The 106,229-nt window shown below is 35.6% G+C and overlaps 2 protein-coding genes across 6 annotated transcripts; both read left to right on the top strand.

Annotated features, from left to right (window-relative positions):
• The first annotated feature begins 6,330 nt into the window (after window positions 1-6,330).
• LOC128985850 (paired box protein Pax-6-like) lies at window positions 6,331-93,016 on the top strand. Of its 4 annotated transcripts, none has more exons than XM_054405791.1 (12): window positions 6,331-6,545; window positions 17,601-17,731; window positions 27,302-27,322; window positions 31,517-31,682; window positions 34,038-34,218; window positions 54,225-54,373; window positions 54,977-55,074; window positions 79,028-79,198; window positions 87,507-87,589; window positions 88,300-88,487; window positions 90,121-90,353; window positions 90,950-93,016. In XM_054405791.1, exons 2-12 carry the CDS (start codon window positions 17,602-17,604, stop codon window positions 91,030-91,032), a joined length of 1,503 nt encoding a protein of 500 aa, XP_054261766.1. In that variant the 5' UTR covers window positions 6,331-6,545; window position 17,601; the 3' UTR covers window positions 91,033-93,016. The 4 variants fall into 4 exon arrangements, with proteins under 4 accessions (XP_054261766.1, XP_054261765.1, XP_054261768.1 ...); XM_054405790.1 differs by having other exon boundaries at window positions 79,028-79,207; XM_054405793.1 differs by lacking the exon at window positions 27,302-27,322.
• A 5,175-nt stretch (window positions 93,017-98,191) lies between these two features.
• On the top strand, window positions 98,192-105,965 carry LOC128985508 (ribosomal RNA-processing protein 8). Of its 2 annotated transcripts, none has more exons than XM_054405066.1 (5): window positions 98,192-98,347; window positions 99,353-99,839; window positions 100,641-100,802; window positions 104,019-104,261; window positions 105,746-105,965. In XM_054405066.1, the coding sequence occupies exons 2-5, from the start codon at window positions 99,361-99,363 to the stop codon at window positions 105,963-105,965; spliced, it is 1,104 nt and encodes a 367-aa protein (XP_054261041.1). In that variant the 5' UTR covers window positions 98,192-98,347; window positions 99,353-99,360. The 2 variants fall into 2 exon arrangements, with proteins under 2 accessions (XP_054261041.1, XP_054261040.1); XM_054405065.1 differs by having other exon boundaries at window positions 98,337-98,449.
• The last annotated feature ends 264 nt before the right edge of the window (window positions 105,966-106,229 follow it).

Here is a 106,229-nt window from a genome sequence, read left to right as displayed (position 1 = left end):
GTTTCTGGAGTGTCCCTGTTGACCCGTGTCGGACATCTAATAGAGAGGTGACGACGATAAATTACGCTAAACGCAGCTGCCCGACACATAATGCGTTTTTCTACACATTCTTGTACGAACTTCGAGGACCGCTTCACAATTTGTTCGAATATGATTTTTTGCTTGTCGTCTCTTTGTCCCCACCTGAGCGCCTGTGCCTATTGTCGCGATCCTGGGACACGGCCAATTTTTCACCCGAGAAAAAATGTTGATAATCCCAACACTCGAGAGTGAAAGGAATCGCGTGTGATTCTGAGTGGTTATCAAGAACTCGTTCCTTGTCAACCTTTCATAAGGACAGCGCGGGTGTAGGCTCTCGAACTGAGAAATGTCACCTCGCACTATACAGCATGGGGAGAACTTAAAGGGATTCTTTCCAAAACGTAAATGACAAGACCAAGGGAATACAATAATTACGTCTGGTTCGCCCTGGTTATTTGGCATTGTATCTTATCTTAGTAAACTGCACATATACAGTGGGTTATGTTTTCTTTAAAATCATTATGCTACAGAAAAGCTTAAATATTTTCCGTTACAGTACAAACAAAATAGTTCGTGTACATCAAATAACTCAAAAAGTTACTCTTTACATACCGGTAGTTGTTAAGTTGAAATGTATTTATTGAAATTTTTAGCCGTAAATTTGTAAGTAGCTACCTGATACTTTCAACTAAATGTCCTGTTTAATGAATATTTCATTTTATACTTACATCCTTGTTGAAATATAAATTCTGATAAAAAAAATGCAACTTAAATTCCATATTACAACTGACAACAATACCCATTATATAAACTCAAATGGAGGATATTCTACTAGGTTAATTACTACATTTAATACAACTAGGTACCTAACTATTATTACCGTAAATGAAAAAGAACTATCACAATAATAAGGTGATAGTAAGTATTACTACAGTTAATTAACCGTATGTAATACTACAATATATTGCGTACATATCAATAGTACAGCTTGTAACGTCGAGTTGTTATTACATCTGGGTAACTAGAAATACAAACAAAAATTAATTTCACTAAAACACACGTTGATTAAAACTAATAGCTTTGAAAATTGCAAAGAAAAATGGGAATGTTTAAAACAAATCAAAAACGGCGGCGGACACACTTTATCAGTGGTCCCCAAACAATGAACGCTTTGTTGTGAAACAATAGCCCATTGTTTACCGGTCCATTGTCCCGACAAATGTCACCGCTACTCTTCCCAACATTGTAAATGTTTGATTGTTGTCGATCAACTTCTTCCTTCGCATCGCTTTATTGAAAGAGATTTCGTAAATTGTGTTTCTTACTCAATAATATGGCGAGTTCTAGACTTACTACGATGGTGCTGGGGTCACTGTTGGAGTTTTGGATTATTACTAAATAACTTATGCATATTTTATTTTGTTTTATGTCCTTTTATGAAACCCTCCGTATAGTTTTTGGAAATTATGTTAAAAAAATTTAAAACCAAAACACATTAAATTACTGTTTGGTTAGTGGACAGAGTGTTTTTCTATTCATATATAAAATTATACTTTAAATATAAATTTTATATACTACTTCACATACATTGCTATGATCGGCATTGCCATACAAAGCTCACGTATATCAAAATCATATCCACCATCCACAATTTATTGTTTTTGATAGTTACAAACATTTAGATATTAAGCGATTCACAAAATTCATCGGCAATATTTAGTTAGAGGAGTATGAGAAAACGTGAAATTTGCAAGTTTTCTTATTAATTGGTTTTCATTTGGATAATCGGGAATTAAGAATTTCGCATCTATAAAAGTCCTATAATTACAATATACGAGTAGATACCAACTTAACTTGGCCAATAATTACACAGTAGTGTCCAATAAGGAACACTCTTATTGGAGCGAGCTGGTCTAGTGGTTAGAGCGCGGGACTTCAGTTCCAGAGATCCTGGGTTCAAATCCCGCAAAATCACTAATGGATTTTATATATGTGATAATGCCGTAAACCCTAGATCTAGCCTGAAGTAATGTGAAAAACAATCTTGAGCACGTGCCTAGCGTCCTAGGACCAAAAAATAAGGAAAAAACTTCAAAACTCCCTTTTAAGGGGATACGGCATTTATAAACGTGAAAGAAAGTCAAAGTTTTCATTCCGTAAGGAAAATTAAAATGCAATAGGACACGTCAAAAATGTTCCATTTTAATACATTAATATAAACTTTATTTTTACATATGACCTTCCCCATGATTATAAAATACCAAGAAAACCAACTAATTAGTATGTAAAAGGTCGTGTTTGATAAATAAAATACAACGAATACTTTGAGTGTTAAATAAAGTGCAAAACTCTATTGACTAAAATGCAATTTTCTAATCAGAACTTCAATGTAATCATACAAAATGTATTACTTAATAACTAACAGGGTTCAACACCTCATACTCCACTATCCACCCCAACACGTCACAAACAACCCTAAACACTTGACTACAACCTCGGCACGAGCTGATTGTGGCATAATGACGTCATGAGCATAACGCTCGCTCCATCGGCTACCTCGCGATGGCATCGTACACCCGAGCCTCGGAGCGAGATAACGTGTATCGATCCAGGGGTCGCGGCCACTGGAGTGAACGTAAGGGCTGATGTCACCGGGGGGGGGGGGAAGGGGGGTGGAACCGAAAATATTACTGATTTACACCCTCGCCGATTAGGATGAGTGACTCACACGTTGACTAAATAACCGGGACATTGGCCTAGTTGTGTTGGGAGGTCTCGAGCGGGTCTCGAGTGCCAATGGGACTCTGGTGAAGACGTAGAAGGCTGTAAAGGAGCAATTGTATATACATGTGCTATTTAACCGAGCTGAGTCTTTATAGTCCTTGGGTGGTTACCAGTAGTGGCGTTCTCGTGGTCCGAAAATGAACCCAACCTTATCTTTTTAATTTTAACAAATGATCATAGTTAATAGAACAACTAAGCTTTTCTTCAGTAACAACGATGCACATTGTATCCACTCCAAGCCTTCCACCTTGTATTCATATTTGGATTAGAATATAGGCCCGTTCACACGGGGCGAGTTTACAAGCTACACGCCAGCGTGTAAGACGCCGGCGAGTTGGCGAGTGTGCTTGTATTCGTTCACACGGAGCTTGTCCACTTGCCAACTCGCAGACGTGTAGAAAGACGCCGGCGAGTCGGCGAGTGCGCTTGTAGTCGTTCACACGGAGCTTGTCCACTCGCCAACTCGCAGACGTGTAGAAAGACGCCGGCGAGTCGGCGAGTGCGCTTGTAGTCGTTCACACGATGCTTTTTCCACTCGCTCAGTAGCAGGCTTGAACCAAATCCTCCAACATCTTTGAGTAACAAGCGCACAAGCACAAGCAACTGTGTTCACACTGGGCTACTTTACACGCCTACTCGCTCAAAAGCTGGCGAGTAAAGTAGCAGCAGAGTCAACTTTTTCCAGAGCTTTTTTACAAGCAGCTTTTGAGCGAGTACGTCGTTCACACTGAGCTATTTTACTAGCTGCGTGTAAAAAATCCGGCTTGTAGCTTGTAAACTCGCCCCGTGTGAACGGGGCTTTAGTACACAAAGTAATTCATCGTCTTAAAGTGATTACTGACAACCTATATATATATGTTTGTTATTTATTTAAATCATTTATGAGTTTTGAAAGTGTGGTTTTTCATTTATAGGTATGGAGGAACAATGCTGCAGGAACAAAATAATTATGCATGTAAACAATTTTCTTTTTGTCTTAGTTTATTGACATTTTCCATACATGTATCATGTCCACGCAATTTCTAGACAAGTTTACTCTACCTAGTTAACTAGGTAATCGAATGGCTATTGTGTTCTGTGTTCGGATGGTGAGCAGAGGGGAGCTGGCTTCTTCCAAGGTTCGACACTGTACTCAGCTGTCCATGATCATTGCGTTTTAATAAATGGTTCTGCCTAATGATAAAACTGGACTTAGCTGGTAACAAAAATATACATAGGTCACCTTATATCATTCTACACGGGGACTGCATTTATTAAAATATGTACACAAAGGAAAGTCACTGTCTTATTTATTTCCAACAATACAAAATATTATTACAAGGTGGAATGAATGATAAATACAGTATAACAGTCTACAATATAAATGTTAACAATAATTAACTATAGGCCTAATTAAACAATCAAATGACTTTTACAGGTGTGGATACGAAACAAACTAGACTAGACGGTTGTCTAGTCTAGTTTGTTTCGTATAAATAAATTAGTGAAGAGGAAACAAGGGCAGGATCAAGAATGTCGTGATAAAAGATGATTGTACAGTATGGACAATAAAAAAAATAACTTCTCAAATATTGTTAATTTGTAAATTGGACGTAACCTTTCACTGGCTTTAAAAAGTAAAACTGATTAACATCCCAATAACAATAGGTGATGGGGTCCAAATGTTCTTCACAAGATCCAACTACTGCAGCACTCTTCGGAATTCAAGGCCAGCACTATAGGACACTATGTGTAGTTTCTCATAAATAATCTTTAACAATCAGAACTTGTCATAGATTATGAACTAGTCTGTTTACTCTAATAAACGGATAAACCAGTTGTACTTTTTAGCAATAAATTAAATATGCCCTTTTTATTTACGATTATAACCTCTAAAATACACAATTACCTAACACATTACGGAGTTTTTTATAAGATAAAATTTAATGAGTTGTTTTAAAAGAGTAAATAAATTTAAAATTATAAAAAAATATTTGAACAATATAAACCATGTATTGATTATATCAATTTCCAATTAAACAAACCATGTTATAAAGAAGCAGTTTAATGTTGTTATTTTTCTTTGTTTTCAGAGCCATACACTGTAGTGGGCGTTGCGCCGGTTTCCTAGTAGTGTAGTGTAGTAGACGCCGTGCGCCTTCAATCAGACACACGCAATATGGGTACAGTCTTCACTTCACAGCTGACACTGGTAAGGCGCGATACTGTACTTAGATGTTTTAAATACATTACATCAATTTTGATTGATTCACATTGTTTTCACCTTCTCATGAGTATTGTATTCAGATTTTAAACTTAAATATAGGCTACTTACTACTTAATGTAATTAATTATAAAAAAAATGAATGTTAAACTACTCTATGTCATAAATCTTGAAGTTTGTTCTAATGTTTCCATAACATTGGCGTTGATTTGATAATTATTTTGTAAAATAATCCGTTTGTTCGTTCACTCAACCAAATTGTATTTTAATAACATTAGTTTATACTTAATCCTTTGGACTGAATAATCTGGAGTTTTGGTAAAATCAAAATATACATAGAAAGGGATTGTTTTAATTTTTCACGCTCATTTATATGCCACATAAGATAAAATGATATACTAGTTATAAAGATCGTCACTAGGAATTTAGAAGATTTGTAGCCTATCCATTGATTTGGAAGATATTAAAATATTTCCGCCTGCCATTATCTCTATATATTCGTAATTAAGTCATGGTCCTTAATGATTGACGTGTTTTTACTGGGTTAGATCCATTCTCAAAGTGGTGCTTACCACTTTACCCAATAGTATTTCAAAGGTTCTGCGATCATTTCATAGACCTATATTTTTGTATTATTTCAGCGGATTTCAATTATTTTAAAATACTCAAGTAACAATAAGTTGTTTTGATATTTTATTTATTTGATAGCAAATGTAAATCTATGTTAATGTGTGTACTTCGCTTGTGAGTTACAAGTTGCACGTTAAATAGAATTGTTGAACAATTACAGATATCAAGGTGGTTCACTAATTCGTTTAATTAGTTTTAAACTGTTCTATACTCCTAGATACTATTTATTTATGGTTATTTAATTAATTATACTTCTATGTATGGTTCTTCTAAAGTTAAAAACTGCTAGACTTTTTATGCCTAGAGTGAAATCCAGAGGTGGAGTCATCAGGGATAATCGCTGTCTCCTTAAAGAACTAATTTTCTGTGGCTTAAACTTTTTTACGATTACTTTTAAAAATTATGTTAATTCCATAGATTTTAATCAGCAAAGTCCACCATTTAGACCTATAAACTTTCAATATACAGCTGATATTAACATGTCCCCTCGGGGCCTGTCCCACCCTCTCTCGGCCGCTCCTCGCCCGCGACTGACCCGCGAATCACAACGCATTATTGCCAGGTGACTGCGTGCGATCTGATTGGTCGCCCCCTCACCGCTGATTGGTCGGTGGGCGTGGTCTGTGCTGGGGAGGGGCGCGCCGAGGGGGAGGGAGGGTACTCGGCACTGTCAAACGCTATCATCGCACGGCTTCAGTCGCCTCGCTACACCGGCTCCGGGTTCGATTCCCGGTCAACTAATTTGATTTAAGTCTGCTCTCTCGCTTCATAGCTCGATTGCCGATGACTCGTGTTGATGTTAACAATAAGTTGATCGGTTTTTAATTGATTGTGTCAGTCTTGGTTGATTCGCGCGTCTTGAGTGGTTTGACGGCATGTCGCAGATCTGAAGGACAACCAACTCCACGTGAGTGAAACAAGCTAATAACACTACGATAAATGTTTAGTCCGTAGATATACTTGTACAGTAATATTATTGAAGGTGTAATTCCTATAACATACCTACATGTAATACCTTAACTTTTTTATATTTAAGATCCCTTATGATTTAAAATGTAAATGTAAAATACAATGTTAATTTGTTGTATTTTTTAAATGCTAAAACCAATTATAATGTTTTTATTGTTGCTAAGTGTGGTGGGCGTTTAAAATATTTTGTCAGGTACTTTGTTTAGTTTTATTTTAGTATCAATTTGTTTATTTCTATTTTCAAATATTGGCTGCACACTGGCTTTTTGCTTGTAGGGACTTTATAATTCTGTATGTCATTATTTTGTTTTATTATTATTTTATTTTTACGTTTTTAAGTTTTGTTTTATTATAAAACTATCTAATGACATACCTGCTCGCAACAGACACCCCTCTCATTTAAGCACATAATATTATCGTTTATTATTTGGGTTATTTTAAGATTATATATAAGCCAGCCGGGTTTCTCTAAGCTACGTGCGATCGTTTAAAATCTTATTTTTAAAATAATAATAGCCTAAGTTAAAATATTAAGTTACAGCTATAATTTTGTCAATTATTTGTCGAATTTATCGATCCGATACTAGAGATGATGTATATCAAGAATATTTTGCCGACGAATTCTTGAAAACCTGGACCAGTTGACTGTACAAGAATAATTAAACTTTGTATAATGTAAACCAAGCTATAAAATAGATAACTCATGCAGCGTTCGGATGAAAATGAAATCATCGCATGGGTTTTAGAAACGGGAGGTCTCGAATGCAGAGAGAGTTTTCAAATTATCTATTTTTAGTGTTATACTACTAGTAGACAAGCGTAGATGGACAGAGTTTAGGCAAGGCTTTGAATTGCTGACTCAAGGCTTTAGCGCATATAACTGATATTTTCGGTTTTTTGGCGGTTTTTCATCTATTTCAGCCTACACCGAGTTCAGCTAGATGTCGGGTAGGTTGGAAAGACGAAAGCCTACAGAAGGGAATGCTATTGATGATATGCGGGATTTGATATCGCGTTCAAACCACTAGAGCCGCCGGGCGCCGGGTTCGGTGCTTGAATGAAGTGGCTATTTAGTGTCTAGTACCTGAGAGGAGCAGAAGTGTGCGTTAGCGTTGCTAAGTGTAGCTATTGTTACAAAATACAAACAGTTGCACACACGTCTTGGCTATGGTTATAACAGCGGGATGAACTATTGCGCGAGGGTTAATCTGAAGCTGGATAGGAGGACGTTTCGACGTTTCTTTCAAAATAGTGCCCTTTTGGTTGACTGTTTGAACTAGCATTGTTAATTATCCCTAAATACCATTATTTATTACCTTTTAACTGTATTTCATATTGAGATGCTAAACAGTTTCAACGTATTGATGTATATATTTATAAATGATATGCCTAATAGATAGTAAAGATTTTCGTTGATCAAATAAGTACTTGTACCGGTACGAATTTATCAAAATGTCCTTTCAAATGTCAAGAATGTGATCTTAAGATCGCTTATATCACTTTGTCTAATAAGTTTTATACTTCAATCAGTGTTATATTTGATTCAATAAAGATATTTGTTCATTTTGAATACAATGTTATAGTTGAGCTTAATTAAATATGTTCTTGGTCTGCAATTGAGTGGTTCTCGTTTGAGATCCGCTTATAATTTACAGTACTCTTGTATTGTATTGGCGAGCTACTTAATTAATTACCATTTATATGTAAACCTAGAGTACCGGTGATGTACCATAAGGTTGCATCTTGGAACATTCATTTATTGTAAATTTTAGCCATAAAGACTCACTCTTACAGTTATTTTATAAAAAATAAAAAAACTTTAATTGGTCATTGGCTGTAAACTAATAATTCGGACCACAGAATCGCCTCTCACTGAGTTTACGCAACTACACAAGTCATCTCGTACTTACGAAAAAATTTAACAAGATGGATAAATAAGAGCTTTATTTCGTTTACAATATAAATTAGTTATGTTGGTAGGCTGTTTAAGATTGAATTTTATTTTATTACTTATTTGCAAATGTATACTTTGGAAACTCATAATATGATTCATATCTCTATATTAATTACAATTATTCTTAGGTGATAGTTTTGTTTACACTCTGTTTATGTGTAACGGTTGTTTTGTCGTTGGACTGAAAGAAATAATTCACATAGTAATCATGTAATGCTATATATAATAACAAGGAGTCTTATTGATTTTGGAAAGATTTGCTTATTTACTGAAAATAAAATAAATTTTACGTATTTTCACATACAATCCGCGTATACGTGGATGATGATCAGTATTACATTAATAATAATAAGCTTTTACATTATATTATCTACAAATGCAAAAAATACGAATTTTATACCTACCCTAAATAACTGAACTTAAATTTTGTGAAGAAGTATTTCGCATTAAAAGTATATTTTATTTTATTTTATTTATTCTTTCAACGGTAACACCATTTTTACATTAGAATATACATTAATAGGATTTAATCACTTCATAAACATAGCATAATTAGGTAATAAATATGAGCAATAATAAGAATAAATTAGAAAGCAGACATGACATGCAAAATACATAACCAGTATAAAAGAAAACAAAAATATATGTGTTACATTTACTGTATTCCGATTAACACAGTATACTCCATCCCAGTATAATATGGCTATTCTAACTGCACTATGTATTTTGATGGTAGGCTTCAGTTTTTGCCATGCAGCCTCCTGGAGGTTTTTGTTGGCCACTTCCCCAGGCAATGATTATCTACTCAACTGGACGTTTGTTTAATTACTTTTGCACCACAGATGAATGTTTTATCAACATTACAAATTTATTGTACAAAGGGCAATCTATTATTTTGATCTCGCAACGTCGATAAATGTTGGTATAATTTTATATATTACTGTACGGCATTTATTTAACGTTACTATATTTTAACAATTCTACTGTACGGATACAAATTTAGGAACAAACCAGTTTAAGTTTTATGAGGTTTGGTAATTAAAAAACTGACCACAGAGAGATGCGTCAATTTAATTGTTTAGGGTTTCCAAGTATTTTTTATTTAATAATCCATGATTTAAGAATTTTGATATAAGTTTATGGGGATATTACAATGTTATTTTTTGATGTATCGATGATAATATTGATAATCTTCATATTTTTCAAATTTTTTTGTGATGTTAACCCTAACCATCAACACTTACTTTATATGTTACTCAATAATGATTTTGCACTCATAAATTATAACTAAAGTAATGAAAAATGTAATATTACGGTTTTAAAGTCCTATAAGTAAAACTGTCGTTATTTAGGAGATGTCAACAGTTATAGTTATTTGTGTCTTAATTCGTCAAAGACATGCGTTATTTAAGATGAAACATATAAATACAGTTTATTTTGACTTAGTTTAACTCAATTTTTCAATCAACAATTGATTGAATTGAGCTTTAAACTAGTTAAACCTTTACATACATAACATCATAAGGTAAATTATAACACGTACGTAAAGTGTACTTATTTCGTATGGTAATCCGAGGAATATTTCAAGTTTATTAGTTTTTGTTTCAGAATGGCTTCTTTTATTCATTTTATATTCATATGTCATTAGCATATTAAATTAGAAAAATGATTTTTTAAAAAAATCAAAAATTAGGGGTAAATTTGAAATCACGAATTACATTGATTTACAGTCTTAATAAATACGTAATAATTGTGCTTTTGCATAGCATCGTCAGAGTAATAGTGTATAAACTAGTATATATAACAGCAACTCTTTTAGCCTTGTAGTGCAGTGCCTTAGCATGTAGACCTTAGGTGTAAGAAGTATTTGATCTTTGTGTTTATGAACGATTGTTTTAATACGTTTTAGTTGGAAAATGCGTACTTTGAATTTTAATTTAAAATAAGAGTGTAATTTATAAAAAAATACCTATATAAGAGTATACTGGAAATGAGGGACTTTTTGTAAAACTTGAAATTTTAAATGTTTATTTATGTTTTATTTTATAAGTAATTTTGTACCCGTCCGCAAGAACGTAATTATGTTCATATGATATATTGGTATTATTAATATCTGATTAATAATACCAATGATAATATCTGATGATAATATCTGATCACATTGACGTGATGTTGTTCAGTGTTCAGTAGCAGGCCGGATCGCAGCTCGCAGCATTGTTGTGTTCATATACCGTTGAAATCGTCCTGACGCGCCGCGCTCGATAGAGACTGCCTAGTAACTTAACTTGATATATTGACTGGAGAAAGTGACATCCTGGTATATTATGATTGTAAAGGGATCTGATTGAAAATAGGTCTCCTTACTCAGTGGTCAGAACTATCTCGGGTTCAAATCTGGCACATTGCCAAAACCTTTTAGCTGATATTACCACGACCCAGTGCTTCAAAGAACGTCTTAACGTAACATTTTATAGGTAGAGAGAAATTCCTCTGTGCAGAGATCCACTAAAGTCACTAGATAAGATAATAATAGAGAAATAACAATATTACTAAGGGAAAGCGTGTTTTATTTTATTGTATCTATAAGAAAGTTGCTTTAGAAGAATGTAGCCTATACAGAATGGAATCTGCAAGTAGACTTTTCATACTATTGTCAAATTAGTAACCAGTTGTGATGCCTAGTTATGTTTTGGTGCAATATGTTGCGTACATTTCTTTCTCTTATATTGGCTAGTACTGTAAAAATGTGCAGTAAATAATTAACTGTGTAGTTTTAATGCCAGAAGACAAACAAACAATGTTTTTAAAAGTATGTACAGTAGTTTTATGTTTAAAAATATAATTTGAAATAGCCTCTGTACAGTTTGTGAATTACTTTTGCAAGAAATAAGTCGTTCATTAAACCACAAGTAGATACATATTTACATGATTTTCACTTTATAAATTTGATAGAAGCATACCTTAAGATTTGTTTCAGCTCTATCCACAAGGATCATAAATTTATAAAGGTGTAAACATCGAACATTTATAATATAGCCCTTTAGAATGTTACGAGGTTGAGCATTTATCTAACAAAGATGAATTTTTCATAGTACATAATCTGATGGCTAACTCATCAATTATAAAATACAGTATCCACATTATCAGACAAGGTTTTTGTTGCATCATTTGTATAGCATTCGTCTTTTTATAAATGTCAGTTCACTTCCCAAGCTTAAGTTAGCTGATTAAAATATTGGATATTCCTTTTGCACCTCGATAGCATTATTCTATTATCTATCTAAGGCTACAATCATTTTACAATTTCATACTATACGTTATTAGTTCAATACCAAATTATAATTAACGATAATAATATAACAATAATAGGTTAATCATGATAACGTACCAATAATACTATAGCAATGATCACTTGACAATAATGATATAATAGTAAATAATAGCAAGGGGTCTGTGCGCAAATTGTGTTACTAATTGAGTCCTTAACATGTCTTCAAAACATAACGAATGATACAATTCACCAAACTTATTACTTTTACATTTTTACTTCTTGGATCAAAAACTAATATAAAAATAATAGGTTAGTCATGATAACGTAACAATAATACTATAGCAATGATCACTTGACAATTATGGTATAATAGTTTATAGTAGCAAGGGGCCTGTGCGCAAATTTCGTTTTAATAGAGTCCTTAACATGTCTTCAAAACATAACGAATGATACAGTTCCCTAAACTTATGAAATTCACATTTTTACTTCTTAAATCAAAAACTAAGATACAAAAAATCATCAACAAAAGAATAAAAATAATAGGAATTCTTTTAAATACAATTTTTAGATTAATACAGCAACTGTACCAATTCATAGTATATATAAAAACTCAATTTTATATCCAATCCATAAAGAATGATTTACCCACTTCAACCAAAATACAACTTTTAATACAAAAGTATCCGTTAAAGATATTTTTAAGAATAACAATTCATTTCCATTAACCGTCTCTTCTTTACTCTTGTTAAAATCAACTGATATTAAGATGTTAAATAATAATTCACATTTGAAACAGTTTTAAATTAAGTTGGTCAGCAGCGCAGACCTTAAAAAGCCCTTTTATTACTAAATCGAAGACTTGGGGGCGAAGCCCTAAAGGAAATTGCCTTTTTAATTACCTTTCATCCCTTAGCTAGATTTTAAGCTTCAAAACTACATCTCAACTTTCTGATAGCATTTATTATATTTAAAACGACACGTACAGTTTCTTTTTCATTGCATGATTTACTAAGACAAATGGTATTTATGTTTAAATCTAGCTTTGAACTGCAATCATGGAACAGAATACTGAATCTCCTAATGTTCATTATGGATTACTGTCTTGTGACACAAACTAACTTAGCCAAAACATGTATTTTCAATTCTTTTGTGAATTTCGTCTTCCTATTTATATACATGATGGCTGTATGTTTTTAAAAAGTGTTAGGTACAGTGTTAGGACGATATAACACGTACAGTGTATGTCTTATTATCTATTTATAACAAATCACATGTATTGCTTATCATTCAGGCAATGTTAATAAACCTGCTCCAAAATACTGTTTTGTATGCACTTTTTTATGGTACTTTTTGTGTACTGGAACGGGTGGCGTCGTCCTGTAATCCAGCTACTAGGAGGTCACGAATTGTGGATATTTATAGGCATGCACTGTGGATTCGATACTCCCTGGTGTGGATTAATGTCCGCACGAGTGAGTACTGCGACTATCCGCAGTACTATCCTGATAATTCGTATATACCAATTCGTATATACCAAGGCAAAAATGTGGTTCGGATTCCACTATAAACTGTAGGTCTCTTAGTTGCCATTAGCTTTATGGGCTATTAATGAACAGCTGTGTCTAAGGAATGTCGGCCTTAGTCATTAACAAGACTACAAGATCGGGCCACTCATCCTACACTCATCTCCATTCATACTTGGCATAAAATACCTACTTTGTATGGTTGCCATTTAATAAGAAAGTATTAAAAGTATGTGTAGGAATATTCAATAAGGTTTATATTGTTATAGGGTATATTGACCCCTATAATATTGTAATAAAATCATATCCAAACAAATCTTGTGAGGTGTGAACTAATCAGTATTGCCAACGCATCGTGTCATCCACGCAACAGTTTTTCATTTAACTTACTGTAGCCTATAATATGTATCCTAACAACCGCTGCACACAGAATACTAACGCGTTGTTCATTTTGTTACGTATACATTTGTTCAACTTAGACACAATCAACACAAATATTACTCTCTGTGTAAGTCACACGGGACACACTTTGCCCGCGGCGTGTGCTCCAAGTTACATACTACAACTGACAGCTTTGTTTAACGGATTGTTTAACAGAAACCTTTGTTTTCCCGCCAAAGTGAACCCCCACCCCGGATCACCCGCGCTTTAGCTCTGGCTGTATTGAGGGGAGCTCCCAGCCAGCAAAGAGAATATTTTGCATGCGAGGGTTATATTATGATGGATATTAGTTAGGGAGATTAAACAGGCAAAAGTTGATATTTGGCTTTCTTTTAAATAACATTAGGGTATGAGATACATTTGCCGTTATTATGTAGACAGACACCCCCCTCTAGGTGCGCAATTTTAAGCTGTTCATTAATGTAATATGGAAAGTGGAGCGAGATGTTTTTGTCCTACAGTAGTACTAATATCAGTCGTGTCCATACTTAGGGCCGTTTATTGAAATACAAACGATCAATGACGGCTAAACTATTCAACCAACATTGTATAAAATATCTGTGAGTTATGAAATAAAAATCAAGTCACCATAGTAAGAGTTTTCATGAATTAAATTCGCTCGAGACCGAAGACCTCACTTTTCAAGAGTCAAATTTGAGCTGACTGAGCATTGTTGCTGACTACGCTGATTGTTGCAGCGAAAAAGTTGTATACTGTATGCTTTGATCCCGTGTCGTTCGATGTTCTCCCATACATCGAACAACTCTGGTAAAACATACAGTAAATAAATGCTAGTTGATTTTTATTCTAAAGATAGAGAATGTGCCCAAAAGTATTGATAAACGTTGACGTTTATTTGCACATTGTACCTTTTACTACTGGTTTATACTACCTTGCTAACTCTTAGACCTAAGCTGTTTTACAAATATATTAAGCTAAAGGTGAGTAATTACTTGTTGTCATCAAACGATAGTCATTAAAAACATCTATGTTAATTATTTTACTAACCTACGCTAAAATGTACTTGGAGAGTTAAGATTTGCAACCTAAAAATCTGTCATTGTTAAATACAAAAATAATTTTTATTCGTAAGGAGCCATTTTCAGACTTAAGTAAAAAAAAAAAAATTAAATTGTGAAATCAACGAGTAATTTGAGTCAGAAACTGATTGTACTGCAAAAATGTATAACACAGTAGAATGGCTGCAGCGAAATTGTTATCCCAGAAACACAAAAAAGGCAGTGATATAAAATAAAGAAGTCGATTCTTCAAAAAATACAATAAATGGGTTTCTTCAAAGCTACAGAATAATCAGTATCATAAAATAAATAATTAGCTACTGAAGCCCTTAGGTCGGAGATACTCATTGCAGCCGAGAGCAAACAGAGGAGCTAATTAACCAATACGTAGACACTCACCCTCGAAGAATTAGAGGTGTCAAAACTTAGTCATTCAAAACGGAAGAATGTGATAATGGTCGTATCAAATGTGAGGGGGGCGTCTGCCACTCGAAACATCAATTTTGACACAAACACATCCTCGCACTCGAAACGCTCCGATACGTCCTCGAGAGCTTATTTAGCGACCCCGAGCGGGAATTGAACCCGCACCCTCCATCTAATTAGGCCCCAGTAATCTTTGTGCTTTTAATTACTTCTTCTTCTCCCCCGATGCAAATCTTTTCACTGTCGCCAGCCGCACTGATACCTAATTAATGATCACATTTCTTTCACAATGACATTGCCAGACGTTTTGTGTTTGGTTTAGGGAGAGATTGTTGCAGTCGTCGCTTCCGATTATAAGAGGCACCCACCAATAGAAATCGAAACTTGCAGTTAATGTTGCAACTATTGTTTTATGGTGTACCCTTTAAAATTAAATGAACGTGTGGTATTTACGCGTTTTGTTATAGTTAGAGGGTGTCTAAATCCTTTCATTGCACTACTTCATTCTAAATTGTGTACCTTAACCACGACACAAGATCTTGTTTCGTTTTGTGAATGACCAACATAATTATGTATCCACTAAATAGTGTCAGTTAAATACAATTTCTCACACGATCTTTGTATTTTATATAAAAATGTTATTTTTATGTAGTTCATTTTCCAAATACAACCACCAAACCCATTAGTTTTTTATATAAAAATACTGGGTAAGAATGGTTTACTGATGTTGAAGTATATTATTTTAGCTGTTAAATATTTGTAATATTATATGACAGGTTGTTCAAAATTATGTTGTAAATTATGCTAATTAAATTATGATTTGAAACTATGAAAGTCCAAATTTGCTCAACTAATATTTTCTATTTGACCAGTTTTTAGAAGCAATTTAGAACATGCGTTATAATAATCCTCATAGTAACTAACATGAATGTTTGATTTACTTATTTTATGTATCTTTTCACTTAATAGATTTGTTTCAATTGTCTTAGTAATAAAATAAAATCAATAAATCCAGACCAAACTTTAAATTTAAAATGATCAATGAAATGTGTCTAACAATTGATAGAATGCAATTTCAATAGCTGAATCATCATTAGCATTTTATGGTGTATTTGTTATAGTATATCGTCAACAATAGACGTTACCGTTTTACAAGGTTGGCGACACTGGTGATGGTGGCGCCGCTGCATATCGAGAGGAAACAAGGGTATTAGCGCGCCTAACTACGTGTTAACAACACAATGGCGACACACTCGAATGTAAACATGTGCCTCTCTTTTATGCACTGTATAATAGTGAAAAATATTTTATCAAAGCTTTTTTTAGAATGTGGTCAAACAGATGATAATGTGTATAATCTTAAACATTGTACACGGAGCTGTGTACTGGGGAATCCATGAATGTGGGGCATATTGGGTGTTGGCAACTACTGTCAATCAAATCGTTGGGAAAAACATACAAAAAACTTTAAAGTTTTACAACTTCGTATGGTAAAACAGGTTACAAAAGTGCTATGATAAAATAAACATATATATATACCATACCCTGTCCTTCTACCAAAGGTTCGACCGATTTTTTTATTGCATCGTCCAAACCTACACGAATTGATCATTAACCTCATTAATTCCCCTTTAGTCAAAATGATGTTATATACCTAAGTGTTACTTTCTGAGTGAAAGTGAGTGAAGTTTTTCCTTCCTGAGGAGGTGCAACTCCTTAAAATACAAGAAGGTCCCTAGTTCAAAGTGTCTGTGTTGATGAAACTCTGACATTGAATCATACAGTGATTACCCTTTGTGATCATCACTAAATGAGTTAGATCCTCTGCTCATTGCTCAACATAGTTGAAGGAGTGTTAAATTTGATTTAAAACTATATTTCACACATAGAGGCTTTTGGGGCGTCGTCAGTTAAATATTGCTGCATGATGTTACATAATCAGTCCTCTCTATGAATAGACGTCCTTGGAGACTCAATCTCCAGCACCGGTGAGGGTGCATATTCAAAGAATGACACTAAATTAAGCTATATCGGGTTCTTAATGACATCATCACCGATGCTTATTCAACAAGAAACTTTGTTAGAATTTAAGGGGATTAGTGCACGTATCCTCTAGTTAATTGAATATGGTTGGTCGCTGGTACCATACGCTCATAATAATTAATTCAGCCTTCACCGCTGAACTTGGTAGAACATCGTACTTGGTACTTTGCACGATTAGAATCATTATATGTTAAATTAAGACCGGTAATCTGTTTAAATTGGATGATGCCTTTGGGATGTAAATTGGGAACAAATCAATCAGCTCTTCTCAATCATTCCGCATATTTCTTACTAGAGTTGTTGTATATTGTTGCAGGATGCTGCAGGGCATCTCCCGGCCGGAGCAGGGGCTGCTGCCACCCCATCACCACCAAAGTCTGGGGCACCACACCCTGGGCCCAACATCGGGCTGGCCGTCATCTCAGCCAGATGATCTACCACACAAAGGTAACGATCCACAACCTTCTTAGCCTTGCAAAATCATATGAATTCTGGTCAAAAGGACAAAGCACATGTTGAGTTGCATCATTTACATATCATTTTTAGCACTAATTCTTGAACAATCTATTGATGAATCGTTTCTGAAGTGTTAGTGGATTGGGTGTCATTTATGACTATGTGATTGAATTTTACCTGATAACGTTGACGAGCTTGAAGTAGTGGATTCAGACGTTGATCAAGAGGTAAATTCTCGATTGTTCCTTTCACCCTGCATCCTTAATCAATATGTACAGAGGTCACCCACAGGTGTTTGTAAATTTGTGATCACAACTAATCCTATTTACGTGGTGGAGATGAAATTGTTTGGATATTGTCAGACAAAATAGTTCCCAGTCATTGCGTCATGTAACGACATGGTTTACCAAACTGATTTGCAAAGAGGTTTAATCGGGTCTCTATTTATAATATAGAGGTAGGAGTACTATTTACATCCTGATTGAGTAATACCTGACGGAATTGCTGAAAGTCATCCCAGTTGTCTTGTTAATATTTGGTTCGTTGCACATAATATTCAATTTCTTGTCGTACAAAAAACAATTAAGATGCAGTTGGGGAATTCTCGTAGATAAGTTTCCAGTTTAAATTCGTCTAAGCTTTAATCTTTTATTTAAATCGATCAATGTCAATTTCTCTTTCCATCTTTGTCTCTCCTATCAGTATCCAAAGCTTCCTCCTCCACCTTGTCACCCAGTCTGTCCCTCGCTCACCCTTTCGCCGATTCTCCGCTCGCTTGTCACACACGTATCCGTCTGTTACTACTGTACTGTTAATCATCTCCAGGTAGGGGTAGCCGCCCAGGTCTGATGAAAGGCTCCGCTTGGCCGGATGTTGTGTACTACAGGGTAACCCACACCCTATTGTCCGAAGGTTATTATGTGCTAGATAGGAAGCGCTGTCAACCCTACTTAGCTCTACACTCTGTCGGCCTCGTCCAATAGCATACTTATCTCTGGCACCCCGCGCCCTCTCTGAATCATTTAGTGTTTTAAATGTTTCCGACCGCTCTAGCGTGTCATTTCCATTGAGCGTTTTATTCGCGGTTACCCTTCTTCAAGAATGTTTCATGGTGCAAGAGTAAAGTCTTTCAACACATAATATTATTAGTCGAGCTGAATGTCAAGCAATCAAAGGGTAATGCTGTGTACCGAGCATTAGACGAAGAGTGAAGTAGAATAGCCAAGCCGTATTCGGGTTTGTTATTCGTAAATGCAGTAAGCTTTTAATTATGAGTATTGAGTTTCAACGTGTTTTCGCTATCGGATATATTTTGTTATTACACCATCAACTACACCATTATCACTTATATAACCACCATATAGACACACAATCATAAAACTTCACTAGTACAATTTCTGTCTCGTTTTTGCAAAATAAGAAAAATGATTTCCTCACAGAAATAAGTTCATATGAGAATATATAAACCACATCCTTTGAAGGGGTAAAGGGCTAGAAAGATGTTTCAAATATATAAGGTACTAGGAAACCAACAGATGCTGACCTTTTTATTCCATGGTTGCATGTTAATTTGTCAGGTAGGTATTTTCGTGCTGCAAACGTATCAAATTGTAATAAAAAGTCTCGGCCCAATATGACTATCAGTTCTGATCCGACGCCGGAGACAACACAATATCATATGTCACCTCTGACTTGGGCACTGGCCGTCGTCCGCTAGTGACACATTATCATTCCCGGTGGTCCCCCGCCCCTCCCCCACAACCTCCTGTCCGGGGAAACTCTAACAGTTCGTATCGCGTTACTTCATTACAAAATACTCTCAGAAAATATTATTTTCCCGGTTTTTTACCTCAGCTCGTATCGGGTGTCGTCGTCATAGCGCACGGCCGCGCTGATGCCGTGTGACGCTATATAAGATTACCGCCTGTTTTTGTGGTGGCGTCAAAATATCGGCGGCGGCGAGGCGTAGAATGGCCTGGACAGCTGGACGTTGACAGGTGGCGAAGGTACGTCATCGGACACCCTCTACTCGCCTGTCGTCTGCTGGCGGAGGTGGAGATTTGTCCTAGTTATATGGAAATTCTATTGGAGGTACAACCGTTATTATTTGCTATGTTTTGGAGATCAAAAACATAAGTTTTGAGGGATAATGTTTTGTTTAAATTCCTACTTATGTTAACTTTGTAAGTCCCAACGAAGGAGGAGGTCAATTTCAGAATGTAAATTCATAAATTGGTTCCACTAATGATCTTGGATACAAAATTAAAGAATGACATCGGGATCCAAATATGCAAGATGATGGTGCATTCATTCAAACAGTAAATATCCGATCCCCAAATAAACTATGATTTATCTTTAGAAAACACCATTTCTAGCTAAGAAATGGAGTCGAAAGAGTCGGATTCAAAGGAACTCGGTAAATCAAAAACTTGTAGAGTGTAAGGAAAACACACAAATAAGAAGATTACACAAAGATCTTGTGACAGCCGGTGAAGAAGATGATTTAGCTACTGGTAAATAAACCTAAGTGCGAGCCCTCGGAACGCATTACTGACGACATAACTTGGGGAAAACACCCCTCAGTTCGAAGATATTTACTAGGAATGATATAGGGATAGCGGGCAGAGTGGTACAAGAAATAGAACACTTTATACGGCGTGGTCTCTGGAAGAATTTCAAGGCACATAAACTACCACAACACTTAAATAAACTGTCAGGGGGTGTTCCAGAAGGGGGAGGGGGTTCCACCCGTCATTCTCACAGCTTTGTCCCCCAACCCCCTTCTCACTGCTGAGATTTACAAAGAAAGGAACTTTTCTCGACTTCACCCCGGGTAGTGGCGGTTCCGTAATATCTTTAATTCATCCCTGGAAGTGTCACATACACTCTCCTTAAAACACACTTCTTCTTCCTCTCTCTCCGACTCCTCTCCGAATTATAATTTGATAAATACTGCCGAAGAAATAAAGAATACAGTTCTGGCGTTCGTTCCCGTCCCGGATGAATATTAATTCTTTTCCGTCGTTATTAAAATCAAGTCGAGCGATGAAAAAAGTTTCCGTCCGATATTGAAAAAGTTGGGTCCACTTTGTTACAATAGAGTTCTTAGCTTCTCAGCCATTGTGCCAGCGCCAGCCGGGTGTGACTTCTAATTAACTGATGGCGGAAGACGTAATCAGCAGTCGGCGTAAGACGATACACGCCAGGTGCGGCACTCATTAGCATTGCACACTGCACAGTCTTGCCACACTAATGGTAATTGCCATTTGGATTTCGTAAAAACTTGCGACTCATTTACTGTCGAATAGATATTCCTCATAATAAGTTTTGTTTGTGTCCCTGCAGTCTGTTGCAAAATGTAATGACTTAATTATGAACACAATGTTTTTATTTTAAAAATTATTGATATCGACGTTATAGCTGACACCTTAATATTTTCTTCGATTATAGATAGACCCTGATCTTTTAAAGCCCATACTAATACCATTAATTATAAATACACGTGTAGGCCTAGTAGACTCTCAAATTGTGATGGGCCACTATTTTCTATTCTATTCGATAAAAGTGACTATACAGCTGGTCCATAGACTAGCCTGGTATCTAAAATTCAATCCAGTCCCAGGGACATAGTTTTTAGGTAGTAAACCCTTGTTAACTTTCACATGTTTTATTACTTTAGTGATTCAACAAAGATAACCTATTGTTAATATTTTTCAAAATATATTCCGTGATTGCAGAACTTAACTGTGTTCAGCTCATCGCAAATACCAGTACAGTAGTCTGAGGCTACAGGTTGTTAAGGACTTTTGTAAAAAAAAAAAAAAAAATTAAACATAAACATTTGATTTCCTTCATTTTGAGATACCTACCATTTCTATAAAAAAAACCCTATACCAAAGCGGTTCAACAATTTTCACGAACACTTTTCCAATAAACTCGGTAGATAAAACCAAAAGTTTTTTTAAGAGTTTTAATTTTGAGCAGAATTTAAAAGATTCGTATCCAACCACCTTGACCCTTTACTTGTATGAAAGGTGTGGTTTGAATGTATCACCTGTTGGAGGCTGGACGCTCGCCATCCCCTGGTCTCTTGGCTATCCATCCAAGTGTCGCCCGGCAACAATCCACATATCACATCCTTCTTTTGTCTTTTAACTTAATCATTTGTTTCAACATGTCCTGAAATTTATTCAATTTCAAATTACTACTGATACTTTTAATGTTTACGTAATCTTTTTTTCGTGACAATTGATTGACACGTTAGATAGTCAAGATTTGTATTTCCACGTGCTGGCACACCATGTTCCAATTATATTATTGTGTCACAGTTTTATTCATTTATTTCAAATCGGCTTGCAAGTTAGATTAAATATTTTTATTTTTTACCTTTTAGTAGTTTTTCCATGATGGACCATGTTACAATAATACACTCTTGATGAAAATGTTGCAAACTTGTTATTTGATGAAAAACGAGGCTAGGAATTATTGGGATTACTAACTCCCCTAATTTTCCAATTTTTACATCGTATACATCATCAGGTAAAGGTTATTCCAAATTTACTTTTGTTTGGCTGTTGAGTCATTTTCGTTTTACTAATAACTAATTTTTAAACTTTGTTTCATGAAAAGAATCTTTTAATACCGGTAACTCATTTTTAACGTCATTTTACCTTTACGATAAGAATTTGTTTTTGGTATTATTATTCTAAGCACTTAGACAAGGGAAATACTTTAGTAGTTACTATTACGTAGGGTTCTGGCTGACTCTCGTTTTCTCAAAAGTTGTATACCAATTTGTGAGCAGTAGGTTTGTTTCCGTGTAAGAATTTCTCTATTAATTAGTCCAGCTACGAGTTCCCCTAGATCCTGGGCCTGTGGTATTGTCAGGGACTCCCGGGGGGTGGTGGGAAGACTCCAGGGGGGCTCGGTGGGGCTCCGCCCTGGGAACTACCTTGACTCACCTGCGGCTACACGCTACACCTGACGACTGACGAGGACCCGGTCTTGGGAGTAATTAGGACATTCAAACTTTAACCATGCCATTACCAAATAAATAATAGTTTTTTACCACCAAAAAGCAGTAGGTAAAGTTTATTAAATAAGGTCATATTTTCCCTTTTGTTTTGTAATTGGAAAAAAGATGAGTCAAAAGAAATCTTTAATCCTTATTTTGTTGAAACTTAGGTATTGTGAAACACGTTATTAAATGCTCAATACGAATCAAATGTATGTTAATTCATGTCATTAAGATTTTTTTGAAGTGTTTTTTTTAACTCTTTAAAAAAAGTATGGAGTATACACAATGTAATTTTTCCAAAGTCTATTGTACGGTTTCAATCATAAACAAAACAATCGTAATAACAATCAATATTTTCCCAAACTAATGTCCACACAATGTATAATTTTTATTCAAATCTTAGGGATCATATTTTACACAAGATCCTTTTCAAGTAATTGCTTTCCTTTGCACTTTATTCAAGCGTTTTATTTTAGTACAAACATAAAAAATACGATGTATGCTAGTTTTCACTTAGTAACGGTAAAAAATTCATTCAATTACATTTCGTCCATAGCTACTTTAAGAGGCTCTGAAAATGGCGAATCTATAGTGAAAACTACAAATTGTAGAATGCCCTAAACGCTGAACTGAAACATCCAATAAATCACTTATTGTAACAATCACAAGATCGTCCACAAAGCCCTGTCTGAGGTTGAATGGACCATCCAGAGATCCATGTGTAGTGTGGAGATGTTTTGTGAGGGTTTTGGTTTTCTAAAGGCTGTCACGGGTCGCTAGCGCGGCGGCTTTGAACGTTTATTAAGGTGTTCCTGTTTAAAGGACCAATTGACATTTCGGAGCACTATGGATACAGCTGTAAGTTATTGATCGCATAAAATACCTCTTGGCAGTTTATATCCTTGGGGTTGGATTGAGACTTCTTCAACTAATTTTGTAGTCTTATATAACGAGATTTGTTGTGTGGGTACTATTAGAACTATAAGGACTTTTGGTTCATTTGCTTCATTTTGGTTTATTTAGCATTGATCTATTAAGTTCATAAAATTATGTTTGTGTGCTGAATCAAATTGCAAATTTTCCAAAGAATATATTGACCATATTTTAAATTTACTTTATTTATCATGTTATATTTCTACTTTGTACTATTTCTCTCGTCATTCGTTTAATGTTGTTGCTCTGCAAGCTACCTCCCTTACCAATTCATACTAGTACTATTTTACTTGTCATTTTTCGATACTACTATACTACTTCCATTCCATAGCCATTTTCTTATGCTACTTTACTTGTCGTTTCTGCGCTTTTTCAATTTCAATTCCTACTCTATACTGTTTCTCTCCTTACTTGTTCTTTGTAAAATATTTTTTTACCATATTTATACTTGATGATATTAACCTCTTAATTTTTACTACGTCATGCAATTCATTTGGCCATTTTTGTTCTTAGTACGGGTTTCTCAGTATCTGTTGCATTTTCTACTATCTCTCTTGTTATATCGCGAGACCTCCACCTGTGCTATCGCTCGGCGGCAGCTCGTACCCAGTAGCAGCCAGAAGATGTTAGATATTTGCCGTATTGTGTACAAGGCCCGCGGTTCCTTTGACGTCGGCGGGCCGTGTAATGCGTTTAGCCCGGTCCTGGCCCAGGTGAAGTCTCAATCCACCGGTCCATTCACACTGTTTTGACCGAGCTGTGCCCCCGCTGGGGTAAACATCCCCTCGCAGTCGCAAATTATCTCGTCGGCGTCTTGTTAACACGCTCTGCAGCCATTCATACTGATATGTGCGTTTTGTCGTAGAGATCATCCGAGCCAGAGAGGTATGTGGTATGCTTTATAATCGTGGGGTTCAGGAAGTGAGTATTAATTTCTGTTAAACTCTTGATTGGATTTACGTTCATCGTGTGGAGTATTAAAGGTTGTATATTGGTTGAAAATTGGCACGCTTTACTTTGTTGAAAAAAACACTGATCTTGATTTAAATTACCGGCTGTGGTTTTCTAAGTGACGTCTGTTGGTTTGGATGTGTACAAACAAAGTTACGTACACCAGCGAGCACATTTTGATGAAATTTGCTATATGGATACTAATCCATGGTATCATAAGGCGTTACTTTATTTAAAAACGGGCCAAACGATTTATACTAATATTTTGTATTTTATTGGCCATTTTAACCCAAAACAAAATGGTACCACCCAATTAGGGGTAAAAATAACCGTAAATATTACGTTGGTAGGCATATTGACAGATTTCTATTGGTTTCACTCATCTAAATCCTCTACGTCTCAATACTTTTTTTAAACAAAATCGTAGTCTAAGGTTTGTGATTTTGACAAAAATAATTTTAATCGCTTATAAGTATCCAGTTTGGATTAAATTATTTCGAACATTCTTGCAAACCCGATCGCGCTTCATAACTTGTATTGGTTTATTCATTCTTAACATTTAAAAATCCATAATCGGAGACTGTCAAAATTTCGCTTCGCTAATTCTAACTGGAATAAAAGCAAACATAGACACAGAGACAGATTATCGAATACTAAACTGTTTAACAATTACCATTTGTTATGTGAGACAATAGCAAAACATCTTGCAACGTCAAGTGCGTCACAGGTACATCCTTGAATGACATTACAATAAGTGATACAGAACAGCACGTGATCAGCTGATCAGCTGTGGATCGTCACGACGCTAAGTTTACGTTAAGTGCGTCACAGGTACATCCTTGAATGACATTACAATAAGTGATACAGAACAGCACGTGATCAGTGATCAGCTGATCAGCTGTGGATCGTCACGACGCTAAGTTTACGTTAAGTGCGTCACAGGTACATCCTTGAATGACATTACAATAAGTGATACAGAACAGCACGTGATCAGCTGATCAGCTGTGGATCGTCACGACGCTAAGTTTACGTTAAGTGCGTCACAGGTACATCCTTGAATGACATTACAATAAGTGATACAGAACAGCACGTGATCAGTGATCAGCTGATCAGCTGTGGATCGTCACGACGCTAAGTTTACGTTAAGTGCGTCAAAGGTACATCCTTGAATGACATTACAATAAGTGATACAGAACAGCACGTGATCAGTGATCAGCTGATCAGCTGTGGATCGTCACGACGCTAAGTTTACGTTAAGTGCGTCACAGGTACATCCTTGAATGACATTACAATAAGTGATACAGAACAGCACGTGATCAGTGATCAGCTGATCAGCTGTGGATCGTCACGACGCTAAGTTTACGTTAAGTGCGTCACAGGTACATCCTTGAATGACATTACAATAAGTGATACAGAACAGCACGTGATCAGTGATCAGCTGATCAGCTGTGGATCGTCACGACGCTAAGTTTACGTTAAGTGCGTCACAGGTACACCCTTGAATGACATTACAATAAGTGATACAGAACAGCACGTGATCAGTGATCAGCTGATCAGCTGTGGGTCGTCACGACGCTAAGTTTACGTCACGTGCGTCACAGGTACACCCTTGAATGACATTACAATAAGTGATACAGAACAGCACGTGATCAGTGATCAGCTGATCAGCTGTGGATCGTCACGACGCTAAGTTGTGCCACCCAAGACGTCGCGGCGCTGCTCACCACCGTGAAAGTGAAGACGCCCCCCTCCCCCTCCTCCGGAAATGTGGGCGGTGAAAATGGATGCAACACTTCGCTCTCTCTCTAACCAGTGGATCCGTCCTTCTCGCTCTGCAGAAATACCAATAAATACCGTCTCTCTCAGATATCACTCTCTCACTCCCACTAATGCACAACCTAGCCTATCTCTCTCACTAACTCCATCCTTCTCTACAGACCCCGTCGAGTCTTCTTTCTCCGAGATACCAATATTTTATCTTCCTCTCCGACTTATCGCACCCCTACTCTCCCCCCAGTCCTCACTGTCAACTTTTATTGTGCTTAAAAGCACTTTTAAGCTTTCACAATCCGAGTAGTAAATTTTATTTCCCGCGGCTGTGAAATGCTCCCCGCCCCGTGCGTATGACTTCGCGGGAGACACCCTTCTTTATTAGAGGACGGCTTTTGAGATATTTCACTTTGGAATTTCTTAGCGTTTCCTCCGAATATTTTTAAAGTAACGTGTGAATTTTTCCCATTCCAGAGGCATTGTATAAGTTTTTTTTTCATGGATTTGGATTTACAGTAGTGGTAGAGAGATTTTCATTTGGATTTAAGATCATTCAGTCATCAAATAAACCGTTACGTTTTTGCTCCATACACTTAGTAAGTATGTACTGTTAAACTTAAACCCTGTATTGAGTAATGTAGTAATGTCCATACTTCGCAAGACAGCGCACAGCTAAACAACGGGTATTTTTTCTTAATCTAGCTCGTCAACTGACATATTAAATGTCTTCTTTATAAGAAAAACCATGAAACTCTCATTTCAGGATTATTGATATAGTATTTATTTATGATGCAACAAAGTGTACCTCAAAGTTGTGCTTTGACCTGAATTGTTTCCTATGTACTAGTAGCAATGGCTCGTTGTATTCGTTGTCTGGTTTTGTGTTCTAGGACTGAACTACATCTCTGAGGGTACGTCAGGTGAACGGTTCTTAGTTGTTCACTCACTTTAAGGAGTTGTTCTTTTTCGGAGCCAGGGCCCGACCCGCCCAATCTGAGGGCACTTTCCTCCTACATTCCTTTACCGACCCAATGCCTTTAAAAATCATAACATTCGTTATAGCATTTTAAAGGGTTTTTGGTGTTCTATAAGATAAATATTTGGATCAATTATTCTATTTAATTGTCATGCGTAAATTATGTAATCATTTTTCGAACCATTAGTAACTCAAGATAATCTTCGCCACTTTAATCTGCCAAAAAAATATGTGGATAAATCATATTCGGATATTAGTCATAATACTCATTCATTTACTAACAAAAAGGGGAGGAAATAAATTTTAAGGTTCAACACTAATTTTAAAGTAAACAAACCGAATGATCTGTGCCAATACAGTGTAACCAACATCTTATCCAGGTTTTACTTGGCAAAATTTGGAATAAATTATCGTTATGGATAAACTGTAACAATGTACCGAATACCTTATAGACTTATTTACAAAATTGTGGCATAAATATCTTTCAACGTCAAACGTATCTTTTATCCATATTTAAATGCAACGGTTGTCAGAATTGTTGTGTTAACTCAACATTAGTGAAGGCTAGACGAGTTTGAAAGCAAATATTTTATTGAAACAGGTATGCGATGTAAAACTTGGATTAACTCGGAAACAATAATATATTTTCTTTATTCGGTTGTAATAGTGAGGTTTCCACTCCACTACCTTGTCCACTCCCCTATAGAGGAGGAACGTCCCCCGCACACCAGTGGTAGGTCCAGCTCTGGCTCCCGGGAGGTCATGTCCAGTGGCTCATCTCATTTAGCTCGCATCACACCGCTCTGACTAGTGATATTATCACCTTTGACCTTGGTTCCGACCAGAGGGAAGTGTTCTACAGACAAACACCCACTACATACACTTCATTGTACCATTGTGAACTCTTTATTTTCCGAACTCAAAAGATTGGATTAAAACCACTATAGAAATGAAAATTTCTTGTTTCCCCACAACTATGTATAAATTGGAAAATGTTTTGCTTACTGAAATTTTCGAATGTTTGCTGTACAACACTTCTCTCCTCTCTGGTCACTAATTTAAGTTTAACATTAAGTTCAATTCTCCTGTACACGCATTTACCTATTCCCTTGTACACACCCCACTTCCACCACCCAATAACCGACAGAATTATTTATATAAATAGAAAGGCAATTTTATTTAATCATTTTTGCAACATAAATAAAACATGGTTAACTATTTACAAGATTATTGTGGACACGTTATCCGTATGTATCAAGGTAAAGAATAGAGATTAACTTTGACAATTATAATTTTAGTATGTAAAAGTATTTTTTAACATCAGTTTCACAACCATACGGGAGCTAATCCTATTCCGTGAACAGGTGGGAAGGAACCAAGAACATTACCAAATTCGTAAACAAACATGACAAAGCTGGAAACGTCTTGAAACTTGTTTTCTTGGTAATAAAATTATGAAAAATGTCTGCAATAATCTTTTGAATAACATAAACGTAATACTTCCTTGTACTACCAACCGTTAATATTATAAACGTAATACTGCTAAGTGTACTACCAACCGATAACAACATAAACGTAATACTGTCAAGTACTACCAACCGTTAATAACATAAAAGTAATACTGCCAAATACTACCAACCGTTAATAACGTAAACGTAATACTGCCAAGTACTACCAACCGTTAATATTATACAGAAAAACTTATTAGTTTAGTTCATACTGTTCCGGATTATGGTATTCTAACATGTTTAAAATATATAAAAAACCTCAAATATAAAATATAGGTTGAGTTTACTGCAAATATATTAAATCATGATGAAATTATGAATTTAAGTAAAATGTTTTATCGAAATCTACTTAACAGTCCCTAGGTAGGTATTTAACAACTCGATCAACCATGAAGGGAGATCAATCGTCACTTGCCGTTATCGGTGGGGAGAGTGTTAACAAGTAGTAATAGAGACGCGTTGTTATCGAATGTAAAGACTCGGTGTTTAGTTAAACAAGACGGGGGAAGCGCTCAGGGGAAGGGGGATTCAATTATAGGGAGAAGGCTACTCGGGGCCACCCCCCCCCCCCTCGAAATAAGCCCCAAATCCGACACGGGCTCGCGATAATCCTGCATTGTCTGACGCAGCACATGTCTACGTTGGTCATGGAATTAATTGGGGTTAAATGGAATTCCGGACAAGATCCGGTCGTTGTTTGGAAAAGGAGTCGTTATTGGATTAATCGATGTATTGGATTATAAAAGTCGGATACTGACTGGGGCGTGTCAAGCAGTTGTAGGTTTAGAAAATGTTGGTATTTTATGATTAATATGGGTTGGAAAGATTCAGGATATGATCCTGATGTTAATTATCGTATTAACACTGTTAACGAATGGTAAATGTGCTGTATTATGTACGTCGTGATGTTTGTAGACGTTGGTATGGGTTTCGAATATCTGTTTGTTTATTGAAAGAATTGTTTAATATCCCTCAACTCTACGTACGAGTAAAGGCTCGTGTGAACAAAACAATTAACGGCCATGTATAGGATACATGATTTTTCTAAATAACATTATTTATCTCTTACATTTACTACCGTGAGCATAACATTTGTCCTGATTTCAATCAGATAAAATTTGTAGGATTGCATTTAAGATATTCGCCTCATTTAATATCAACCACCTAGAAATATACACTAAACGTATTTCAACTGATTATAAACCTGATATTTATTATGTTATTGAAGTATTTTAAATATTGACCCTTGATTGTTAAGTTTTGTTCTCAAAACCCAGACAAACACTGCCTGGTCTCTCTGCTCCACAATCCCTGTATATTGTACTCTTCCTTTGCTTTGTGTACGACCCTCACATTATATATACAATCGATTCACCCCAATTTTTCACACTTCTCAATCCCCATCTTTCCCCTAACAATATATGATAGCTACTGGATCGCTGTTCTAGTAAACTACAATTTCTTATATACTCAACACCAACATGTATACACTCATTGTTAGCTGATAGCAATGTACAACAAAATATATTTAGGAACAAACGTTGCCAAAGATATTGCGTTTGGTAACTTTTTTATTTACAACGTTTTTACCTTAAAAGTATGGAAGTTTTGTGGAAAGATTAAGTACAGTGTAAATAAAGTAGCTTATTATTCTTCTAATAGTCTAATTTTCCTAAAACTAATTTATTTTCACAGAATTACATTATCATAAAATTATTAAATACAAATTACAATAGCTTAATTTTGATTTGCGTAAAAAGATTGCACAACGTTTAAAACAGTTATTTTGCTTAAGCCTTGATATATCCTTTTATATATAAAGAATTAAATTTGTCCTGTTAAATGTTAAGTTTAATATAAGAATTTGTAAATATTGAGCCTTAAAAAACAATCAGAGTAAACCAAGTATACATTAAAATTAACATTTGATAAATCAGCATATTTATTCATCCACTTCCAAATCACAACAATTCAATAACGAAACACCTGACCTGACACTTTTGGGGTTATCTTTAAAGATTCAAAATCACTATTATACTGCATTTCCTTCTTGTTTTCTGGCCTTAGTAAAAGGACAACATAAAAAATTACCTTACTGCAACCATAAAAATATATTGAGACTATAATGCAGCAACTAGTGCGAGGAAGGGGGCTAAAGTACTGTAGTTCGTTTCACCCCTAAAGTAAAAATCAGCTTGAGGCGATGACATCAGCTGTTTCTTTTTCGCACCCGTACATTGGAAGAATCCTTGAATAACAGACATTCATTTGTATGCGAAAAAAAATTGAATCCATTTTGTTTGTGCCTTTTAAAAAGGCAAACAAATATTACTCTGTTTTCATTAGTATACTTAGAGGTTAGTGCAGTATGACAAAAAAAATTATCCATCAGTACACTTTCCAATTGCGTCTTTCAAGCCCTCGCTCGTAATACAAGTTAAACTAGAGCTTGTGCCTCAAAAGTCACTTGATACAAGGGATGACATTATTACTATTGGGAAGTCATTACTAAACTAGTTAAACTTATAACACTATTCCACCACACACTACACACTACACGCCGCGATCCAGCAGCTATCTGTGGCATGTATGTAAGTGGCATGACGAGCATGACGACGCAGGTCATAGCGGTGTGAACCAGCTAGGTGGGGTGTTTGTCAGTGGACGTCCCTTACCCGACTCTACTCGCCAGAAGATAGTGGAGCTAGCCCACAGTGGAGCCAGGCCCTGCGACATCTCCCGGATACTGCAGGTCTCCAACGGCTGCGTCTCCAAGATACTCGGCAGGTACGTCAAACTAGTTACTTGACTGTAGAGAATATTAGACAAGCTGTCGTCGTGTTAAAGTTGAGGAAAGTTTTAGAATGGAAATGAACCAGTTACTGAGTTCTGTCACATAAACCGATTCCCTATCCCATGGAAACTTAAGGCTCCCCTCTACCCCTGACGCTCCGTGGACACGCTAGGGTTTGGGGAAAACGGTGTTTGCGAAGGCTACACTTAAGGTAGAATCAAAGTTAAGGTTCCACTTTGATGAGGACAAAACTGGCTTAATTTTGTTGGTTGCAACATGTTTACTATCTTCCAAAAAAGTCCGAAAATCATCTTTTGAAATTATATAAAGTCAGAAATTTCAAAGTGATTTTACATATTACAGAATCGTTACTATAAAATTGCAAATGGACGACTTACTGTGATCAATAGATTAGTATTATCATACAATCGAAACGTATTATAGAAAATATAACTTTATAGAAATTATAACTTAACTCTCTAACCAATATGCTTACATCCTACTACTGTATGTTCAATTTGAACAAAATAGTGGCAATAGTACATAGACAATAACGTGGATAACATTAAGAAAAGTTTTTAACGAGCCACTTGAACATTTTACATTTCTTTTGCTAAGATCAAGCTATGTTCTATTTGAACAAAATATTGGCTATAGTAAATATACATCAACATAGGTAACATTAAGAAAAGTTTTTAACATTGTAGCTGGTTAAACGCCTTTTTAAATGTTAACCATGTTAATTTAATTTTGTATATTGTTTTGTTATTACCACTGTTGTTCCAAATTCAAAGACTTTTTAGTAATCATACCTTGTGTTGGCAGTCAGCGCTGTATAAAATTCGCAACGACCCTTTAAATAACGTAAACTCTCCATCAACAAAATACAAGTATTTATATGCACATTGTAGAGGAATTAGTAAAGCTCTCTAACCTCCATATCCCTACAAGACAATATAAAATACTCGCCTGACCGTCCACACTCACCAAGGTTCTATAGTCAAGGCCAGTCACATATCACGGCCGCTCGCCCGTCCATCCGATTATTCCGCCCGATTTACAAACACCATCAAAAACACAATCGGCTCAATAATTCAAATTTCAGTCTGGTTTTGCGTGCGGCCGAGTAACCGCGGCGGCGCTGGTAGTTATCTACGTTGTGCGATAGATATCGCTCGCTAGTAGCTAGTGTAGTGGTAGTGTGTAATGTGTTCTGTGTAGTAGTGAGGTAGCGGAGGAAATCGCGCGGAATCGTTTATCAGCTGATCGGTTACAATGATACTCATAATGTGGTGACGCGTGCTGTTAGTTGACAGATATATAGAAGTGATATATTGATATTGTTGAACTTGTTTAGTATTTCACTTTTGGTAATTTGCTTCAATTAAATTCTGTGGAGAAAATAGTATACCGAATTTCACATGAAAGACCAAATTATATCCAGTTAAATACCATATACCCAGGAAAGAATTTTTGCTAACTTTTTTTAATGTGAATTTTATATTTTCTAAGAATCTGTTATCTAAGTTTTCGTCGTTTCCTGTTTCAAGGTACAGTTGAGTAAATTATATTAAAATATATGTACGTAGAGATTGCTTGGTAGTAAATAGACTACAGTACCACTAATGTTAGTTCTTCACAGGCAGGGTAAAACTTTACGAAAATATACAGGGAATGTTAAACATTTTTAAGAAGTATAACCTCTTCTTTTATATAATTCGTAAACATATTTTATAATGACTAAATAACACTGATAATAAAGTGAAATGCTTTTCTGTCCAAACCCTAGACTTCGTTCTTTCTAAATTCGACCTTCTTATATTTAATAATCCTTCTTGAACCTCTTTAAACCTTTTTTTACCTTCTTGAAGAGTTGAATTGATCTGCAACACGGTGACACACTGTATGGAAACTTGGTCCAGAATTGAACTTTAACATTTCAAACTTATGGTTTATCTATCATGGCCTCCTTTTAATTCACAGCTGTGATCAAGAAATACATTCAACCTTTAATTATATTGTTTACAAAGCCAATCATCCTTTCTGTTCTGGGCCACCCCTGTGCATCACTATACGTCTCTAATTTGCCCCTATAAATTGGTATAAAAATAAAATGTATTTGTTGTTATAAATCGATAATAATTTTTGTGGTATAGTAATTTCACAGTAATATTAATTACGTAGGTAGATATAAATAGCTACTTTCTCAAGAATCAAACCTAAACACGATGTGTTTTGATTTAGTTATGTAACAAATCTCATTACCCAGTCTATACACTACGATGTATACTAATACAATGTCCACTATATTGGAACTGCATTATAACCCGTGTACCGCATCACTACAGGTACTACGAGACCGGCTCCATCAGACCCCGAGCCATCGGCGGCTCCAAGCCTCGGGTGGCCACGGCCGAGGTGGTGTCCAAGATCTCGCAGTACAAGAGGGAGTGTCCGTCCATCTTCGCCTGGGAGATCCGGGACAGACTGCTAGCGGAGGCGGTGTGTACCAACGACAACATACCCTCTGTGAGTACCACCAAGTAATGTAGATACTACTGTAGAACCATTATGTAAAGTGTGAATTATGTAATGTAATGTGAATACAAATATAAGAAGATGAACAATGAACAGTGTGCATTATTGGTCTAACGTAAAATACACTGTATTTTATTTTAATGCTGACAAAGGTGAACACGTGTGTAAAGAAATTTTAAGTATACCTATGTATTCAAAGGTATCATTTAACATTATTAACACGATTCTTTGTAATTAAAGTATTCCATATAAAACATGCTCAGTGCTACACTTTGCGAAACAAAAGTTAGACGAGGGAGAACTTTTAGTAAATAAAAGCATATAACATGGGAAAGAAAGTGTCAAAAACAGGGCTATAAACAAGCAGAATAACGTAATTAAATTAACTGCCGGCACAAGAAAACATTCATCAAGTTTGGTAGACATTATGGAAACAGGAGAGGGATTATTTTATAAAATGGCGACGAAGCTTGAGGCGTTGGAAGAGGGGGGATGAGAAAGTGAAATGTGGCGAGATCGCTTATAATACGCGAGGTGGCGTCGCCATGGATACCAACTGTTTACTATTGACTTCCGGACTGTAGGCTACTTCCTCTAGTGATCCCACGTCTTGGAGAACTAGGGTAATCGTCCATGTACAGTGACAGCTACAAATTGGAAACCAACTGTTTACTATTGACTTCCGGACTGTAGGCTACTTCCTCTAGTGATCCCACGTCTTGGAGAACTAGGGTAATCGTCCATGTACAGTGACAGCTACAAATTGGAAACCAACTGTTTACTATTGACTTCTGGACTGTAGGCTACTTCCTCTAGTGATCCCACGTCTTGGAGAACTAGGGTAATCGTCCATGTACAGTGACAGCTAAAATTGGAAACCAACTGTTTACTATTGACTTCCGGACTGTAGGCTACTTCCTCTAGTGATCTCACGTCTTGGAGAACTAGGGTAATCGTCCATGTACAGTGACAGCTAAAATTGGAAACCAACTGTTTACTATTGACTTCTGGACTGTAGGCTACTTCCTCTAGTGATCCCACGTCTTGGAGAACTAGGGTAATCGTCCATGTACAGTGACAGCTAAAATTGGAAACCAACTGTTTACTATTGACTTCCGGACTGCAGGCTACTTCCTCTAGTGATCTCACGTCTTGGAGAACTAGGGTAATCGTCCATGTACAGTGACAGCTAAAATTGGAAACCAACTGTTTACTATTGACTTCTGGACTGTAGGCTACTTCCTCTAGTGATCTCACGTCTTGGAGAACTAGGGTAATCGTCCATGTACAGTGACAGCTAAAATTGGAAACCAACTGTTTACTATTGACTTCCGGACTGCAGGCTACTTCCTCTAGTGATCTCACGTCTTGGAGAACTAGGGTAATCGTCCATGTACAGTGACAGCTAAAATTTGAAACCAACTTTAACGTTGTAACTATTAACAGTTGTAAGGGCTGCAGAATACTTCAGAACTTATCACTGACCTTACCTCTGACACGGCGGGAGGTTTAGTTGTAAAAAAAATCAAAAACACACAGCGAAGCGTACATGACAGCAACAGGGCTGAAGTTTAAGTCATTCCGTTCATAAATGATGCCCGTTAATGGTGATAAGCTTGTTGCGGCGTACAAGCGAACAACGGATCTATACGCGAAAACGGCCCTCATTTAAACATCCGCCCTCGTATGTTTTGTTTGTGCATGCCTCATTGTTTGTTGATCATGTCGCGTTAAGTTAGTTAGATAATTAATAATAGACTGGTACTTTTAGGTATTTTTTACTTTTAAGGATTTATATCGATAGTTATAACAACTTAAAACGCAGTAGACCGCATCTTCAAAGTATCTTTTGAGACAAACGGTCGTAGTCAAATCAATGCTTCCCGCAGAGATAACATTCTTGCATGGGGGATCCAGCTACAACTACAGTATCAGAATCAATATGGCGTGGAGAGTAGACAGACAGACAGACAGACACAGAGAGAGAGAGAGCACTTCAAACGGTTGGTTCACTCTATTGACAAACATCCTTCAAGTCGCGACGCAAACACACAAACGAACATACACAAAGCTGAAACGCCCTCACACAGTCACACATAGCGCTCAGCGAGGCATGGCTCCACTGCCGAACTTGGCGAAAAGTATCCTTTAATCTTTGTGTTTTATAATCGAAAGGGGGTCCCTAGTTTAAAACTAACAGCAAAAAGTGCATTTTTAAACACATTAAAAACTGAGTCAATCAACGAACGGCAGTAAAAGTTTCTTTAGTAGGTTTTTTCTGTTCGCCTTCCTTAGATTGTTTTCTATAACGGTACCCCACAGTAAAAGTGTAAATTTAATGTACTTGATTTTTTATTTATTTCAAAACTTTTCACAGAATCCCCTTTGTAATCCTTACTTATCTAGAAAAAAAACATCATTGTTTAAACTTTTAACTCAAACTATGATTAAAAGACCACGAGTCCTCGATTAGGCGTGGGTATGACGCGTATGATATCGCAGTATAATATTTAATGTTGTGTAAAGAATAAAGTGCAACTGTAGTTACATCATAACAATTTGGAAATTATTTTTATTATATTCTTATAATAACACCAAAGTAATATGCTATTGAAGAATTTACTTAATTTTTAAAGTTGTATAACAGTCAGAGCAGATTTAGTATAGAAAACGTCCACTGTATCGTAAAGCAAGGCTCGGCTCGGATTTCGAATCATTCTGCCTCATATACTTGCACCCTCAGTCAATGTGAGTCATTCAGCGTTGGTTAGCTGTGTCATAACATTGCAGAACAAGAGAGCTGCAAATATCTGGTGTGTCATAACTTCAGAACAAGAGAGAAGTTAATATCAGCTGTCAAAACCAGGACTAGAGGGATTAGAACAACTAGTTGTGTCACAAATAAGTTGTCTCAATACTACAGGACTGGAGATATTTTAGAAAGATCGTTATTGGCGAGGAAATGTTACAATCACAGACACTAACCATATCCCATATCCCTTGAAATACCTGACTCCCCATTAGAAAATGGAAAAAGAAACGGATTTGTGTGTAAAACCCAATTTCGATGATACTTAAGGGCCAGTTGTTGATAACACAAGGCAATTGTCATGAGGACAGGAAGTCAATGGAGGACATGTCCTTCAAACTAAGGATGCGTGATACGAAAAAATGTAGTAACTAAACTCTGTACTTTCCCCAACTTGAGTGCTATCTGGTTACACGATGATTTGACAGGCTAAATATACTAAATATGCATACACCTCGATGAAGAAATCGTAGGCCAACTAAAATTGATCACATATAAAAGCTAATCTCTTAAAAAAATAAAAAAAAAAACATTAAATAAAACCATTGTAAAAGATGGTACAGGAAAGTTTCCTGCGAGTCTTCAAAGACAAGCCCTCAAAACAACAACAATAGAATCAGGGAGAATGTTAGTTGTAAATAATGGGATTACCCAATGAAAATATGGTTTCTTGAATTTTTGGAGATTCCTGTGGAAAAGGGAGTTCTTTAAGAGTAAAGTTTGACTAAATATTGGTAAATTTAGTTGTGTTCTATTGAGAGGTACAGAATAGCTACTCGCATGCGCATCTACTATTTTCGTTAGACGGTGTAAAAACGTGTTATGAATTTTTTTTATTTATGTGTATAAAATGTATTTACTGCAGCTGTAATCAGAATTTTCATAATGATTGCTCTTATTTGAAATGATAAGTATGATTATGATGCAAATACTGTAATGCACTTAGCCTATTTTATTGCATAAATAATTATTTCCTAGTTGAAGATGTCTTCTTTAGTAACTCTCAATAACTTAGGGGTTTGTCGTCAACTAGTAAAAAAGAGGGAGATAGATTAATCATTTCCACTTAGGAGTCTTGATGGAATTCTGGTATTTCTTATATTAAACACATCTGTGTCTAAAATAACGTGTGTGTAGAAGTTCAGCTAGCTCGTTGTTCAATACAGTAAAATTGTTGAAATTAGCCTGATTAGCACTTAGCTTTGTTAGCATTGTATGAGACTGTCACCATTGCATTTCTATAGCCGGATCAATCCATATAAAAATCTGTAGATTCTTTATGATTTGAAAGTGCCGGATCGTTGGGCTGTTAATTAATGATCTTGGCTAAATAAACCGCTAGTGTTCGTCAGGAAAGAAGCAACCCAAGGCATCTCCATAATATACTATTCATCCGTCAATTTTTGGTTCCAAATACGCCCGGTGGCGTCCCAACTTCAATTGGTAATTGTGATTTGAACGCACTTCATAATCTCATCCTATGATATGATCCTATGCAGCTTTACTAGCACGCGTTAGAACACACAAGGAGACCTCACACTAGCTACGCGTGACGTCCAAATCACGCGACTCATCTTCGAAATTAAAATCGCTGCTAATGACACCCCGTTCCCGCGTGAACGTTTACCCCTGATTAGCGCGGGTAACTACGTTACACCCTCCCCCCTACCCCCCTGACACGCTCCGCACGCTGCGACTACCCTTGACACAGATTTCTGCGTGAGCGGCTCGCGACAGTGACTCGGGGGTGGAAATGTGATTGTAGGCTCGGGTGACTCTGTACACCCTCTCCCCCTCCCCCCTCCCCGCTACCTCACCCCCGCAATCAATTCTCACCCCGAGTACAGATCTCGCTTCAAAGAAGGAATATTTAAAATGATTTGGAAATTGTAACTGATTTTGACGGTGATTTATCGGTGGTTAACAGTCACCAAGAGAGACGGAGATTAGTAGACAACTTATGATTTGTTAGTGAAGCAAATGATTTATATATGGATTTGATATATTTTTTAAGTATATAATAGTTGTTCGATTGACTAGTTACCATCAATAAGCCCTTATTAAATTTCAAAATTTATTAAATTTAAGTAACCATGTTTAAAAAGTCTTTAAAACTGAAAAATTCGAATACTCGTCATTTTTAGAGTGGCTGTAATAGATGCTGCCTGTAACAATATCACTATATTTGTGAACATTGATGAGATAGATGCATTCCCTATACACCCTCTAGTGAAAATATAGGAACGTTAACCCTAGTATGTGTTTGCATAAAATTGTACATAACATAAAATTCAAGTTTTAAAATTAATACAATGATACATTTTAAAGTATAAAATCGAAAAATAAACGAACTAATGAATCGGAAAACTTTGGGATGAATTATTTGTTAGCTATAATAGCTATACGCGTAAACATATAAACACTGGAATGAAAATCAATTAAACTGAGTAAATAAAACCAAGATCCAGTAAACATGGACACTTTGAATATATTATATAAATTATTTAAAAAAGTCAGTTCTCGAAAACCAAAAGTGAGAGTATTGCCATTCGGTACTACAATAAGTAGGTAACGAACGACCATCGATATATAACTACAAATAAAGATAAATTTAAACTACAAACTACAAAGTAAGAAGAAAAGTTATAAACTAAAATAAATTGTAGTTGTATATCCATGGTACCGACCAGCGTAAGATAATGTAGACTATATACACCTTCAAAGGTGTTAGCGGTTCGGAATATCTATACTTATTTAGGCAGGTTTTTTGTGACAATTACTCCTCCGAAACTACTGAACCGATACATGTTCTCGGTGTCAATGGAAAGAGCGTAAGTTGTGCAGGAAACTTTCTTTTTAGGGAAATATATAGAGGGTGAGGCCCTGGGGCACTTTAGTTTCGCATTTCTCCATAAGATTAACATGGGAAACAAATATTGTTATGAAACTCCAGCTGTTGTCAGAAATTAAAAGTGAGAAGAAGACAAGTAGTCCAGTCAATAAAGGGTTTGTAGAGGACATGGAGAGGGGGAAATTTTTTTTCTGCGGGAATGTGTTCGGGGTAGTTAGAAGGTAAAAATACCAAAAGTCCCCGCCCCTGGCCCTGCTGCTTCAGCGGGGGGAGGGGGGGAAAGACCCCATTTTTTAGTTTTTTACTTCTACACTGAAAACCGTGCATCGTACGGGAAAAATGTAAATTATAAAAAGAAAGATGATAAAATTCTCTACAAGAATGGTTATATTCATTTCTTATGTATATGCATTAGTTTTCAAGATATTCTCAAAATAAGATAAAAATTATTTTCTAAATTGATTTTTCAGACGTTTTTTAAAAATAAATTTATATAATCGATTAGCCTGCTGTTGTTTTACATTAATAAGGATAGAAAACAGGTTTTGGAGCACAAACCTATATAATATAATATATCCATCGTATATATTGTGTTAAAAATAGTGTATATAAATTTAAATAAGTTTTGTATATTTGTCATGGAAACAAGTAATTTTGGCATAATTATTACACTAAAAATTAAAAAGATTATGTTTGCAGCTACATTTGTCCAGGTTTATTTATAACAACTACCGAAACCATGACTTTTAATACTATTGTTCGTGATCTGACTCACTTGGGACGAGAGGGTCCGACTTCTGTCCCAGAAACAGGTCCCATCTGGAACTGGAACTGAGAACCACCATCTAGGACATCTCCATCATTCAATTCTTGTTGATTAGACTCAATATTGGCTATCGAAGTGATAATGCGGTGTAGGCCTATATATTCTTCATCTTCCTCATTCATCAGAATGGGCATTCCATGTAAAAAGTTCCCTTAGCAGTTCTGGGATAACGGCCAATGAGGAACAATTAATGGACATTTCATTGCATGCACATCTTTTATTGCTACAACCTTTAGTATATTTGCAAAAAAAACATTCTCAACACTTCTCGTGGGTTAGGAGGTTCATTGGTTAAAAATGGGAACAGATTACCTTTTTGCGCTCCCAACCCCACATTTATGAGGGTAGTTGGTAGTTGGTTTTCCAAACAGAGTTGTCCTTGATGAAATGATACAAATGATGAAATGTCATATATTTCTAAACTGACAGCAATGTTTTAAAATCACCCACTCTTCCCTGAAACTCAAGACATTATGGCAATAGCATCTGGTAGGAGATGAATCCGTTAACTGTTACGATGCTCTATTACGTGGTCAGCAAGTAATTAATCAAATGGTAATCATTTTCGGACAACAAGCTTTCACGGGAAAATATGGCTCTCCCTTTGTCTTCTGTGAGTTCAACCATTGATATTGCAATGATTAAAACGTTGTAGCAAAACCTTTAATGTTTCAAAGGATTTGTATAAGTTAAAAAAAGTTATCAAGATTTAAAGGATTGTTACGATTTGAACTTGCTCCATTTCCCTTTATTTATTGAGAGTAGTATGATAAAGACCAAAAAGGCTGCTCTGTTCAATACCATAGCAATCAAAAAACAGCACGAATATGGCAGACCAAGAAAGACGCTACAGATTGAAAAAAGTCAGTAGCAGTGGCGGTCCCAGCATTTAATTTGGAAGTTAAAGCATAATAATAACGTATAGTTTTATAGTATTTCAGCTCTAAAATATCTTCAAGCTACTAGTATTTATGTTAGGTTATAAAATATTTTGGAGAGGCTACACCCCCCCCCCCCACACCAAGGACCGCCACTGGTCAGTAAGTATTCATTTGAACAGCGACACCGAAATTATAGTAACCAGGAACAGTTAATCTCTTAACCAAGGTTTTTGCAAATGTACTAAAGATTATAACAGTGTCACATGCAAAATTTGTGCATGCAAGAAAAAGTCCAATTGTTCCCCGTTATGCCAGAACTGCTAAGGGAACTTTTTACATGGAATGCCCATTCTGATGAATGAGGAAGATGAAGAATATATAGGCCTACACCACATTATCACTTCGATAGCCAATATTGAGTCTAATCAACAAGAATTGAATGATGGAGATGTCCTAGATGGTGGTTCTCAGTTCCAGTTCCAGATGGCACCTGTTTCTGGGACAGAAGTCGGACCCTCCCGATCTCGTCCCAAGTGAGTCAGATCACGAACAATAGTATTAAAAGTCTTGGTTTCGGTAGTTGTTATAAATAAACCTGGACAAATGTAGCTGCAAAAATAATCTTTTTAATTTTTAGTGTAATAATTATGCCAAAATTACTTGTTTCCATGACAAATATACAAAACTTATTTAAATTTATATTAACTATTTTTAACACAATATATACGATGGATATATTATATTATATAGGTTTGTGCTCCAAAACCTGTTTTCTATCCTTATTAATGTAAAACAACAGCAGGCTAATCGATTATATGAATTTATTTTAAAAAAACGTCTGAAAAATTAATTTAGAAAATAATTTTTATCTTATTTTGAGAATATTTTGAAAACTAATGCATATACTTAAGAAATGAATATAACCATTCTTGTAGAGAATTTTATCATCTTTCTTTTTATAATTTACATTTTTCCCGTACGATGCACGGTTTTCAGTGTAGAAGTAAAAAACTAAAAAATGGGGTCTTTCCACCCCTCCCCCCGCTGAAGCAGCAGGGCCAGGGGCGGGGACTTTTGGTATTTTTACCTTCTAACTACCCCGAACACATTCCCGCAGAAAAAAAATTTCCCCCTCTCCATGTCCTCTACACCCCTCTTTTGAGCCTTCATTGACTGGACTAAAGTCAATAAGTTTGCTAATTTAACAGTTAGTTTGCTACAAACATTTACTTACTTAATTGAAATGAAATAGTTACTATTTGAATTTGGGTTGGCGTAAATATTACAATGGAAAAAAACGAGAGAGCCTGGATAAATTGATATACTAAAAAGAAAACTGAATTAACCCTTAACATTACTTACTGAATTAACATTGCTTGGTAATCATTGAAAGAGACAATTTGCAAACTATGGAAACATAGGAAAGTCATAGAACACCACCAAGGGGAAGAAATAGAAATAATGTGTGTGTGTTTTTTTTTTTAATTAGGTATTATGGACAACCTAATTCAGCTATGAGTAAGAATATTTGTGGAAAACACTAAAAAACAAAATCAGCTTTTGAATAATAATAAGATATTTACAAGAAATGTTGATTATATCGATCTGTTATGTACATCTTGAGTATTCCATAATCTTTGAGTCGAATCTTTTCAAGTCACCAAAAATTATGACTGTTATTCGTTTTAAAATAACGCCTTGTAATACTTAGCAATTGCTCGATTTCGAGCAACAGGGACACTAGTCTTTATATAAATACCAACAATTTATGTAGTTTAAATAAATTATGAGTGAACTTTTTAAATAATTGTTTGTACATCCCAGGAATTCGACTGCCACTTTAAGGTCCTGACCAATTAAAATTAGCGAGTACGAATAAAATTTACCATAAGGATATTTGACTGAAAAAGTGAGCAAAAAGTTATTAAAAAGTGGCATTGACGACCATTGTTAATACATTAATTCAGCACGGGTGGGGTACAGTTCCCCAGAGAACGTATGATATATTATCGGATTAATATAAATATAAATACAGTACATCCATTATGATCCGGTTCAATATGAACTTCGCATTGCATTTTTTTACCATATGATATAAATAAAAAAATTACAGAAACATTTGATAAAGTTGTATCTTTATTTGATTCTTAGTTTTATTTTAAATTTGTACAACAAAAAATGGAAGAAGCTATACATTTTCTAACCGCATTCGTTAATTATATCACCTAAACAATTATATTGTAGAAAAGATATATTCAACCTTGATTCAACCGAATCAAAATCGATATATTGATATTTAAACCGATTTTAAATCGTAGGTTCTCTGCGGAACTGTACCCCACAGGTGTTGAGGCCTAGAACCTGTATATTATTACACGCTTCCAACCACAAATGTATATTTTACAATAACGACATGGCCACCACAATCATACAAAGAATTATCTCTGCGTTGGAGTGTTCCTCCAATAGACGCTAAGCAGTATGCTTCCTTAGGAAATCACTGATAAACAGAATCCAGCTTTAATAAAGGGATTAAAAATTGAAATGGCGTGTTATGAACGGAAGAAGTAGCAGCAACAGAGGGGTTGGGGGTGTAACGCCTGCAAGGGGTGCATACTGATCACCCAACCTCTGCATCTCACATTATGTGGCTGTTGGGGAAAATAGCCTCAGCACCTCAGCACCTCGGTCACATAGGGCTTCTTATGTCGTCTTTGGCTATACTGTACATAATTCAATTTTCATGAAATTCCGTATTATATAAAAAATACGTTATATTATTTAATTAGGTAAAAAATAGCGAGGAAATCATGATCGTCTGTAGCTGTGCTAAACATATATGCTTTTTAACTACCAGTAACAATTAATTAAATTTAAAATGCTTTTCGGATGTTTCGTAATGCATTGGAATTGAGGGTCCTATGAGTGTTTGTGTTTTTATTGAAAGGGAAAATATACTTTAACTAACAATTTAAGTGAAATTTGGTTCATCCTATTATATGTCGCTTAGTTTAGTTAGATATGGCTGAATGGTCATTGACTATATTTTACATAAAAAGTTATCCCTTACATCATCACCGTGCAGCACTGATGGATCAGCTAAAGCTTATTTCAAATATTTTTGCGTCCTGAAAATATAAAGTTCAGAAAATTGTTTATTATTTATTTATTATTTTAACCTAATGAAACCTTATGAAAGACCAAACTGTAAAATACTGTAAAACCTACCCTTAAGTAGATGAAAACAATACAACACACTCAACTATAACAGACGGATGGTGAGTCTATTACAGTATCTCAAACCCATGGTTGTTGAAGGTGGTTTGCTTTTTGTATTTGTGTAACCACTTTCTTTCAACTATGTAAATCGTGCTGATCCCTGAATATAAATACATAAAATAACATACAAAACTCTTTTCACAATTATTCAATGAAAACAAAATCAATTAATATGCAGCAAAGTCGATGTGAACGTATTGACATTGTATTATATTGTATAAACCCGTGGCACGCTGTGGGGACTGTGGCAAGAGTTAACACATGTTACCTCGGTAAAGATTGATGGATCTCCATATAACAGCAACTCGCGCGCTGAACACTTCGGCTAACTCAGCACATTTACCCTGCCGGGGGGTTATGTGAGTTGAAAGAATATTATGGTAAATTACACTAATTGTCAACCCATGGTGTAGGTTTTAGGCGTCAGAGATCTCTGATTCTTTTGTTTCTCCGTTGTATCTATCTGTTGATCTCTGTTGTTTTTTTTGCTCAGAGAATTATCTTCTTCATCTTATGTGGGCATTTGTGGTGAACCATATAGCTAGATGATATCATTTTGTGATTGGAAATATTCGATCCCGGACCTTCCCGGCAAAATAACGGATTAACTACTTCGAATTAAAAACATGTAAAATCATGCTACTGTATTGACTTATAGTGAATGTGGATTTATCATCCTATAAAATTTGGACTTTGTTTTTGAGATGTTTCGTGTTATTAAGTTTAATGGCCCACTAATGTCGACTACTAAAATGTTTTTTTATATACATAATTTATTTATTATTATATTGATATTTCTTTTTTATCTTGAGTATTCTATATGATATAACTGTTTTGTTACCAGAAGAAAAGCTTTCAAATTTGAGCATTTCATTCTGGTTAACAGTTTGAACAATAAGTTAAATTACAAGAACTAAAAAATAAACAACTAAATAATACTCTCCACAAAAACTAAGCGAAACTAACCCTTAAAATTGTCTTTAGCTGATACCTTTGACTATTAATACAACTTCTGTATCCAATAGTCAATGATGATACATACAAATGGTAATCATGTTTACCGAATAATGGTATCGATACATCAGATATTAAACATATAAGGATTAATCATTTTATTTTGTGTTTCATCCTATTAACAAAATTTTTAAATTTGTATGGGGATTTCAGTTTAAGGCGAAAAAGGGAAAACGTACATACAGTTCCCAATTATGTTTGTCACTCTTCTGGACTTTTGTATTTTTTTCTCCACACAGTAGAAACACATGCGGCATACTCTCAAAAGGGAAGAGATTCCTCTTACGGAAATCGGACGCAAATGAAGGTGTCAAAGTGGGCCGGGGTGCGGCGCCCGGAGCCCATAAAAAGCCCCAGGGGAGAGCACCCAGTGTCGTCATTAGTCCGGTAAAGTGGGGGAGGGGAGGGGGTACATATATCGGTGCTAATTTTTATTTCATGCGCTCAACCCTTCTTCTGGCCATTTGGCAGAGATAATGTAGATACAGCGGACTTATGCCGGGCTGTTTACACGCTGCTATATTCATTACTGTGTTTTGCGTCCTCGTCCATAAATCCAACCGGACGTCTGATATTACTAGTAGGGGGCGATTGAGGTGAATTACCGTTCAGACCATTCATGATTTATCCCCAGTGATGAGTATATTTACAGCTGGACCTTTGGCTACGGGTACTCTCCTGCATTGAGAATGTTATTGATGTTGCGGGTTATACTAATAGTTAATATTCAGTTTACAATTCTTTCAACAATGTTTATTCGGTTCTTTGAATGAAATATCTTGTAAACATTTCTGAAATCACACTTTGGAAAGTAGATTAATATTTTCAACATTAAAAAAGAATAATATTTGTTTAGATATTTTCCAAGTCTATCAAATAGTTTGTCACTTATTAGTAAAATGTTGCGATGAAAGAATCCGCATTTAGGTTAATTATTTGTTTGCATCATCGATATAAATAGAAACATTAAATCAAGCAACCAAAAAACTGCTTTTCGCATTTCATTTGGAAACTAATGTTTGCAAGAGAATACTATTAGTTTTATTTTAATATTAGACAACTATTTTAGATCATAGTTTGAAAGAAATATTCTTTATTATGTTCTATTATCATACGTCATGTTATCAAAATTCAAGGGCAGGAAAAGTTGTGTTCCAACCGGATAACTTCAAACTATATTTACCTAAGGACTAATTAAAAAAAAGAATATAACTGTCTACTGTTCGTATTTTTTTTATTGTTTTACTCTAAAATTTTTTATTATTGACTTGAATCTTAAGACATTTAAATATAGAACGCGATTTAAAACATTTTCACTGAATGAGTAAATTTACAGTTTTGTTTGTAAATTCCCAAATAGTTGTCTTGTACAATTTCTACAAGTATAGGAAATGTTTTCGCATGCCACCGATGGATGTTAACAGCTTTTGAAATGTATTAAATGTTATTTAACCGGCATGTTGCTTATTATTATTAATTTTAGTTTGAATAATATGTTTATATTTCAGGACTGTTTATGATTATATGACTAAATAATGAAAGGATTCAATACACCCTCTTCCTGATGCAGGGTGTAATTTAGGTAGTTGCTGATAATAAAGTGCTAAAATAAGTGCACTTATAGTAAAGTTGTAAATTTGGAATTGTGTTTACAATACAGTGATGTAAATCGTATACAGTTCCGTGTATTTCATGTACATTGTAACAAGCTACCGAGAACTTGTCATATATCGATAAGATGCGTCTGGCTAAAATTAATAGAGGACAACGATTTTGAGAATTACAAATTCATAACGGGTGTTCTCTATGTTTTGTTAGCCTAACAAAACATTATACTTTTAACTGTAAATATGCATCGTATAATACCCCAAACAATTAGTCACCAAACAACTAAATAATCTTCATTTGCGATCACGGCCTCTTTCCTGGAACATGGAAAAGTTTCAACTATAAGTCACTCCAGCATATTAAGATTTTCACTGTATTTTTACATCGAGCACATAGCCTAAAGAGGGTGATGTGCGAGGGTAGTTCCCAGATCGGCCACGGAGGCGGGAGAGCGCTGGTGTCGTTGCTGAGCGACCAGCATCAGGAATTCTCTAATTGAAAGCTATAACAATCGCCCACCAGGGAATATTAAAAACTGATGTGCGGCTGGAATGCGGCCTTAAGCACTCCCCTGAGTTCATATCGCCCCGTGTATTAGCGCCTTCGTCCTCTATTGTTGTGAACCCCCAACTCCAATATGTTTACAAGAGGAGTCGCTTTTCCAATAGTTTTTATTGCACCTTTAAAGTACCATCGATTGTTTTAGCTGTTTTAATAGAATCAAGGTAGATTTTATTACTATAAATCAAATAATGTATTTGCAATCTTAATTTATGCACAATTTAAGAAAAAACTCACTTAAGTACTCAGAAGCTCATTATTATGTATTTATATTGTTATCATAATTTATTCAGTTTGGTTTTCAATTGTTGGTGAAGTTATAAGAGCTATTGAAGCTCTAGTTCTTTTCTTCCATATTTACTCTTTATTTACACTACCCATCAAAAAATGAATCAAACCATAACTTGGATACTTAGCTTATTTCACATGCATTTTAAGAATTCATCTGTTTTGGTAACTTCAATACGGTAATAAAACGTCCGTTTACCAATCAAGAGGTATACTATATGTGTTTATGGTTTCTAAAAAATGTCGCACCGAATTTGTGCTATGTTATCAACATATGTATATTGTAGTAATCTTCTGCTGAAGACTGTAATTTAAAAGCACATACACATTGATGTACTTCCATTAAACTCGAGTATTGATTGTAAATTATTCGCAACGAATAAACTTAATGATTATAACGAATGTCTCACGATTCCATCACCTGACAGCTGACAACACATGTGGCGAGGTAGACAATACTTGCCAGGTCTGGCTAATCAGGTCAAATCAGTGTATAATCCGACGACGAGGCTCATGTATTATGGAGCGAGAGGCCATTTCTTCCCTCCACAACTGGACTTGTCTTCCCTCCTTTTCTTGCGTCGTCCAGGACTTCAGGTGTTTGCGACGGGTAACTGTAAAATTCGGATACAAAACTGCACAGATTAAATATACTATTTATGAATTAGTTACTCTTGTAGATGAACTGAAGGAAATGTTATGGCATTTTTTCTGTTTGGCTTATGTCAAGTCTGTTATAAGTTTCGAATTTATTTCTTGCAATTTTACCTATTTATGAAACTATATCAACCTCAAAAAACTTTATCTTTGTAAGCTATTGCTTGTTTTTTGGTATTTCCTAACATATTAATGACATGTGCTGCAAACGTGAACCCTAAAATACAAAGATAAACATTTAGTTGCCATTTGCATTATTTAGGCTCGCCATACATAAAAAAACAATCTTTACATTTTTCAATGGGATGACAAGTTGTTTTCATCATCCATATTCAATGATAGTATTTAAAACCACCTGCAGTATTTTAGTACTTTTATTCACTCCGATAAACAATTCTCTCGAAACATCTCAATACAAATTTAAAACTGATAAGTAAACAATATATTATGTAGGCCTACCATTGAAAATATATATATACAAAGTATACACGTGGTACTTATTAAATATAATACATAGTTCATACACACTTGATACTATCGGAAACATGCGAGGTGGAGAATGTGTAAATGTAAGATAAATATCTAGGGACTTGCATATAAATGCATTGTTTTGATGCTCTTGTAAAATTATTACTGCTTGGCTGAAATCACGATCACATGATATGAAATAGTATATTTCGTACCTAGGGCCGAAGATGAGGTTTTGCCGGCTCGAGATCGTTTTTAAGTTCGAGACGGAGTCGAGAACTGAAATCGATCGAGAGCTGCAAAACCATTTCGGTCCGTGGTACGAACGCTATTTTTCACCACACTATACACTATTACCACTATTCACCACTATAGTAATGCACACTGATAGTCAACACAACTACAACTTTAAGGTTATGTGAGGAAATAATTTGAGGAATCAGCAAAAAAAAAAAAAAATAGTTGCTAGGCAACGGTGACAATTACACAATTCTATTGCAATGCTATGGATTTTGATTGTGTATTTAAAAAGCATTCATGTTTTAAGTAAGTAAGCGGACAGCTGATTTTGCGGCCCCGGGCTGTAAAAACCTGCTCGGTCCCCAAATTACGATGACAGCTGGCATGGCCAGCAAAACGTAACTTTCAGCCACCAATTACTGTATGTAATACAGCCAAAAACATCATAGTGTGGTGAAAAACATCTTTGTTAAACAGTACATTGACTTTAGACTGCCTAAAGGCGTTTAATCACGTGGCAAAATCCGGAATGTATCATATGTCATTCATATGTCGGTATACATTTCTAAGTGTGAGAGTTACTTTTGGGTTTGGAGGCCATAACCCAAATGACAATAAGACATTTGTGAATAAATCCTTTACTGTTTCTTAATAGTTTAAAATTTAGTAAGAGGACCTTTTACACAACAAAATATCAAAACACACAAGTATTACCCGTAAACACATACTTATAGCGTTACCGGTTTTTATTGTAAAATCACGTTGACATTGCCTTTTTCTTATCCATATGAAAAGTGTAAAAGTCCATCACCACCTTGGTTACTTGCACTCTACGTACTACCTTTGACCAATGGTACTACGTGGTCCTGGCCGTGGTTTACAGTGTCAGCCCAATACATGATTTGATCAACACCACACTTCACACAGTCTGGGGCTGAGGGTGTATCTCATACATTATTTAGTCAACGTTCTGTGGGTCTACATCCCTACCTCGTGTCTGCAAGGTCACCTTTAGCATTCAGCATTCATCAACTTATGACCAAAACTTACTGCTTATGATGTGGGGTAGTTTACTCTTAAGTGTACAAACCATTTTAATTGTGTATTATGTCCTCCAATTGATTGCATATGTACTTCAGCTCTCTATACTGTATTTTAAATAAAAACACAGTAATTGTTGTTGTATACGAATTCTTCCTATAGTTACGTGAAACAAGAACCGTGTAGTTTGGGAAGAGCCTTATGTGTTCCAATTGGTAATAAAACCATTTATTAGTAGGGTATTTTTCCTTTTGAAATGGGGATTAATGTAATTGATTGTTATCAAGATCAAATCCCTAATCATCCGGCAGTTTGCATTGGACAAGACAGTCAAGAACTACACTATCTGCTCTGCGTTCTCCACCCGATGCGGAGTACGGGCAAAACAACTAGTTTGTTTGATGTTTAATCATTAGACCACTTGTAGAAATGTAAACTTTTAGTTTTGTTTGAAACATGCAAGTGTAGGGGGTTTTCAGTTGTACAAAGGTGGACACAGTGACTGGTGGTCTGTCTAGGTGAGAGACCTCTAATCCCTCAGTACTGTATATATCAGACGACTCATGTATAATGTAGACCTACCTTCACCACTCGCCACTCTCCGCACTCCTTTCGACACTTATTCTTTATGTGCAAGTTAAAATTTGTTTTTCATCCAAATTAACACTTAATGTTTAAATAAATACATTGTAGAAACCAACATACGGTCGAATCTCGATAACAAATTTTATTTTCAAATACTCAAAACTCTATACCACCTAATGTTCTTTCAGACCTCAGTAAGAAGACAATTTCAAGTAAAAGTCTTATTTATTCATATTCATTGAAGACTTGTTATCGAGGTTCTTTTCGAACGTTAGCGAATGCTTCGATAGTGAAAACTATTATAATTACCAGTAGTTCGATTTTTTCCGTTAAATAATCAATCCTAAGCATTCGCCAAACATATAGTACTTTACTACATATTGTATGGCTTGTAACGCAACATCCAGAGAAGTAAGGAACCTTACTTCGTATGGTAACCATAATGCTTTTAAAATCACAATGTAAAACCTAGCCTAATCAGACATCAACTATACATCGTGTAATGTCATAGTGAATTCTAAGAGTTTTTATTGTGAAGAAATAGTTAATGAAGGACGCCGGTTCGATCCTTGAAGTAGTCAATAGCTTATTGACGGAAGTACTGTAGTGCAAATATGTCTGATCTTTGGGCTTTTAATAATACAAATTGTACATTTCTTACACTGTAAAAAAGCGTGTTAGAAGATTTGAGACAATTTCCAAGTTGGCCCCAGAGTGTAGTCGGTGTGTGTGGTCATACATGTAGGGTAGGTGTGGGGCGGTCAATCCAGCAAACGAGGTCACTTTAGTTGGTTACCCCCCTCCCCCCGCAATAAGACCCCTCTGTGTCCTTGATAAATCCCCTGATAGCGCCGCGGCCGTCAATCTCAAAACATTGTTTGCCTTTGGATTTGTTTTCAGTGGCCTCGGGGTTATAATTTGTTCGAATGCTAATTCATCCGACAATTGTCAACAGTTAGATTTTATCGTATGGGCGGATTGGTATAGGCTAAAAATGAATGGCTGAGTGGGGTTGGGAAGTTTGAATACCTCTATATTTTATAGCTATTTAAATGCATGATTATTTTTATTTAAAAATAATACATTTTTTATTTCATTTTCCTTATTTCAAACGCAGTTTAAATTGACCCTCATGGTCATGGTGATACATAATCTGTATCACATTATGTCCTGTTGCTAAATACATTCATAGAATAATAATTTGAGTACATGCAAAGTGATCATTCTAATTTATCTATTTTCGCACGTCAACTTGTAAACAATATTACCAACTCTACTGAAATACTAGCATCAGATAACGTATAAAACAGGTTATAGACCAGTATTATCAATATTTTTAATATTTTTTAACATGTTGACTATAAGCTTTGATATATATTTCCTGGGATAAATTCTCTTTTAAAAATACACAGCATTATCTGGAGCGACTGAGATTGAGATCGTCAACTCTCGAGTCGTAATAGTCATAGTAACAAGATCATGGAATATACCGTTCCTTATAACAGACATAGAACTACTAAAGTATTGACATAAAAAATATATTAAAACCTTAGTTATATCCAAACCTCCTCTCTAAAGGAACTTCTCCCCCAGCTAAACACGTTACTTCTATATTTTTAATTATCATTAGCTCGCAATTAGAAACAGACAACAGTTCTTAGATTAAACGAGTTTAAATGACAGATTGCCCATTACGCCCCCTAAGTACGCAGTGATCGGCCGCGTTGGTGGGCCAGAACAGCCAGAATCAGAGAACATACGGCGCTGCCGAGGGGGTGAAAAATGCTAATATTTTTAAAAACAAGAGAGCGGCGACGCGGGAGGCGTCTCGACGGGGGAAAGGAGCGAGTAATTACAAAATGCAATGAAAATGATATTTTCCGCGCGAGATTAAAGAAAGCAAAACAAAAAGCGGGTAAAAAAGCGCAGCAGAGTCGAGATCAGACAAAAGTACGGAACAATGCGAACGGCATAAAGGAGCACTATTGACATCTGTCGAACAAAATACGGCTCCAACTCGACTACAAGTGGGCCCTCGCCACTTGGCCGGCATTTATTATTTTATTGTGAAATCGACCCTTTTGATCGCAGGTATAACTGACTTTCCTAGGCCTGGTTGTTGTTTTATTAGGTCAGTTTAGAGGGTTTGGCAAACAGGGGTGTTCGAGTGGTAACTGATTTTTGTACAGAAAATACGGTTCGTTTGTGACGCATGGATCGTCGTACAGCATGTTTCATTTCTCATGTTGGGAACTAAACATTACTATATACATTCTTTTTAAATTTTAAACCTAGAACCGTAATACAAGCTACACGATAGCTTCAAAAAATGATTGGTTTCATTTATATTGGTCCATCTAAATTGGGGGTTTTAAATGTTTACCCTTAAAACTCTCAATTTTCATTACAACCATCGTGTAGAGCTTTAAAAACAAATAACTTTGTAAATTTGTACTTGTTTGTACAGTCAAACGTTATGGATAGAGTTAAAAGAACCGTACATTTAAAATTCCCGTGTTATTCTTCTGTTCTAGAGAACTGTTTATTTTTTTACAGATTCTTTAAGCTTCAATTACAATGAAACCCTTATCCAAATATATTTGTTCTAACTCGCTAAATACTTGATCTTGAAAAGCAGTATGTGGATTGTGGCCCAATTCTACGTACGTTTTAGTTAACACCTATTAATCATGAAATAAAAAATAATTTCTTCGGCTCTTCAGGGGGGTTGGTAGAATGTTTCTACTTTTTACATAGTAAAATGAATACTGCTCAGAAACAACAAAATATATATTTGCTAGACTAACTTGCAAGGCTCGGAACTCCACTTTGTATAGTTAATGATTTTAGTTAATGATTTATAATTACATTTTCGCTTTCCATTTACAGGTGTCTTCCATCAACAGGGTGCTGAGGAACCTGGCTGCCCAGAAGGAGGTTCAAGTCTCCTGCGCTGTCTCACCTTCAACTGACTCTGTGTATGACAAGCTGAGGTTACTCAACGGCCAAGCCTCGTCCTGGCCCAGACCAAACCCTTGGTAAGTTCACTACATTCAGTTACAACCCACAAATGGTATAAGTGCTTGGACAGCTCCTTCACTCGAGCCCTCGCCTTACCAAACTATCCTTCTACAATTCAACTAAACGATGTTTTGTTCTCTTTATTATCCAGCCTTGGGGAGTTCAGTCCAACAGTTCCTATGGTACCCAGTTCTTTTCCTCCAGCCCAGTTAGAGCCTTGCTTTTCCAACTTTCTTTCTGCAGATCCATGGTTCTTGGTCTCCCAATAATTCATCTTTAGGATTCGAAACCAGAGTTGGTATTACAACCATATCCTATAAAATCTTTGAATTGCCTAATAAAATTCATTGAGCTCCAACGGGATGCATACTAGGATCTTTCCAATGGTCCCTCTGCTTAGATAGCTCATTTGCTTATGTCTTCTACCTTAATTCTTCACCTGCACGATTCTTGGTGATTGATTTGCTAAAACTTACAAAATTGAATAATTCGCAACAAGATAATACGGCTTAAGGTTGTAGGTACTGTATTACAAATTGTATTGAGTGTCATTTTATTAACTAAGCTAGTTGTTAAATGTTGGTGCTCATTAATTACCACATCTATTCGCTTTCTTGCAGGTACCCCACCGCAGGTGGTAGTCCGTTCCCGCCACTTCAACCGCCCAGTGTAAGTCCGTCAATCATGACTGAACTGCCAGACCTACCCATCAAAAAAGGTAAATTTGGAAATTCAGTACATTGTTATTCATACTGTATGATAATATTTAAGTAAATAACAGCCCAATAAGATATTAAAAAAGGTCCTAAGCAATCGTTTTTGAATGCCAGAAAGCCTTTTGTACCATACTCGACGATTTAAAAATAACATATACATTATTTATGTTTAGTTTCAATGTAAACCATTTTTATATTATTTCAAACCAAAATACATTCACATGTAAATAATAAAACTTTAAAGTTTATTAAATTTCTTACAAAATCAAACGAGTTTTTCAACGGCATTGTCAAGTCTGTATGGAAAAAGTTTCTACAAAAAGAACAAACAATTTCCATTAAACAAGTAATAAACGGAATCTTTGAAAAGTTCAGTTTAATATTGAAAATATTAAAAAGTGTAAGAGTGGCTCTGTTCGCCTCGGGGGTTAAAAAAGGAAACATTGCAAACAAATTCATAAAGCTGCTTTACCTCGTTTATTCAATAAAAGAGGTAATATCGCTCAAACAAAAGTAGCGGCTTTCAAAAAGGAAGCGGGGCGTTTGGAAGGGGGTTGGCTTCCAAACACGGCGAAAGGATTACTCTTATACAACTTAGCTCTGTCCCTCTCCCCCCTTGCAACCTCCCTTGGATTACAAAACTTGGAGCGTAACGGCGGGCTCCTGATAAGGAAATGTCCGGAACTTTGGATCTTGCGTTTTGTATTCCAGACACTTGCAAGTCTTCACGGCTAGAGGCTTAGACAAACCTCCAACCGGGAAATTACTTTTAAAATACAGAGAATGAAAACAAGCTGTAGGATGCTGAAGATGGAAATGTTATGAAATGTATTTATTCTATTTTTCAAATATCGTAGAGGTTTATGTATATCCTTATTCAATTAGACAAGAGTGTGTTGAAACTGTTAATCATCCTACAACAGTCCTTGGTGTTGTTATTTCTCACCATAACAGAATATTGTTCTCGTGTGTTTACAAGGTTTTCCTTAAGGTTCACCAATTTCCTTAGAGATTGGCATTGAAATTCAGCAATCAATAAAGTTCACTACAAGGCGTTAGAATTATTTAAAGTTTTGACAACCAAAATGTGTCAATTTACTTTTATGATTTTGGTGTTCTCGTATGAAGTAAGTAATGTGTGTATCGCTAAAACTCAAGAGGTTTGTCCAACAAAAAGACATAATCCGTCTTCGAATATCTCAATAAATCACCAAAATAGTATAAAATAATGAATTGTGATTAATGTTATTTTTTTAAACAAAATCGTATTCAGTAATATTCATTAGGTTGATGTTCATCAAGGTGAATCAATGAAATTGTAATCCAAGATAGCATACAGTATCTGATCTAGGATTATGTTCAATTCCCAACCACAGACGCATACCTTTTACTTCGTACCATCGCAACAACAACTAAATCGGTCACAATTGTATACATTCACCATAGTACCTGTACAATATGTGGAGCTCAGTGTAGGCCTGTGTCTATACTACATACGAGGTCCTGTAGGACTGTAGGGGTAGTGTGGTGTACATTGTTGTCAGATACCCCATTCTACAGTACAATCCCGCGTCTGTGTAGGTTCCCAGGCAAACCACGTCCTGCTGAGCTCTAGAGGCTCGAGTGGGGAGAAAACGTAAATATCTAAACTTGTCCGTTAGTCTGGGGGGATGGATTGTGGGAGGAAGAAGTTAAGAAAGCATGCAAACATAATTTACATAGCTCTGAGATCGACACTCCAAGTTCAATTTTTACTTTCTCCCCCTATACCATATTATATGGAGAAGTATTGTTTTCGTCAAAATGTTCGATGAGTTTTGAGTGGATATCCGTTTTGGGTCCCCCTGGACCCAAAAAAGTGGTTTTCGAAGTAATGTATGTGTTATGGGAGAAAGTATGTGTCAGAAGGCTGATACCGTTTATTTTAATTAGTTCAGTAGATATAGTTCTTCAATTAAGAGAATGTTGTTAAAGGAGACGTTTGAGGAACATATAACTTTTACGAGCATACCTTGCGGTCCGAACCTGGTCATGACAACACCATCCTTGATGAAAACTGTATTGTTGGTTGTAGAACAACTCTCATGTGGGTCATATTGTAATTTTAACTGTTGCTAAATAAATATTCTTTTTAAATTCTTTTGTAAAAGATCGTCAATATCGAGCATAATTCGAAGTATCCGTTGAAGTAAACATATAAACTTAGAATCCTATTAAACAATCAATATAATTAATAAAACAATAGCTGAAAATCGATCGAAAAATTTTTCGCCATATCACTAAATTAATTTGTTTGTCACTCACATAAAGGGAATACGTGGGTAATTAATTTAGTATAGTACATCCTGCAAAAGAAGAGTTAATCCACAATATTCTCGATCAAAGGACTGTCAATGTAGTTATTTGACTCAGCGTATATTGTATTACCTTGGACTTCTTCCAAATAATAAATTGTCATATACACACTATAGTTATTAGCATTGATATAAGTACAAAGTTAATAGAACAATAGAAGTTCACAAACAAACTTGTGTATGCTGTATAGAGTTCAAATTTTGGTCAAGAAGTACTTCTATTTCTTTTTTCAGTTGACTGATTCTTTTCAAATTCCACATTGATCTGGAAATAACGGTTTGGTTAAAGTTTAAGTGTCTTTTAATTTTTTTTAACGATGTTGTTCAACATCCGTATAAAAAGTCCTTTATCCCCCTAGGATGGTCCCTAAAGGAATAGAGACTTCTAGAGGGTGGACTGTCACACTTGTAATCTCACGGGTCTTTAAGCTGCCATGGAGTATGAAAACAATGTATCTTTTATGTGAATACATTCATTATTGATTATCGAAACTTAATCTTAAAAGTATCGGGGCAAACTACAATTAAATAGTTAAATTGTTGTTTGTCTTGAACATGGAATGTTGAAGCATCATATTCGTATCTGAAACGTTGGTCAAACGACGCGGCCATCTCGTGTGATTAGACCGTCTACTTTGCATGTGGAATCCCACCTAGATTAAATATTGACTACTCATAAATATGGTTGATTGACGCGCAGTAAATGTTCACTGTGTAAAATTAAAATTAACTTATCAACAAAAAGATGCACGTATATAAAATGTTTAATCGATTTGACCCTTTACACGTAAGTAATTCAAGAGTTTCTGTTCCACATTATTGAGTATAAACTCCGACTGTAGTGTGGCTGTTCGCGTTTTGCACGAATAGTTGTGTCGTTTGATCTAACTGTAACCAGGTAGGGATAGAGAGAGGTATATATAGCCATGGTACAGCGGCGTGCCTTAACATGTTGCAGCACAATCACAAAGCAAACGCGTGATTGTGATGGCGCCGGGCCGAGGGCGAAACGACATCAAACTGTTACATTTAATTCCGCCCGCGGCCACCAGACAAACAAACATACAAGCAAACAACGAAAAAACGCAAACAAACATTAATTGATTCCGCGTCAGGTACAGCGCGAGCGGCACAAAGCATTTTTGAACGCTTTGTCGGGGCGCGGCGCGCGCTGTTTTTGACAAGCTACAGTAGCTGTGTAGCTGTTCGCCGCGCCTAGGGGGCACAGTTTCGAGTCATGGGGGGGGGGGCTTTGATGAGCCCCACCACAATTGGCTCCCCCACAACAAGAGTCTGGCGATGACACTTAGCCGGGGAACTGACAGACCGCCATGCTAAACAGTGGTCTAATAAATTTGTCAATTTGCTGTATCATGGATATGATATGTATTTGGCTTAAAAGAATTTTGGATCCGGACAGAACTTTGAGACGGATAAACCAACTTTTGACTTCCTGGTATTTTTAGCAGTTAAACGTTATTGTATGAATTTTAATCTTTTAAATGATTTCAAGAAGTTACTTATATAATATACTAAGATTAGATTAGATATACCAGTACATAATCTGTCTGTGTACAATATTTGCATTTGACTGCTTTTCCAGTACTAACATACAGTTAACCATCATGCAGTTTTGGTAATGTCCAAAACAGTCTATGTTGTTTGGTAGTCTATAATACAGTAAATGTGTATTCTTTTTGGACTAGGCCTATTCCTTTGGATGTATTCTTGGACAGCTTGTAGGCTCCGAACTACCGAGACACACATTGAATCTATTGATTGGCAAGTTTTGACTCTATACATCCACACACAAAACACCTATGTCACCATACCAGCCGCGCCAAATATAATACTAATTTTACACAATGCACTAAATTATAAATTGATAGAAGAACATGTACTTAAATCGCTTTAAATAAATTTCATTCGATTCCGAATTAAGAGTACTGTAAAACTGTACTCTTAATGTGCACACGTTTTTAATATTCTTAGGCCATATTTCAAAAGTTGTGCTAGTTGTAGCACTTTAAAAATAAAATATGCCTGAATTAAATTGAGCCAAGAGCAGATTAAGTTGCTGCAAAATGTGTTTCCTTTCTTATAAAACGACGTTTTAAATATAGGAAACTGGAAGGAAAACTTAAATGTCTTGAGGGTTTAAGGTGTAAATGTAATCTTGTGTTTTATTAGAATTAGGTACTCATCAACCTATCATAGTGTGAAAAGCGTTGAGAGAACATATAATTCAATAGTTTTTTAGATCACAAAATCAATCAACTTTATTCTCAAAACTCCATTTAGCTGGTTCATATAGATATGATGTCTCTTTTAGTATGCAAAGTCAATGATCTTATCGATTCTTTATTTACAAAATAATTACTCCCTAATTACACTGAACTACTGTACACACTGCCCCGTGCAGTACCTGTATGGATCATATGCATACCTTCGCCATTATACGCAATCAAACGGTAACAATCAAACTAGCATTCCCATATCTTAATGGGACCGGTTGCCGTTATTGCATTACCTCTACTCTACTTGGTCCATGTTATTGGCGGGAAAACGACGTATGTTTGGCGCCAAATATATATTGATTGATCAGATGTTCACAAACGTAACCACACGGCTTTCATTTTAACTGATGTGGTGTGCATACTAAAACCACCATTTAAATAACAACACACCAATGACATTGTGGTTATTATTTTGTGGAAAATAAAAACAAACGATAGGTGTACAAAATTTACAAATTAATATGTTGTTGGAATAGTAGTATTATTAGTTGGTTTGTAGATAAGTCTCAACACATTCGTATGATGTTAGTTATTCGAAGTAAAACAAGTTAATTTAAAACGTTAAGTTTTTTTTTTTACGTTTAGCCTACATTGGATGTCTATAAATGTCTAAACCGGTTTGAAAACCTTTCTGATTTTCCAATCAAGAAACGTACAGTAGGTAACTCATAGTTCAATCAGAAGCAACATCAATCGAAAACAATTAATTATTTAATCTGAACTGAATTTACTATTCGTCTGTTGACATACACTTCAACATTTTATGAGTATTTAATACAAAAACTACTGTATGGGCCTAGTAATACCGTTTATCATTGTATCTACTGTATTCAATTCAATTCAAGGTCAATAGATGAAATAGTTCGGAGCCCCCCTTAAGTTTTAAATTCTATCTAAAAAATGTCATAGGTGTTTTAGCTCCTCTCTTTTGATTCTATTCACAAAATTATGAAAGAAATATACAGGGTGTTTCCAAATTGTATGTTTTTTGTGTTTTGTCTGGACATATTTGGTGGACTTGTTCCTTGGGCTAAGAAATAACATAATATGCCATATAAGTATGGGTCTTAAATGCCTAGATTTCTGTCTGTCGGTCTGTTTGTGATTTCTTTTAATTATTTTATATCTCGGGCATTTTCCAAGATATAAATTTCAAAATTGGTATAAATGTTTAGTTTAGAAGTAAAAAATAGCTTCAAAAATTTCGTTCCAATATCTTAGGCCATTTCAATATGGCGCCCATTTAAAATCTTTAATGCCAAATTTAATGAAAACCATAAATATTAAGAAAACTGTTTCACCGATCAAAACTATAGAGAATTTAAATCCAAACAAAATGAGACCTTGTTTGATAAAATCAGATGACAAACAACCGAGTTATACGGGTTTTTTTATACATTGGGTAACGCAATTTAATAGGACCTATCTAAGAGCAAAGCAGTATGGTAATCCTTTAGAGGCAGACAGAAACCTAGACATCTTTGACCCATACTTAATACTTATATAGCATACTATGTTTGTCTTAGCCCAAGGAAAAAGGCCACGAAATATGTCCAGGCAATTTGGAAACACCCTGTATAACATTCACCTTTAAGCAAGGAAATAGGCGCCAACAGATTTATTTATCTGTGTGTTTTACCCGAAAGATGAAAAATCCAGCATCCTGAGGCGCTTTGCAGTTGCCGATATATAGTGTACGGTTCTATATGGCTGTGTGGTCATCATTATAGACACCTATAACAGATTTGTCCATTGAGGAGACCTAGAACTTGATGTAAAACTTGATAGAACTACATCTAATAAAAATATTGTATAAACATTGAAATGGAAAGGTTAGGATTATGCCAATGAAGGAAAAGGATACTTAGTGTGTTACTACTAATATATACACTAGTAGTAACACAATAGTATATACTATACTAATAACCGTATCCACCAACTAGATTAGTTTACACAATAAAGCTTAAAAATAAAATAAACTTGTAACTTTAAAACACGTAGATACTAGTGATTAGAATTTCTCGTTATTTTACCTGTGGTGCTTTTCTACTGTCGATCATTAAGGGGGTTTTTGATGAATCAAAGTTACAGTCCTCAACCAAGTTGAAGGTATATCAATCTAGAGAACGCGGTAGGTCTCTATGTATTGAGATTTTTTTACAAAGAAATTTCTATTTATTATAAAACTGCCTCCACTAAAAAGAACTTTAAAAAAAATGAAACTTAGAGGTTATGCTCAAGAAGGAAACAAGACCTATAAGTTACTCTGTATATTACATTGTACTCAAAAATAAAACCCCTTGTCACAACCTGAGGTGCTTTGCCGTTGTCGATCGCGGGAGTTTTTAATAAATAAAAGCGGCGGGTACTGGCTCACTCGTGGCCGCAAAATTCCACAAATTTAATATTGCTTTTGAACCGTCGGCCGAGCCCCGCCCCTCGCAATCTGGGGGCTCAAAGTATCCCTCTCACTCGTTATTAAAGATCCCGATAGACCGACGTTGATATTGAGTCCTTCCCTACCAGCCGCGGACCCATCTTTTTATACAAGACGGGAAATTTCATAAAGTATTTGCAGCCCCCGACCACTGATACGCCATTGTCCTTCGCCGCCGTATATTGGACGAACAAAGACCACATTCCTTTCGACTATGTTTAAAACGTGAATATTTTGTATTTTAATTTGTCCCTGTGTAGACAAGACAAGGAGAGATTTGATTTTTCCCCTTTTCTGTAGAATTTTGATGAAGACATGACGTGTGTGTTGGTGTTGTTAACTGAGCACTATTTGAATATATTTCAATAGGGTTTTGATTAAGACGTATCGACGCTGTGATGTTAAGAATGTTTAAAAGAGACTATTATTTATTACAATAGAACTGGCAAATATTTCAAGTTTTACATATTTTGGTAGGGTTTTGATAAACTCAAATCATGTTTAAACCATCATATTTGTTCACATTTCATCCATGAATTATTTGGATTATTACCTTTTCAAAAGAGGTTTGATCAAATTACGTTAGGAGCGTAATAAATCCATGTAAATGTTTAATCTCAACGTCTAGCCTAGGCAAGTCTTACTTGTGAGAGTTTTTCTTGAATACAACTATCAAACGTAGAAACTGTTTGATTAGTACACTTTGAACGCTCATGGACACAAGGTTGATATGTAATGCACCAAAAGTGAGCTATTTGATCGAGGTAAAAGTTTCAATTTAATATGGATTCATATTACCTGGTCCAGTATTGTTTTCGCAAAACTATTAGAAACCCCGTGAGTAAGCTTCCGATCGTATCAGATCCATCTTAAAGGGGTGGTTAAAATAATATTTGTATTGTTTGAGACGAGAGTTTAAACACAAATCATACACTCGCGCTTTACAAATAATAACCTCAGTTGGATATTTTATGGACACACTATTAAAACTGATTCCGTATTTTGTGAGAGGAATCCAGTAAAGTAACTTGCTGTAATCTCAACTTGTTAAGAGCTGCAAGGAGAAGCTGTATTTATTTATTTATTTATTTATTTATACCAACGGTCAAACCAATACATAAATATGACAAAACTTATATAAGACTAAAAAAAATAGACATTTTTGATGAAATTTTAGCCAACTTGAAGTACATTCAATAAATAGATTAACAATGATAACAGAAAGATATAAGATATAAAAAGATATAAGAAATAACAAGGTATAGATATAACAAGATATAGATATAACAAGATGATATAACGATATAACAAGCAACAACAGTGTAAATAGGAAATAAATATAACAAAATATAGTAAATAACAATATAAATATAAATATAAAAGTAACAATGAAGCATAACACGGACAAGAACAACAAAACAATAATGATAAATCTACGAGGAACGCAAGCTGCTAACGAGTTTTTTTTTAAACGTTTCATTGTTCATGCTGAACAAGTCCAATTGACCAGGTAGGTTGTTTGCCAGACGTTGCAGACGAGGAAGTGCACTGTGGTACATGTACTGTGTTGAGTACTGCCGCCTCGCAAACAGCTGGGTATGGCGAAGGCTACGTGATGTGCGGAAGTCTAGTTCCAAGAGCAGGTCGGGAGCATCAATGGAGGATGTGATCAATTTCTTCAGGAATAAGACATCATTTACCTCACGTCTGGTAGAAAGAGGCAACAGGTTCAACTGGAGTTGCAGATCATGAACAGGAACAGCACGGTATTGCATCCCCAAACGTAGACCAACCAGGCGAACAAAACGGCTTTGAGTGTTTTCCAGCCTGGCGATCTGACCAGACTGGTACGGATTCCAAACTGTGGAGGAAAACTCAAGTATGGGTCTGACAAGATGGATATAAAGAGTTACCAGTGCCGATACTGAAAATCTGTCATGACTGACCCTGGTGATGAAATTAAGTGCTGAGTTGGCCTTCTTGCAAATGTAGTTAATGTGCTCTTGAGGATTGAGGTCAGGAGAGAGTATGATGCCTAAGTCTTTGACCTTTGAAGAACGTTGAAGTTGCTGATCTGCTAGTTTATACGGATGAATAATAGGATTATTAGATCTGGTGAAGGTTACCACAGAGCACTTTGAGACATTCAAAGACATTTCATTCATCTGGCACCACACTGACAGTAAATCAATACTATTCTGTAGAGCCTCGCAGTCTCTCACATGTGAAATCTCTCTGAAGATCTTGGCATCATCAGCAAAAAGCAGTACATTTGAATCCAAATGCTGAACCAAATCATTGATAAATATGGTGAACAAGGCCGGGCCCAGAAGCGATCCCTGAGGAACCCCGGAAATAGCAGGAAATGGTTGAGACAACGAGCCAGCCACTCGCACCTGAAGAAACCGATCCTGGAGGTAGCTCTCTAACCACATTAGAAGGGGTCCATTTATTCCAATGGCTCTAAGTTTAGCAATCAGATGTTTGTGGCTAACTCGATCGAAGGCCTTGGAGAAATCCGTGTAAACAGCGTCAATCTGGTGGGAATTTAAGAAGGCAGTAGTAACATTACTCTGGAAGGACAAGAGGTTCGTAGTGGTTGAGCGTCCCTTCATAAATCCATGTTGTTCTGCATTTATCACACTCTTCAGAGCGAACGACAATCTCTTCAGCACAAGCGATTCAAAAATCTTTGCTAACGTGGACTGGATAACAATAGGGCGATAGTTCCTGACATCAGCAGGAGATCCGGACTTAAAAATTGGAGTTACATAACCATTCTTAAGATTTGAGGGAAAGACACCAGCAGCCATGAGTGAGTTGAAATATATGGTGATATGAGGTGATAAAACACTGCTACAGAACCTCAAGACCAGTGGTGATATGTCGTCGGGTCCTGCACCTTTGCTTGTATCAAGTGAATTCAGCTCATCCTCCACCTCCGAACAGCTAACATAACATGATGAGATTGAGGTGATTGCGTTAAGCTCATAATCTGGTGGGGTAGATGACGGGGACTTATAAACAGAGGCGAAAAATTTGGCAAAAAGATTGGAGATATCCTGGTGACTATCAGCAACTTCAGCATCCAACTTCACTCTTGACGGCAGGGAGGGCAGTTTCTTAGTAGAATTCACATAACTCCAGAAGGCACGAATATTGGTTTTTATAGATGAATCAACAGTCTCGATGTAAGCTGAGTAGCATTCCCTCGTCATCCTCTTGCATATAGTTCGAACACCGCAAAACTGGAGATATATTCGGTCATCGAGACTCTGCTTGTAGCGCTTGTGTAGTTCCTTTTTCTTGATAATCATCAATTTGAGTTCTGAAGAAAACCATATGGGGAAGGATCTTTTTCCTATATACTTTGAAGGACAAGCATTTCTTATAGTATGACTTAGTTTGGAGCAGAAGTCGGAAAAGTATAACTCAGCATGCGTATAGTTGTCAAGTATAGGATAACTAATGCCCTGTACCCAGTCAAAAACATGGTGAAGATCACATTGTTTGAGATTAGGAAAGACGGCACTATAATTAAGATCATCAAGAGGGCAAACAGGGAGTTCCATTTCCAAGGCAGGGTGATGGTGTTCCACAGCAAGAAGAGGATCAATTGCATTTTGCACACGCAAATCTTCAGAGGAAAAGACCAAGTCGAGGAGAACACCACGCTCATTCACGATGCTGTTACACTGTCTTAGCTTCAGGAAGCTCATAGCATCACAAATAGGTTGAGCAGAAGTATCAACTTGACAAGTTGTAGGATCCAGCCAATTAACATTTGGTAAGTTGAAGTCACCAACAACCAACATTGGGTTTGAGTTCGGATTAGCGACAAACAATTCCTCAAGTATTGAAGAAAATTCAACATATTGAGATGAATTTTGATTAGGTGGTAAATAGACTGCACTCAGTACGAACAAAGAGTTTTTGAGCCTTACGGCAGTGAAGACAGACTCAACGCTCTGCGTAGATGGTAGGAGTTCCCAAGACTCAAAATCATTCCTTATTGCAACAATAACACCTCCACCACTTGATTTAAGACTTGATAAAGGCGATCTGTCGCATCTATATACTCTATAGTTTTGGAAACCAAGTTCAGAATTACTTATATCATTAGTAAGGTTTGTTTCAACCAGTATAATAACATCATAAGTTGAGTTACTTAAAGATTGACGAAGGGCAGTGAGTTTAGTTCGTAGGCCATTGACATTCTGAAAATATAAGCTTAGTTTGGTTTGACCGTTGGACTTTCCCCGTTTTTTGACTTTGTTTTAACAATAGAGGGTATACCATTAGAGTATTTTATAGTTAGATCCTTTTCTCCAGCATTTTTTCTTTCCTCAAGTTCCTCCCTCAATTTCTTTAGATGATTTCTCTCTCGAAGGGTGCGATCTCTAGAAACACTCAATAGGCTATCTGCAGCAGCGTTCTTTTCAGAGAAGCGTTGGTAGAAGAGTTTAGCTTCATCAACATCAGGAAAGATAACTTTGATTGGCCGGGGTTTTTTGGTGTTCTTAGTGCCAATTCTAAAGTTTTTAACATTTTTCACGTTGACACCCTGGCACACTTCTGTGATGAGATTTTGTATTTCTTGAGTATCTTGTTTTTTCTTCAAATCAATGGTGGCAAGAGTACTCTCCTTGATACCATGAACAATAACGTTGAACTGACGCTTGTTACGATCGTTGATTTCCATTAAAGTCTCCTCAAAACTATCTACATTAGCTATTTTAGACTCAACTCTTTTTAATACCATATGTATTACCACCCTTAAGACAGGTGGGAAGAAGTTGTTGGCTACCCAGTGGTGAAGGGTGAGGGGCGTAAAAGTTGAGCGATAAGTGGGATGTCCGGACTTGGTAACTGGCAACTAACTTAATATTCTAACAGAGGAACTGGAAACTGAGCCGGAGAAACTTGCGGTTTTAAGAGGAGGGCTGAAATTAACATTTCGAAACGTAAATACACGGGTAGTAATTATTGTGAAAATTTGTGTCGTTTAATGATTTGCGAATAAGAATTGGTGTTTTTTCCTAGTTGACTCATGCTTTATAACTATAAAAGCAGGGATGTAAAATTAAGAGGTCAATTTAGTTTTTAGAAAAATAAAGACATTAGAAATCACCAAGTGTAACGTTTTCTCTTAAACGATTAAATTAGGAAACGGCTACTAAAAACCATAACATATACATACAATGTCGGAAAAATATTTATTTATTCATTCATTCCATCGGGAAAGAAATTCAATTAAAGATGTAAAAATCAATATTGAACATAGTTCAGTCTTAAAATATACTATTACATAAATAAACCATAATCTTTAGAATGACAATGTAAGACAATCCATACATTTTTCACTCTAAGCTAAAAATTCACGATCGGTGGATGTGACACTAGTTTTTTTTCTCGTCCGCGCCTTCACTTCTTCGTGGATTTTAATGAAACACACACGTTTGGTAATTAATAGCTGTTAAGATTAAACTTTATTTTCTTTGTGTCAATCTAAGATTGATTGATAGTCATTATGATTACGACAAAAGATGACTACGCCACAAAGTCTTGATTATATTTTGATGAGTAACGTAACACCCTATACTTGCGTTATACGCGTACAAAAAGAAAGAATGGCGTTTTTGCAACCAAGATTTTCCAATAAACGTGAGTTTTATAAAGTATGCATTAAAATATTGGGAAAGGTAAACAATGAGTAAATCTCGCAAATGCTTACGGTTTCTATGGTAAAACTGTGATTATACCGGGCGTTAAGACATTTAAGTGAATTTTAAACTTAATGATTCCACAGTAAACTTTTTTATTTATACTAGGCGGCAACCACATCACGTGATGGCGAACACCAGCACCTAGACCTCTATCACATCACACTCGTCCCATTATACGCCCAGGACACCCTAATTATGCGATCCAACCGGTAGTTGCCCCCTCCCAAAACCAAAATGGCCGCACTATTGTTGCCAATTAAAATGAACTTTTTATACCCATCACCGGTTACTTGTGTCGGTAGAGGGATATATTGACTTACGTGTTGTAATAAACTGTTTTGGGGACTAATTGATCGTGAATGTTTTTGCAAATCTTTCTCAGAGTGCATCACACATGTCTGAACACTTGTATATTAAGTTTTTTGTTAGGGTCTACGCCAATATTTATTACGGTATACTCACAAAGAGTTTCAAGGGAAATCGATTTAGCCCATGAAGCTTAGTAGATGTTTCGGGGATCGTAGCTGATGTCCTTGTCTCGCCGAATTCGGGAACACCAGTAATACACTTAAATATTTTTTTGTCCTAGGACGATAGGCACGAGCCCGGGATTGTTTTCTTTACATTACAGTGATCGGTCTCATTGATACGTACGATAAAATTATTACATACTTTCATTACCCACAACCACATAGGCCAGTAACGTGATTTAATAATGGTTATCATGAAACAGTTTTAAACTCTCAAGACATTATTTACTTGTGGCCTATACATGTACGTAATATAATATACATGTTGAAGATCTGTAGCGCTATCAATGGTTTTCACTTTAATATAATACTATCTACTAACTTTTAAACTCATTTCATACGAAGTTAATTCAAAAGCTCGTCGAGAAGACAAAAATTATGATAAATTATTAATACCGCAAGGACGTGCAAATAAATCATCGATCGTTCCATAGCTTCGAACAACCCAGTAGGCAGTATCCCAATATTGAAATAAGATCATGATCTACTCGCTAACCTTCAACCCCATAACCGAAGACTGTCCACCCCCGCCTCAAAGACAGGCTTTAATTACATGACGAGGCTCTTGCAGACTTATCTGCCGTCTTGCGCGATATTCGAGCCGACAACCCGTCTTAGTTTGGACAAGCAATTAAAATTATGCAAATCCACTTTAATATGTATGGACAAACATAGGAATAATTAGTGTCGATCGATACACGTTGGCAACACTGACGCGCCAAAGATGGCGGCGGTGTCAGCTGTTAGCCTAACCTCCAGTCGGATTACTTACAGCTAAATGGTTCCATTGCCTATCACAAAGCTGCAGTCGTTTTCCCTTTTTTCCGTGGGGCGGCGCCCCACTCCGTCCCGCACTTATGACATAGTGATTTATAACACTTTTATTTATTTACTTGGCTCTTTTCACACTCACATCTGCTTTATTACAGCGCATTAGCACGTTTAGGGTTACCTTCGCTCACCACTCGCCACGCTCCGTCGCCCTGCGGCTACTTACCGGTGAATAAACATGTCGCCGAGGACCCGGGACCCGGCTACCGGTTCCCAAACGTAAATAAAACGGATGAGTTTGCTAATCGGAAAGTAACCGTTCTATAGTCCGAAATAGACTCACAGGAAGAAGAATAATCGACGCCTTTACAGTCGAATCTTGGATTACGAGAACTGACCGCGTTGTTGACTTGGCGAAAGTACTGATCGACGAATCTACAATTATTCAACTTTGAAGTTACACTTATTTAAATGACAAATAAAAAGAGGTTTACACATACATGATAAATTTCAAGTTAAAAAATTAAAACAAAAAATTATGATTTCAGCGTTTTTATTCCTCTAGGTTTTAGTCCAATTTTTCACATTGTTTCAGTCTAATTCTAGACTGGTTCGTGGCGTTATCACTTGGATGAAATCCTTTGGTAATTGGCGGAATTTGAACCCGCACGCTCTACCACTAGACCAACTCGCTCCCCGTGATTCTAGGGTAGAGACAAACATGTTTCAGAGGCTCAATTAAACTATGTTCATCTTTAACGTGGACATGGGATGTCTAGTTGTATTCACAGTAAAAAATTATATCAAAAATTGAGTTATAAGTTCTCGATATAAACAATAGGATAATAGTCTTATTCTAAATACCATATGACCAGAATGTTTGTTTCTTTATTATGATAAGCTGCATTGCATTCACGTTATTGTCATATAAGTTTCACGTAAAAAAAAAAACTTCACAAAACGATTATACAGCAGGAACGATCAACTTGGGTTTTAACTTTCAAACTTTGTGAAAATGTAGGTAAGAAATATAACGTATTAAGGTATAGCTCTAAATCCATTTTTTGTCACCAATGGACTTAATAGTGTAAATAAATTAAAGAACGGCAGCTTAATTGTTTTTTAATTAGGTAAACATTAACAGCAGTTCCTGAATTTTGTAAAACTTATTTTAATACTTACTTTTAATTATCAAACACGTTGGTTATGCTGTTGACAGATAAAGTGAAAAACTTAGTATATTTTTATAGCTGGACCCTTAAACTAAACATAGTCTTTATAACTGACAAAACGCTCTTGCCTCCATAGTTAAAAGTTATACTAATGGAGATGAAAAAATCCAACGCCTAGTGCTTTGTTGAAATTATAATGCGACGTGTGAAAACGCAGCGAATAATTCTATTGTGACAAAACATGTTGGGATTTGTCGTGCCAGTCTTATGTAAATAGCCGCAGGACATTTGTCACAATATTCTAGGGTCAGCTGGAAGGACCTTGAGGAGTATTGTTGGTCCTTAGTCCTTGCCACATCTGCCTCCCTGTCCTTCCTATAATCCTTCGTCCTAGACACACTTGATCCAAGAAACATATTCAACCTCCCATGGATGTTGCTTGTTGTGAAATAGTAATTCTGAAATTGTTTCTCAGATATAACTACTGATACAAAACGTGTTATCCAAGAGATAAGACAGAAAGGATTTTTACTTCCAGAAAGTTTAATTTTTTTTATTAGCTAAAAGGTATTTATACTCTGCTGACATTATTCCGCAATTATAAAAAAAATTGAGGTTTATGAAATTTAATCGTCACTTACAAAGAAATTTACCTTAGCATTAACATCTACATTTTAATTTAAACATACCATGTTTAAAAAAATATAATTTTAAAGTTTACTCATAAACAACTATTTTATATAAAAATTATACCCATTCTATATATGGCTATACCTACCAATTTTTTTAATACGGTATACACATACTCGTCAACACGACTAAATTATCATTCCAATAAACCCCTGTAATGTACAGGGTGTTTCGAAACTCTCTCCCGAAGCTCCGTGGGCATGTTCCTTAGGTGAAAACAAAAAAACAAAAAAAATGTTATAAACATATCCCTTATCTTGCTTCGTTTTCCGTCTGTCAGTGTGTATGTTTTTTTTAAATTACTTCCCATAACTATGGAACCACTTGAGATAACTGCTTCAAACTTTTTACGTGTATGATGATTAATAGGAACTATCGTTTTAGAAAGCATCAAGTTTCTACTTTGTATGGATTCAAAATGGCGACTATTTTTGCTTAATAAAAAAAACCTTAAAAAGCTTAATAACTCAAAAACCATAATATTTATAAAAAAGTGACGAATTCCAAAAATGATGGAAATTCAATTCACTTTACAGAAAGGTACAATTTGTATAGGATCATTACACAATTAATGGAAAACATAAATTTTTCCGAAGTTATAACTAAAAATTTATGCAAATTCAATAAATTTGCAGGTGATAACTTTATATATTTTTTTTCTCCGTTATTTGTGTTATGACCCTATAAAAACTATACATTTTTGTAAAGTAATTAAATTTCCATCCTTTCGGTCTTTTGTAGCTTTTATATAAATCCTATGATTTTTGAGTTATGAGGCTTTGAAAAATAGAAATGACCCAATTTTGAAATTAAACAAAATATAAAATTGATACTTTGTAAACAAATAGTTCATATTGATCATCATACACGTACCAAGTTTAAAGTTGGTACCTAAAGTGGTTCTAAAGTTATGGGAAGTAATGTAAAAAATACATACACATAGGCCAGTCAAATTCTACAATAAAATCGCAAAGCGTGATGTATTGCTGCATTTTTAATAAGTTGTTGGGACCAGTTAGGGTAACTCAAAACCAAGTATGCAGCTTCGAGATCCCTGTGCTCCCTGCGTAATAAGTAAAATATTAAAAAAATAGCCTAATGTATTTTTTTTAGTTTTTGGGCTATAACTTATTAACAGTGCATTTTTCTTAATACTACTCAAATGTAATAATTAAAGTGCAAAAAATTTCCAACAATTAAAGCATAGTTTCATTTATGAGTGTCAAATAGTTTTTGAGCAATGGTTTTTAAATATTATAAAATTTGTAAAGTGATTGCAATAATTTACATTTTTCCTGGGTTGGACCCACAAAAATTGTATAATACCCATATTATGGCAGAACTCTTAAAACTTCTTTTGTAGTAAATTTTATTGGCTTTCGTTTTATCACAAAGCCAAGTCTGTACCTTCAACACTTTTCTGAAAAGTGTACAAATAATAATTTATGAATATCACGATTTTTGTAATTTAATGAGTCGAAATAACGTCCCCTAACCATTAAGTGATAAAAACGAAATGAGGAAAAACATATTTAAGGTTAAAAGTTATATTTAAAGATAAATTATGACAAAACATTCTTACAATTAGTATTTTGGCTTTTTGGACACTGAAGGCATGTATTAGAAAGGTTTCCTGATTCAAACTGATCGGGTAAAGACATATTATCGTCAGGGTCATCTTCATCCTCTTCAATACTGTAAATGGTAATGGGACATTTTGGCAATTCTTAGCAGAGCAAGGAGTACATAAAGGTGAAAACTTAAGCCCGGCCTTCCGACATGTGCAAGCACTCGTGCATCCCTTTTTGTACCAACATGAAATTAGTTTCAGAGGGTTGGATGGAGCTTGACTGCATGAGGTTGTCACTGGAACCAATCCTGCTGTGCTATTTGACCAATCCCACTCTGTGGGATCCTTTTCAATCCCTAACCATTTTTGCACTTGGTGGTATGCTCGAAATGAGTGGAAGGAAGCTGCATCTTGGGTGGTGGGCAAGCGTGATAAGTTTACCTTAGCGCTGGCTGCTGCCTTTACAAACAGGTGCAACCGAAGGTATTATAATTCATCGTGGAATGTGTTGCCACCATACAAAGCAATTAGGGACTTTTCTCCAGCTTCCTAGGAGGAATATTTAGGGTGAGAATGGGGAAACTTATTTTAATACCATAAAACCCCGTTCCCTTTAGTACGATCATACTGGTTCGCGAACTCGTTCGGACGTAAGAATAACATTTGCTTATAATTTAATCAAAATTGGACGAGTTTTACTCTATTTAATGTGCTGATGGACATACACACACATTTACATAAACTTAAACGGGAGGCGTTTTTGACCTCTAGGAATTTGAGCATGTTTTAGCAAATTTCCTATATAGGGAATGAGCTATCACCGTAGTATTCATGATAAGACCTGGACCCGGGACCGATTTCAATACAGTACAAAATCAATAATATTCACCCTACAGATATAAATATCAGATTAAAATACAGCTTATCTTTTGTCATTTTAACTTAACAAGGTCATTTTTCCATTTGTTTTAATCAAAATCCTGCAAGTGACGTCCTTGTCATTTTAACCAACAACAACACAACAACAAGGTTGACACAACAACAGGAGGTCGTCTTTCAGGCTCTCGGAAAAGGTGCTGCGGGAAAAAGTACATCAGCAATAATCTTATTGATGTAGAACCTGTACTATTGTAGTTAAAATGCATCATATAAAATATTTGAAACAGCAAAAAGTTGTTTACGCAACGATTGTGTTCAAATCAGATCAAATTATTGTCTTTATTTCATATTGTACATAAATCAGTACATGGAATGGCGTCAAAAACTATATCTAAAACTTAACATAAAGAAAACAAGTCTGATAGAAATAAAACAATAATTTAACATATATTCTTCTTTTTTACTTACTGATAGGAAGTAGCTATTACCAGGTGGTACGGTAAGGCTTAGTGCCGAGACCGATATATTTGATCATTTTCTGCGGTTGGGATATTTACTGTAAGTTGTTTTTACACAAATTTATATTATATTTTTAAAAATTTAGCTAAAGCATAGTAAAATTTATTTATCTAACTATTAATAACTTAAACACATGCTGTAAAAACAATTAAACTCGTTAAATGAAAAAATCACAATATTCATAAATTATTAGTTGTATAGTTTTCAGAAAAGTGTTGGAGGAAGAGACTTAGCTTTGTAATAAAACGAAAGACAATAAAATTTACTACAAAATCAGTTTTTAAGAATTCTGCCATAATATGGGTATTACACAATTTTTGTGGGTCCAGCCCAGGAAAATTGTAAATTATGGTAATTACTTAAACAAATTTGTAATATTTGAAAAATCATTGCTCAAAAACTATTTGACACATAAAAATGAAACTATGCTTAAATTTTTAGAAGTTTTATGTACTTTAATTATTACATTTAAGTAGTATTAAGAAAAATGCACTGTTAATAAGTTATAGACCAAAAACTTAAAAAATACATTCATTTTGTAATATTTTACTCATTACGCAGGGAGCACAGGGATCTCAAAGCTGCAAACTTGGTTTTGAGTTACCCTAACTGGTCCCAACAACATATTAAAAATGCAGCAATACATCACGCTTTGCGATTTTAGCCTCTTTTTATGTACGATTTGACTCAGATGGAAAACTAGGCGAGATAAAGCATATGTTATACGATATTTTTTGTTTGTTTTCTCCTAAGGAACATGACCACGGAGTTTCGGGAGAGAGTTTCGAAACACCCTGTATATTTTTATTACGTTAGAGCCTGATACCAATTATTATTATTATTATTATCAATTGCTCGAATCTCTTAAGGCTACTTACTACGATACTCTATTAGTACTGTTCTAGTAACAATTACGTCACACTATTCAAGAGTTGCAACTATGTTTCACCCACATCGAGTTTAAACCCTCTTGCAATCTAAATCCCTCCCAAAACAGGGACTAGCCTCACACGACAAAGGTCCTTATCCGTTGTTCCAACAGTTTCGATCCTTAACTATGACGGCGACGTTACAGTGACTTATCCTGGTTTCTCAGAGTTAAGCTCCCACTAAAACTGTGAAATCACAAAACATCTGATCCACGATCCTGACAGTTTCAATCCCATCCAACTCTCTGACGTCACACAGTTTCAATCCCATCTAATACTCTGACGTCACACAGTTTCAATCCCAGCTAATACTCTGACGTCACACAGTTTCAATCCCATCCAATACTCTGACGTCACACAGTTTCAATCCCATCTAATACTCTGACGTCACACAGTTTCAATCCCATCTAATACTCTGACGTCACACAGTTTCAATCCCATCTAAGACTCTGACGTCACACATTTTCAATCCCAGCTAATACTCTGATGTCACACAGTTTCAATCCCATCTAATACTCTGATTTCACACGGTTTCAATCCCATCTGAGACTCTGACGTCACACATTTTTAATCCCAGCTAATACTCTGATGTCACACAGTTTCAATCCCATCTAAGACTCTGACGTCACACATTTTCAACCCCAGCTAATACTTTGATGTCACACGGTTTCAATCCCATCTAAGACTCTGATGTCACACAGTTTCAATCCCATCTAATACTCTGATGTCACACGGTTTCAGTCCCATCTGAGACTCTGACGTCACACAGTTTCGATCCCCAGCTAAAACTGTGTGTCACACGACAATCCCGGATCCTCCCTAATCAACTTGTCGCCCAACTTCACTGTTTCACGCTTTGTTCGTTTCTCTCGCTCTCTCACAATTATTTAAAACAACCTCTCCTCGTCCTTATTTCGTTAGCTTACTCGTTTAGTCCCCCCCCCCCCTTCAACAGCGTCTTGTCTTGATACAGCACACATGTGACTGTGTGAGTATAAGCGACTGTCACAATTATGTAAATTGAAGCCAGCCTTATAAACACGTTTGCAGCAGAGCTTGTCGTCTTCAGGAGAGTTTAACTCGGTGTTTTAAGCAAATCAAGAGAAGTCCCCCCTCTCACCGTCTCAGCTCTCTCCAATTCTTGGAATATTCGTTGACAATATTCAGAAATCCTTCCATCATATTTTGTAATAGTTTTTAAGTCGTTTATCTTTGTTTCGGAAAATAAGAGATGCAATTAGAGCGCGTGCGTTGCATACATCGCATTTTCAAACATATTGTGTGTCATATAAATATAGATATTGCTAATATAATGGTTTGTTATATTTTTTAAGAATATAATATCATTTAGGTATTTAAACAATGGAGAAAGGGATGCAAGCCAACAACTCCTTTGCTGTTAGCGCTCTGTGTTGAATACAGCAATTTGATAAATTACGATAGATTAGTTTAGTTGATGATTAGGGTTGTCCTTTAGCTGTGTAAACAGTAGATAGTTTGATCTAATAGATTACAAATGCAAGGTGACCTACCTTCTTTGATAGTCAGCCTGTATTTTATTCTTCGATATTGAGTGATCCTTTACAAAATCATACCAATAGCCCAACAGTAGTCCGAAGAGCACAGAAACCGGCATTCTACAGCGAATGAAACAAAAGCAACAGAGGCCGATAAGTTATTCAATTGCAATAAATTAAATACAATTAGGCACGCAAGCGGGCGTGCGGCGGCTGCGACAAGTCGACCTCATTGGTCGCTCAAGCACCGGAAGTCAGCGGAAACAAAACGACATATTGTTGGCCGCCATTTCCGCCACGGCACGAGTCGCGGCTAGCAACAATTATTCCCAGTTTATACATATAACAATGAGTCCAATGCGCTGAAATCAAGTGATTATTGTCCCCTCACCTGTTTTGAACACGGTTTCCACGGCACGGGCCAGCAGAGCAAAGAGCTGTTATTTCGCAAGAATAAATGCATTCAACGCGTTTACTTGTACTCGACCCCCTCTTACCTGCTTCCGTTAAGTGTACAGTAGTTGGGTTTTAGTTGGAATAGCAATTACGGTTTTATATTTCTTTTTGTTTCAAAAGTTCTAAAAGGTTTTTTTACTTAATTGCGTTGATCCTTGTTGCTTCATAATTATTTGCATTGTCTTTAAACCAGACAAGACAATTAACCTACCTTCTATGATAACCAGGCTTTGTTATTTGTGACATTTTACTCCCGTTTGTGTTAACGATTTTTACACAATTTTTTCATATTTAGTGTACTTAGTGTGACCAACTACATTGTTAAAAATAACCGGAGAACAAATCACTTGATACGTCTGCTGTCAACACTAAAGGTTATATGTATTTACAAAACCCAAGCTAAAAGCTCACGGGTGGACACTAAATATATCACTCGTCCGACAAATAAAATATACCTCTCTCCTGAAACCCAAAGGAGTCTCGAGATGAAAAATGATTTCAAACTTCATCCCCGGGCTGGGAAAGTGACAGGGCCTCCGAATTTGACTTATTCGCGTCACCTCGCGACTTCTCCGGTACCTGACAGCCCATAAATTTGCTCGATCAAACTGCGATAGTCTAAAATAAATTGCAAAACTTATGTAGACTTAGACCAATATTTCCCTCCGGTTGTAAAATATTAACATTTATGAGAGAGACGGCGTGTTATCGCAGACTTCCATTACTGTAAGGGCCGAGGGGGTAGATAAGTCAGGGGGAGGGGGCGCGTTCCGGGGGCGCTCAGGCAGAAACCTCGTGATAACAGGGAGATGGGGGGCTGGGGGGCAAAGCTCCCCCCATTCCCCCGATCCCTAGTCTACATCTTCACCCTTCGTTCACTCCGTTTACAGACACCATTGTGTACATGTGTTAGCGTAGTCTTACTACGACCCTGTCAAACAGATGGTTCGTTTTAACTCATCACATGAACTTTTGACTTCATGACTTTCATTAGAGGCCCCTTAATCCTTTATTAAAATGTTATGTTGTAATATGATTTTCAAGTATTTTCCATAAGCTGAATTTAAGTTTAATACAGATTTAAAAATGTAGTTGCAACAACTGCAAAGACTTGTCGCAAATAACATAAAACATGGTATTGGTATTAACCAAAAAACTTTAGGGAATATATCTATCCATTCCACACTTCAATTGTTTATATTCATTTGATTTAATTAACAAATACCCCCGCCGCAGCAAACCTGCAGACTAAGCGAATTTCCATTTGACTGATTGGATTTACACTTAAATGTCTACTTAAATATAACATTTATTCTTGATTTAAATAGAATTAGTTTAACAAGTACTTAGGTTTGCTGCATCAGGGAGGGTAAAACTGTTTTTTTTTGTAAAATGTGAATAGTTAGTAAGAAATAAAAACATTTTCCAAATTTGATCAAGATATGTTCACAAACAAGCAAACTAGAACAGTTTACTTATTCTCCATAAGAATAACATGGGAATTTTAAATTTAAAATTTTTTTGGAATTTTCTCCGTAACCATTAGGCGCATAATAACGCTTCAATATACTAAATTATTTGTTTTTTTAAGCTCTACAAAATGGTTTGGAAAGAAATTGCTAAATTTTATGTTTTTTGGGTCAAAAATGGGAAAAACCTATTTTTACCCCATAAAACCCCCCGTAAACCCCCGTAAACCCCCGTTCCCATGGTCCGATCACGCTGGATCGCGAACTCGTTCGAATAAACGTACGTTTACACGTTTGTACCAAATTTCATCAAAATCGGATCATTTTTGCTCGAGTTATCGTGCTGACGGACACATATATATATGAATTTGAACGGATGGTGTTTTTGGCCTCTAGGGACCTCAAAACGAAAAAAAAAAATCAGTCCCGCGTCCAGGTCTTACCATGAGTACTACGGTAATAGCTTATTCCCTATATGGGAAATTCGCTAAAAGTCTGAAACATAAAACAACGAACAGCACGAAGCAAATCTAGAAGCTAGTTTAATAGGAAGAAAAACATGAATAAACCCAATCCATTTAAAGGCCCTTCAAGTTCTTGGTGGTCCCCAACCGGCTAACTTACCCTTGTCTGCCCTAGCCTGCGAGGTGGACGGCGTGCCCAGTGACGAGACCTGTACCTCAGGCGGGGACAACTCCAACCCAGGGTCCTGTGGGGCGGATGACGACCAGGCACGGCTGCGGCTCAAGAGGAAGCTGCAGCGAAACAGAACCTCCTTCACCAACGACCAGATTGACAGTCTCGAGAAAGGTACAACAGGTGCAGACACTTCTTCTTCTTCTATCCTCACTGTGTTGGTGTTAGTCAATGGCTACATAACAACAAACTACACAATGTCACTGACTATCCACAAAATATCCATTTCCTAGAGTTCAGGAATCAACTTATTCAGATGTGTTTTCATATCTTCAAACGTATTTAAATTACAGACAGACAGACAAACAGACATAGCAAATGCCTACGTTACACTTGGTTCAATAACCGAGTTATTGAGTTATAGCTTGTATTAGAGAATAGGATTAAGAACTAATCTTGTTATATGACATAAGCATCCTTTATATGTTATATGACATTATTATGTCCTGTTATATGACATAAAACATCCTATAATACAACCATGAGAGATTATTGTGGTGGATTCTCAGATAAAATATACAGGGTTAAGTTAAATGTGTAACTATCAGGAACGACCTTTTGTAGTTTCGTTTAAACTGCAGCGGTTTCGCGCCACATACAGTGAACTTTAGCACATCCTCGCGTATACAACTTTTACCACTTTAATTACATCAATAACCAATTGTGTAAAACAATATTACATAGTATTTTTTCGTTTTTGAACTAAATTAAATTGTAACAAAATATTTTCATTTTTTCAATGGTTGAACTTTTTTAATGTGCTCACCTCTGTACTTACAATTAAACTACAACGGATCGCATTGAAAGAAACATAGGTGCAGGATTCAAATCCACGATTTCTTTAAATATCGGCTGCAGGTCTCTTGCAAAATGTGTAAAAGACATGCTCCAACGGGATTTCATCGTCAACCACATCCTACAGTTCTAAAATTCCAGACCTTTGGAACTTTCTTTGAAGTGAGACTCATTTCTGGGAAACGGAAGCCTGGCGAGCTCTGGCCCTAATCCGGGGTCGAACCCTTTTACGCTTCATTAGGCTTCAGTTCGCACACCAACTAGCTTTCCCCCAAGAATACCTCTCTCCCCAAAAAGTACCTGACCCGTGGGTAAGAGAAGAGGATGACTTTGGTGCCCCGGTGGGGGGAGGGGTGCAAAGGGCAATGTCTTTGGGGAGGAAACACTTCCGTTACTGAGAGGGCAACTGATGGGATAGTGACCTTCCTAGAATTGAATTCTTATTGTTGAGATATTAAGTTAAACAAATGTATTGCAGCCAATTCTTTTCCGTCTTAAACTTTAGCATGAGTAATATATGGACGGCTCAGGAGATTGCCAAATAGTTACTAATACATAGTTGTTTCTAGCCTTTATATTTTCTGCTCCCTTAGTGCACTGTTTTATTTTACAATAAAAACCAATAACTTAGCTGTGTTTTTTTTTTTTTTTAATTTTATCATCACTTCATTATTATTGTGAATTTTGTTTTATATAATTTATTATATATTTAGTCAATCAATTTCATAAGAACAATAAATAGTTTTATATACCTTGTTGAGTTCATAATAAAAGTATCTTTAATTTTGGCCGCATTTAAATAATGGTGATTAAATTTGAAACAATAACGTAGGCCTAGTAACTAGTGTTGCATATACAACATTCGGTTGTGAATTTTCTTGTGCTTTGCCTTGAAACAAAAATTAGTTATATATGAGCGGTCTCTGGAAGATCACGCGGGTTTGGATGAATAGTTTAATGATGCCTATTGATTTGTTTCTATTGTTTCAGTACAAATTGATCAGGTTGTTAAGCGAATTTCTTACTCAAAGGTATAGGATATTAGCTATTACCGGGGATCTCGTTGAAAGACTCCCAGGACCGATTTACTTTTTCGTTTTGAAGGGTCATAACAGCCAAAAACACCACCCGTCCACATTTTTAGATATATGTCCGTCAGCACGATAACTCAAGCAAATATAATCTGATGTTGATGAAATGTGGTTTAAACGTTATTATTAAACTTATTATTATTACTGGTTATTATTTAAACTTTCGTTAAATAATAAAATAGGGATTTCCCATTTTTGACCCTAAAACATACAGTTTTTCTATTTCTTTCTAAACCATTTTGTAGGGCTTATAAAAAAATCATTTAGTACCACAAAGCGTTGGTTGTACGCCTGCCGGGGAGATAAAATTCAATAAAAATGGTAAAGTAAATATTATTTTTTGTTATTTTTATTTTTTTAATCAACTGTTGTAGTTTGCTTGTTTATTGACGGATATTGTACCTAATACAATCGGGGAAATTTGTTAATTTCATACCAAGCTATCGACATTTTAACCAGCAAACACACCTCTTTACTATCACTTTAGCAGCAAACTTAGGTAATCATTAAATCACTATCATTAGACAGTTTTAAGGGAATATTTTTATAACAGGTTACGTACCTTGACGTCCACAATTCCTTAGTCGGTATTCGTTGACTATAGTTTCGACTACTGCGTAGTCATTATCAAAACGGAACGTTAAAATATTACATTCGTTGAATGTCGTCAAATCTTAATACATTGAACACATATATTTTTGTGTAAATCTTGCTAGGTAAGTGGAAATTAGCTTATCTGCATGCAGGTTTACTGCGGCGGGAGTAGGTTATTTTATTATGAGATTGAATTTGTCTGTTGAAATATCATATTATGTAAGTACGTTGTTCATACAATTAAAATATTTATAGTATTACATTTCATATCATTCGTTAGGTAGTGTTAATTCCCCACATTATATGTAATTTTAATATTTAATTCCCTTTATTAAATGTTCCCTACACTTAATTTGTCCTCACATATTTGTAATTTGTAAATAAACCTAATGTTGACAAATATTCTTTTCAAGCCAGCACAACACCAACTCCCAAATATAAGAACCCCCATAATTATTTTAAGAACCCCTGAATATCCTAGTAATAATCCTACAGTATATTAATTACTAGCAGAGTACCCGTCCTTCTTACGGGGTTGGCGTATAAGTATGAAATGCTTATTGCAGTTATACTCGTAAATAGTATACTATTTCGTCAATTCGGTAAATTCCGAATAGGTAGACCTAAATATAATAACAGTTAAAGCAAAGTTGGAGAGGTTAAATTATAATTAATTTTTTACATTTTAAATTGAAATGTTTGCTTTAATATTACGGTTTAAACTTCCGCGAGGGCCACTACATTTACTAATCACGTACTTATCACTGCTTACGCTTCTTCGAAACTGACCAAAGTATACATTTCATTATCTAAATCATCGTATAACCTCATAGTAGCCACTAGTAATCTCTCCCGTGAACTTATCTTACGCACCAACCGTGTGTATTGTACGCAGTCTAGGAAACCACTCACGGCAGCTGCGTTTTGGGACCTGGACAAAAGCCTTATCTATTAAGCTATGGTTCCACAGGATGCGGAATCTCCGCTGTGCGGTGGGTTTTTTTTCCGCTGCGGAATTACAACGACACTGGTTTAATGGAATTCCCATGCGGTTCCACTGATGTGCGTTTCCGCATCCCGAATTTTCGGTTCCGCATGGCGGACAAATCATACTGGTCTGAGAGCATTGGCAGTGCGGATTCCGCCAGCGGAGAAGAGCCATCAATTAATTATTGTGACCAATCCTATTAATTATTGTGATAATTTAGTTTCCTAACATTATTTAAATAACCTTATTCTTTTTAGGGATTGTATTTTTTATTCGTGTATCAATAAAACTGCAATTTAAGTTCAAATTGTTATTTTATTAATGTTCACCATCCTCATAAAAATCAATAAGGTGATTTTTAAGAACTATGTCTAACATCAGTTGACAATAAAAGTTACCACAATTAAATATAAAGTCTGAATATTACCTAATAGCCTATCTAATATATAAAATTCTCGTGTCACAGTGTTTGTCTGCAAACTCCTCCGGAACGACTTCACCGATCGTTATGAAATTTGGTGTGTAAATTCTGTAGGTATGCGAATCGGACGTTAACTATTTCCCGTTTCGAAATTCTTAAAAGGGCTCCGCCCCAGTGGCTCTGGAGTTTCCCATGTTAACCTTATGAGAAATGGAATTAATGAATCTTAACAGCTGTTTCAATTAAACAAGTTGGTTCTGTTCTATGATGTTCAATAGCATTAAAGTTACAAGGATTACCAACAGGGTGCAGCACTATTATTTCTTTTACATTTATGACAACAGCTAATTTGCAACCAAAAGGTGAGTGAGCGTAGCGAACGAACTTCAACCTGGAGGCGAGTGAGCGTAGCGAACGAGCTCCAACCCAAAGGTGAGTGAGCGTAGCGAACGAACTTCAACCAGGACGTGATTGAGCGATGCGAACCGAGATCATCTTGAAAATTAAACGTAACGGTACTTTCTTTCCATCTGTCTGTCTTAGGGGAAACCTATAACTTAGGCGATACGAAGTTCGCCGGGTCAGCTAGTTATTTTATAGTATTTATGGTAAATATTTGTGTTCCCTACTCGTTGCTAGTTTGGACAAAATTGAATTTCCGCAACGTTATTTCCGCAGTTAGTCCACCCCTCCAGATTTACGCTGCGGAAAATTACGCACCGCATGGCGGAAGTTCCGCAGTCTGTGGAACCATAGCGTTTCCCATTTCGTTCGATGTTTGGATTTAACTTAACCTAAAAAAATATTTGAAAGACCCTAGGACTAGTTACTAGGCCTACGTTATTGTTTTAAATTTAAAATGTTTGAGATGTAGGATTTATATGATTTGTTGGGAAAATATGTGTAACACGAGTTCAAACTACCTCTGCCGCACTCGATAAACTTTCAACACTCGCCCACGGAACAGCGTACACATTTCTCTCGTATGCAGCAATGCGCCACTTCGCCCACTAGTTACACAAAAAACTATTGGAATAATAATCAGCCTATTTATTAATGGGTAAAATGAGCTATGATCATGCGAAATTTCAACCCAATTCGAGTCATTTCTTGATTGAGTCCCAAACAAATAACGAACACACACTTACAGCTTTATAATATTAGTACGGTATATAATGATGTTTCGATTGCCAATACACTAATGCTGCCCATGTTCTTTAATAAAGTCCTATAACAAGTACATTTGGATTTTTTAGCTGGAAGCAGTTAAGGTGGAATGTCTTTGAAGATGAACCTATTTGGCAGTAGTGTGATCATGTGTTCAGACCTGTCAAATTTTGAGGTTAAGTAAAAAAAAACAAACTGACATAATAATTCTTGGAATTGACAATAGTTAAATATACTTTAAACTTACTCTAGCCTACTTTTGTATAGCTACTTGGCAATATATAGAATATTTACTGTGAAATAGAGAAGTGATTCCTAACTCCAAATCAGCTAATAAATAAGTTGATACTTAATTATTTTCTCCAAATTATAGGTGATGGTTGCTTTGATAATAGTTAATTATATTAGTTAGTATTAAAATATTGAATCTTCTTGCATAAGTTAGTTAATTTCGATCATTATATTAATAGAATAATATGGTTGCTGCGACTGGGATACACATAAAATAACTGTTGGGACATACAGTAATGGTGATTTACGTTTAGTTTTGAAATATCTTAACATCTAAATATAAACTCGCCTTTTGGGTTTCATGTTAGAGATCAGAATTAAATACTCTTCAGATGACGAGATGAACCTTTATAGACTCACGGTTTGACCCATTTAAATTATAATTAACAGCTAATTGTATTGCTGATAATTCATTAATGCAATCACTAATCAAATAAGTTCACCTCATACAAACAGGATAACATTATACAATGGGCCAAGGAAGCAAGATTCGAGTTTGGTTTATAAAATGCAGTAGCCTAAAAACAGATTTTTTTCTTATAAATTAAACAATGAAATATACTAAATCATTTCATTTGATCTTTAATGGCAATTCTTTCGTAAGTAATACCGTAATACAACCGGGCCTCTAAATGCTTAATTATTGATTGCCAACATGCCATTTGTTTGTTTTGATTTAACCTCAAAATTTGACACATAAAACACATGATCGCACTACAGCTAAATAGGTTCATCTTCAAAGATATTCCACCACACCTTAACTGCTTCTAGCTAAAATATCCAACTGTAGGTAAGAATATTTTTGTATATATACGCCTCATAGGCTACACATATGTTCGAAAAAAATGTTCGATAATTATAGCATTAGTGTTGATTGTCAAACGCCAATCAATAGATACTTTCTTGGAAGCTCTGTTTTCTGTTTAGAAACTACTTTGCATCTACTTGTAGTGCATACAAAACACGGCCACGCTCTCGTGTTGTTCTCCTCTCGCCACAGACACTCTCCTCACCCTCTCTCTCCTTCTCCCGCCCCTCTTTACTCGACCACCCCTTTCTCCCAGCAAAATACCCGGTATAGTACTGTTGGGGAGAATAGGCTTATGTCAGGTAGTCTTCTCCACTCGCCTCGACACTCTAATGACCCCTTAATTTACGAGTTCGATAAGCCGGGTCGCCAGCGCCCCTACACTCCTCATTTCTGTCTGCAAACCAGAACTCGTCGATGTGGTTGAATACTTCACTTATCATTGTGCAAAGAGTCCACAAAGAAAGACGCTTCCTTATGGAACAACCTTGTTTCAAAATACAATACTGTGGTTTGGTTTTAAACGTTAAATAATGTGTAAGGTACCGAATTCGACCGCAATAAATTCATTTGATCAGGTTAGAATTTTGTCACCAGTAAATTAATTTGTTAGATAATATTTTATCTTATGTAAATTTTATTTGTACCATATAATATGTTGTAAAATGGTACCACTCAAGAGCCATAACGGAATTAAATGTAGGATTTGCGTTATTTGTAGAAACATTGTATACATAAATCTGTGGGATGACATCTGGTTGTTATGTAGACATTGATATTAGGTTCTTAGGTTGTATAGAACAGAACGTCTAAAAGTCCTATGTGTCAATGTGTGGTGTCCTATGTTGGGTGGTGTCTAGTTAGTATTCGATAATGTGTGTTTTAGTTTATCAAACCTTTAATAATAATCATTATAGATTTTTTGTTTTGTATTTTGTAATTATACATACAATGTTGGCTAATGATTGTATACATTCATCAACTGTAGAATTATTATTTTCATCTTCAAATACAATTTATTATTTGGTACAGAAAATGAAATTCAGTTTTTTTGGACAATTTAATTTAATTTTAGACAATTTTATGTTCAGACAAACACTGAATAGGAAATTTAATATTCCAAATTACTAATTATTTAAAAATAATAAATTACTCATCGTATTGTTAAAATGTCAACACAGATTTTGCTCATTGCATGTATTCCTTAGTATCTTTTAGTTACTACATGAAGGTCCTATTGTTACCCGTGTAGTCCGAATGAAATTTAGTTTAAAATAAATCAGTTACAATAAATGCTATTAAGCACTACAGTATTAGCATGGATAAAAGGAGTAGTAAATTGAATTGTGAAAGACAAATTCAATAATTTTATAAATATATAAACTGATATATTACTGCACTTGCTTTCACAACAATCCGTCTAAAACATATATTTTTGTTGCAGAATATTCTTTAGCATAAAATAGCTTTTCCCGTTCAATCCTTTATCACATCAAGCTTAAAGCAAAAATCAATCTAATAACACCAAGTTTACCTCCCACAGCTAAATTAAATATTTCAAATAAAGCGGGTAAAATTTAATAACCTACGAGGAGTTAAAAATGCCACACATTTTCACGGATGATCGCGCAGAGAAGCTTTTGATTGGCTAATAAGTCCACCAATGGGACCTCCCCTCCCGCATTCCTCACTTTATACCAGCTCTAACAGCTGATCTTCCTTTGTCGGGACATCTTTATCAGCTGTCTTTATTATCAGCTGTTTTATATCCCATTTCTGCGTTTAAGAGGTATCTTAAACATATCTAAACTTGTGGGCGTAAAAAGGAGTTATGTCCCAATTGATTTGTGTATTGTGTTGTTTTGCAGCCAAAGATATCGGTTATGATATATAGTTGGCTAAAATTTAAATAAATACTTGATGCGGCATTGATTTTATGTGTAAATGTTTTAAATTTAAAATGCTTAATTTCCCGACGTATTTATAAAATAATTGTCTAGTTAACAGAAATTGAATCGTACTCATAAGTCGGTGTAAATCCTAAACATATCCAATACCTTATAACTAAAGTAAAATTATTCACATTTTTATGTAGCATAACAAATTTTGAAAGTTAAGTAGTTATACTTGTTCAGTAAAGGTCATTAAAAAATTACACATTTGGGTATATATCTATGCTTTTCCTTGTCAAAATGTGTGTTTTTTTTTTGTACTTTTCCTTGTAATTTCAAAAAGTGTTATTATTTATTTTGATGTACGTTATTCAGAGTTCGAGCGGACCCACTACCCGGATGTGTTCGCCCGGGAAAGGCTTGCCGCCAAAATTGGACTTCCAGAAGCAAGGATACAGGTTAGTTAATATATATTAAGTCAACAGTCTGTCAAAAAAATATTGTTAGCAATAGTTAAAGTTTGATAATTATTCACGCATGCATACTTATATAGAATCTACTTTCCAACTACCGAAATAAGTTTTTGTGCAGCAGTTCCACATGTTGAATCTTAGTTCTTGTGATCACTTTGGGTCTCAACATCTCATTGCAGCAACCACTTATCATTGAAATGAATATGAATATTTATAGCAACAACATTCATAGTAATATTGCTAACTATTAGTAATACTTTCCGACAAAATTCCAACTTTGAATTGTAACAATGCCAGGGTTTGGAGTTGGAAAACAAAACAAAACAGAAAGAAAGAAAGAAAAAAATGAATGTCAAAAAATACAGAAAATATAAAATTAAAAGTCACATATTCTGGATCAATGCATTTAATCATTCGTGTGAATATGATTATATTATTTCTTAAAATTGGTTACAGTTTTATAGAGTGTGATGCATACCCTTTATTTATTTATTATTTATACTTTTATTTTCTCACCAATCTTTTGCACTAAATATTTTTGTTGTAATATGACCTTGTTCAGCAGACATGTAACATGTGAAGGATTTGAGATTAATGTGAGAAAGTCTTACGACCATATAAAAAAAAATCATATATCATATCATTATTCTTTTTTCGTTGTGTACTTGTAATATAATGACTTGGACTGTTTCCAGGTTTGGTTCTCGAACCGCCGAGCCAAGTGGAGACGCGAAGAGAAGCTCCGTAACCAACGGAGAGGCGACCCCCAGGCTCCCGACCCTCTGGACAGGTCTTCGCCCTCCAGGATCACACCCGGGGGCTTCAACAACTCCATGTACCCAGCCATACCTACACCGATCTCCATGCCAGGGGACTCCTACAGGTACACATCACCTTCTGCCTTGCACAATCATATACATCCCAATAAAGCTATTTATCTACACAACTAAGTGTAACGTCGCAATACCAGTTGATCTCATCATATTCTATATTCTATATATAACATTATATATATACATCATCATATATATCATTCTATTTTTACTTTTGGGTATTCCACAAAAAGATAAAATGTGTTTAAAACACCCTACTCAATAACAGAAAACAAAACTGTAAACAAACTGATTTTTGCTGATAATAAACTGCAGTTATAATATTCTCTTGTCGGAAAGAGGCTTGAAAAAGTCTGCAACTTCGACTGATTAAAAATTAACAAAAATTAGTTTTGATATCTAGGACTTGGAATCAGAACAACACTATTCAATAATAATAGCTCTCACCGTTTTTAATACATGTCTGGTATTATTTGTTGTTTAGACACAATCATTGAAATCTTATTCAATGCAAAGCCAAACTAAAAAATAAACTTTAAAAGAATCAAACTATATAAGTGCTACTACATACCCAAACATAGTTAATATCTATTTTATGTTTTAGCCCAGTTTCAATAACTTGAATTAGACTAAAATAGAGGTAAATCACGAAGGAAATAGCATATTTTTGTGTTGTGCAAGAAAATGTGGGATGAATAGTTGTCCTATTTACCATCAAACCTAATCTGTGGTAAGTGGTTCGTTAGTTGCGAGAAGGGAGGTGGAAAGAAGAATAAAGATGAAGGAAGTGAGCAAGGAAGGAAGGAAGGGTGCCAAACGACTGGCGAGGTGTGAAGCAGTCCTGCTAATCCATAATCAATAGAGGGAGCATTGCTACACATGTCCAGATATCAGGATAACGTCCGTGATTAACTGCACGCCCTGTATACAATGTGTGATACACGGATCACACGCTGTACATTGAGGTTAGATAACCCACCGAGGGTGGTTTGTTGTCGTGGTGTTGTTAAATGACTGATCCAGTCCTTTATTTAAACACATTGACATATTTGATTAATAATTTTCGAAACATTTTACCTTCTCTAGTTTAAATTGCAAATACATCTAGATGAATGTTCCAAGCGAGTTTTTTTTTTTATTTGAGTTTCTCTAAAAGACATTTTACCTTTGTAAATGTCTACTCATTTAATCTATGGTTTTACTAAATCTTTAAATGCACTGTTTTGCATTGGCCTGACTCGAGCTAGAATATAACAAACATCACACTAATGCTGTTTGTCAAATACTGTAGTGGGCCAAGTGGTTCACGAATAGGATAGCGCATTGTATGGTAAATTTGGCGAATAGTAGTTGAGTCGATAGCGCGACGGACTTCTGAACCGACTTCAGCGATGTCGCATGTAGTGTGTTCACCCAAGGCCGCACTTGATATACGTCACCCCATTCACCCCCGGTGTCGTTATTCACCAGTACGTACGGAATGGATCATTCTTGTACTGTATCGGCTCACCTCTTGCTTCCTCTGATATGTTCCACTAGCCCGAGATCCAAGTGTACGGGAAAATGCAATGTTAAAAGAGACTATAAACAAACATTTACCTTTGACACCCATTCAATCAGTTTCTCTCCACACAGCTCTAAAGTGTCTTTCTCTCCGTCTAACCTAACACTGTTGTTTTCTAGCCCCATGTCGTCGATGCCCAACTTCAGCATGGGTGGCACAGGTGGCGGCCAGGGTCTAGGGTCTCCGGGACCCGCGGCGTGTCTCCAGCAGAGGGACTCCACGCCGTACCCCTGCATGTCGCGGTACGAGCCCCTCAGTCTCCAGGGCTACGGTCCGCCCAAACACTCTCCTTGCAGTCCCTCCCAGGGCTACCAGACCCACCAGTACCCGCCCAACTCTTCCAGCTCTACAGGTCAGTCATTAGACATATGCAATGTGCTGTGTCATATTAGCCTACGGATGACTTGTACTGACGTTTTGGCCTCGTTACAGATGGCTGTCTCTGCACTAACTCTGCATTATTTACTATTACACGGTTTTATTTGTTATCCCAAACTCAATAAATTGTAGTAAAAAGTGTGTTTTTGGAAGCTTGACTTAAAATGATGGAGGTTTTTCATCATTATTTCGATACGTCACTCGTCTATTTTGCACCTTATATGCACTTTTCTTCCCCAATTACATCTCCTGCTTTTTGTTTCCTATTACTTGACAAGAGTCAATCCTATTAACTCAACATATACTTTAAAATACTAAGGTAAATCGATTTTGATTGCAAAATGTCTTAAATGTATATCATTGTTTAATTTGTTTATCTCGTGATGGTCATTCTTTTTAGCTTCTATTTAACTTTATACATTTACAAAGCTATGTAACGAGCGAAAGTTCTGAATATATTTTACATTCGTGCAGTTATTAGTAGTAGGCCTATATTTGTAAGCTAATAAGGAATAATATTGTTTTATAGCTACCAAACACAAGCTTTACTATTTTATTTTTATTTTTCAGGTCTGATATCTCCGGGAGTTAGTGTTCCCATAGCAGTTCCAGGCCAGGATATGTCTGCCCAATATTGGCCTCGTCTGCAGTGACCCTGGTGGACATAAGCTTCTCGACTCAGCTGAAAACGTGATGGTTCCACGGCATGACAGCTGATAACGTGATGGTTCCACTGTATGACAGCTGACAACGTGATGGTTCCAATGCATGACAGTTGACAACGTGATGGTTCCACTGCATGACAGCGGACAACGTGACGGTGCCATGGCATGACAGCTGACAACGTGATGGTTCCACTGCATGACAGCTGGCAACGTTATGGTCGCAGCATGAGAGCTGGCAACGTTATGGTCGCAGCATGAGAGCTGGCAACGTGATGGTTCCACTACATGACAGCTGACAACGTGATGGTTACACTACATGACAGTTGACAACGTGACAGTTTGACTGCATGACAGCTGACAACGTGACGGTGCCACGGCATGACAGCTGACAACGTGACGGTCCGATGGCATGACGGCTGGAAAAGTCAAAACCTCACTATCAGCTGGCTCTATTTGTGATACTTTTGTAACCCAAAAAACATTTTTCTCCGATGTAGTTGGTTATACAGCTGTGAGTTTCAAAATTGAAAGAAACCTTCTATTAGTCCTGTATTATATAGTCTTAGTGTGATATCCGATTACAGATTAGAAATCTCTTGTCGCACAGTATGAGTGTATGTTTATCCATTCATATTTTGCAAACTTATACTTTTAAGTAACTTTTAGAATTTTTTTCTTATTGACATTACATTAAGTCTTTGCCTCAAATGTCTGAAAAGAAAACCCAAACTTCAAGTTCATCACATTAGTCAAAGCACTTATAAGACTTAAGAGACAAATATGTCAGGGTAGATAGTTTTTAAATGCAATGTTTACAGAAGTGATTTTGGCGGACAAATAAAATATTGTACATTTATTTATTACATTCCAATGTAAGGCATATTTTAAGAAAGGTAAAATTAAATCGCAATTCTGAAAAATTGTCAGGGCGTTAAAGAGGTATCTTTGTATTACAGATCTATCTCCATTCTACCTGACTTGTTGGTGCTGGTATAACTGTGTATTATGTAAATATTTTGCACAAAACTGTGTTCTAATGATCTCTACCTTAGCAAGTTGACTATATCTTTATAGATAACATGATTTCCAACCTACCTGGAAGATAATCAGAATTCAAACAATATCAAACACTCTAGGATTGCAAACTCAAATAGCTCTAATACGATTTTTATATGTAAGAGCTAATGTTGTATTTATTGTTTGTGATATAGAATTACAAATATGTGCCTCCCTCCTGTCCAAAATCGATTAGTTTTTAACAAATTCGTTTTAAAATGTAAAATAAAGATACGAAAAAGGACTACTACGCGCCTGTAGCGTTGGCTTGACTGTAGCTGTGGTTATAATAAATTATGTCTTGTTTATATATGTATTGTATTTATTATTGTATAGTTTCATGACTGCATCTATGAGCTCTGTCGAAAGTACAAATTCCAAATTACTTGGCCTAACTAGTTTCGTTGAAAGTGATTTACTTCTAAATAAAACGCATGAATGGTTTGATAATAATTTACTTACACGCCTTTCTTTTTCCTATACTTCATCACCCTTCAGAAAACTGTAACAAAAGGCTACGTGAAGAGGTGTAGTTTATTTTGAGTATAAACATTATTAATTAATTTTAATATCTAGGATATTTACCTACATTGTAAAACACGTTAAAAGCCAAGCAATTATATGTTGTCACACTTTCTAACCTCATCAAAACAAATTACTATTCTGAACTATGTAAATAACGTCTAAGGACTAAGTTGAACTAGTACTGTACTGTATTGTTGGATATTAGGAGGAAAGTTCGGCCGTTTTCTAATTCTCACCACATTAACTGATCACCCAGCGCACCTAGCAAGTTCTGCAATATGTATATAATGTACTGTAACTGTCTAGCATGTATGACATGACCCTGTATAGCGTAGGTTCTATCTTGTTCCGAGTATCTGTTGAGTTGTTTTTAAGTTTGTGTGATGTAATAATAAAAAGTAATAAAGAATTTTCTAATAACAAACGTGTCTAGTAATTGTCTTCCTTTACAACAATTTGATACACGTATCAGTCGGCTGTGCACTGTGCAGTGTGCAGTCAGTAGACCCTAAGTTCAATGTCCAGTTAGCCAGTTAAGCCTTGAGGGCGTTGGCCATTGATTGTTTCTATCAAGCTCAAAGATAAATTTTACAAGATGTATTTTACTCTTTATTGGTTTCAATACCAGAAGACAAACTATGGTTTACTAAAGAGCCTCTTATTTTGCTGAAACTTAAATAAAAATAACTACGAACACTTATTTAGTTTGTGTTACCGGATAGATGTTTGTGACCCTATAATTAATTGTTTAACCTTTTTATAATCAATGTTATGATCTTGGAATGATTCAGTAATTCATTTAAGATTTAATCAGGCATATAAATTAGGCATCTGATATTGTAAAATATTGGGCCGAGGGCAAGACGTCGGGGTCGAGACATTTGACTCTTGTGGTTTGCCCGCGGCACAGCAAGGCTATCTGGTGACACGCGCAGCCCGCCTTGAGCCGTTCTGGCTCATGAGCTCTTTCTATCCTATACTAAGAGCAATTAGCAAATATACGAGCTAAGTCTGTTTGTCTGTCTGTAATATATTTCTCGAAATCAAGCTGAAGGATTTTTACTAAATTTTGGAATTAGGGACTTATAGTCCTAAAAACGTGATTGGTGACAGCCACTACCTCAAGAAACTTCGTATTTCGCTACACAACTTATTCAAAAATTTAACATTGGCTTTATGGGTTGCTAAGTAACTACTGTATGTTGATTGAACAAAATAACAAGGAAAAGTAAACAAAACGCTTGTAACATGTGTTTACAACATATAAAGCCATCCAGCCAATCAGTACACTAGCCAATTACAAAATACAGTACAAAGGGAAAACATCAGTTGTAACTACTGTATTGAGCAAAGATTAGACTGAAGATAACTCTACATTGGGGATTGGGGAAAGGTGTTTAGTATTGGTGATGTTTGAGTCAACTTGATTGTTTGAGCGTCAACTCAATGTTTCACTTTTACCTTTATTTAAGGGTAGATTAAAAAAAAAATTATTCACTCTTTTATTGTTTACATTATTTGGACAGCTGTATTCAGTTATATACTATTAAAGTTAATTATTGTATTACAATAATCTTTACAGTAAACAATATAAGCTTGAATCGAACTTATCTGTCTTCAGCTAATCCATTATATAATAATAATAGTATTTTAGAGAGTATGCTCATGCTGAAGTTTTTACTTATACTTAAAGAAAAATTTAATTTACAGTAGTACCAAAATCACACCCCGTACTATGCTGTATTAACGCTATTGTAGCTGATTGCTATACTACTGTATTAACGCTATTGAGCATATTAATTCCTACTGTAGGAACTGATATAAAAAAATACTTCTTTATTTGTTTTATTTATTTACAACGTAAGAAATGTGTTAGGATTAAAATAAACTAATGTGTTGGATTGCCTAGTTAAAATTTCCATAAAAGTAAATTTAAATTCCACTGATACATAAATAATAAAAGCCGAAATTAGTTATAAAGAAAACGCGAGTTTCCTTTATATTGCTTTTAGAATCGAAATAAACAAACCAAGCCATGGCTCGGTCCCCCGGTACTTCTTTCTTATAACACCAAAAGTCACGAGCAGTAGCAATGTTCAACCATCATTTGGCTTCATACATTATATACCCAGCTTCAAATTAAAGCATTCTATTATGCTCAAAGACTTCAAGGTGTTACAATTTAAAATCTTTGTAAATCTAAGGTTTGGCCCAAGTATATGGTCTACAAACCTTTATTGTACAAATAAATGTATCGTTTTTTCTGCTATAGGCTTCGTTCATATTATAATCAATGTTATGATCATTATTAATGCTTAAATGAGTTTGAAATATTCAAGAGCAAAGCTGGTTTTTTGTTTGGTTGGCTTGGACTTTTTCTGTTATTGAGTTTGAACAATTTTACATAGTTGCCATTATTGGTATTTCGAGGCTGCTGCTTGATGTACTATAATCTCCTCATATTTTGAGTCTTCTGCCTGATACATTTTTGACCAAATTCTTTGATAATGTTTCAATAATGCTTGTCGGGTAGCTCTGGTATCTAACACAAACTTAATTGCTAGTCAAATAATTGTCAAAGGATCCTTAAGAGTCATAGTTATTAGTAGGTATCTATTATGTTTACATTAAACAAGTATTCATCAAGTAACCCGTGTGAAAATCTCCAGTATAATACAACCTGTCAGCTACATGACTAATTTCCATATATTGTAGAAAGTTCTCCACAAAAAACTTCAAAAACAATTTAAAACGTGAATGGCTCATATCGGCAAAATATTACTTTTTATTGTACGACAAAATAAAATTCTTCCCAATGATCGAAAACATACGTTTGACAATAGTTTTGTCCAATGTCATTTCTATAATAGCATAAATGATGTATGCTAGTTAGTGATGTATGATGTAGTTAAAAAGGTACTAAACGCATTAACAATTAATGTATTAAGTTAACATGATAAGAAGTTTGACTGTTTCTTTGATATTGAGATTTTCCACATTCAATATATGTAGTTGCATTTTTGACAGATTCATTAAATGCTTATAACACAGCTATTTCATTATAAAGTAGTATAAAATTAGCCATATGGTCATAATGTAAACAAATCTGAGGGGAAACTTAAAAGGCCACTGGGGCAGAGCCCCAAGCAGGGAATTTACCTTATTTCTCTTTTAATGGCTCGTCTACATACCAAGACGAAAAACATGTTTTTACAAACCATAGACATTTTATCTCTGAAATAAGAAACAACTCTGTAAAAGTATGCAATTTTAAACATAAACATACACTTTTATTATCTTGACTAAGTTTAAGTGCTACAGTACTGAATACTGTACATTTAGTTAGAACATCCACAAACAATCAAATCTTTAGTGCAATCTTTGCTGAACCGAAAAAAAACTCACATACCGGGACGCACAATTTGTTTTTCAGGATTAATTTTGCCAACAGTGTCATTTAGAGGCTTCTGATTGACTATAACGAAGGTTTAGTAAAATTTGAAAAATTATTTTTGTTCATAGAATAAAATTATAAATGCCTCAAATTCAATTTTATATTTTTTTATTATGAAATTAAACCGCCATAACCCAACCAAACCAACCAAACGTGCTGACAATGAAAAAATCTAATGAAGGTTTATTAATCGAAAAAATAGTTCTGTTCATAAAATAAAATTATAAATGCCTCAAATCCTATTTTATAATTTTTTTATTATAAAATTAAACTATCAAAACCTAACCAAACTAAACAGACTTGCTAACAATGAAAAATCAAATGAAGGTTTAACCGAAAAAATATTTCTGTTCATAAAATAAAACTATAAATGGGTCAAATTCTATTTCATAATGTTTTAATTACAAAATTAAACCGCCATAACCTAACCAAACTAAGCAAACTTGTTGATAATGAAAAAATCCAATACAAAAAAATAGTGCTGTGGGTGGGATTCAAACCTGGGTCCTTCGGATCATCACATGATCATCAGCCTAGCAGTACACCACCGAGGCAGTTGTCATCAACCGTATCGTCACGTTAATGATGTTCCCTCAGCCAATCAGAAGCCTCAAAATAATGCTGTAGGCACAGAGAAGTGTAGGCAACACTAATCCTGAAATAAAAATTCAGCTACCGGGACTCTTATTTAGGTTCAGTGCGTTAGTTTATAAGGAAAAGTACCGTCCTCTGTTTATTTTGGATGGCTGAACAATTGAAATAACATCTGTTAATTTAATGTCCATTTCGTCATCAACAATAGGAAATATATAGTCATTTTCTGTTGATTTGGAGCTTCTTCTAAAAAAGTTCACCTTAACTTCGTTCTTCTCAAAACAAGTTTCAAGAACGACTCCATAGAATGGGGGTTTCTTTTTTTATGTTCTTATTGAAGATGAACTCAACAATTACGTAAACATCAGGTTTAAGCTCTTATTTAGAGAATCCTTTTTTTTGGGGGGGGGAGGTTCGTAAGTCACTTCGTCTGGTTGTAGATCTATCTCCGATTCCAGTGGCCCATTTCATAATAAGTTACAAGTTACAACTTGTAACTTGTAATTTCCATTCGATTTGCATTGGGCGATCAGCTGATTTACTAATAATATTAGTTTGTACATAATTATGAAATTGGCCCCAGGTCAGTAAAAGTTTCTGGATCCCTATCTGAATCAGAGTCTCTTAAAGAATACTGGTCACAGTATCGTCACTTGAGTTGGCATTTGCAAGTTTCTTATTAGGTTTAACAATCTTTAGTTTGCTGTGGTTTTCCTTTGTTTCGGTATCAGGTGTTTTGGATGTACATAGTTGAGGACCATTCATTGATCTGAATTGCTTCTTCAATTCCCTTTCCTCAGGGACAATTAGTTTCCTCTTCTTCCTCTGTTTCAGAGCAGTCTCTCTCTTCCTATTTTCTCCAAGAAAAAAAAAAAGATAGAATCAGTCCACCTGTTGCTTGAATTAAGCTCTTCGGTTACCTAATAAATAAAGCTATGCCACGTTTTGGATATTATAAGTTATAGAACAAACTCGATTTGATAAGCTGGCAGCACATTTGCGCTGTACCATTAAAACACGGCCGCCTTTAACTACCTGGGGCCCATTTCATAATAAAGTACAAACTAATATTATTAGTAAATCAGCTGATCGCCCAATGCAAATCTAATGGAAATTACAAGTTACAAGTTGTAACTTGTAACTTGTAGTTTATTATGAAATGGGCCCCTGGAGTATGTTTTATCTATGCTATAAGCTATGCTACATTTTTAATAAAACCATTATAAGCTATACCACATGTCTACGATTATAAGCTGTGAAAAAACTTAAATTTCCCATTATAAGCTATACCACATAAAAAACTGCTTCACGTATTATATATATAGATATGGTACAAATTCGCAATTATAAGCAATGCCATTATAAGGTATGACATCTTACCCAATTCTTTTGGTCTGTCTTCACCTCAAGTCGAGTGTCTGTTGACAGCTGTCTGTTAACAGCTGTTGAGATGAGCTGTTTTTGTTTTATTATTTGAATTTTAATTTCAAATTTGTTTGTCTTTGTCAGTTAGTTGAGTTCTTCCGTATTTACTAGCCTAGCCTAGCCTCTCACTCTCACTAGTTTTGAAGCAAAATTATTGCTAAAACTTAACGCATTGGTTTTATTCATATTCATAAAGTAAACCTTTTTATTAAAGGTTTCAGGAATACTCATATATTTGTCGCTACACATGTAAGTATTTAAAAAAACCTCAAGCAAGGTAAGTTTGAGGTTAGAGTTAGAAACACGAGTTAAGAGTCCTAGGCCTAAAGAAGCCATTGGAAGTAAATATGTGTGAGTTGAAAATATTTTATATAGTTAAGTTAATATCCTATGTTTGTATGTCTTAGCCCAAGGCTCAAATAAGTTATGGAGAGTAGTCTAGGCTTAAAATATAAAAACTCAACTGATTTTTTGTTAGGCCCATCCCAGTATCAAGAACTTGAATTGTATGCCTTACCTATAGATTTACCTTTGTTGTTGTTGCCTTAGTTAATTTGAGGGGTACACTTCCATATCTGTTGGCACAAACAACCGAATGAGTAATATTGTTTTTTTTTATTGTTTAATTCGATATATCGTTTGGTTAGCTAACTTAGGTTAGGTTAACCTTAACTAACCAAACGATATAGCCTATCGATCAATATTTTCATTGATGTTTGTGCCAACAGATATGGAAGTGTACCCGAACATAATAATAATATCACAACATAAAAACAAATCGGGTAACTTACACTTCCGTATCTGTTGGAAAAAACAATGAATGAAAAATTATTTGATGTGCTGTATCGATTATTTCATTCGATATATCGTTTGGTAAGTTAGGTAACCAAACGATACATCAAATTAAACAATCAATACATATTGAATAACTTTTTATTTGGTTGTTTTTGACAACAGATACGGAAGTCTACCTAAAAAATCTCCGGTAGGGCCTAGGCTCATTTTGATTGATGCCAAATTTTAGGGAAAAGCCTTGAATTTTTACTCAATTTTATCATCTTATTCTATCATACTAGAAAGTTAACTCATTAGTGCGGTCAATGTGTTCCGCTTCACACTGACCTAAGTTTTACTAAGCCTACCTACCACAAAATTCTTGAAAGTAATGAGTTTGATAAAAATGTTTTTCCATAGTAACTTAGGCTAAATTACTTCAGGTAAAATTGAACAAATCTGTGAAAAATACTGTTTTAGGTCAGGTCATGGGTAAAGTAAAGCCAAGCATTCTAACTGGATTGTTCTCCCATCTGTCAGTTAGTAAAAAACAAAAATCAAAATATCAAGACCTAAAGCATGTGTCACCTAAATCAAAACTTTCGTCTCCAAAAACGAAAACAACTCAGAGGAAGAAAGGGAAAAAGATAGTGACTACTCTGTCTACAGCCATGTTGAAGAATTCCAAAGGAAACAATGAAGCTTTGTTAACTCCGAGCACATCATACACTCCTAATAAAGCCATGATAAAACACAAATTAAACTTAAAAACAAGTGTACACAAAATAATAGCTAATCCTAAAAACTATCTGCTGAACGTTTCTACAAATCAGTATAATAAAATCACTGACTCTCCATCACCATCAATTACAACAACACCTGTTGGGAAAAGAGAAAAATTCAAAAACAGTAAGGCTTGTTCCTTAAGAGAGAGAATGCTCAAGAGATTAAAAGCGGCTAAATTCAGGTATGTAAATGTTGAAAATCTATATAGGCCTTATTTATTAAACTAGCTTTAAACTTAAGGGAGCCACTTTTTGACATTTGAAACTCTCTTGAACACTCTTGAAAAAATAGAACATCAACTTATGTTTCTACTATGTCACCTAGTTTGTTATTATCGTAAACTAAACTAGAAGCAAACTGAAGTAAAAAAATAAAAAAACCTAGGCTTAAACTAACTGCGGCAGTACCCTGTGAAAGAGTCTTCTTGAAAATACCATATAGCCTAGGCCTAACTTAAAATATTCAGTTTAAGTTATTTAATATGTATACAATGACATTGTATATCACGTTATAACTATATCTGAAGCGATATATATATATATATATATATATATATATATATACCGGTAACCTTATTTATGTTAAACTAATATTTCATATATGCCTAGTAGGCTCTCTGTGGAATTGTACCTGTGCTTTATTATTTTGTATATAATATAACTTTCTTCATGACTTCATAACATACTTTGTGTGAATGGGTAAATTTGTTCTGAGTTTTTTACAGATGTGTAGATTACTATAGTTTTAAGAATCCCTGTTTTTTAAACTTTGGAAACAAGGATTTTAAAGGAATAGTAGGCTTATTTACCGTAATAACTAACAAACATTATGCTATTAATCTGCCCTGAAATTTTGTTGTAATTATTGTGTAGGTTTTGGTTAGCCGTTACAGTTTGGTTCATTAACTTATTATTGTTTTCCAGTTAAATGAGCCTTATTGTATTCACAACTTTTATGATTAATGCATTGGAAATGATCACAGGTACATGAATGAGCAGTTATACAATGCTGAGAGTAAAGGGGCAGAAAAGATGTTTTCAGAAGATCCGTCTGCCTTCAAGGCTTACCATGAAGGTTACAGGCAGCAAGTAGCCCGTTGGCCCATCAATCCTGTGGATATTATTATCAAGTCCCTTAAAAAGAGGTAAGTGAATAAACTGTATAAACCCCTTAGGGTACAAACACACGCGGTGCTGCACGTCATGGTGCCTAAAAAACAAATACGTAGTCCTACTTGATAATGAGAAGGAACACAGAGAGAGCGGCATGACTCTATTTGAGCCAACACATTATATTCAAACTGGTTGAGTTTGATTTTTTGGAGTGGCAACACACATTTTTCATGTAGTCTTCCTAGCAATGAATCTTTTAAATCAAGGTTTTGGGCTATTGCTATTAGACATTTTTTTCATGCATTTTATTACATAGCCTATAGATTCAACTTTTTACTTTCCTATATTCTTTTGTTAAAATGTACACAAAATTACTACCTACCTTAAAAACAAAAAGCTTCCATCTTTTCTGGTTCTTGAGTAAAGTGCAAAATACCATTTAACACTTTAAAACCTAAGATCGAGTATAGGTCAGGGTTTATTTTGTTGAATCTCACCTGCGAGCGGTACCGTAGTGCTTATAGTGGCATTTGTTGTGTTCTGCCGACGGTGACACGGTAGCTCAGATGGTTAAGGTGTTACACTGATGAACCGTTTTAAATATAAAACTAGTGTACATGTTGCTCGAATTCGAGCAATTGCAAAGTATTACAGGAGTTATTTTAAAACGAATAACAGTCATATTTACCATTAATTTAAAAGAGTCAACTCAAAGATTACCGGTGTGTAACTCAGACCATTTTTATCTTCGTTATTGATAAACCTAAAGCATTCCTGCCGGTTTTCTCCTTCTCAAAATGCCTCGCTGTACAGGCAACACAGGTCATTGATAGAGGGCCAATTGAGAACGAAAAGTCGTTTTGGGGTAGTGTTAGGGAGCATTTGTAACCTAATAGTTGAGATTGTCCAGGGTCAGGTGCTGACTGTGATGAGTTAAGCCTATTACGCGCCACGGTTCTGTAGCTGCGGTCGTTATCACGATTACGCCTCCTGTCTATGTTTCGTTGTCGTCACGTCGGAGGCATTTAAAAGAAAAAAACAACAACAAATAAACAAATTATAGCTACACAAAACAACGATAAATGCACAAATTTAAGTTACAATCATACTAACACGATCCTTCATAGCGACACAAAACAATGATATACACAACTTTAAGATACAACCATACTAACACGATCCGTCTTGGGGGTTATGTTTACATAAACTCAAATAGTAAATAAATGTACTCAATGCGTTTCATTGAATTGAAAAATAACAGCAATTAAATTATACAGCTGATCAAAATGTAAACAATTATGTTCTCCATAAGGATTACATGGGAACTTTCAAAGCCACTGGGGCAGAGCCCAAGGGACTTTTTCAAAAATGTAAGGCCAGTTTGCAAATCTACGCGACACGCTCTTTCCAATGAGACGTCAATGGATAAAATCTGTTAAGAAATGGCGGAGGAGTTCAACCGACAAAGTTTCATGTAGCGTATTAATTATATAGATGAAACTAACATTATGTTACATAGTTTTTACATATAACTTCGTAGTCAAAACCTTGCAGGAATATAGCATACCTTAGAAGTCTTTGCACAGTCATTCGTGGTAATTCGCGGGGTTGAAGATAGAAACAAGCGGTTTATTTTCTGTTTTTAAAATAAACCTTTTGGAAAACACATATTGAAAAAACTTATTTACACCCCAAAAGATTGCTGTAGCTTCTTTATCGATTTGAGAATACGACCGTTTCGTGAGCGTAAGAGTGCGAGAAGCGAAACATTGGTCTTTTTGATCCATCCGGGAGAGCGTGTGAAAGAGTAGCTCCAAGCCCTACTGGATTGGCATCAACTGACAGAATAATTGGTAATTTAGGGTCATATGGAACCAAAACTCTATCTGAAGCAATTTCCTTTTTTGTTTGAAGCCAAGATTTCTCACAATCTGAGGTCCAGGTAAACTTTCTACCACCTCTGGTCAGTTCATACAAAGGGTGCAACGATTGACAAACCTTCCATAATAGTTAATGAGACCCAACCAACTTTTAAGCTCATCTTTATTGGTCGGTCGGGGAGCATTTACTACCGCCTCCACTTTGTCTTTACATTTGTGAATACCCTTTTCTGATATTTCATGCCCTAAATACACTATCTTAGCTTTAAATAAATTACATTTCTTACTATTGACTCACAAGTTATTATTGGATAACCTTCTGAAAACTTCATTTGGCCGATCTTTGTGCTCCTCTAACGTTTTACTCACAACTCTAATGTCATCGTAAAACACCGTAACACCTGGAATGTTGTCTAGAGCTTGAGAGATGAATCTTTGCCACTCAGCTGGAGCATTTTTGATTCCGAACATGAGTCTATTGACAGCATATACACCCTTATATGTGCTAATGGCCTGTCTGGCACTCTCATTGTCCATTGGAATGTTTAAATACGCTTGAGAAATATCAATAGCCGAAAAATACTTACAGCCACTCATGCTTGCAAATATGTCGTCCAAGGTTGGAATTGGATAATGATCAGGTTCCAAGGTCTTATTAACTGATACTTTGTAATCAGCACAAAGTAAACAATACAGCACAATACAATATAGCAATACAATATAACAATATAGCAGTTGTGTGTTGGGTGAATATCCCCATTTGGTTTAACTATCGATACTATAGGTGTACCCCATTGACTGTAGGTTAGGCTATGTTTCAAATTTCAAGTCTCTAGCTCATCAGGAACTTCGTTTAAAATTGATATCAAAATTTGTAGGAAAGCGAGCTAATAAAAACAAGCCCATGGGGTGTAGCCCAAGGGAAATATGAAAATTAAATTATATAATATTGCATTGTCTTCCATTTGTGAGCTATGTTTCAAGTTTCAAGTCTCTAGGTCATCGGGAAGTTAGTATAAAATTGATTCCAAAATTTGTACCGGACAAGAAAGCGAGCTAATAAAAACGTTTTAATAAAAATTAATATCATAACACTTGAAACATATACACTTATACTGTATTTAACCAGACGGTAAATATATATAAAAGGTGGCAGGCTTGTCAGGAACTTCCGGTAGCCAATAGGATATAAGTAGGTACGCCATTCAATATTCTTGTCATTCACCTACTCTGTCATCATAATAGGAGTGTATTTTCTATATATTACTAGACATATTTTTATTTAATTTATGTTAAATTAATAACACCTTAAGAAGTTATTAAATCCGTTTATCTATTATTTAATTATTAACTCTCTTGTCTTCGCAGGGCCAAAAGTGGAGATCTTGTGGTGGCAGATTTCGGGTGTGGTGAGGCCAAGTTGGCAGAGGCACTTCCATGTACTGTACACTCTCTAGACCTGGTTAGCCTGAACCCGCAAGTGACTGTGTGTGACATGTCCCGCACACCCCTAGGTGACGCTTCGTGTGACGTCGTGGTGTTCTGTCTATCTCTCATGGGCACAAACCTGGTGGACTACATGCGCGAGGCCAATAGAGTCCTCAAGGAGAAGTAAGTCCTCTAGATTTATGTAGATTACGTAATGGTTTTCATAATCTGGCAAAAAAGTTTTACAGACCTGCAGTCTATGCAGTTGCCATTTCAATGAAAAGTATTAAGAAAAAGTATGGTTTACGGTGATTAACCTTACGTAGGGTTCTAGATGAAAGACTTATAACAGCTCCTCAAATATATACCTACCTATCTAAACTTACTTTGTATTGACATAAAAGACAGTCATTCAATCAATTATCAATTCAATTATTTAAGATTGAAAGTGTAGTAGAAAATGTAAATAATTGTTGGGTAATTGAAATTGACCGTGATCAACCCCAATGCTGCTTTTGGGTCGGATTATTATTGGAGTATAATCAAAATTAACTGATCATCTAATAAATTTCAAAACATAATTACCACTTCGTACAAGGGTTTCCGTAAATTAAGATATCCAACAAGCTGCAGTCTCAGCTAAGCAAGCTAGCTTATATGAAACTACCACTGTGTCCCTTCTTAACTTCCCTGACTACATTCTAGCTGTTCCCACCACTACACAACGATTAGTTTATTATGGTTACTGTTTGTAAGCAATGTAAGAAAAAAAGTATTCTCCCTATTCTCTCACTGAGTATGTAGATTCCGTTAATAGGTTTCTGTGGGAAGGAGGTCAACCCCCAATAAAATCCATTGACAGTTGGCAGACACCTATAGAAAAAATGCATGAATTTGTTAATTATTTTTTGTAAATGGCTTTGGGAGTTTCAAGAAGGCGTACATTTATTCACGGTTGTACAGTTCCCATCAAGTGATTGAACTTAAAACTTTGCTTGTGCATTTAAGCTTTATTGGACTAGTGTTTACAATTGTCTACAGTACTCTTGAAGATGTGGCAAGTTCAGTTCGGCAATCTCAGTCACAACATGATTTGCATGTAAAATTTCTCTGAGGTCACTGGCTCAAAAAAATTACTGAGCGACCACGTCCCCCACACCTTAAGGACATTTCCTTCATCCAAATACCTTTCCCCATTCAAAACTGTAAACTTACGACTTTAATGAACCTATGTGAGGGTTGACTCCTTTGACCTCAGAAATGTAATCTTAAAACGTGATTCATTCAAAGTTTAGGGTAGTGCTAATTTTCCCTTGAATTGCTATTAGCTAGTCTTCTGTGTTAAAAACAATTGTTACAAAGGGGTAGGAATTGGTTGTAATAGTTATGTTAGGTGTAAAGAACACTATAATACTTTATTCTGAAAAGGGTGACCGACCATATGAATGTAGGTATTTTAAGCCAATTATGAATGAAGATGAGTGTAGGATGAGGATCTTCTAGTCTTGTTATTGACTAAGGCCGACATATTCCTTAGACACAGTTGTTAATTAATAGCCCATATAGCCAGTAGCAAAAACGTTTCTAGGGTATGATATTACCAGCTTGCTTGGTCACAGCTTTTTTGTTTCACCAGACTCGCTTATAACTTTGTTTTGTTATTCCAGAGGCATAATGAAAATAGCTGAGATTGAAAGTAGGTTTGAAGACTTGAACCAGTTCATCCATGGTGTTGAAAGAATGGGTTTCGAAGCTGTCTCTCAAGACTTGTCTCACAATTTATTTTATTTCTTGGACTTCAAAAAGAATTCAAACACTAGTAAGAAAAAGAAAAAAAGGAACATTCCAGAACTGACTTTAAAGCCTTGCCTGTACAAGAAAAGATAAATATATATATTTTTTAAATATTAGTTTCACTGTCATTGTTTGACCTACTATCCAGGTATAGACCAAAATTACCGAGTCATGTGAGAAAGTACAACTGATGACCCACATGAAACATTAGTAGACTCTTGCCAAACTGACGCTGCTATAAATTAATCATCAGCTAGTGTCTGTAAAATCCAAAAATTAGATTTGTATAGTGATACAGCTAAGATTATCATGTCTCAACCAACACCTGTTTAATGGGTGTGCCACATCTCAACAACG

This window comes from Macrosteles quadrilineatus, unplaced genomic scaffold (genome assembly GCF_028750875.1).
Source record: "Macrosteles quadrilineatus isolate MER2022 unplaced genomic scaffold, UCM_ALF_1.0 Scaffold_2__2_contigs__length_208266976, whole genome shotgun sequence".
NCBI classification, from domain to species: Eukaryota; Metazoa; Arthropoda; class Insecta; order Hemiptera; family Cicadellidae; genus Macrosteles; species Macrosteles quadrilineatus.
This window is presented reverse-complemented; position numbering and strand designations above follow the sequence as displayed.

Bases quoted from the DNA above. Each gene is read 5' to 3' on its own strand.
- LOC128985850 (XM_054405790.1), top strand. From the start codon at position 17,602: ATGCTGCAGGGCATCTCCCGGCCGGAGCAGGGGCTGCTGCCACCCCAT. The intron at 31,683-34,037 runs GTACGTCAAACT...GCATCACTACAG, and splicing joins GTCTCCAAGATACTCGGCAG to GTACTACGAGACCGGCTCCA. The intron at 55,075-79,027 runs GTAAATTTGGAA...TGTCTGCCCTAG, and splicing joins AGACCTACCCATCAAAAAAG to CCTGCGAGGTGGACGGCGTG.
- LOC128985508 (XM_054405065.1), top strand. The intron at 99,840-100,640 runs GTATGTAAATGT...AAATGATCACAG, and splicing joins TTAAAAGCGGCTAAATTCAG to GTACATGAATGAGCAGTTAT. The intron at 104,262-105,745 runs GTAAGTCCTCTA...TTGTTATTCCAG, and splicing joins AATAGAGTCCTCAAGGAGAA to AGGCATAATGAAAATAGCTG.